Here is a 144,179-nt window from a genome sequence, read left to right as displayed (position 1 = left end):
AAAGATGCGTACCCGTTACCAAGGATAGAAGAGTCCTTAGCGGCATTAAAATCTGCTAACTTCTTCTCTACTTTGGATCTCACTAGCGGGTACTGGCAGGTTCCTGTAGCAGAGGCGGACCGGGAGAAGACCGCATTCACCACCCCGATGGGTCTCAGCGAATTTAACTGTATGCCGTTCGGGCTCTGCAACGCACCAGGAACCTTCCAACGGTTGATGGAATGCTGTCTGGGACACCGGAACTTCGAGACGGTCCTGTTATACCTGGACGATGTCATCGTCTATTCCAAGACCTACGAGGACCACCTGAAACACCTGGCAGAAGTGTTCGAAGCTCTGGCAAACTACGGCCTAAAGGTGAAACCCTCCAAGTGTCACCTCCTGAAACCAAAGGTGCAATACCTGGGACACGTGGTGAGTGCTGACGGAGTGGCTCCTGACCCTGATAAGATCACCGTGATTAAGGACTGGCCAAGACCCTCCAGCATAAAGGAAGTGCGGCAGTTCCTCGGGTTGATAGGCTACTACCGAAGATTCATTCCCGGTTTCACCAAAATGGCAGCCCCTATGCAGGACCTCCTGATAGGTCAATCTCGGAAAGCCAAAAACCAGAAGCCGCCCTTTAGGTGGGAAAAGCTGGAAGAGGAGTCCTTCTGCCAGCTGAAGATGGCCCTCACGGGGGATGAAATCCTGGCATATCCAGACTACAGCCAGCCCTTTATCCTCCACACGGACGCAAGCAACATCGGGCTAGGAGCCGTACTGTCCCAGATCCAGCAAGGGAAAGAACGGGTAATCGCTTACGCCAGCCGAAAGCTACGGCCCACGGAGAGGAACCCTGAGAATTATAGCTCATTCAAGCTGGAGTTCCTGGCAGTAGTGTGGGCAGTGACCGAACGTTTCAAGCATTACCTTGCCTCCTCCAAATGCACCGTGTACACGGATAACAACCCGTTGACACACCTAGACACTGCAAGGCTCGGTGCCCTGGAACAGAGATGGATGGCCCGCCTGTCCAACTTTGAATTCACCATCAAATACCGGGCAGGACGCTCAAATGCCAACGCGGATGCCCTGTCTAGAATGCCGAACTTACCGGACGTAGGGGAAGATCCAGAAGATCTGGAAGAAGATGAGCTCCCTGCGTTCCACCGTCATGGGATTACCCTGTATTCCCACCGTGTGAAGGACAGGCGCTCCGTGACGTTCAATCCCTTGCCCCACTACAACTGGGCGGAGACGCAAGACAGTGATCCCGCAGTCCATTTGGTGAAGGAAATGCTGACCCAGGCCGATGCCCATCTTGACCCAGATGCTCCGGAGGAGACCAAGCAACTGTGGAAGGAGAAAAGTAAGCTGTTCCTCTACAGGGAGAAGCTGTGCCGGAGAATGGTTAACTCTCGAACACATGAGTTGACCTGGCAGGTAGTGGTCCCAAGACGAGACGCGGCTATGGTTCTGGAGGCATACCACAACGGAGCAGGGCATTTCGGATGGAAGAAGCTGGAGTTCTTGTTGCGTGAACGGTTCTACTGGGTAGGCATGAGAGGAGCCATCGAGAGGTGGTGCAGAGACTGTGGCCCGTGCCACCTGAGAAGAAAAGACCAAGCCAGCCAGAAGACTCCCCTGCAGCCCACCATCACCAGACAGCCACTGGAACTGGTAGCCCTGGACCATGTGAAACTGGCTCCAAGCAGATCTGGGTATGTCTACGCCCTCACAATCGTAGATCATTACTCCCGGTTCCTGGTGGTGGTCCCGGTCAAGGACTTAACGGCTCAAACAGCAACTAGAGCCTTCCAGCAGCACTTCTGCCGTCCACACGGGTACCCGGACCAAGTGTTGACAGACCAAGGACCAGCCTTCGAGGCGGAGGTCTTCCAGGAGTTCTGCAGCCTGTATGGCTGCAAGAAGATAAGAACAACGCCCTATCACCCTCAAACCAATGGACTCTGCGAGAAGATGAACCAGGTGGTGATAGATCTGCTAAAAACATTGCCCCTGGAAGAACGCAGTCTGTGGCCTGAGAAACTGCCCGATCTGGTGGACCTGTATAACCACATCCCTGTAGGTTCCACCAACTGTACCCCGGCTTACCTAATGAGAGCAAGACCTGGTAAGCTGCCTATTGACCTGGATATGGGAGTCCTGACGCCTGAGGACACCTCGCCAGAGGCAGACTGGGATACAGAACGGCAGCAGCAGTATCGGAAAGTACAGGAGAGCGTCGAGCGAAGTCTGTCTCAAGCTAGAGAAAGGCAAGAGAAGGCTTATAACCAGTATGCTCCCGCTGTTCCCCTGGTACCTGGAGAGCAGGTCTTGAAGAGGAAGAGGCGGCTCCACAAGTTGGACGACCAGTGGGAGAAGGACCCATACACCGTACTGCCATCAAGCCATGGGAACCCAAAAATCTGCGTAATCAGTAAGGATGGAGGAGAAACCACAGCCATTGTCTCCAGAGACCACCTGAAGAAGTGTCCCGAGCAGCTGCAAAGCCCTGAAGAAGATCAAGGAAACCCTCAACCCGCAGAGGAAAGGGAAGAAATGATCAGTACCGTACTCGGAGACTTCCCCCGGTCTTGGACACAAGTAAACGGTGCTGTCGTGGTACCCATCCTCACCTTTCTCCAGCCAGCCCCGCAAGTGCCTACAGAGGAACCGGTAGAGCTGGAAGAGCAGCCGGCCCAAGAGGCAGAAGAGTCCACACCAGCAGTACAGGAGGATCAACCCTCTGCTAGTAGTGAGCCTGCCGTGCCCCTAGTGAGCCAAAGAGTGCGCAGACAGCTGCCCAGCTTACCCATAACACCTCCTACACCCTGTAGTGCAGAACCAGTTAGTGAGCTCCGTAGGTCCACTAGAGTCACTAGAGGTCAGATGCCCGTTCGCTGGAGAATCTAAACTAATGCACTGTGAATTTAACTGTTAACTGTTTATGGTTTATGTTTGTTGCCTGTTATTAATTATGTTTCTCAGTTACCCTGCAGATTTCTTTGGACTAACAGGTTATGGACACTGGATAACCGGAACAGTTTTGTAGATAGTTGCACCTTGGTGCCTCTTGCGAAGACGGCCGCGGAAGAGAAAACCTGTCTGGCGTGGCCTACTTGCGGCCCAAAGTAGTTAGTCTACCCTTGCAGCCACGCCCAAGGCCAACGCAAGGGGTTTGCTTTGGACAGGTCCCCTACTTCGCTTAAAGTTTCACCTTAGGTGACATGGACACCCTCTTGTTTCAAAAACTTCACCTTGGGTGATATGGACACCCGGTTGCGGACACGCCGTGACCTTTAAAGAACTAAAGCTTCTTGTAAATATGTTATCGTATTATTGTTTATACCCTGTTATTATGTTTTAGAAATGTGTTTAGTTCCGGAGTACTAAAATTTACTAGGGGGGAATGTGACACCCCAGGGGTCTGGTTGCCACAGTAATAGAGATATTATGTCTGAGAGCAAGTGGGAGGTTTCTCTGGTCAGGAGCCCTAAGCATGCAACACGGCCCACCCAGACCTGGGAGGGGAGGAATCTGCCCTTATAAACTGGGTCTGGGGCGGGATTAGAGCAGACAGAGACAGAGCCTGCAGAACAAGCAGAGCAGTCAGAGCCTGGAGAGGGAAAGTGAGATCAGGAGCTCTGTAGGAGCAGAGGCAGAAGGCCAGGGGCTGTGAGCAGAGATATAGCTCGCCCTGGCTGAAGTTACTAAAACCGGACACAGGAGTCCGAGGCTGTGGGGACTGATATATACCCAGCAGCAGAAACCAGCCGGCAGGGGATTCCAGGTCCTCTGGCCATAGAAGCCCGGAGGCTCAGTCACAAAGAAGGGACCAGCGCCGCCATCCAGGAGCGGAGGCTAACAGAAGGCCCCAAGTCACCAGCCATATGGGTGAGCACCACACGGTATACTCAGGGACGTGGGCTACTTGTAACCGCTGACAGCAAGGTAGCCAGGAAGAGTGCAGATAAACGGGGAGGCCTACAACTCCACCTGGCCAGGGGAACTCCTGCTTGCTCGCAGACTGACCAGGCCCCTTATACTAGCCAGTACTCCCGGGAGGGTCTGCCTTGTACCATCAGTAAAGACCCTGAACTGCACCTCACGTCTCTGTGATTCCTTGCCGCACCAGCACCATTAGCACTGGGACCCTCACACCATCACTCCCATCATCTCTCACATTAGCTGCCCTGAGGCAATACTTCTCCCGTGGGGAGTTATCCCATACTCGGCTGCGCAAACAACATCAGCCTCAGCGGTCGGCAGCGCAGCGGCGGTCCCCACTGACCGCAATCCACGGGTGGCGTAGTCGGACATTTGCTATACATTAAGACTGCCACTGGTTTGACCACCCTGGGCACGGACCGGGTCACCGCCACACGGAGACTACAACCCCCAGCATTCTACAACAGGCCCGGTTCCGGGTTCCCCTGCACAACACAGGCCCAGGGGGCGCGTCACCTGCATCTTCTGATAATCAGTGTGGATGGCTTCCAAAACGAAGCCGCTCGAAAAAGGAGTATGCTACACCTTTTAGCTGCTTCTGAATCCTGAATTAAAAGAAGTAACAAAATACTGAACATGTGCACAGCAATATGGTTTTGATATTCCTGTGTGTTATGACCATTTTTGTGGCACTTTTTCGGCGCTTTTTCAGGCAGATTTCGGTCAGAATTTTCCTGAAAAAGAGGCCATGTGCATATAACCACTTTCTGCTCCAAATACTCCTAAACTGTGTGTGCACATAGCCTTAGAAGGGTTATAAAAGTTAGTTGAGTTGGAGTTTGACCTATGGGACCCATGCATTACCGAGAACACAGGGCCTTAAATTTCCTTTCTGGCTCGGTAACAGGCATGTTCGGTGATTAATGGAACGGCCAAATTCTACTGTTTCTAACATTCCTCTGTGAAGAGGAACAGCACATGATGGGGTCCAACGTTTAGACCCCAACTTAAAGTTCTGTTCTTCTACAGACTGAGAAGCAAATGATATTATATAGTAAGTACGGACAGTTTTGCTAAGGAAAAAAAAATGCTGGTTTACTACGGAGGACGCAGGATAATATACAGCTAGTGTAGATAATAACACTCCGTATGGTTGTCACAGGTATGTCTTGCATGTGTGGGTGGTATATGTCTCCAGTGGGTGGCTTCACTCTTTGGTATAGAGAATAGCGCTGTTCAGTTGTATTGTATTTGGCTAATGGGTAATAAAACTTCCTATTGTCTGCTGGCTATAAATACATAATGATAGTATAAAGCAACAGTAAGGTACATAACATTAATACCCGGAGACGTGTGTGTGATCACTTCATTTCCGAGCTCATGGATAGACTCAGATATGGCATATATAGAATATTGCTGGTTGTTAAATGCGCCTCTATCAGATGTGCAGTAATTTTGTGCCTTTAAATCTAGCTGACATAATTACGTACCCGGCCTTTATAGGTAATTGAGGAACATTAGAGCAGCGGTGTTGTGTTTCAGTATTGTATTTGTACAGCGGGTGGTATGTTCATGTTTTCCTTCAGATACCGAAACAAATCATTACTGGGGGCTATAACTTGTCTTTGCTGATAAAGCCAGATTTCCTTAAGGTGAATTTACACTTCGAGATTATCGTGAATGAGTGATACAAGGAATGCTCCTTACACGATAAACTTGGAGTATAAACAGGTTGCTGATCACCCGATGGATGAGCAAAACGTTCTGTCATCTGGTGAAATGAATTTTAAGCAAGCGTTCTCGGCAGCACATCGTCCTGTGTAAACAAGACTCGTGCTGCCGAGAGGAATGGCAGCTTATCTATTATTGATCGTCCAACGCGCGTCGGTCTGCCTGTGTAAACAGGCTTTTAAATGAGCGCCAAACGGACCCTTAGAGTACATTCACAAGCACAAATTTTTGTAGTATCAAATTCATGATGCAAATTGTCTCTTCAGAGAGAAAGAGGACTTGAACTCTAGTGCCACCTATTGCAACAGAATTCAAGTCCTCTCACTCTCTCAAGAGACAATTTGCATATTTAATTTTCCAGAGGAGCATGCAAGGCGTTTAAGTCTCCTCACACTGGCGTGCCAGACCTGGCATATCACTTTCAAGAAGGAGAAATCTTACCCCTTAGATCGCAGTATCAAATTGGAATCACTAAAATATTTGTATGTGTTGAAAGGGTTGTTGACTACTAGGACACCCCCACCTTAAATACTATATTGACCAATATGAAATAAAAATACCCTATACTCATTTCCCATACCGGCGCCATTCCAGCGACGTCAGCGCCGGGTCTCCTGAGGCTCTCGTGACATTGTTATTGCATCAGGAGCCTTGCAGCTAATCAGAACCCGCTAATGGGCTGCATTGCCTACACCTTCCCTGGAAATTCAAGATTCTCCTGAGCACAGCAGCTCAATACCAACAGAGCTTACATGGCATAACAATGTGACGTGAGCCTTGTAAGACATATGCCGACATCATTGGAACGTTGCTGGCACGGGAGGTGAGCACAGGGTATTTATATTTTTTAAGAAGGAATATAGAATTTAGAAAGAGATTGTCTTTGTAGTGGACAAACCCTTTAAGAATTGTCATTAAAAATTCCAACTACAGGTCAAATTCAACTGCAAAAAAATCTAGCATTTGGTAAAATCTCCTCCGCTATTATACACTGCCGATTTTCCTCCCGCAAATCCAGACTGAGATGTGCAGCGTATCTGACGCGCCCCCTGGGCCTGTGCTGTGCAGGGGATACCCGGAGCCGGGCCTTCTGTAAGATGCTGGGGGTTGTAGTCTCCGTGGCGCTGACCCGGTCCGTGCCCAGTGCGGTCAAACCAGTGGCAGTCTATTTGTGTTGTAATAAGTGTCCGACTACGCCACCCGTGGATTGCGGTCAGTGGGGACCGCCGCTGCGCTGCAGACCGCTGAGGCTGATGTTGTTTGCGCAGCCGAGTATGGAATAACTCCCCACGGGAGAAGTCTTGCCTCAGGGCAGCTAGAGTAGATGATGGTAGTGATGGTGTGAGCGTCCCAGTACTAATGGTGCTGGTGCGGCGATGTAACACAGAGACGTGTGGTTGCAGTTTCCAATGCTTTACTCACAGTTCTTTACTGGTCCTAGTCACCTCGGTACCGGCGGTGACTGCCCAAGCTGTGCTGCGTCCACCAGGCAAGGGGCTCGACCAACTCCCAGGCAATTCCAGAGCGTGGCACAGGACTCCCTTCCTTTTCTTTCTCTGGCCGTCCCCACCAGTGACCCACCTTTGTCCAGCTTCCTCGGGCCTTCTGTTGGCGAAACCTCTCTCCGGTTTCCCTGACCCTATGTGGTATGCTTTCCTGGTGGATGTAGTGAGGGGTCGCACCAAGATGTGGTCACAACCTCCGGTTTTGGCTGAGGATTAGTCGCCTCCACCAATTTGGGTTCCGGTACCCTGCTCTGCCAACCCTTCACCCTGTATCTCCAGGGCATATGGGGTTCCTTCTGTCCTCGTGTCTCTGGGCCTTTCTCTGTGTTCCTGTTCCTTGCTTCCTTTCTTACTGTCCTTTCTGTTCATTCTCCTTTCTCTCTCTCTCAGGCTCCAGCCTCCTGACAAGGCCTGCCTGCGGAGCAGAGCCCATGCAGGGGCTCTGCTTCCTGTCTTCTCCTCTCACTCTTGACTTCTTCTCTGCACTGCACTGAACACTGTTCTAAGATGGTGCCCACCTTTTATACCTCCTTCTGACACCCGAGCCCAGGTGACCAGCACCCAATGGGCTCCTACCTATGCCCAGAGTCCCACCCCTATCTGCTCCTACACCACTGGGTTTTCCTCCCCCTCCCCACTCCAGCCAGGAACAGATGCTGTCGTGCCTGCACTTCTGTCTAGTGGGAGCACCGTTGAGCTGTCCCTCGGAAATGGGGTGTGTGTGGTGCATGCAGCTTACTGAGTCCTGGTCCACACTCCATCCTTACCCGGGAGTGGAATACCACACCTCTGGTTCGAGGTGCAATACCCCTGTAGCAGCCGAGCCCTCGGGGTGCTACATTTTCCCTGGTAAATCACAGCACGTCCTCGGGCTGGAAAAGAGCAAAGACAATTTAAAACATAAAAATTTTTAAAGTGCACTCATATATAAGACATTAACTTTTCACTCATCCCTTTATGGGAGGTACTCTTCTCTTTTTAACGTTACTGGTATAAAACATTTTTATAAAACATTCTACTAATGCCACTGGAACTCTTTTTGCAAAACACCATATAAAACTTTTGGCATTACTATTTTAGCAGCATATTAAACTTTCCATTATAAGACATTTTCAAATAAACATTTTCAAACAGATTCTTGAACTCTGGCCGCTGTGCAACTTGCGACCAGGTAAAGGTGCAACAGTCCATTTTAATCCACCTTGAGGTAGACGTTGCGGTTCTTGTATAAAACCAGTAGGGGGCGCTTTAAGAAGCGCAACTATTTACAAGGGATTGGCCGCTCTCAGTCCTCGGCCAGTGGGGATAAGGGAGTGGCTGCTCACAGTCCTCAGCCTGGTAAAGGATATTGGGGTAACACGCACACAGGAAACTTTTTATCAAGAAACAGTTCCACACTAGTCCCAACGGGGACCACACTTCAATTAGCAACAGTTCTTGTACCCTGACGGGTAACTATATACAGTTCCACTTTACCGTTCACTGGTAACGGTGTCCTCCTGATGCTCCCTCCTTGTACTCTTCAGACCCGTCCGGGCCCTCAGGGTAGTCCATGTCTGGGCGGTACCGCAGCTCCTCCTCTGTTAGACGGTGGACATGGAGGGCATACAGTTCCTTTGCGCCCTTGTGCAGCAGGCCTTGCGACCGGGCCTGGAGAGGGCCGCCGTTGATGACGCCCGGGATCAGAGGGTGCGACTTTGGGCCTGGGCGCGGGCTGGTGGCGGCAGTGACCAGGGCTGGAGGGTTCGGCAGCAGGGCTTGTTGCGGGGTCTGGAGCAGGTCGGTGTTTGCAGCGCCCGGGATCGGCGGCTCCACCAGGGGTCCCGGGAGCAGGCTGACGCTGGCAGCGTCCGGGACAGGGAGACTCCTCTTACCTGCTCCCGCGACCGCTCCTGCATCACGCGTCTTCTCCTGGCGCTGGTCAGGGCCCGCGACGGCTGGGGCACTGCCGATGCTGGGCAGCTTGGTTTGCTGCAGGTCCGCCATCTTGCTCTCCGTTCCTGGTGTCCTCCTCCCCCCTGGTGGACCGTGGCCTACCTTGCGTTGATCTTCCTCCGTAGGCCGCGGCTCCGCAGTCGATCGTCGGGGTTGAGGACCTTGCGTCGCGCTCCTGTGGCGTCAGCGTCGCTCCCTCTCCCTTCCAGGACCTTACGCAGCGTCGGTGCGTGGGGCGGAGCTTCAGATCTCGCGCGCTTTCGGCGTCCACGCCCCTCTTCTTCCCGCGCGGCGTCCCGAAGATGGCGCCCGCTGGCGGGAAAACGACTGCGGATGGCGGGAAGACGGCGGGAAACGACCCAAGATGGCGTCCGATGGCGGGAAACGGTCCAAGATGGCGTCTGATGGCGGGAATCGGCTCCGGATGGCGGGAAACGACTCCAGACGGCGGGAAACTTCGGGAAATGGCGGGAGACTTCTTTTCCAGGTACATGTACAATTTTCTTCAGGCACGCAATACCCGTTTGTGGTGGGTTGGTCTCGATCCTGCCGACTACGCCAAAGTTGACGCGCCCCCTGGCCTGTGCTGTGCAGGGGGATACCTGGAGCCGGATCGCTGGTGGGATGCTGAGGGTTGTAGTCTCCGTGGCGCTGACCCGGTCCGTGCCCAGTGCGGTCAAACCAGTGGCAGTCTATTTGTGTTGTAATAAGTGTCCGACTACGCCACCCGTGGATTGCGGTCAGTGGGGACCGCCGCTGCGCTGCAGACCGCTGAGGCTGATGTTGTTTGCGCAGCCGAGTATGGAATAACTCCCCACGGGAGAAGTCTTGCCTCAGGGCAGCTAGAGTAGATGATGGTAGTGATGGTGTGAGCGTCCCAGTACTAATGGTGCTGGTGCGGCGATGTAACACAGAGACGTGTGGTTGCAGTTTCCAATGCTTTACTCACAGTTCTTTACTGGTCCTAGTCACCTCGGTACCGGCGGTGACTGCCCAAGCCGTGCTGCGTCCACCAGGCAAGGGGCTCGACCAACTCCCAGGCAATTCCAGAGCGTGGCACAGGACTCCCTTCCTTTTCTTTCTCTGGCCGTCCCCACCAGTGACCCACCTTTGTCCAGCTTCCTCGGGCCTTCTGTTGGCGAAACCTCTCTCCGGTTTCCCTGACCCTATGTGGTATGCTTTCCTGGTGGATGTAGTGAGGGGTCGCACCAAGATGTGGTCACAACCTCCGGTTTTGGCTGAGGATTAGTCGCCTCCACCAATTTGGGTTCCGGTACCCTGCTCTGCCAACCCTTCACCCTGTATCTCCAGGGCATATGGGGTTCCTTCTGTCCTCGTGTCTCTGGGCCTTTCTCTGTGTTCCTGTTCCTTGCTTCCTTTCTTACTGTCCTTTCTGTTCATTCTCCTTTCTCTCTCTCTCAGGCTCCAGCCTCCTGACAAGGCCTGCCTGCGGAGCAGAGCCCATGCAGGGGCTCTGCTTCCTGTCTTCTCCTCTCACTCTTGACTTCTTCTCTGCACTGCACTGAACACTGTTCTAAGATGGTGCCCACCTTTTATACCTCCTTCTGACACCCGAGCCCAGGTGACCAGCACCCAATGGGCTCCTACCTGTGCCCAGAGTCCCACCCCTATCTGCTCCTACACCACTGGGTTTTCCTCCCCCTCCCCACTCCAGCCAGGAACAGATGCTGTCGTGCCTGCACTTCTGTCTAGTGGGAGCACCGTTGAGCTGTCCCTCGGAAATGGGGTGTGTGTGGTGCATGCAGCTTACTGAGTCCTAGTCCACACTCCATCCTTACCCAGGAGTGGAATACCACACCTCTGGTTCGAGGTGCAATACCCCTGTAGCAGCCGAGCCCTCGGGGTGCTACATATCCACCAGGTGTGAATAACTGAGTGCTGTTAATTCTTCTCAGCCTTTTTCCATTATCTCTTCTGAAAATAAAGTGTCTTTGTGCATAAAAATAACTATTCCAAGGTGATATGCAATTTTGAACTTCTTATGAAGACCCCAGCGACCCCAAATTAACCACTTCAACCGATGCCTATGGGGATGGCCCTATTAACAGGATCTATCACCTTTTTCAAAGGAGAGATGATAAATGTATTATCACTAGGAGTCTGGCTGCAGAGAATCCCCTCTCGATTATTAGAATGTGGCCTGAAGTTTCCAGTGTGAATGGGTCATTAATGAGCATATGCGACCACCACTTCTATAGATAAGAATGGAGCAGTGGTCGCACACACTCGCTACTACTCCATTGACACAGGTGACTTTGGGAATCCTGTGCACACGAAGGATGGTGGTCCTAGTGGTTGTGTAAGGTGCCCGAGAGAGATAGTCGTGAGCGAGCTGCTGCTTCTGCTCACTCTGGCAACCTACAGACAAAACGTGTCCCCGTCCCCGTGTGCTGCTGTGTGTGGGGTGCATCACACTTACTTTTGGCCCGCAGGCCACCATTGGCTCCAGGCTCTCCTCTTCCAGAACTTTTGCAGCAAACAATCCAGGGCACATGGAAGCCATAAAAACAATCAAACTTTTACTGGGCAGCTTGCTGTCTTTACAATCAGGCATACGGGATAGGGCCCAATGGGTTACAGTCTTTCCCACAGGTACCAGACTTAACTTCAGCCCTGGTTCTCGGTATGGGTAGAGCATCCCTCTTGCTAACTTCCCTAGAACTAGGAATTCTTCCCCACTGTTTCGAATCAGGTGGTGTAACCACTGTGCCGTGATCCGAGGAGAGCCCAGAGAGGCGTAACTAGGTACCTAACCAGGACTGACCTTGGTTGAACGACGGCTGACGACACCCCGATCCGAGGAGGGACGAGGGACGCGGAACCAGGTGCTATGCCGGGACTGAACTCGGGTGGATGGCAACTGACCCCCAAGGGACAGGAGGCAGGAGCGGCCGAGAATGGTAGACTGGCACGACACAGGCAGGCTGATACTGGTGGGCATGACAGATAGAAAGGCAGACCCAGCTGACAGACAGGCAGGCACGGCTGAAGAACAGGCAGACACGGCTGACGGACAAGCAGGCACGGCTAATTTACAGGCTGGTATACAGGATACAAGCACTGGGACCTGAGAACTAGCAAGTGTGTTTTTTACAAAACATACTAACAACATTGCTCAGGCACCTCCATATTGGAGGAGGTGCCTTAAATAGAAGGTGTCACCCAGCTATTGCCTGGGGACACCTTAGGACGGCGCGCGCGTCCCCTCTAAGTAGGAGGGAGCGCGTACGCACCCTAAATGTAGTGACTGGGGATCTGCGTGGGGTGCATGCACCCTGGGCAGCAGCAGACACCCGAGGAAGGAGGAAGTGTGGACGGGACCGTGGCGGTGAGCAGACTGGCGTCACTGCCGGGGAAGAGGGAGAGCGTGCAGGCCACCTGGATTCCATCACCCTCTGTCTCTGAGAGTTTGAGTCCATCTTTCCCTGCAGCTTCGCAGGCGGAGTTCGTCCAGAGGCCCCGACGTCCATCTCGAGGTTCCTAGGCTGACAGACGGATTCACACGGAAGGATACTATGGCAATTCACTGTCCCGAACACAGACTCACGTTGTCCCTAGCAGTCTATTGCCTTAAGACCGCTGCTGTCACTTCTCCTTACTTCTCCTAACTGAACTGACACTTCCTGAACTTGGCACTAACTCTCAGTTCCCCCTCCCCAATCTGGGCCGGCTGTTATAGTTAACCTTGTCTAGGCTAAACTGCAGCCCCAGAGAGTTTTTCTTTCAAAAACACACATCAATATAAAATGCATTTAACCCCTTGGAATGTCATAGGATAGAACATCACCTCCACCACTCCTACAGTTGGACCCCTAGTGATAATAACTTTCATATAGATAGTGATATTTTGTTTACAGGAAACCCTTCATTTGTGCTTTTCCAATACAATGGTCTTTGCAGATGTATCACCTCTCAGTATTCTTCTCAGTATTTGTTGATATTATGGTAGTAATATCACACCCATATATACACATTCACACACACAAATACAAACACAGAAATATACAAAGACATATTGTACATCTGTACTGATCAGCCACAAGCTTCAAATGACTGATAAGCGAATTAGCTCATTACAATGGCACCTGAACCTGACAAGGGAGGGATATATTATTATATAAAGAATTATATATAGTATATTATTGTATTATATAGTATTGTGTATGCCACTCTTATTAATCAGGACCACTCGGGTGAGATGTGCCTAATTTATTATGAGGCGCATTCTGCTGAATGAATTAGACTCATCTTAAAACTGTCATGCACCTCCACCAGAAATGTTACTCCAGTAAGGGACTAGAGTACATTTCTGCTGATATGTACACCACCTTGAATTAGATGGGCGGGCTTAACTCCATATTGTCCCGCCCTTGCATCACCCATTTTGGCAATGCTGGCTGTGGCTGGCATAAAAATGGCAAAAGTTGTTAAATTGTTGCACAACTTTATGTTTCGCAAACATTTTGCAACATTTGAAGGTGTTTTACACCAGAAAACTGGTGAAAACACCCTCATGAATAGGGGGCCTCAGTTTTTAAAGTTGAAGTGTCAAAAGTGGGGAGAAAAGTGTAAGCATAAGGATCTGAGCAACTGTAAAAAGGGTCAAGTCTTGATGGCTAGAAAAAGGGATCTCCAAAATGGCAAATGTAATGGATTGTTCCTGGCATACAGTGGTTAGTACCTACGAAAAGAGCTCCAGGAGTGGATAACTAGTGATGTGGAAACAAAGTTCATGGGCACCCAAGGCTCACTGATGAGCTTGCGGAGTTAACACTAAGTCATGGATATAGCTAAACATGGGGGCTTTTGCCCAAGTGCAGCCAGAAGGGAATGTCATTGGGCCGCCTGACACGTAGGCCCGAGGTGTTTCCCAGATGGCTGTATTTTGCGACACCCCAGTGTGAGATTCGGCTGTTGTCAAATTGACAGCCAACTCAGGGAAGGTGTAATACACGGTTTCCTGAATTCAATTGTACTCGCGTTTTTTAGGCACGAGTACAATTGAAGCCCTGACAGCTGGCTCTTCAGAGTGAGGGCATCAGCAGCGTGATCATGTTATCTCCCTGTGTCACAGAGATGGTGAATGTCAGTACAGTAAGTGCTCCCATGGAGCTAAAGAAACCAGTGTTTTATTGTTATGGGGAATCTTGTAAGGGGACAGTATTGGGAGAGGAGTTTGAGGAGACAGGTTGGGGAGGGGGAAATTTGTCGGGAGACAGTATGAGGAGGGTGGATGTGTAAGGAGACAGTATAGAGTGGGTGGAGATATTGTGTGAGTGGGCAGTAGGTGGAGGGAAGGAGGAAATGTGTGAAGAGACAGTATGGAGAGGGGGAGAATGTGTGAGGAGACAGTATAGGGAGAGTGGGGGTTAATGTGTGAGGGGACAGTAGAGGGAGGGAAGGGGAAAATGTGTAAGAAGACAGTATGGGGAGTGAGTGGAGAAATGTGTGAGAAGACAGTATGAGGAGGGTGAGGTGAATTTATGAAGGGACAGTATGGGGGAGAAATGTGTGATGGGATAGTATGGGGGGGAGTGGGGGGGGGGCACAATATAGAAACTGGGTAGTATGGGGGCAGTATAGAGACGGTGAAGCATAGGGGAACAGTGTGATGGAACAGTATGGAGGATACAGTTTGAACAGGGGGAGTGTGAGGAGGGGGCACAGTATGAAGACTGGGCAGTATAGAGGGGGGGACAGTGTGAAGAGTCCACCCAGTATGGAAAGAAGAGTGCAGTGTGGAGGGAATTTAACATAAGAGGGACAGTCTGGGAGTCATATTTTATGCAGGGAGCACAGTGAGGTGCAATCATTTATTCAAGGGGACAGCATAGAGCAGATATTTTTATTCAGGAGCATTATAATCACGCTGTTATTTTTAAGGGCACAATGATGGGCTGTGCTGTAGAAGAACAGAGAAGAAAGAAGTCTGCAGAGATGAGTTGTGGATGTGAAAAGTCATCATGGTGTATGGACAAGATGGAGAATAAAATATAGAGAACAACTCCAATCAGACAATATGTCACCTATAAGGTACCTGGATGTAAATGTTTATTAGTGATACTGCCTGCATCTAATCAGTACTGTGGTTCCTGTGTGGTCCACAGTTTGATGATGGCTGGTAGCAACAACTCCCAAAATCTCCTTTCTATTGTTAAGGACATACCGAGAATTGTAGGTTCACACGAAACAATTGTATATTGGTCTGACCAGACATTAAAATGAATCTCTGTACTAAACTTGGTTCTGTATTAATGTATTAATGGTGGTTCGGGTGCGGTTTTCCTATACTGAAGGTGGTTCTGGTGATGCATTCCTATACTAATGGTAGTTCTGGTGATGTATTCATGTACTAAGTTTGGTTCTGGTGCTGTATTCATGTATTAATGGTGGTTCTGGTGATGTATTCCTGTACTGATGGTAGTTATGGTGATGCTGTATTGCTGTACTGATGGTGGTTTTGGTGATGTATTCCTGTACTGGTAGTGGTTCTGGTGATGAATTCCTATACTGAAGGTGGTTCTGGTGATGTATTCCTATACTGATGGTAGTTTTGGTGATGTATTCATGTACTAAGTTTGGTTCTGGTGATGTATTTCTTTACTGATGGTGGTTTTGGTGATGTATTCCTGTACTGGTGGGGGTTCTGAACCTGTACACATGTAACAATCCCTAACTTTTCATATTACATAATACATGGCCATGTCATTAAAGTATTGTGACATCTGACAAGTTAAGGGTAACTAAATTTATATTTATGTTAGGGGCATTAAAGGTGTTTTCCAGATTTGTGATGAAAGTCTGCAGTCACTCTGTGTGACTGCAGACTTCTGAATCCTCACAGCACGGGCACAGGAATATCCATTGCCAGTGGCGAGAGGGGAAAGTGACCTGACCACAAATATGCGATTTGCATACATGCGGGCATGTGCCGACTAAATGTGCGCTGCCTTGCTCAATTCACTTTTATAGTGCGAAGCTATGCATGTCTTGTCGGCAGGGCCGGCTCCAAAGTCTCAGTGAGCCCCTTTAACACATACCACGATTCATGATGCACAGATACCGCAGAGAAATATATATATAGTACAATGCTGAAGATTTCACTTCTTACATTACATGAGCGATATCTATTGTAAATTCCACAATAGCTCAGAAACCGGCGAATCGCTCCACACAGTATACTGGCCCCCATAAAATGCTCCATACAGAGTACTGGCCCCCATAAAATGCTCCATACGGATTACTGGCCCCCATATAACGCTCCATACAGAATACTGGCCCCCATAAAACGCTCCGTACAGGATACTGGCCCCCATATAACGCTCCGTACAGGATATTGGTCCCCTTATAATGCTCCATACAGGATACTGGCCCCCATATAATGCTCCATGAAGGCTGTTCCCCCCACATAATGCCCTATGCAGGCTGTTCCACCCTTATAATGCCCCATGCGGGCTGTTCCTCCCCTTATAATGCCCCATGCAGGATGTCACCCACCATATAATGCCCAATGCAGGATGTCACCCCCCATGTAATGCCCCATGCAGGATGTCAACCCCCATATAATGCCCCATGCAGGATATCACTCCCCCCCCATATAATGCCCCATGCAGGATGTCCCTTCCCCGCCATATAATGCCCCATGCAGGATGTCACTCCTCATATAATGCCCCATGCAGGATGTAACTTCTCCCCCCCATATAATGCCCCATGCAGGATGTCCCTCCCCCCCATATAATGCCCCAAGCAGGATGTCCCTTCCCCCCATATAATGCCCCATGCAGGATGTTCCTTCCCCCCCATATAATGCCCCATGCAGGATGCCCCTTTCCCCCAATATAATGCCCCATGCAGGATGTCCCTTTCCTCCCATATAATGCCCCATGGAGGATGTCACCTCTCGCCCCCCATATAATGCCCCATGCAGGATATCACCCCCCTCTCTTTAAAATGCCCCATGCAGGATGTCACCCCCCCTCTTTATAATGCCCCATGCAGGATGTCACGCCTCCATATAATGCCCCATGCAGGATGTCACCCCCATATAATGCCCCATGCAGAATGTCACCCCCCCCCATATAATTCCCCATGCCTCCATACATTAAAAAAAAAAAATACTCACCTCACTCCTCCTCGCCTGCTGCCGCTGCTCAGGTCCAGACTCCAGTGTCGCCGGCGTCTTCCCGCTCTGCGCTGCCTGTGATGGCTCAGGGAAGGGCGCGGTGGAAAGACGTCACCGCACCCTCTGACCTGAGACATCACAGGGAGCGCACAGCAGGAAGACAGCGGATCTGCGGAAGCACGGGGAGAGGTAAGTATCTGGCTGCCGGGGCCCTGTGCAAGCGGGGGTTAGGGCAGGCGCTGGCTCCGCTCTCCTCCGCCCATAACCCGGCTGGGTGCCCGACCGCGAGTTGGTCACCCCGCCTGCTCAGGGCCCCGACACTTGCCCGGGTGTGCCGGGTGCTGACGCCGGCCCTGCTAGTCGGAATGTTTCTGGAAGTATGCAAATTACATACATGTTGTCACATAACCGCCCGCTCTTGCCGCTAACGTGGGAGAATCCTGACAGCGTGCAGTGTGCGCAATGACAGGATTCAGATGCCGGCAGTCACATAGAGCAATTGCAGACTTCCATCACAAATCTGGACAACCCATTTAATTATAAAGCTCAGCACTGTAACATGCCCAATCCTAACAGCGTGTAATATACTCACTGTCAGGATTTGGTTCTGCTTGCTAGATCCAGTGGTGTTCTCATGACGACTCATACGATTTTCATATTTAGGGTCATGTGCTGATTAGCTTCTCTTACTGATTCTCTTAATGAGGCAGGGGCTATAGTAATTCACTGAACATTGAGAAAATTAAAAAGAGTAACACATCAGTACACGACTGTAATCTATGCAATCGCAAATGAGTGGTCACATGACGACTACTCAAACTGCTTAAGCTGTGTATAGGAGTTGGGCGCCAAACTGAACTTTTGCCCCAGGTGCCATTATACCCACATCCACCTCTGGCTAAAGGGGCATGTGACCTGGGTCCTAAGTTCCAGAGAGGCTCTAATGAACCAGAGTATCCATGCTAACCTCTTTCCACAGCTGAACGTGCCTACAGTGGGCATGTGAGCATCCATAGACACCCCACCTCACAGCTTACAGTCTGACTTAAAGGGTATCTGTCACCAGGTTTTTGCTACCTAATCTGAAATCAGCATAATGTAGGGGCAGAGACATTGATTACAGAGATGTGTCATTGACTGGGCTGCTTGCTGTAGTTTTGATAAAATCACTACTTTATCAGCAGGAGATTATCACTAGTAAACCTGCTGCCATGTAGTCCTTCATATTCATGAGCTCTGTATAACCCCGCCCCCAACACTGATTGGCAGATTTCTGTTTATGCACAGTGTACACAAAAAGCAGCCAATCAGTGGTGGGGGCGGAGTTATACAGAGCTCAGCATTCAGAGAACTGTAAGGCTATGTTCACATACGTTGTGTTTTGCTGCGTATTTTGCAGCAGATTTTTATGCAAATTTGCAGCTGTGTCTAGCAGTACCAGCAAAGTCTATGAGAAACCAGAATTCTCTGTTCACACAAGTTGCTTTTTGTTTGCTGCATATTTTCTGCCTTGCTTGTGTTTTTGGATAATAGAGCATGTCACTTCTTTCAGCGTTTTTTTGCTGAAAAATCGCATCAAAAAACGCAGCTAAATTTTTTCAACGTTTTTTCAGTGTTTTTTTCCGCGTTTTTGATAGCAAAATATGGGTTCTATTTTGTGATTAACCATCTTGTCTTGGTCGCTGAGATGGTTGTTTGTATTGGGAAAATTTAATTAAATTAGTGATGTGTCCAGTGTAAACATTAGCTGACCTACCTGTGAGATTGAACAATACCTGTGGCCCAGCGAGGTGTGAAATTGAACAATGTCTGAGCAACTAAATGGCAGACCCCATAGTGTAAAAGCAAATAGTGTCATACAAACTCAATGCATTGCCAGTGTCTAAACTATTCCTGAACAATTCACCTCCCCCACTATGCCAAAAACAGAATGAGATTTTTTTTTCCACAGAACTTTATGTACATGCATGAATAGAGACACAAGGCCAGTGAAAAAAATGCAGGAAAACCTGCATTTTTGACGCAGCTGTTTGCTTGCAAGAGAAAAGTTGTCAGCAGATTTGCAGCAAATTTAGCTGCAGAAAAAAAGACGTGTGTGAACATAGCCTTAGATCTACAGCAGATAAAACAGGAATTTTTTCAAAACTGCAGCAAGCAACCCAGTACATGGCTGGAATCAATGTCTCTGCCCCCTACATTATGCTGCTCTCATATAGGGTATCAAAAACCTTGTGACAGATTCCCTTTAACGAAAAATTATGGAAGCAATAAATGGGAAAAAAAATAGTAAAATGATGTATACTCAATGACTCTTAGCTCTGTGGTTCCATTACATGCGTCCCCAGGTGTCTGGAGAGACAGGAGATAATGAAGCCCAACCATTTTGTTAGCAATTACACCACCAATAACGTCTGAAATTATGTGATCAGCATTTGGCTTATTGTTCATTTATTCAGATTATTCACTTACCATCTTTTGAAGGATGTCATGTAATGAACACCTTTTTCACCAATGATGTGAAATTCATCTGAGATTGGAAGAAATTACATTGAGAGTGTTTTTTGTATGGTTCTAGATGTGTAGCAATGCTGAGTGTACACAGGATGGCGCTATATCAGCAGTAGCATATGGGTCCAGTAATGGGATGAGCTAAAGGGAGAATAAATATCAAATTTCTGAAATCACCGCTAAGTATACACGGTATTGGGGGATGTAGTCAGCTTATGGACTAGATACATGGATGTACATATAGGAAAGCACCATTTTTGACATTGGTTAAAGGGGTCATCAGTAGTGTTGAGCATTCCGATACTGAAATATCGGGTATCGGCCGATATTCGCGGTATCGGAATTCCGATACTTAATTCCGATACTATTGCAATATCGTATACCGGAATCGGAAGTTCCCATAATGCAATGAGACATTTTCATTTTATTCAGCCAATGAGGATCCTAAGAAGTGTGGGCACATCCTGTTAGGCATGTAGGCATCTTAACTAATGGCATGGCTGTGATTGGCTGCTGAAATGATGTCATGATGCACTATAAAAGCCACCGCCGCCATTTTGAGCTCACTCTGCTGTGAATTCAGTTAGGGATAGGACGCTGTTGTTCTGAGGGACAGTTTTAGCTACCTATTTGCTCTATACTGCTTTACCCAAGCTACTTTCTAAATCACTGTGCCTTGCAGTGCTAGTGCACAGTTCCCTGTGCTGTTCACCGCTATCTGCAAGGTCTGTGTGTGTGAGTGCAGCTCACCCTGTAGTGTGTGCTTCAGCCAAGTCTGGTTGTAGTGCACTCAGTGTGTGTCACTGCCTCATACATTGTCCTTTTTTGCCAATTCATAATTTTTCCTGATATCTCCTATTAGTGTGGTGGTTCCATCTGTATTCAGCTAAATTGGTTCCAAACACACTATATAGGAGTAGATAGAGAAATTTTTTTCCGTCTTGCAGCACTAGTGCACAGTGCTCTGCATCTGTACTGTTCACCGCTGTCTGCAAGGTCTGGTGTGTGAGTGCAGCTCACCCTGTAGTGTGTGCTTCAACCCCGTCTGGTTGTAGTGCACTCAGTGTGTGTCACTGCCTCATACATTGTCCTTTATTGCCAATTCATAATTTTTCCTGATATCTCCTATTAGTGTGGTGGTTCCATCCATATTCAGCTAAATTGATTCCAAACACACTATATAGGAGTAGATAGAGGAGCCTTTCTGCAGCATTGGGCCCTGCAGCCCCAGCCAGATTAGTATTAGCCTATTTTTTGCAGCCTCATCTATTGCATTGTAGGTTACCTTCCTACATTGTAATAGCTACAAAAAGTTTGTGATACTATCGTTATTACATCTTTAGGCACATCCAGTGTCTTTTTGTGACAAAAAAAACCTAAATAAAGTTCACCAAACACTCCACTTTACAGTTGTGTAGGCCACATTAGCTCATATTAAAGTCTAGTCCACACTTTATAAAATTAGTGTTTCTTATACCTGTTAGCAGCTGTTCAGGAATAAGCACACTAAGCCCTTAGTACTTTTCTGCCTATCTTTATCAGTCTACCAAGATGAAGAAGGCAGGGAGTAAGGCATGTGGTCGTGGTCGTGGGCGTGGAGTTTCTGCAGGGAGAGGACGTGAGGATTCTGTGCCTGCAGGGAGAGGACGTGGGGATTCTGTGCCTGCTGCGGGCACCAGTGACTCAGCATCCCCCAGTTTTACCAGGGAACAGTCCTTTATGCGCAGCTTTGTAGGAGCTAGCCGTACCCCACTGCTGCGCGAGGACCAAATTGAAGCCGTTGTCGGATGGATGGCAGCTAACGCATCGACTTCAATTAGTTCCAGATCCTCTCAGGTCCTGAGCACTGAAGAGCACCCATCTGTCTCTTCACCACCTGCCAAATTGCCCAGGCAGTCAGAGAGCCCTGGACAGGAGCCATCTCTACTTCTGTTCTCTGAATCTCTTGGCTTGGAAAGAGGGGGCCAGCCAAGCAGAATTCGAGAATTTGAAGAAGAGGTAGTATGCAGTGATGCGCAACCGTTTTGTCTCTCTGAATCTGAAGAGGCGGGTGGGCCAGTGCCTATGGTCAGCAGCACACCTCAGTACGCATCTGATGATGAGACTCAGGTGCCACTTTCTGGTGCGTACTGTGCTGTCGAGACTACCCAGGAGAAGCAGTTGTTTGAAGAGGGTGGTGTAGATGATGAGGTCCTTGACCCATCATGGCGTGAGGGACAGGAAGGTGGTGGGAGCAGCTCTGAGGAAGAGATTCCCCGAACGGCCCAAAAAGGAGGGAGAGGGAGGGGGCAGACTTGGTTGCCTGTAGCCTCCACTTCGGCACCCATTAGGAGCATGGCTCTTCCAAAATCCAAAGCGGGCGCTCCCAAGACTTGCAGTGCCTGGTCCTTTTTTGACACAGTTGCAGATGACATTTGCTTTGTCAAATGCAAGCTGTGTAATCAGAAGGTGAAAAGAGGGAAAAGTGTCAGCAACCTCAATACCACAAATATGTGGAAACATGTGCGGACCAAGCACGTGGTGGAGTTACACAAACACACTGAAGACCTAGGCCAACCTACAGCGCCACCTACCACCTCTTCAGCTCGTGTTGTAGCCTCTTCCTCCAGCTCACACACAGCTGGTTCGGCTTCCTCACAGGATCGCCATGGAAGAATCTCTGGCACTGTTGTACAGAGACACAGTGTAATTCCACCCACAGCACCACTTTCCCAGTCATCCTCACACTCCCAGGCCAGTCTACAGCCATCGTTAGCACAGGCATGGGAGAAAAGGCGCCCATACTCGGCAAACCACCCCCGAGCACAGGCTCTGAATGCTGGCATTGCTAAACTACTGGCCCTTGAAATGCTATCATTCAGGCTGGTGGAGACTGACACATTCCGTAACTTTATGGCATTGGCAGTCCCACAATACAACGTGCCCAGCCGCTTTTATTTCAGCAGGCAAGCCGTCCCTGCCCTGCAACATCATGTGGAGGGAAAAATTAAACATGCGCTACAAAACGCCGTCAGTAGCAAGGTCCACCTGACCACTGATGCGTGGACCAGTAAGCATGGACAGGGACGATACCTTTCCCTCACTGCCCATTGGGTAAATGTTGTGGAGCCGGGTACAGATCTTGAGAGTGGCGCTGTACGTGTTCTGCCAACTCCAAGGATTGCAGGAATCCAGTCTGTACACATTGACTCCTCCTCATACTCCAGTTCCTCTGAATCAGCGCTGCAGGAGCCGTCACGGTCTACCTCCACATCGACCCGTGAACGGTTACCTGTTATGATGACCGATATGAGCACAGCCGTGGCCAAACGTCAACAGGCCGTATTAAAATTAATTTCTTTGGGGAATCGAAGCCACACAGCGCAGGAGCTCTGGAATGCCATCAAGCAGCAGAGTGACGTGTGGTTTGTGCCAGCGAATCTCCAGCCAGGCATGGTAGTGTGTGACAATGGCCGAAATCTGGTGGCAGCTCTGGGCCTAGGCAACCTCACTCACATCCCATGTCTGGCACATGTGCTCAACTTGGTCGTGCAGAGTTTTTTGAGGGACTATCCGGATCTTGATGCACTGCTTCACAAGGTCCGCATAGAGTGCGCTCACTTGCGGCGTTCCAGCAATGCAAGATCACGCATTGCAGCTCTGCAGCGCCGATTATGTCTTCCGGAACATCGCATCATATGTGACCTACCCACCAGGTGGAATTCAACGTTACATATGTTGGAGAGGTTGTGTGAGCAGCAGGCAGCAGTAATGGAGTACCAGCTGCAGCAGGCGCAAACAAGTCGCAGTGCGCGCCGTTCACACTTCACCACCACTGAGTGGGCCTCTATGAAGGACATTTGCCACGTTTTGCGTGCCTTCGATTATTCCACGCGGATGGCGAGTGCAGATGATGCACTAGTCAGCATGACTATCCCCCTTATCTGCCTGCTTGAAAAAACACTGCAAGCACTAAGGGACGAGGTTTTGGAAGAGGTGGAGGATGAGGAGTCACAAATGCCATCTGCTTCTCTACAGTCTGCGCAACGTGGTTCCTCACAAAGGCCTAGGCAGGGGACACTTTGTGAGGAGGATGAGGAGGAGTCAATGGATGAGGAAGACATCTGTCCAGAGGAGGGAGGTACACAATGCTCTAGTAGTCAGTATCTAGAGCGAGGGTGGGGTGATGCAGAGCAGGCAGAGATCACGCCTCAAGCAGGGGACAGCGTTTCTTGGCCAGTTGGCAGTCTGCAGCACATGGTTGATTTCATGCTGCAGTGCTTCAGAAACGACCGCCGCATCGCCCACATTCTCAACACGGCTGATTATTGGGTGTCCACCCTCCTAGATCCTCGCTACCGGGACAACTTACAAAGCCTCATAACACCATTGAACCGGGAGCGTAAAATGCGGGAGTACCAAGACGCACTGGTGCATTCCATCATGTTCTCCATTCCAACCGAGAGCAGTGCTGCTAGTGCTTTACAAAGCAGCTCAGTGCGTCGAGGCAGTGGAGGAAGCTCTGCACAAAGAGGGAGCAGAAGCAGCGCCTCAGCACAAGGCAAGACCAGTATGGCCGAAATGTGGCAAAGTTTTGTGTCCCCGCCGCCACAAATGTCTACACCATCACAGACAGCTCCAGTCAGCAGGAGGCAACGTTTCCGTCAGATGGTGACAGACTACATGTCTTGCCCTCTTAGTGTACTCCCAGACGGCTCTTCTCCCTTCAAGTTTTGGGTCTGTAAGCTGGATACATGGCCAGAGCTTAGTCAGTATGCACTGGAGGTGCTAGCTTGCCCTGCTGCTAGTGTATTATCGGAACGCGTCTTTAGTGCCGCAGGTGGTGTACTAACAGACCGTCGCATGCGACTATCCTCCGATAACGTTGACCGGCTTACTTTTCTCAAAATGAACAAGGCCTGGATCTCTCATGAATTTGCCAGTCCTCTTCCAGAATAAATAATTGGTTGGCAACAGTATCCAGGTCTCCTGTTCTGTTCATGTTTCTACCACCTGAACTGTAATCCCTGAGCTCCAACACCGCCAGTTGGCGCTCGGAAGTGCCGTCTGCACAGTCAACACTTGCTGCCGTGTTATTGGGGTTCAGTAACGTCAGCTGTTCTCCTGCTGTGCGGACGGCAATTTCTCCTGATTTGTCCACATCCACTGTACTACACATTTTAAAGTTGCTCCAATTACTCCTCTGGCTCCTCTGTTTTCATTCTTATCCCTGGGCTCCAGCACCGCCAGTTGGCGCTCGGAAGTGCTGTCTGCACAGTCAACACTTGCTACCATGTTATTGGGGTTCAGTAACGTCAGCTGTTCCCCTGCTGTGCGGACGGCAATTTCTCCTGCTCTGTCCACATTCTCACTACTACAGATTTTAAAGTTGCTCCAATTACACCTCTGGCTCCTCTGTTTTCAGTATTATCCCTGAGCTCCAACACCGCCAGTTGGCGCACGGAAGTGCCGTCTGCACAGTCAACACTTGCTGCCGTGTTATTGGGGTTCAGTAACGTCAGCTGTTCTCCTGCTGTGCGGACGGCAATTTCTCCTGCTTTGTCCAAATCCACTGTACTACACATTTTAAAGTTGCTCGAATTACACCTCTGGCTCCTCTGTTTTCATTCTTATCCCTGGGCTCCAGCACCGCCAGTTGGCGCTCGGAAGTGCCGTCTGCACAGTCAACACTTGCTGCCGTGTTATTGGGGTTCAGTAACGTCAGCTGTTCCCCTGCTGTGCGGACGGCAATTTCTCCTGCTCTGTCCACATTCTCACTACTACAGATTTGAAAGTTTCTCCAATTACACCTCTGGCTCCTCTGTTTTCAGTATTATCCCTGAGCTACAACACCGCCAGTTGGCGCTCGGAAGTGCCGTCTGCACAGTCAACACTTGCTGCCGTGTTATTGGGGTTCAGTAACGTCAGCTGTTCCCCTGCTGTGCGGACGGCAATTTCTCCTGCTTTGTCCACATCCACTGTACTACACATTTTAAAGTTGCTCGAATTACACCTCTGGCTCCTCTGTTTTCATTCTTATCCCTGGGCTCCAGCACCGCCAGTTGGCGCTCGGAAGTGCCGTCTGCACAGTCAACACTTGCTACCATGTTATTGGGGTTCAGTAACGTCAGCTGTTCCCCTGCTGTGTTCACGGCAATTTCTCCTGCTCTGTCCATATTCACTGTGCTACTTATTTAAAACTTGCTCCAATTACACCTCTGGCTCCTCCGTTTTTAGTATTTACCCTGGGCTCCAACACCGCCAGTTGGCGCTCGGAAGTGCTGTCTGCACAGTCAACACTTGCTGCCGTGTTATTGGGGTTCAGTAACGTCAGCTGTTCCCCTGCTGTGCGGACGGCAATTTCTCCTGCTCTGTCCACATTCTCACTACTACAGATTTTAAAGTTGCTCCAATTACACCTCTGGCTCCTCTGTTTTCATTCTTATCCCTGGGCTCCAGCACCGCCAGTTGGCGCTCGGAAGTGCTGTCTGCACAGTCAACACTTGCTACCATGTTATTGGGGTTCAGTAACGTCAGCTGTTCCCCTGCTGTGCGGACGGCAATTTCTCCTGCTCTGTCCACATTCTCACTACTACAGATTTTAAAGTTGCTCCAATTACACCTCTGGCTCCTCTGTTTTCATTCTTATCCCTGGGCTCCAGCACTGCCAGTTGGCGCTCGGAAGTGCCGTCTGCACAGTCAACACTTGCTGCCGTGTTATTGGGGTTCAGTAACGTCAGCTGTTCTCCTGCTGTGCGGACGGCAATTTCTCCTGATTTGTCCACATCCACTGTACTACACATTTTAAAGTTGCTCCAATTACTCCTCTGGCTCCTCTGTTTTCATTCTTATCCCTGGGCTCCAACACCGCCAGTTGGCGCTCGGAAGTGCTGTCTGCACAGTCAACACTTGCTGCCGTGTTATTGGGGTTCAGTAACGTCAGCTGTTCCCCTGCTGTGCGGACGGCAATTTCTCCTGCTCTGTCCACATTCTCACTACTACAGATTTTAAAGTTGCTCGAATTACACCTCTGGCTCCTCTGTTTTCATTCTTATCCCTGGGCTCCAGCACCGCCAGTTGGCGCTCGGAAGTGCTGTCTGCACAGTCAACACTTGCTACCATGTTATTGGGGTTCAGTAACGTCAGCTGTTCCCCTGCTGTGCGGACGGCAATTTCTCCTGCTCTGTCCACATTCTCACTACTACAGATTTTAAAGTTGCTCCAATTACACCTCTGGCTCCTCTGTTTTCATTCTTATCCCTGGGCTCCAGCACCGCCAGTTGGCGCTCGGAAGTGCCGTCTGCACAGTCAACACTTGCTACCATGTTATTGGGGTTCAGTAACGTCAGCTGTTCCCCTGCTGTGCGGACGGCAATTTCTCCTGCTCTGTCCACATTCTCACTACTACAGATTTTAAAGTTGCTCGAATTACACCTCTGGCTCCTCTGTTTTCATTCTTATCCCTGGGCTCCAGCACCGCCAGTTGGCGCTCGGAAGTGCTGTCTGCACAGTCAACACTTGCTACCATGTTATTGGGGTTCAGTAACGTCAGCTGTTCCCCTGCTGTGCGGACGGCAATTTCTCCTGCTCTGTCCACATTCTCACTACTACAGATTTTAAAGTTGCTCCAATTACACCTCTGGCTCCTCTGTTTTCATTCTTATCCCTGGGCTCCAGCACCGCCAGTTGGCGCTCGGAAGTGCCGTCTGCACAGTCAACACTTGCTGCGGTGTTATTGGGGTTCGGTAACGTCAGCTGTTCCCCTGCTGTGTTCACGGCAATTTCTCCTGCTCTGTCCATATTCACTGTGCTACTTATTTAAAACTTGCTCCAATTACACCTCTGGCTCCTCCGTTTTTAGTATTTACCCTGGGCTCCAATACCGCTAGTTGCTGCTCAGAAGTGCCGTCTGCACAGTCAACGCTTGCTCCAGTGTTATTGGGATTCAGTAACGTCAGCTGATCCCCAGCTGTGTGTCCGGCAAATTCTCCTGCTTTGTCCACATCCACTGTAGTACGGATTTAAAACCTCCTCCAAATACACCTCTGGCTCTTCTGTTTTTAGTATTTACCCTGGGCTCCAGCACCGCCAGCTGGTTCTCGGCAGTTCCATTGGCTCTTGTACCTTCTGCTACCCATCCGGGTTCCAGTACCGTCAGCTGGTTCTCGGCAGTGTCTTTGGCACGGGTACTCCCTCCTGCCCAGCCTGGTTCCAGCACGCCAGCTGTTTCCGGGTAGTGTCAACGTCACTTTGCCTCCAATGCGTTGTCCTGTCGTGTTGCGGTCGGGTTAGCCGACTCTATGGTGCCTGCAGTTTAGGTGACTCCTATGTGGGCTGCGGGATCTGGCAATGAAGGCTGGTTCCATAGTGCCAATAGGACAAGCACCCTCTGTAGGACTGTGGGTTTTGGTAACTGCGGCCGGCTCGCGGCCTTGAACTTTTTTTTTACATGGGTACCTTCTGCTACCCATCCGGGTTCCAGTACCGTCAGCTGGTTCTCGGCAGTGCCTTTGGATTAGGTGCCTCCTTCTCGGTATCCAAGTTCCACCAACGTCTGCTGGTCCTTGGTAGTGCTTTCTGGCACAGGTACCTCCTGCTTAGTAACCGAGTTCCAGTAACATCAGCTGGTCCTCGGTAGTTCCATTGGCTCTTGTACCTTCTGCTACCCATCCGGGTTCCAGTACCGTCAGCTGGTCCTCGGTAGTTCCATTTGCTCTTGTATCTTCTGCTACCCATCCGGGTTCCAGTACCGTCAGCTGGTCCTCGGTAGTTCCATTTGCTCTTGTATCTTCTGCTACCCATCCGGGTTCCAGTACCGTCAGCTGGTTCTCGGCAGTGCCTTTGGATTAGGTGCCTCCTTCTCGGTATCCAAGTTCCACCAACGTCTGCTGGTCCTTGGTAGTGCTTTCTGGCACAGGTACCTCCTGCTTAGTAACCGAGTTCCAGTAACATCAGCTGGTCCTCGGTAGTTCCATTGGCTCTTGTACCTTCTGCTACCCATCCGGGTTCCAGTACCGTCAGCTGGTCCTCGGTAGTTCCATTTGCTCTTGTATCTTCTGCTACCCATCCGGGTTCCAGTACCGTCAGCTGGTTCTCGGCAGTGTCTTTGGCACGGGTACTCCCTCCTGCCCAGCCTGGTTCCAGCACGCCAGCTGTTTCCGGGTAGTGTCAACGTCACTTTGCCTCCAATGCGTTGTCCTGTCGTGTTGCGGTCGGGTTAGCCGACTCTATGGTGCCTGCAGTTTAGGTGACTCCTATGTGGGCTGCGGGATCTGGCAATGAAGGCTGGTTCCATAGTGCCAATAGGACAAGCACCCTCTGTAGGACTGTGGGTTTTGGTAACTGCGGCCGGCTCGCGGCCTTGAACTTTTTTTTTACATGGGTACCTTCTGCTACCCATCCGGGTTCCAGTACCGTCAGCTGGTTCTCGGCAGTGCCTTTGGATTAGGTGCCTCCTTCTCGGTATCCAAGTTCCACCAACGTCTGCTGGTCCTTGGTAGTGCTTTCTGGCACAGGTACCTCCTGCTTAGTAACCGAGTTCCAGTAACATCAGCTGGTCCTCGGTAGTTCCATTGGCTCTTGTACCTTCTGCTACCCATCCGGGTTCCAGTACCGTCAGCTGGTCCTCGGTAGTTCCATTTGCTCTTGTATCTTCTGCTACCCATCCGGGTTCCAGTACCGTCAGCTGGTTCTCGGCAGTGTCTTTGGCACGGGTACTCCCTCCTGCCCAGCCTGGTTCCAGCACGCCAGCTGTTTCCGGGTAGTGTCAACGTCACTTTGCCTCCAATGCGTTGTCCTGTCGTGTTGCGGTCGGGTTAGCCGACTCTATGGTGCCTGCAGTTTAGGTGACTCCTATGTGGGCTGCGGGATCTGGCAATGAAGGCTGGTTCCATAGTGCCAATAGGACAAGCACCCTCTGTAGGACTGTGGGTTTTGGTAACTGCGGCCGGCTCGCGGCCTTGAACTTTTTTTTTACATGGGTACCTTCTGCTACCCATCCGGGTTCCAGTACCGTCAGCTGGTTCTCGGCAGTGCCTTTGGATTAGGTGCCTCCTTCTCGGTATCCAAGTTCCACCAACGTCTGCTGGTCCTTGGTAGTGCTTTCTGGCACAGGTACCTCCTGCTTAGTAACCGAGTTCCAGTAACATCAGCTGGTCCTCGGTAGTTCCATTGGCTCTTGTACCTTCTGCTACCCATCCGGGTTCCAGTACCGTCAGCTGGTCCTCGGTAGTTCCATTTGCTCTTGTATCTTCTGCTACCCATCCGGGTTCCAGTACCGTCAGCTGGTTCTCGGCAGTGTCTTTGGCACGGGTACTCCCTCCTGCCCAGCCTGGTTCCAGCACGCCAGCTGTTTCCGGGTAGTGTCAACGTCACTTTGCCTCCAATGCGTTGTCCTGTCGTGTTGCGGTCGGGTTAGCCGACTCTATGGTGCCTGCAGTTTAGGTGACTCCTATGTGGGCTGCGGGATCTGGCAATGAAGGCTGGTTCCATAGTGCCAATAGGACAAGCACCCTCTGTAGGACTGTGGGTTTTGGTAACTGCGGCCGGCTCGCGGCCTTGAACTTTTTTTTTACATGGGTACCTTCTGCTACCCATCCGGGTTCCAGTACCGTCAGCTGGTTCTCGGCAGTGCCTTTGGATTAGGTGCCTCCTTCTCGGTATCCAAGTTCCACCAACGTCTGCTGGTCCTTGGTAGTGCTTTCTGGCACAGGTACCTCCTGCTTAGTAACCGAGTTCCAGTAACATCAGCTGGTCCTCGGTAGTTCCATTGGCTCTTGTACCTTCTGCTATCCATCCGGGTTCCAGTACCGTCAGCTGGTCCTCGGTAGTTCCTCAGCTTTCTTGTACCTTCTGCTACATTTCCAAGTTCAAGCTTTTTGAAATGGTTCTTGGTAATCACTCTGGATCTCCCTGACGAGGACCCTGAAGACGAGGACCCTGAAGACCAACCCTAAGAAGACGAGGACCCCGAAGACAATGACCCTGAAGACGAGGACCCTGAAGACCACCCCGAAGAAGACGAGGACCCTGAAGACCACCCCGAAGAAGACGAGGACCCTGAAGACCACCCCGAAGAAGACGAGGACCCCGAAGACGAGGACCCAGAAGACCAACCCGAAGAAGACGAGGACCCCGAAGACGAGGACCCCCGAAGACGACGACCCTGAAGACCACCCCGAAGAAGACCAAGAAGATGACCCTGAAGAAGTTGACCAAGAAGACAAAGAAGAGAAGACAAGCACCAAGATACAGAAAAACAAGAGACAGAAAACCAAGAAGCAGAAATACAAGAAGCTGCAGAACAAAAAGCGGAAGAACATTAAGCATAAGACTAAAAATCAGAGCAAAAGATAATATCTAAATTATAAGCAGAAGATAACTAAGCAGTGTATGGGGGTGAGTCCGTTCCTCCTCGTGGTGCCCCTGGAAAAGACCTGCTGCTGCAGGCCAAACTGAACGCGGACAAATCCTGTTGTAAATCTTTTGTGACGGGCAGAACGAAAGGTGTAATGTCCAACCTTTTATAGATAACAACTACAGGAATGCCTGTCACAAATAAGAATATGATGAAGAAGAAGAATATGAAGAAGATGAAGAAGTAGAATATGAAGAATGTAAAAAAAAGAATAATACGAAGAAGGTGAAGAAGAAGAAGGTGAAGAAGAAGTGGATGAAAAAGATGCTGAGGATGATGAAGGAGAAAGTGTGGGAGAAGTAAAAAAGAAGGTGAAGAGCATGGAAGTAGTGAAACATAAATATCTGACAAAATATAAAAATACTTAACATAGTTAATATTTCCGTAACTCAGAACATAATAAAGAAATATTAATTCCTGCTATTCCATTTGACTGGGCTAAACCTCTATGCCTTTATTGTCTCCCCCACCTCCCCCAATACATTCTACATTATTCTTAGTTGTTTTCCTTCATGTAGAAATAACCTACAAGGAAAGAAAGGGTTTATTTTAATTCCGATATTTATGTCCCATTGACTTGCATTGGTTTCCGGTATCGGAATCGGCGATATCCGATACTTTTTCGGTATCGGTCCGATCCAATCCGATCCGATATTTCCCGATATCGGAAGGTATCGCTCAACACTAGTCATCAGTCCTGTACTTTACCATTGATGGCTTATCTTTAGGATAGGTCATCAATACTAGATCAGCTGTTCAATGCCGATATGCTTAGCTGTGGAGTGGAAAAGTGAAAAGCACAGCTCCATGAACTGCATAGTGGCCACAGTGGGGCACTGCAGATCCACTCCTATTCATTTGAATAGGGACGATGTGCAGTACTGGGCCGCAGCCACTTTGTAGTTGATGGAGCTGTGCTCTGCAGCTCCACAATGGATCACATCTGGCCAGCACCGGGAACAGCTGATCGACAGGGGTGCTGGGTGTTTTACCCCACCGATCTGGTATACCATTTGTATTAAAGTACCAGAAAAGCCCTTTAATGACTCAATGGACAAAGAGATTTCAGCACTTGGTGAGCTTATCCGCTATGGTAAGAAAAGTAGGGCTGTTCCTTCTCCTTCCTAATTAGTAATTCTGTGGTACCTCCATGGGTTCACATTGCCACAGAGAAGGGGAAAGGTCCAACTTCTTAGGTCTCATTGCTGCCGGCGAGGATCCCTTTCTGTTACATATCCCCATTATGCAGATCTGTATCTCATCTCCACCTTTGTGAAATCAGATTTAGACTGATGAAGGTCAACATAAAACGGACTAATTAAGGACACGATGACAGTAGAATAAAAATGACGCGGTTTGTATAATAATGAGAAAATGGTAGAAGGACCATGAGAGAAGGATTTATTGTAATAGTCCACGTTACTTTCTCTAAGTGCCTTTTTTTTCCCTTTATTTCTTGATTTTGCCCTGAGCGGCCACTGCTTCCATCGCCTTCTTCACAGTCTCCTCATCTCCCAGGAAAGACATAGGCTTCAATGGCTTTAAGTTGTCGTCCAGCTCGTACACTATAGGGATGCCAGTGGGAAGGTTGAGCTCCATGATGGCTGCATCTGACATTCCTGCAACCAGGAGATGAAATGCAAATATATTAAGAGGTTACAGTAAATACTGATGTGTGGAGTGTGATTACCCTGCAAAGAAAAAGACTCTAAAAGCCCAAGAGACATCAGTTGAGTACAGTTTGATATTACATTGTGCATGTATATGTTGGCAGCTTCCCCTAATGTTACAGCGTACCCGTCGTACTTTTCAGAATAAGCTGTCATGGGTGTACATGAGGAATATCACTATTATGACTCATATTCTGCATATTTCACCATTTTTCCCATCTACAGACTCTGTGCTAATTTACAGTTGTCTCTGAGCTGGTGGGTGGAGACTACCCACTATGATGTCTCCCATACACAGCACACGCAGTCATGATGGATCCCTGCTCTCTTATCTCTATGTAGCACATATTCAGAAGAATCAGCAGCATGGATGGCATTATACAGCAGTATATAGCAGTGTAGCTGTGAATCCAGCAGTGGGGTGAGATAAACACTTATTAATAAGCAGCTGCCCGGTCTGGATGTATCTCCCTGTGATGCCCCTAACCATATGGAATGAAAAATGCTTGAGAGTTTAACTATATGTGTTACAGAAGAGTAGTGGCAGCAGCTGAGGAGCAGGGACGGGTAAGTACTAATGGGGTCCTGTGCAGACATCTCTGGATGCCTCATAGAATGGGGCACTCCAGAAAGCAGTCTGTGATTTAGATAGGAGGCCTTCCATGCCTGTGACTCTCTCCACTGTAGCTTTGTGTAACATTAGGCATTAAGCAAAAAACACCATGGCCTATTGTAGAGAGCCATTCATCACCTCTTCCTCTTTAGGGCCTATTCACAATGTTTTTGACAAAGATTTGAAAGTGGATTTTATGGAAAATCCACATTAAAAAATGCTTTAAATTCTCTTTGAATAAGCTTTCTGCTGGTTTTAAAAGCCGCTGGAGACCAAGCCATGCCGGGGACTAGCCGGACAGGCGGGACCCCGTCACCTGCACCCTGCCCGCTGCTAATGACTGACAGGTCTTCCCTCAGTGCATGTAGAGGGAGATACTTGTCAGTCACTGATAGCGGGTGGGAGACGCTTTTAAAGTATGTTTTTCTCTGAAACGCTGCAGCAAATTGTTCCTGCCTGAAATCATACAGTGTTGAAGCTTGTATAAGAAGTCAGGTGCTGCTTTAGCAAAGAGAGTTGTCCTATATCAAGACTAGAACATGCAATTGCTGTACCCAAATTTGACCATATATATGAGAATACTGTCTCCTGTTACCTCTCTTGACTCCCCTGTACACATTAGCACTCAGCCTGGACTAAAGAAAGACTCATCTCCCCGAAAACAGGAGGTGCTGTTCTTTCTCTCCCCTCTAAATCATCTGTTAGGTGAGTGTGGAGAGACCCCATATGCATCAGAGGGTTGTCCGGTTCACCTGAAATTGGCAAGTTCAACAGACAGATCTATCGTGGATGGAGATCACAAGATAGTGGAATGGTTTCTAGACCTGCCTAATATTGCTCTATATTGTGTAATATGGACATACATACTTAGATAACTGCCAGACGAATGCTTGTTTAGCTGATTGCTAACTCTCCCTCCTCCCCATACACATGCATTCACATTTTCACTGAGTATACATGTGTTTTCAATGAGAATAACACGCCCCCCCCCCTGACGAAGTGAGGGCGAAACGCGTGTAGGGGTGCGAGGACACGTGCACTGCACCCACCTTTCATTGTAAGTACGGACAGCCACCCACTAGGAGATTATATTTATATGGGTTACAAGTAGGCAGATGTTTAGTGTGGGCTCATTATTTATACTTCCTCCAGAGTCACTTTACCTGGAATTTAGGCACATACTGTGTTACATAGGACCACAAACATCTCCACACATAGCCCTGTCAGTTATAATACCATTTGGATTTAATAATGAATTGACTAACTTTTTGCACAATGCACTTGTCACTATATTCAAATAATAGGGGTCAGATGTAATCTTGGTCTACAATGTATCTCAATTGTGTCTGACTGTGATTAAGGGAGGATAGGAGCAGACGGTGTCCTCAATGTGTTTTAACTGTGTTATATACTGTATGTTTAATAAAATTACATTGGTGTTTAAAAAACCTCTGGTCATCCGGACCTTCCTTTCCTTAGGGCCTTTCCTCTTTTTTGTTTTTCAATAAGAAGAGAGAAGTAAGTTGCCGCCAGACTCCTCTGCTGGAGAGCAAAATGATCAGGTATTGATATTCAACATGTCCAATCCTTCTTCCCCCCAACTTCATCTGTCTCCTTACACATCAGATACCCCTTCCTTGTATGAATAGGAATGTGAGAAAAACACTACATAATCACCTAACCTAACGTCAACCGAATCTTAAAGGGTCGGCTAAAAAAAGAATTTAAAAACTCTCCCTCTCTAATGGGTAGAATACTATATCATCCTAAACCAGCACCATGCAAGCGGAAAGCAAATTAAGAAGTGTATCTAATCGTAGCATTGTAGCAACCCTTTAGTGTTATTGTAATATTCTGAGCAGATAATAACACAGCGTTATATTGGATTTGATATTTTTGCAGGTGTGTTACCACCGCGCACCACAAGGTGGCATTATGAGGAACCAGAATGAGCTGGAGCAGCTGCAGATATTTATATATGGCTTCTAGAACTGGTGCCAGTTAAGAATAGTAACTTGGAGACCGTAGGAATGAGGGGGAGAAGAAGACTTGTTATATGGAGGTCAGGCTAAGAAATAGCTATAAGGCTATATTGTGCTATATGGCTGCTTGTTATATTGATAATGAATTTACACATGAAAAGCGATGCCATCGGGTAGAAAGTTAAATGTCCTGCTAACCTCTGTGTAAAGAAGGGTGTAAGGTCATTTTAGGAAATGTCACTATAAGGTTAGTTGGAAAAGGTCAGGGTAACTGAACCAGTCAGACGATGAGATGAGACAGGTGCAAGGAAGCAGCCAGGCCAAATACTATAAGTGGCATTTAAAGGGTCACTTTTAAGCTCTCCTGTGTGAGTACAGGAGGAGTAACACTATTTATGGCCATTATATGATTTGAATCCTGCATTTTCACCGGTTTTCCCCTCTGCACAGTTTATTTCTTAATTTGTAATTGACTCTGAGCTGGAGATGAGCTACTATGATGTTTGCTATACAGCACAGCACACAGATAGGGATTCCTGCTCTTCATTCCCTTTTTATCTCACAGAGAGAAGCAGCAACATGGAGGAAATTATTTAGAGGTATCAGGCTATGTGGATGTGAATCCATCTCTGGGGTGAGATAAAAGACTTGTTAGAAAGCTCAACACAATCTTTCTGTGTCTCTCTGCTTGTTTCCTCATCATGCTCCTCTCTATTCCTCCCTCATATATATAGACATAGGCAGATTGTAATGAGGGCAATCTGGGCTACCGACCGGAGCCCGAGGCTCCAGGGGGCCCATGGCCAGATTGCCCTCATTATACTGTATGCGGCGCCAATGCAGCGCACATATCCCAGCAGGCAGGGGCGGGCTTTGCCGGAGGGCCTCCAGGCCGCTCTCCCAGTAGCTGCACAGGGCCCCTGCTTCTTCTTCGGCAGGGCCAGCACTGCACCTGTAAACTTGCTTGCGTGCTGGCCCGGCCGCATCACAGCTAGGAGACACGGCCCTGTGCACGGCCGTGTCTGCTAACGTGACGTCACGCAGTGCGCGCTGTACTGCTACTTACCACCGGAGAGGAGCTGGATGATGGGAGCCGAGCCAAGGAATTGTGAGTGCCATGTGTGTGTGTGACACAGTGTGTGTGTGTGTGCAGATATCATTGTGTTTTCTATGTATGTGTGATATGTCTGTTTATATGTATTTTTATGTTTGAAATAAGTTTATGCCTGTATGTGCCTTTGTATATGTCTGTATATGTTTGTATGTGTGCACATTTCTGCGACCTGTATACGTGCAAGTCTGCATGTGTATACATGACTGCATGTGCGTATGTGCGTGACTGTATGTGCATGACCGTGGGTGTGCGTGCCTGCTGGTGCCTGACTGTGTGTGTGCATGCCTGCATGCAGCCTCATACTGTATATATGGAGCTACGTGCGGCCTCATACTGTATATAGGGAGCTACGTGCGGCCTCATGCTGCATCTGGGGAGCTACATGCGGCCTCATGCTGTATCTGGGGAGTTACATGCGGCCTCATGCTGTATCTGGGGAGCTACGTGCGACCTCATACTGTATATACGGAGCTACGTGCTGCCTCATGCTGTATCTGGGGAGCTACGTGCGGCCTCATGCTGTATCTGGGGAGCGCCGTGAGGCCTCATGCTGTATATAGATAGATGGCTACGTGCGGCCTCATACTGTATATAGGTGGCTATGTGAAGCTTATAGTGTATTCAGATGGCTATGTGGGGCTCATACTGTATATAGGAGGCTATGTGGGGCTCATACTATATCTAGGAGGCTATATGGGGGCTGATACTGTATATAGGGAGTTATGTGGGGGCTCATACTGTATATAGGGAACTATGTGCGGGTTCATACTGCATATAGGGAGCTACGTGCGGCTCATACTGTATATAGGGAGCTACGAGCAGGCCTCATGCTGTATACGGGGAGCGCCGTGCGACCTCTTACTGTATATAGGGAACTACGTGCGGCCTCATACTGTATATAGGGAGGTACGTGGGGCCTCGTGCTGTATACGGGGAGCGCCGTGCGGCCTCATACTGTATATAGGGAGCTACGTGCGGCCTCATTCTGTATATAGGGAGATACATGCGACCTCATGCTGTATCTGGGGAGCTACGTGTGGCCTCATGCTGTATCTGGGGAGCTACGTGCGGCCTCATGCTATATCTGGGGAGCGACGTGCGGCCTCATGCTGTATCTGGGAAGCGCCGTGCGGCCTCATGCTGTATCTGGGGAGCGCCATGCGGCCTCATGCTGTATCTGGGGAGCTACGTGCGGCCTCATACTGTATATAGGGAGCTACGTACGGCCTCATGCTGTATCTGGGGAGCTACGTGCGGCCTCATGCTGTACGTTGGGAGCTACATGTGGCCTCATACTGTATATAGGGAGCTACGTGCTGCCTCATGCTGTATCTGGGGAGCTACGTGCGGCCTCATGCTGTATCTGGGGAGCTAAGTGCGGCTCATACTGTATAAAGGGAGCTACGTGCGGCCTCATGCTGTATACGGGGAGCGCTGTGCGGCCTCATACTGTATGTAGGGAGGTACGTGCGGCCTCATACTGTATATAGGGAGGTACGTGGGGCCTCATGCCGAATATGGGGAGCGCCGTGCGGCCTCATACTGTATATAGGGAGCTACGTGCGGCCTCATTCTGTATATAGGGAGATACATGCGACCTCATGCTGCATCTGTGGAGCTACGTGCGGCCTCATGCTGTATCTGGGGAGCTACTTGCGGCCTCATGCTGTATCTGGGGAGCTACGTGCGGCCTCATGCTGTACCTTGGGAGCTACGTGCGGCCTCATACTGTATATAGGGAGCTACGTGCGGCTTCATGCTGTATCTGGGGAGCGCCGTGCGGCCTCATGCTGTATCTGGGGAGCGCCGTGCGGCCTCATGCTGTATCTGGGGAGCTACGTGCGGTCTCTTTCTGTATATAGATGGCTACGTGCAGCCTCATACAGTATATAGGTGGCTATGTGGGGCTTATAGTGTATATAGATGGCTATGTGGGGTTCATACTGTATATAGGAGGCTATATGGGGGCTGATACTGTATATAGGGAGTTATGTGGGGGCTCATACTGTATATAGGGAGCTACGTGGAGCTCATGCTGTATATAGATGGCTACGTAGGGCTCATGCTGTTTATAGATGGCTACGTGGGGCTCATATTGTATATGCGGGGATACGTGGTGCTCATACTGTATCTAGGAGGCTATATGGGGGCTGATACTGTATATAGGGAGCTACGTGGGGCTCATGCTGTATATAGGGGGATTATGTGGAAGCTCATACTGTTTGTAGAGGGCTATGCAGGGGCTCATACTGTATGCGGGGGCTCATAATGTATGTAGGGTCTCATACTGTATACAGGGGGATGTCAGCATACTTAATTGTTCTCAATTTTAAGTCATACAATTAATGTAAAAAAAATATTATAATTAATATATTAATATTGCCTTTGCACTTACAGGAGGAATAACAGAGGAACAGCAAAAGTGGACAGATAGGGCCCAATTCATCAAAGGTTTCACGCTTTGAAAGGTCATAAATTTTAGACACAAGTCGACTTGCGCCAAAATTTTGCAACGTTTGGCATTTTCATGGCAGTTTCTACCAGTTCTAACAAAATGGGTGGAGCAGGGGTGGGACGAGGGCATGGCGGGCAACAAATCCATTGTGTATGACCTTTTGAGTAAGAAAATAGTTTGATAGATATGTTGATGACATGACGGACTGAGGGCAATCGTGGTGAAATGGATCTCTTTAGAATTACTAATTAGACAGTTACTAATCTTGTGTAATAGGTAGACAATATCAATTTAGACAGACCCCACCTGATAATTGACTTTGCACTAGAAATTTGTGGCAACATTTTAGTGCATGGTGGTATATGTTAAAGGGAACCTGTCACCAAAAATAACACTGTTAACCTGCAGACATGTTGTTAATCTGCACGTTAACAGCGTTATTATGCTGCCCGGCGCCTGCACGCAACCAAGAAAATGCAGCGGGGAGAAAATGATCTTTATTCTCCCCACCAGCATTTGGTTTCGGTCATGAAGGGCACCGATTCAATCACCGCTATGAGAATACAGCTATAACCGCGCCCGCAGCCCTGACTGACACTAGCTGTGCATTGCGGCCAGCATGACTGAAACGAATGCTGGCTGGAGAATGAAGTTCATTTTCTCCCCACTGCATTCGGCTGCATGCAGGCTCCGGGCAGCATAATAACGCTGTTAACCTGCAGATTAACCACATATCTGCAGGTTAATAGCGTTATTTCTGGTGACAGGTTCCCTTTAAGCCACGATTTTATGCCAAACCACACGCATTTCCCCATCTGCACCACACCCACACAATAAATATGATGCAAGGCATGTATGACAGCTTTTTGCCACAAATTGCACCGTAATGCCGGAATAATGAACTTAGTACATCTATAGTACGCAAAAATTGCCTTTAATTGAGGTATCCTCAAGTTTAGAAGTTATCCCCTATCCATGGTGGTGGAACTGCTTGGACTCTCATCGATCCAGAGGATTGGAGCTCTAAAGAGCGGCCATCGATCATGCACAAATCCACTCCATTCATTCTTAATGGGACCCAAGTCCTGCACTCGCCTGGCCTTTGGCACTCCCGTAAGAATGAATGGAGCGACAATGTGTATGACTGACATGGTTTTCTTCAGAGTCCCAGATCTCTGGATCGGTACCCGTTCCAGTGATCTGACCCACAGCAATTGGGAACTTATCCCCTATCCCAAACTAACTTCCACACTTTAGAATACCCCTTTAAATGGAATTGGGCACCTGGTTTTTGCCACCTAATCTGAGAGCGGCTTGATGTATGGGGCAGAGACCCTGATTCCAGTAGTGTGTTACTTACTGGGCTGCTTGCTTCAGTTTGATAAAATTACTGTTTTATCAACAGGAGATTATCACGTGAGAACTAGTAAACCTGCTTCCATGTAATCCTCCATATTCATGAGCACTGTATAACCCCGCCCCCTGCACTTCTTGCCTATGCACAGTCTACACAGAAAGCGTCCAGTCAGTGGTGTGGGTGGGGTTATACAGAGCTCAGCATTCAGAGGACTGATAGATCTACAGCAGATGAAACAGGGATTTTATCAAAACTGCAGCAACCAGTAAAGTAAGTGGTACATTGCTGGAATCAGGGTCTCTGCCCCTACATCATGCTGGTCTCAGATGGAGTAACAAAAAACATAGTGACAGATTCCTTTTGAGCATACAGCACTTGTTCCTTACCTTCCAGATGTTTGACGATACCCCTTAAGCTGTTCCCATGGGCAGCAATTAACACCCTCTTGCCCGCCAGGATCTGTGGGGCAATGACATCATTCCAGTGTGGGAGTGCCCGGGCAATGGTGTCCTTCAGACTCTCACATGACGGCAGCTCAGATGCAGCCAGAGATGCATAGCGCCGATCCTGCACCGCAAGAAGTGGGTAAAGAATGACATGTAAGTGATTTCAAGTACATACAATGTGTGCAAGAGGAAGAGTCACAGGAAAACACCAGGGTATATGGTTGAGAACTGCATCCATAGTCCCCACCGTAAAGGGTCTCATCTACAGGGATGAGGTCTATTCTTCACTTTTTGGGATAGGTTTCTCCCAGTCTAACCATTTTTACAAACAAATAATGCTGGTAAATTGGTTTCCTCAATACGCGAGAGAGGAAAATGAGATGTGACCCGCCTTGGGGACCGGTGTGACTACAACCTGTACAGCTCTGCAGGACATCTAATGATTCGGTCATGACTGCAGTATTGTAGAGGCTTCCCTCCGACTGTCCCCTTACTACCACCCAACCATTTCACATCTCCACCCCACTCCCACAGATCCCAACCCAATAAACACCCATACCACCTTTCTTTGGATTAATTGGCCAAATCGGCCTTTTATTATATACAGTAATCATTACAACAATAAATAAGTTGTCCGGAGGTTCTTGGAGCTCCAAAACCTGGCGGAAACCAATAAATAATAATGAACCATCCAGCGTTACCCCCAGCCTCAACCACAGGCTTGGGGGCACCTATGTTGCTGGAAAACCTTTTTCCATAACACCGACTCCCAGGGACCCCACCCTGAAGAGTCCCAAAATCCACCAGGCAATTAACCAAAATCCAAACTTAAAGAGGAGGCTACCATCCACCCGATGTACAACTTCCCCACCACAATTGTGCCAAAAAAAACCTCACCGAAATGACGCAACGACATCCCCATCCACCATTTTCGATAATTCGACCCCCAAATTAAAGGGCGGGAGGGCGTTACCTTTACTCTTGGTGCCCCGTGCTGATTGATAGCCCCTACCCCCTCTCAGATAATATATAGGCCTGCTCTATTAACAACATCCCCCCTCCTTTTACCAACCCCTTAATCTTTTGACCCCATAGAGCCCATGCTTCTTCTACCTTTGTTCATTTGACCCATGCTTACCCTACCAAGCTGAGTCATGGTCACTACGCTTATGGCTCTGTTCTGGGCTTCGTTTATCCTTTCCGAAGCCTACAAAATACAGTTATATTTTCTAGTCTTGAGAAAGGCCAGATATGGCCAAAAAATCAAGTTTTATTTTACAAGGATTATCCTTTAGTGCCTCGGATTTTTTGGAATTCTAATGTCTTGGACCTAGTTGAAGGCCTTACCGATGGCACAAAACCCATCGATGGTGCATGAGATCTGTTCACTGGACTGTTGCTGTACTGGTGTGATGTGTGCAGCGTATGTACTACTGGTGCCATAATAACCATCTTTGTTTGTAGTAGTACGTAGTCTGTAATCTTCATGTTCTGGGCCTAAATAGACATGACAGACATGCAGAGAGCCAAGGAGGAAAATGTCTCAGGTTCCTGGAGGCATGTCGTCTACAGCAGAGAAGTCAGCCAGTGAAGTCTCCAGATCCCCTGTTCCTACCTAGCACTAATGATGGCAAATCTCCATGGGCCTATTCATCTTTCCATTTGTGCCTTTTTAAGTCTATTTTTATGTGAGTTCCTCTTGGATTTTTTTTTATGTTCACCATTGCTGGTGGGGTTTGGGATTTCCAGATGTTTTTGGTTGATTCATCAGTTGTGACTTTTTAAAAAGTGGCGCATTTTTTTTTTCGTCCAAATGCACTGCAGTCCCTTCTTATGGAGTGATATTTTATAAGCAAATGAAAAATTGTTGCATAATTTTAGTGAAACATGCAACTTTTTGCACTAAAAAGGTGCAAAAAAGGTTAAAGGCAAAACAAAGTGCATTTTTTTTATTTAGCGCAAAATTCATGAACAACGTGCTTCATATCAAAGAATTTGGCTCAAAAAATGTCAAAAGAATAACACAAAACAAAAAAGAAAGAAGTGCAGTAAAAAAAAAAACATCAAAAAATGAATCAGAACTTCAGAAGTGAAAAATAAACTGCTCCTCTGGTGCACGCTGAGGCCAAGGAATGGAAGTGTAATTAGCATGGTGTCCCAATTTATCAGGAATGGTATTTTGTACCCCAGTGTTGATGTGCAATGCTCTAAAGTAATATACCGTACTCCAAATTAGTTAAGAAGTGTGTGCCTCTCAATGAATTTGGTGCATCTTTCAGCTGCTGTGCGCCACCGCACTGCATGGACAGCACACAAACCGCACACTGACCAATGTTAGCCACTGGGCTAGTGTGGCGCCCCTGAGGGTTCGACCGCCACAGGGATGCTGCACTTCTTTAATAGAGTGTAGTGTTCCTCCTCTGAGGTAAGAACAGTGTGATGGTCAGGACCCAACCTCCACATCCAACACCACACTTCTCCCACCAGAGGGGGCTATTACGCACCTGCTTCTGCCCCTACTGGAGTTGGGAGAGAGGGGAACCAAGAGATAGGGGAACCAATTAGTGGGTGAGGGTAGAGGATTCACATTTTAGTGACACTTTAAATTTCATATTTAATACACAGCCATCTTGGGCTCAAGGTTCTTTGACTGTTCTTTATCGTGACCTTCCTCCCTGAGCGTGGATCCTGTGTGGACCTGCAGTGGATGGAGACACGGCCCTCGTACCCTGGCCTTGGGTCGAGAGGCAGGTTGCAGATAATGAAAGTCTCAACCCGGTCAAGGACCATGATCAAGAAGGCCCGGAGCTTAGGAGTGTAGCTCCACTGCAAATGGATCCCAGGGAGGATGCAGACGGAGCGGTATACGCCACCTTTCCTCGCCAACCTGATCTATTCAGAGGGATTCCGGCTGCAAGAGGGGTACCGGCCCCCGACAGCTGACCTTGCTACTCCACGTCCTCATCAGGGAAGTCCGGTAGGCCCTGAGGATCCCACCGGGTATCGGAAGGAGCGGAGCTGCCACCCGTACCCTTTTTCTGAGTGAAGTTCAGAGGGAGACCCGGCCTATCTACACACACACAGACAGTAAAGAACCCGGTCTGAGGTTTAGGAACACTCTGGTGCGGGGTCCTGATTGAACACTGGACTTACTCGGAGGTTGTCGGACCCCCCCGTCTCTGGTGACCGCAGAACTCCGTGAGGAGCAGGGAGACGCCTTCCTACTGCCATCTCCATCGTGAGTAAAAACCCTGGAAGTTAACCCCTATGGCCTCCGGACTCTTTATTCTGCATTACACTGCGTTATGTAGCACCAGACCTCCTAGACTACTACCCCCTCCATCCTGTCCCTCTGTCCTGAGGCCCTGCTCCGCCTGTGGGGAGTAGTAACAACGACGGCTGCCAAAACACCATTCCTCGGCGGACTGCAGCAGCGCTGGTGGCCTTCACCAGGTGCCACAGGTGGCGTAGTCGAGATCAGCCACTCAACCCGGATAAGCCCATACCATTCTTTTTAGTGCGACGGCCCTGGGCACGGAGCGGGTCCGGGCCACGGCTGCACCCCATCTACCACACAGGACCCCGCTCCGAGTCCCCCATCTCCCAGGGTAGGGCTTTCGAGCGTCACACACTAGCGCACTATTCTCATCCAATTTTACGGACAAGTATAGTGCAGGCAGTTACTGCCCTTATGCTGAATTCAGACATCTATGTATTACGGTCCGAGTATAAACCGCTATGCACAGGGAGGCCGCAGGTCTCATGACTCCAACTCAGAAGGCTCACATATGCCAGAGGCGGTCAAGTTTGGGTCAGGAGACCCCAGCCAGCCTTTACATGGTTCATGGACATCTGAATTTGGCCTTAAGGTAAGAATGAAGATCAGCTCCATTCATCTCAATTGGATTGTTTTGGCAGAAAGCATATGGATTTCTCCAAGCCTTATTCAGATGTATAGACAATTTCTGCAACAAAATTTCCCTGGTGGGAATTTATTGATGAAGGAAGTCTGTGTAGCACCCCGAGGACTCGGCTGCTACAGGGGTATTGCACCTCAAACCAGAGGTGTGGTATTCCACTCCCGGGTAAGGATGGAGTGTGGGACTGAGCTCAGTAGGCTGCATGCACTACATACATCCCATTTCCGGGGGACAGAACTACGGTACTCCCACCAAGTAGATGTGCAGGTACGACAGCGTCTGTCCCTGGCTGGAGTGGGAGGGGGGGTGGAACATCCCAGTAGTGTAGGGGCAGATAGGGGAGGGGCTCTGGGCATAGAGATAGGAGCCCATTGGGTGCTGGTCACCTGGGCTCACACATAGAGGGAGTATATATGGTGGGCACCATCTAGAGATAGGGTCAGTCTGTCAGGAGAGTTCTGAGGAGGAGTTCAGCCAGGAGGGCTGACAGGGAGCTGTGGCTCCGGCTGAGCCCAGCTCCAGGGCCAGGCCTGAAGCAGAGAGGAAGAAGAAAGGCCCAGAGACATGAAGGAAGAGAGAACCCTAAGATCCCAGAAGCAAACCAAAAAGGGTGAAGGGTTGGCAGAAGAGGGCACCGGATCCCAAGCTGGCGGAGGCAAAAGTAACCCTTAACCAGGAACCGGAGGTCGTGGGCAAGCTTTGCCACGACCCTCACCACATCCACCAGGAAGGTACACCAAGAGTAGGGTCAGGAAAGCCAGAGAAGGTTTTACCATAGAAGGCCCAAGGGAACCGGACAAAGGTGGATCCCTGGTGGGGACGGCCAGGAGAAAGAGAGAGAGAGAGGGAAGCTCAGGACCACGCTCCGGAACTGCCTGGGGGTTGGCCGAGTCCAGCACCTGGTGGATGCAGCACGGCTCGGGTGGTCACTCAAGGCCAGAGTGACTGAAGGAACACCTGTGAGTAAAAACCCTGAAACTGCATCTCACGTCTCTGACTCTCCTTTCTGCACTATCACTACCCCCATCATCCGCACCAGCTGCCCTGAGGCCATACCCCTCCCGTTGGGGGTTATACCACCATCGCTGCACCCATACTACCGGCCTCAGCGGACTGTTCTGCAGCGGCGGCCTTGTGACCGCAAATCAACGGGTGGCGTAGTCGACACAGAAACAACATCTACCAAGACTGCCACACACTTAGTTTGACACCCTGGGCACGGACCGGGTTACCGCCACGAGACTACTACCCCCATCTGATCCGGCTCCGGGTAAGCCCCGTGCGCGCGATGCCGCACGACACAGCAGGCCCAGGGGCGCGTCATCTGTCACCCCCAAAATTCAAATTAAATCACTTATACGTTCATATAGGGGACTTAGCCTCTATAAAAATCATTGCCAGAACTGAAATAACAAGCACTTTCCACCTATTGTGTCCCCCATTTCCTTGTAGAATGTAAGCTTGCGAGCAGGGACCTCACTCCTGATGTAACTGTTAAACTGTCTCACCTTGTGTTGAATTTATTGTTTGTACATGTCCCCGCTTAATTGTAAAGTGCTGCGGAATATGTTGGCGCTATATAAATTAAAATTCTTCTTCTTATTATTATTGTCTATACTGTTCTTTTTACATAAAAAATGTTTTATTACATATGTAAATTAGGGGTCCTCGGTGCACCCTTGGTGTGGCCAAGGTCTCAGTACACAGTTCTGCCCCCCAATTACAATCCTCCACACCTTCCCTTATGTTGACTGACAGAGCTTGCTTCGGAGCGCTGCCTGAATTGAATACCCAGCCCTGCGCACACTGACACTGCAAGAGCCAAGAGCACACATACACAGTATCCGTGTGTGCAGGTGCGTTCTCACCCCCCTGTCCTGACTGCAGCAGCCGCTCGCTGCACACAGGATCACACAGTAGCTGGTGGCCGATGCCAAAAGGAGTGGGAGGTGACCGCGTGGCCACACAGTGTAAGAACACATTCTCTTCCCTCTCACCTGTCAGCATTGGCCACCGAATACCGTGTGACCCTGTGTGCAACGAGCGGCTGCTGCAGTGTCAGTGTGTACAGGGCTGGGTACTCAAGTCAAGCAGCGCTTCAAAGTGACCTCTGTCAATCAACATAAGGGAAGGTGCGGAGGATTATAATTGAGGTGCACCGAGGACCCCTCATTTACATATGTAATAAAGTATTTTTTATGTAAAACAAAGTTAGTTAAATCTGTACAATCTGCATGATTTTTATAGGGGCAAGTTTCACACTGTATTTTGCTTTTTGTTTTGTTTTTTTTTTAATACCATTTTTTCCCCCAAAAAAATACTGTGTAAAGATGGTAAATAAAAATTAATAGCGAAACAAAAAAAACCTTCCATTAATTTGTGGCTTATTTGGTGTGGGGTGATTTTTTCGGTTTTGTTTTTTCAATATACAGCATGCTCTGAATATGGCATTTTTTTGGAAGTTTTATTGGCTACTTTTTAAGACATAAAAAACACTAGAAAAAAAAAAGGAAACAAAAAACTAATGTTACTTTTTTGACATAACTTTATATAATCTTGACTCCAGTCAATCTTACTGCCATGCAGACATAATAAGTCATCTGTTTCATGGATTGAAGTTACTGGAGATGCTATGGTTTCTTACCTTGCTGATCAGCTTGTAGTATGGATGGTCTTCTCCCATGGGTGGTGGAGGGATGTCATAAGACCTCCTCCAGATCTTCACTTGCTCCTCTCCATGCTTCTCAGCTGTTTCTGCCTTGTTCAGTCCAGTCAAGCCCCCATAATGACGCTCGTTCAGCCTCCACGACCTGTGCACTGGCAGCCACATCTGGTCCGTGCCTTCCAGTATATACCACAGTGTCTGCACCGCCCTCTTCAGAACAGATGTGTAGCAGATGTCAAACTCCATCTTTGCGTCTTTAATGGCTTGAGCCCCTCTTTTGGCCTCCTCTCTACCCTTCTCGCTGAGGTCAGCATCGAACCAGCCACAGAACCGATTTTCCTGATTCCATGAGCTTTCGCCATGACGGACAATTACCAAACGGTGCGGCATGGTGACTACCAAAACGGATGTAGTAACTAGAGCTGTGACTTGGATTGAGACGACCTCTGAATGTTCACTGTGGCTTGTAAGTGGGGACACAAAGCTGCGAAGAAGTCAGATGAATATCCTGGTCCCTGAAATGTCCCCCCAGCCAAACTCAGGTCATTAAGACTTATATACCCAGTGTTAGTTCTCATGGTGTCCAATCACTCAATAAGGACAGATGTCCAATGGGAGAAGTGGAAAGGGGGGACGAGGCTTAAAATAGTCTCGCCCAACAGTGACAGCTGGTACTGACCTTTAACAGGGCAACTGAGGAGGTATCGACTAAAGGTCACTTGTACCTTTACTCTGCAAGAATGTCTGGTATCGAAAAGGGTTATACTGTACAGTGTCACACTGTGATGTTCCTTGCTCGGTTTGGTGACTATTTGATCAGATGGTTGTTTTATTTCAGTATTTTTGAGCGGTATTACGTGTCATTATCCTGCATTGCTTTATGTTGTGTTCACTGCTGAAAGCATTGTGCAAGAATCGAATACACGATAGTCAGATATTGGCACAATAGCATGTGAAATACACTCCTCAACAATGAAATTACAACACCGAGAAGGAAAAGTCATGGAATGATGGCAATCACAAGATCATAGACATGTTAATGATATGCAAATGATGGAAAAATGGAAACAAAATATTCAAAACGTCTTGATTTATTCAGTATTGAGTATGAGCTCCACATGCAGAAATCCCCGCACTTCCAGCCTTGGCTGCTATCAATGAGGTTATTAATGGTTGTCTGAGGAATATTCTGTCGCATTGAATGCATTTGGGAAAATCATCAAAATCTACTGCTGGCAGTTCCCTTTGCAATTACCAACTAATTGCATCCATAGTCTCCAGACCAATATCCGGATATCATTGTATCCAAGACAAAAGTGTGAATCATCTCTGAAGAGGACATGCTTTTGAGAGTGGTGGCATGAGGTCAATGGACACCTGTAGCTGGACGTCTGGCTCGTAGCCTAATGTTGTGCAAACACCTTCTGATGGTTTGTGTAGACAGTGACTGATGCCTTAGGCCTGGTATGTGATGTCCAATTTCACTTGCAATACAGATACAAAAACAGAAATGTCCCCTTGACTTTTTTGCAGACGCAGTCCACAATAATTTTGGGACATGTGAATAGCCTCATAGACTTTAATGGGTACATGTTCTATCCACGAAAACCATAGATAGAACACGTACGTTATTCACTAATGTATGAATGATGTCGTAATGGTGTGTCTTAATACTGTTGTCCACTTAGTGTATCTATTTCTGAGAAGTAGATACATTTGTATCCCATCTAGACAATGCTCTGTCAGTTATCGTCAGAAAATTACCTATTTTTCTTAAATCAGGTATTTCTTTCTTGTTGCTCCCCAGAGTATTCCGTACTTTGTTTTTTATAATCCAATCATGAGTTTCCAGAGATACGGGTCTCTTTATTTAGTTTTATTTAATTTTTCTGGTCTCTACCAAAGGGGCATGGCAGAAAGGGTAATAATGCAGAGCAGCTCAAAGACACACCCCAGATAATCCTGTGAGACACGCCCCCATAAAATCCTGTGAGACACACCCCCAGAGAATCATGTTAACCCCACCCCCAGAGAATCATGTTAGCCCTGCCCCCAGAGAATCATGTGAGCCCCGCCGTCCAGAAAATCATGTTAGCCCTGCCCCCAGAGAATCCTGTGAGCCATGCCCCCAGAGAATCATTTGAGCCTCCCCCCAGAGAATCATGTTAACCCCACCACCAGAGAATCATGTTAGCCCTGCCCCCCAGAGAATCATGTGAGCCCCGCCCCCCAGAAAATCATGTGAGCCCCACTCCCAGAGAATCATTTGAGCCTCCCCCAGAGAATCATGTGAGCCCCGCCCCCCAGAAAATCATGTGAGCCACGCCCCCATAGAATCATTTGAGTCTCCCCCTGAGAATCATGTGAGCCCCGCCCCAGAGAATCTTGTGAGCTACACCCCCAGAGGATCATTTGAGCCTCCCCCAGAGAATCCTGTGAGCCCGCGACCAATCACCGATTTGGGTGCCAAATTTAAATATCGGCCGCGACCAATCACCCATCTTGGCTCCACATTTAAACACCGCTGTGCTGATTGGTCGCGGCCGATATTTAAATGTGGCGCCCAAATCGGTGATTGGTCGCAGGCAGCGTCGGCGACCAATCAGCACAGCGGTGTTTAACTTTTGCGCTAAGATCAGTGATTGGTCGGGTCCGAAGACCGCGACCAATCATCAAATCGTCTTGGTAAGGACCGGGGAACGGCGCTGCCTGTGCGGGTACTTACGCTGTGAGAACCCGGGACATAGCAGGCGCTCGCAGCAGAAGTATCCCGACCCGCAGCGCCGCTCCCCGGTCCTCCCTTCCGCATGGAGGTCAGCGACGCCGGCGGTCCTTCCGCTGCTACCGGCCGGGAGATGAGCGCCTCGCGCCGCTCATCTCCCGGCTGCATCGCCGCTGAGCTCCGTCCCGCAGATGAGCCGCTAACGGCCGCCATCTTTTTTCAGAAATCCCGCGGCACTGATTGGCCGCTGCCGGACCAATGAGCGACGCGGGAGTTCCTGGACAGACAGACACACAGACAGACAGATAGACAGACAGACAGACAGACGGGATAAGACGATTATATATATAGATTTCTGGCAATTTTTTTTTTTTTTAATATCACAGTCTGTATTACCCACTAACCCCCAGGGAATCCTGTGAACTACGCCCCCAGAGAATCTTATGAGTCACGCCCCAGAGAATCCTATGAACTACGCCCCCAGAGAATCCTGTGAACTACGCCCCAGAGAATCCTGTGAACTGTGTCCCCAGAGAATCTTATGAATCACGTCCTAGAGAATCCTGTAAACTCTACCCCCAAAGAATCCTGTCCCAGGTCCTCTTTAAATGTATTTTTATAAAATATTTTTGACAATAAAATATATATTTTTTAATATCACACTCTGTATTAACCCCTTACATCCAATGTTGGCTCCCTGTCTTTAATGCGGGCTCAGGAGCTGAGTTTAATCACTGTTGTTGATCATATTGTTGTCAGTGTTTGGTCCGTGTGTCAGTTTTTCCCATCAGAGTTTGGTCAGAGTTTCATTAGTTTTTCTCAGATTGAAAAAAAAACTGATGGAGGTCAGTGAAAAACAGACAGCTCACAAAAGTCTCTATGATTTCCCGTAGACCACTGATGTTTGAATAAGCTCTTACTGGAAGTACTGGACGTTTGAGTCTAAAATAGCCCCAGTGGCCAATGTGAAAATTGCAAGATTTTTAAATTTGTGGGGGTTTTTTTGTTTGTGTGTTGCTGTTTTTAATAAAGATCATGATATGAAAAAAACTATTGACAATTTTTGTTTTAAATACATATAACATAAATCCCAATATTCACAATATGTAATTTTCTGATGATAGTTTCCTTTTAAATGCATCAGCAGTTACTGCACAAATGTCTTGGCTAGTTTGTGACAATGTTTCAGTCTTTAGTCTAAGCTGTTTAGCTCAAAGAAAGTGGTCAACTCTTACTAAACTTTCTCCTCTCCAATCCATCCTGAATGCAGCAGCCAATGTCATATTTCTACCCAGCCACTACACAGATGCCTCCACCTTGTGCCAGTCCTTGCACTGGTTACCCATCCACTATAGAGTACAACATAAACTTACCTCTCTCACCCACAAAGCTATATCTTATCCCTCATATCTGTCTATCACCCCTCCCATGCTCTCCGTTGTGCAACTGATCTAAGACTAACATCTGCCATAATCCAAACCTCACACTTCTGTCTTCAAGGCTTCTCTCGTGCTGCGCCAGTTTTCTGGAATGCACTACCCCAGACAATCCGATTAATACCAAGCCCCCATGAGTTTTGTAAAAACACATCTCTTTAGACAGACCTCACACCTCACTTCACTAATCTTACGCTTCACTGTTCCCTCTTTCTAAATTGTTCTCAGAATCTGTTCCTTCCTATTCATCTGTCTCCACATCCTCTATGCACTCAGAACCACTTGGTAACTGTACTGAGACAGATACTGGCTGATGACCAAATCATGCGGCTCACTCTTGATGCAACTGGTGAACTATTGTCAGGATTCCTCCGCTCAGTGAGTGACTGTTTTGCTGCCCTATGGAATCTGGGTCATGCTGTTGTCAGTGTTTTGATTGACAGCTCGGCCGTCCAATCTTGTGATAGACATGCTAAGCTGTCAGTACTTTGATTGACAGCTCAGCCATCCAATCTGTGACTGGGAGGTGCTGGGCTTTTCTCCAGGTGTTCTCTGTTCTGAAAATTGCCCAGCTACTTAACTGAGCAGTCTGCCTCTGATCCCTGCCAGGCGTAGTTTGTGCTTCCTGGTAAGTGTTTGCCTGATTCTGTTGGACTGAGCTCTGATCTTCTGCTGCCTGACCCTTTGGACCGTGTTCTGACTATCCCTTCGTCTTGTCGTTTTGCTTTGATCCGCTATCTCCTGGTATTTTGACCCCGGACCTTGACCTTACTTACGCCTTTGTCTTTCCCCTTGGTTTTCTTGTTACTGACCCCAGAACGTCTGGCTTCTCTGGCTCACAGCCTGTCCGCAAGTAGTGACGAGCGTCAGTTAGCCTTTTTACAGCGGCACAGTTGTCAGGTTGTCACTGTGGAATGGAGCAGGTCCATTGTCATCAGCGCTGGTCCAACCAGTAGCAGTGGAGGGATGGATAAGATTTCCACTGTGCTCCCCATGTGACTGCTGTCACCATTTTGGACACTGAAAATGAGGTCTCAAAACTAACATTAAGAATGGTGTAATGGGAATGGAGAGGACAGCACCAGGTAAAGTTGTTTCTTGATATTACCTTGATACATAGTTCAACTTTCTATTATACTTTGTGCATTAATTCATCCCCAGTTCCAGCTTGCTGTCAGTGAATGGAAATAATATTCTTTGCACCTAAAGGCAACATGAATCATATCAGATCTGTGTATAACTTTTTATTATCTATCGATTAGACTTTTTACTAACCTTCCGAATATAACGTATGCAGAGGTCCTAGCGCCATTCATGGTAGGTTCTTATGCAAAGGATCTGATCGTATCATGTATTCATATTTGATGAAAATCTCCTCACATTTAGCATACAAGAGCATATGTTGCCCATTGACTCCTATGTTACAAAATTGGGGTAATACTCTGTAGAATTAGAGTATTAAAGGGGTTGTCCAGGACTAAATTATTTTTTTACTATGAGCCAAAAAACTAACAGGCCTGTTCTACCAGGTGCTGGCTCAGATTGGTCACTGACAGCTCCTGCCAGTGATTGAGCTGCTCCACGTCAACAGAGCAGCTCTTTTTCTTCCGCTCTGCTCTATCAATGGGGCGTGACTGCTGACGTTATAATGATTAACAGCATGCTTCCCACAGTTATGCAGCAGGGAGCTGGCTGTCAATCAGCATGACGTCAGCAGTCACGCCCCATCAACAGAGTAGAGCAGAAGAGAAGCCTCGGTCAACATGACCTCAACGGAAGCCACAGAATCGCCAGCAGGAGCTGGTAGTGCCAGGAGAGATTGGCGCCAGATAGAACAGGCAGGTAGCTCTTAGGCCCATAGTGAAAAATGAATATAGTCCTGGATAACCTCTTTAAAAAGTGGAACGATGCAGGGGGTGGTGCCAACACTGGCACCGCCACCTGCATCGTACTTTCAACTGTTTCCAATACAGTTGAAAACAATGATGGGAGAGGGCTCCATTAGCCGATGCTCCCTCTCCCATCATTCCCTCTCTGCGTCTGAGCTCTGTGACGTCTCAGAGCAGAGGGTGCGATGACATCACTACAGCGTGCCCTCTGTGCAGGGCTCAGAAGATGTGCTGCAGAGACCGTAGCAGCGGGGGAACAGGGAGAGGTGAGTATTTGTTTATTTATTTTTTATTTATGGAGACTATGTGGTGCCCATAACAATGTATGGAGGACTATATGGTGCCCATAATACTGTATGGAGGGCTATGTGGTGCCCATAATACTGTATGGAGGGCTATGTGGGGGCCATTATACTGTATGGAGGGCTATGTGGGGGCCATTATACTGTATGTAAGCAATTATACAGTGTGAAGGTTTTTGTAGGGTCCATAATACTGTGTAGAGGGCTGTGTGGGGTGGGTATGCTGTTTGGAGGGCTGGGTGGGGACCATTATACTATTTGGATGATTAGTTGGGGCCATTATGCAGTGTGGATGGTTGCATTGAGGCCATCATACTGGGTGTGAGGCCATTATACTGTATGGAGGGCTGTGTGGTGATCACAGTTGTGGCATTATACTGTGTTGGGGTCAGGGTTGATGGGGAATTGGTACAGTAGGGACATCATGCCGTATGTGTGGAGTGTAATGTGGAAGAACTCACTGTGGGGGTATCATACTGTGTTTTGGGGAGACACTATTGTTGGCATCATACTTTAGGGGGCAATGAAATGGCAATCTAGGGTCTTCTACAGGAGGAAAATTACTTTGTAAGAGCAGCAAAGTTGTTACATATGCTCTTCTGTGACCTCGTCGAATACTAAGGTTTGTTATTTGGGGGGGGTGGTCTCCAATAGAACTCTTGCTTTGCTATGGGGCCCCATGATTTCTATGTACGCCCCTGACTACAGGACTAGGTGTCTCGTGCCTTGTGGTCCAACCAAGCCCCCAGCTCTGATTGGCTGTTTTCTGTCAATGTACAAGTGTATACAGAAAGCAGCCAATCGGTGGTGTGTGCGGGGTTATACAGGACTCATTTTGAGCTCTGTTAAATCTGCAGCAGAGGAAGCTGACTCTACCACAACTGCTGAATCCAGTAAACGAAGTGATATATTGCTGGAATCAGGGTCTCTGTCCCTATATCATTCTGCTGTCAAATTAGCTAAAACATGCTGACAGATTTAATTGGAACCAAAGGGTATTTTAATGGAATACTATTCCTCTTTTGCATATGCCATGAGTAAGGGCACTCGATGCCAGAAACATGGTGGTATAGATTTTTTATGGCTTTGCTATATATGATCTAAACATTTTGATATATAGCATTGAAGAAATTTTACCATATATCCGTTAAACCGAACCAGTTTTTCTTTGGATTTCCAAGTATTGTATACAGTCCAACACATGACACTTGCCGCTGAGGAACTTTGTCAGTACATAGTCAAGGCATAGTATGCAGCGGGGTCTACCTGACAACTTTTGGAATAAAGCTTCATCACTTTTTCATGGTAGGAATTCGTCATGAAATTCACCCCAGTTTTCTGGCACATAAAAGTCACACATTTTTGAACAATTTTTTTTACACCATCTCAAAATCTATAAAAAGTGAGTAGGGCTTAACGGGAGTTAACGCTATACTTTACTCAAAAGATGCCGAAACCTACTCCAGCTATGAGCTATTCCGATTATTTAAGATTTTGGCATGCGGCAGCCCTGAAAATGTGCCAAATACATGAATGCGTCTCTTAATAAACTTGGTGGACCATACCCCAGTGGATTTTTCTACAAAAACTGGCATAAGAAATGACGATCTTGATAACTCAGCCTCTTGTTGAAATTCATCATAATTACCAAGACGTAAGAATCCTTCATCTCACAGTGGGCTCCCACAGTCAGACTGTGGGCTTGCGACTCTGTTTAGTACAGTATGGTGGACTCCCTTAAAGGGATCAGGTCTTCAATGCAACAGCCCCCAGGCATAATTTGCAGGGACTAGATGTTGACTAGAGGAACGACTTGAGGGAAAATCAAGCTAGACATGGTCAGAACAAGAGGATCAATAGCACAGACAGAATGCGAAACAAGTCCAGGATAACCGGGTAAGAGTCCAGGAGGTCAGACGACACAAAGAGGTATCCAAAGTCAGACCAGAATGGGCAACAAAGTAAAAAATCCAGAAGAATGATCTGGAAGAAATTTTGTGTCCCTAAGAAGTGGCATCGCAAGGAGATGGACATGCTGCCCACGTTTCCCTCTTGAAGAAACAAGTACAATGTTATGGGATATAATGTGAACTGTGATGTATAATGTTAATTGTAATGTGCGTTAAAGATGTTAGTAGTATTGATGATGTGTGTAGTTTTACAATAGGGAATAGGGATCGTGAGTGTTAATGTTTGGAAGTAGCCCAGAGTGGAAGGGGGTAGGTTGAAGGAAAAGAGACATTTTTCTGTTAGAAGGGCAGATATGGCCTGGAGTGGATAGAAAGAGGACCTAAGGTCCATTGTGAGCAGTGCCACATTCTGGGGTGTCTCTACCTTGAGAGGAGACCAAAGAAAATGGATAGAGAGATCCAGAGCAGACGGGACTAAGACAGACTGATCGATCGGAGACAGGTCCTGGGAGAAGACGCCTAGCAGATTGCCCAGAATTCATAACTGTTAAAGGTAACGGGCCTAGACAGCACTGAGTATGTGAGACAAGTAAAAAGTCTCAGGCGGGAGTTCCAGAGCATCAGCAGTAAAGATACGAGTAGTACAGGCCATACTGGCACCCTAAGGGGAGAGAATACGTGGAACCATGGGGCAGGTAAAGGACTCTTGCGAAGCAGGACTGTAGAGTCGAGCTGGGTTGTGGTGAAGTAGTGAGGAACAGTGGAAACAGAGGACAAGAAGAGAGAGAGTAAAGACAAATGGAGAACAATATAGAAAAGAAGGAAGGAAACTGTGTAGAAAATGCTTCAAATTGTAAAGGAAATGTTTATATATAACTGTGTGCCCGCTATCTCTTGTATATATTCCCTACCAAGTTTCCGTTCAGTAAAAAGTTTATTTTAAACTAGTGCTTTCCCTCATTGTACTGGTCCTGGAAAACCAGGAACATTGGCCTGCATGGGCGTAGTGTCCTCACAACACCAGTCCACACACCCAGCCAGGACCCCCACTTTCATGTAACGTGCTGAGAGATAAGAGATGAGTACCTCACCCATGGCTACTGCCCCATGTCACACTACTGCATCACTAGTGCTGAAGATCCTGGGTTGCCCACATGCCCTGGACTCTTGGGGCAAGCACCACTTTGAAACTATGGTTGGCTCCCTGCACCACCACTCTTCGTCCTGTAGGCTGTAAGCTGCTGTAGGCATAAGGTCTGTAAGATGTAGCATTGTGCCGCCTCTACTGCTCCTCTCTGTGTGCAAGGAGAAAAGGAGTTGGTCGCTCGGATTAGGGGAGTATAAACTTTATTTTTTTGCAGGGATGCACAGGGGGGTATCATTATTTTTTAACAGCATGCTCTTTTTAAGGAATTAGACCATGTACCTGTTTAAAAAAGTAGAAGACTGTATGACTGGTTGAATGATTAGTTAATGTGCTGAGGTCTCCCTCTAGTGTTTGTTGTATTCATCTGCATGAACTTTTGAGATGAAACTAATGTTTCAATAAAGTACTGTAAGGCTATGTTCATACGTTGCATTTTTGCTGCGTTTTTTATGCAAATTAAAAGCTAAATTTTATAGTACCGGCAAAAGCTATGAGATTTTAGAAATCTCATGCACAGTTTTTTTTTTCCTGACTGAATTTGAAAACTGCAGCATGTCACTTCTTTCAGAGTTTTTGCAGCAATGAGTAAGTGCAAAAATGTATCAAAAAACGCAGGTATCAGGTTTTGCTGTGTTTTTGGTGGAAAAAGCAGGTACAGCAGTTAAACACATTTATTTTTGCAATTTTCCAAAGTTTAAACCATAATGTCTTGGTGTCATCACCTGAGAATGGCAGTTAGGATTAGTACAGTTTAATTAAATTAATGATGTGTGCAAAGTAATCACTGGCCAACCAAGGTGTGAGATTGAACAAAACCTGATCAAATCAAGGGCTGACCAAAGTGTAAGTAAATAGTGTCCTACAAACTAAATACTCTGCCAATGTCTTAGGTAAACTATTCCCAATGGATTCAACTCCCTCTGCTGTTACATTTTTAATTGTGTATTGTCTTTCATGAACTCGTGTGAACTTTTTTGTACAGAATAGTCACTATTTTTTCAGACATAAAAATCTTTTTTCCACTAAATAATTTGCTCAAATTGCCCTATTTCAAAAAATGGTTTTATAGTTTCACATATGTCTTGCATTGGTGACCTGTGTTCCTGCTTCTGTGGTGGAAACAAAGCTGAACTTTGGGAACCTTAAAAACACAGCAAAACCCGCAGCAAAACCTGCTTTTTTAAGCAGCTTCTTTATTGCCAAGAGAGTAGTTTTAACCTGCTAAAAAAAAAAAACGCAGCAAAAACGCAAAGTGTGAACATAGCCTAAGGGCTTGTTCTCATGTCCAATGAGTGGTCTATGGAAAATATCGAAGATATGTATGATTTTGATTCGAGCATCGGATTAAAATCAGCAATGCTAGTTTATAGGTTCGTGAAATTTTTCATAGACTGTCAGAATGGAGAAGGTGGAAAAAAAAATTTCTCCTTCCCTCATGACGGCACTACGGAGAGAGGGGATCCACCCTTCAAGGACAGGAAACCTACAGATAAAAAGGGCGGCACCTCTCTCCCGCATCAGTTGGTTTCCTGTCCTTGACAGGGACCTACAGAAAGAAGATGGAAGAAGAAAGAAGGATAGAAGAATATGGACGTACCAGGCCCGGCCAGACCGGTTCAGGCAGCGGGGGTTCCCTGCCTCGGCTGGTGCGGTGTCCTGTAGCGCCACCGCTGGGGTCAGTGGGCCTCTAGGGTGGCAGGGAGACGCAGCGCAGGGAAGACGGGAACCGCCGCGTTCTCCAGTGCTGGTCGGGGCCCGGGTTGGTGAGTATATCTGGGCTTCCGGGGCCCGGGTTGGTAAGTATGCCTGGGCTTCCGGGGCCCAGGATGGTAAGTATGCCTGGGCTTCTGGGGCCGAGGTCGACTTGCTTGGGCTTCCGGGGGCCATTGCGGAGCGCGCGCGCCGAACGCCTCCCTGGATCTGGATCGCTGGACGCCTCCCCCTCTAACGCGGCCGCAATACACCACTGGGTGTCGGCGGTCTGGGCGTGCGCACACCGGAAGTGTCGCGTGCCGCAGTGCCCTCTGGGAGCGGCGCGTTTGAACGCGCGCCCGGGAACCGAGGGTACGTTATGCCGGTAAGAAAAAAGCATTGGGGGCTCCCCTGGGGGGGCGTCCCCCATGCTGGCGGTACCACAGCGGTGGACAAGCCAGGTGGGGGGGGGGTGGACCCATGTAGGGGTTAAATTGCCGGGAATGCACCAGAGAGGTGCTTCCTGGCACACTCTGGCACCCTTTGGCTATAAGCGAGCAGGAGCTACAGGAGGTGCAGTCCCTACACCCCCACTCACCATCGCCTCAGAAACATGGGAAGGGTACGAAAGGTCCCCCCCCAGTGACTCTTCACGCCAACACAGCCAAGGTGATGGTGGAAGCGGGCGGTCTGGCAGGTCTTCACAACGCGGCAAGGACTCCAGCGTGGCGTCAACCACGAGAAAAGACCCAGCTACTGGAACGGGTTCCTCTTCAAATCCGGTATTCCCTCTTACAGCAGGATGGTAAGTGATCTTCGTGAAAGCTCGCTTGTAACTCTGGACCCCCTCTCCTTTCTTCTCTCTTCAGGGAAGGAAGAGTACGGGAAAGTCCAAACACAGGACCTACGCGCTTGATCTGCCCACCACATGGCAAAAGAGACTATGCGACTCATGCATTAAGCAAACAATTTGTGAGGAGACCCCTAAGTTCGCCTCAGAGCTCAGATCCCTGATTAAATCCCAGGTTGAAGATACCTTTAAGTCCCTACAGAAGGGGGGGGAGAAACGAGAAAAAACTAGGAACCTATCCCCTGTATCTGTATCTGGTGGGGGCGGAAAAGTCACTAAAAGGGCGATTAGAAGGTCGGCTAATTTTGTCGTCAAAAATCTTGCTTTCCCTAACATGGTGGACGGAGGTGGATAATTTAACCAGAGGCGTACCTTGGGCAATCTTAGTATCGCAGGTCCTAACTACAGATGCAAGTCCCAGGGGGTGGGGGGCTCACCTAAACGACCAAATAGCTCAGGGGGTCTGGTCAGAGGATTTGGAAGGGGTATCTTCCAACATGAAGGAACTTCTGGCAGTAAAATTCGCTGTCTCAAAATTCCTAAACACCCTACGGGGACACAGTGTAAGAGTTTTTTCAGACAACAGGGTAGTAGTGGCATATTTAAATTGCCAGGGGGGGACCCGGTTCCTTTCCCTACTACAGGTGGCAAAATCCATCCTCCAGGTAGCAGAGAACAATTTGGAGTCCCTGTCTGCACTCCACATAAAGGAAACAGAAAATATCACAGCAGATTTTCTGAGCAGGACCCAGATGAGACGGGGCGAATGGGAGCTGAATCAGTCAGTGTTCAACCAGCTCATGGAAATTTGGGGGAACCCTTCCATAGACCTATTCGCCAACTGGCAGAACAAAAAAGTGGACGTATTCTGCTCAATCAACCCCAATGGGACCCCAGCAGCATTAGACGCTTTCTCAGTTCCATGGAACTACCAGCTAGCCTATGCCTTTCCTCCGATCGCTCTGATTCCGGCGGTTCTGAGGAAAGTCAGGGAAGACAAAACAAACATAATCTTGATAGCCCACTTCTGACCGAAGAGGCCCTGGTTTTCCTGGCTGAGGATAATGTCCACCTCCGACCCCTGGGTTCTTCCGGAGATTCCGGATCCCCTTTTCCAGGGACCGGTCCTCCACCCACAGGTAGCAAATCTACACTTGACAGCCTGGATTTTGAGAGGGCGCTCTTAAGGGATAGAGGGTTTTCCCTTAATTTAATATTCACTCTACTACAGAGTAGGAAACCCGTAACCACTAGACTTTAAGGTAAAACCTGGAAAAAATTTCTCTCATTTGTGGGTTAGAAGGTACTAGGGGAGGCCCCCATTACTTCCATCTTAGAGCTCCTGCAAAAGGGGTTGGAGCGGGGTCTGGCTACAAGCACTCTAAAGGTTCAGGTCGCTGCACTAGGAGCCCTATACAACTGCGACCTGGCCAGAAATAGGTGGATTTCTAGGTTCATCAAGGCATCACACAGGTCTAGGCCCGTCCCCTCCCGTAATACTCCTCCTTGGGACTTAAATTTAGTTCTTTCAGCCCTAACCAAACATCCCTTTGAGCCTTTAGCGAATGCATTTCTAAAAGTCCTATCTCTTAAGACGTCTCTCTTAGTAGCCCTCACATCGGCACGTAGAGTTAGCAACATACAAGCCCTATCAGCAAGGCCCCCCTTTACGCAAATTCTAGAGGACAGGGTGACACTTAGGACTGACCCAGCATACCTTCCTAAGGTGGGTCGCAGGAGATCACCCTCCCTCCGTTTTGCTCAAATCCCAAAAACAGGGGGGAAGAAAACCTACACACCTTAGACGTCAGAAGGTGCATTATCCAGTACTTAGAGGCCACACAGGAGTGTAGGAAGGACAGGTCTCTCTTTGTGTGCTTCCAGGATCCTCAGAAGGGACAGAAAGCTTCCAAGGGCACATTGGCAAGGTGGATAAGGGACGCCATCTCCCTGGCATACTCATCAAGCGGGGAGACCGCCCCGGAAGACTTAAAGGCTCACTCAACTAGGGCAATGGCAGCCTCCTGAGCGGAGAAAGCCGGTGCTTCAATTGAACGGATATGTAGAGCTGCAACCTGGTCTTCCCCTTCTACCTTCTTTAAGCACTACCGGCTGGATCTAACATCTTCTTCGGACCTTACCTTTGGTAGAAGGGTTCTGGAAGCGGTGGTCCTTCCCTAAACGACACTTCTCTGCAATTCTCTCCGTGGTGCCGTCATGGGGCAAGGAGAAAGACGTAGTTGCTTACCGGTAACGGGATTTCTCAGAGCCCATGACGGCACCCGTACATTCCCTCCATTCACGCATGGGTGTGCACATTTATTTATTACCTATGTTTAGTCACGAGGTGTGTCCGGTAAACTCCTTAAAAATGTTAAGGACCTGGGGGTCCTCTCTGTGCTCTGTAAACAACTGATGCGGGAGAGTGGTGCTGCCCTTTTTATCTGTAGGTTTCTTGTCCTTGAAGAGCGGATCCCCTCTCTCCGTGGTGCCGTCATGGGCGCTGAGAAATCCTGTTACCGGTAAGTAACTGCGTCTTTTATCTCTATGTACGAGAAACACTGATGACTCTCGGACCAAACTCTGCTAAAACTCTGATCAAAGTCTGATCAGAATAATCTGACCATTTTTCTCATATGGTATATGGAAAATACTAATGTATGAGCCCTAAGGTTTTTGTAAGGCCTTATTCACACGTTTGTTTTTTACACGTACAAGAAAAACAGACCGCTTATTCTGATTTTGATCAGAGTTTGGTTTAAGTGTCATCAGTTTTTCTCGTACATGGAGAGAAAAAAAAAAATGTTTCTCCACCTTCTCTATTCTGATAGTCTGTGAAAATCAGACTGCACTCAGATGTCATCGGAGTGTGGTCCTATTTTTCATGGACCCATAGACTTGCATTGCCGATTTTGATCCGACGTTTGGATCAAAATCGGACATGTCTCCAATATTTTTCTCAGACCATTCAGTCCGAGGAAAAATTCGGACATGTGAACAGTCCCATAGAATATCATTTGTACGAGTGCTATCCGTGAAAAACATTGCTCCCACTCCTGAGAAAAAATACTGACCGAATACTGATAGTGGGACCGTGGCCTTATAGTAGACTAGATGGTGGCCCGATTCTAACGCATCGGGTATTCAAGCATATGTCTCCCGACCCTCCTTTATAATGCCCCATGCAGGAAGTCACATCCCCCGTATATAATACCCAATGCAGGATGACACATCCCCCGCATATAATACCCAATGCAGGATGTCACATCCCCCGCATATAATGCCCCATGCAGGAAGTCACATCCCCCATATATAATGCCCCATGTAGGATGTGACCTCTCCCCCCATATAATGCCCCATGCAGGATATCACCTCTCCCCCATATAATGTCCCATGCAGGATGTCACCTCTCCCCCATATAATGCCCCATGCAGGATGTGACCTCTCCCCCCATATAATGCCCCATGCAGGATGTCACCTCTCCCCCATATAATGCCCCATGCAGGATGTCACCTCTCCCCCCCATATATAATGCCCCATGTGGGATGTGACCTCTCCCCCCATATAATGTCCCATGCAGGATGTGACCTCTCCCCCCATATAATGTCCCATGCAGGATGTCACCTCTCCCCCATATAATGCCCCATGCAGGATGTGACCTCTCCCCCCATATAATGCCCCATGCAGGATGTCACCTCTCCCCCATATAATGCCCCATGCAGGATGTCACCTCTCCCCCATATAATGCCCCATGTAGGATGTCACCTCTCCCCCATATAATGCTCCATGCAAGATGTGATCTCTCCCCCCTATATAATGCCCCATGCAGGATGTGACCTCTCCCCCCATATAATGCCCCATGCAGGATGTCACCTCTCCCCCCATATAATGCCCCATGCAGGATGTCACCTCTCCCCCATATAATGCCCTATGTAGGATGTCACCTCTCCCCCCATATAATGCTCCATGCAGGATGTGACCTCTCCCCCCATATAATGTCCCATGCTGGATGTCACCTCTCCCCCATATAATGCCCCATGTAGGATGTGACCTCTCCTCCCATATAATGCCCCATGTAGGATGTCACCTCTCCCCCATATAATGCCCCATGTAGGATGTCACCTCTCCCCCCCCCATATAATGGCCCATGTAGGATGTCACCTCTCCCCCCCCCATATAATGGCCCATGTAGGATGTCACCTCTCCCCCCCATATAATGCCCCATGTAGGATGTCACCTCTCCCTCCATATAATGCCCCATGCAGGAAGTCACCTCTCCCCCCCCCATATAATGGCCCATGTAGGATGTCACCTCTCCCCCCCCCATATAATGGCCCATGTAGGATGTCACCTCTCCCCCCCATATAATGCCCCATGTAGGATGTCACCTCTCCCTCCATATAATGCCCCATGCAGGAAGTCACCTCTCCCCTCCATATAATGCCCCATGCAGGAAGTCACCTCTCCCCCCCATATAATGCCCCATGTAGGATGTGACCTCTCCCCCCATATAATGCCCCATGCAGGAAGTCACCTCTCCCCCCCCCCCCATATAATGCCCCATGCAGGATGTCACCTCTCCCCCCATATAATGCCCCATGTAGGATGTCACCTCTCCCCCCCATATAATGCCCCATGTAGGATGTCACCTCTCCCTCCATATAATGCCCCATGCAGGAAGTCACCTCTCCCCCCCCCATATAATGGCCCATGTAGGATGTCACCTCTCCCCCCCCCATATAATGGCCCATGTAGGATGTCACCTCTCCCCCCCATATAATGCCCCATGTAGGATGTCACCTCTCCCTCCATATAATGCCCCATGCAGGAAGTCACCTCTCCCCTCCATATAATGCCCCATGCAGGAAGTCACCTCTCCCCCCCATATAATGCCCCATGTAGGATGTGACCTCTCCCCCCATATAATGCCCCATGCAGGAAGTCACCTCTCCCCCCCCCCCCCATATAATGCCCCATGCAGGATGTCACCTCTCCCCCCATATAATGCCCCATGTAGGATGTCACCTCTCCCCCATATAATGCCCCATGCAGGAAGTCACCTCTCCCCCCCCATATAATGCCCCATGCAGGAAGTCACCTCCCTCCCCCCCATATAATGCCCCATGCAGGAAGTCACCTCTCCCCTCCATATAATGCCCCATGCAGGATGTCACCTCTCCCCCCCCATATAATGCCCCATGTAGGATGTGACCTCTCCCCCCATATAATGCCCCATGCACGAAGTCACCTCCCCCCCCCCATATAATGCCCCATGAAGGAAGTCACCTCCCTCCCCCCCATATAATGCCCCATGCAGGAAGTCACCTCTCCCCTCCATATAATGCCCCATGCAGGAAGTCACCTCTCCCCCCCATATAATGCCCCATGTAGGATGTGACCTCTCCCCCCATATAATGCCCCATGCACGAAGTCACCTCTCCCCCCCATATAATGCCCCATGCAGGATGTCACCTCTCCCCCCATATAATGCCCCATGTAGGATGTCACCTCTCCCCCATATAATGCCCCATGTAGGATGTGACCTCTCCCCCCATATAATGCCCCATGCAGGAAGTCACCTCTCCCCCCCCATATAATGCCCCATGCAGGATGTCACCTCTCCCCCCATATAATGCCCCATGTAGGATGTCACCTCTCCCCCATATAATGCCCCATGTAGGATGTGACCTCTCCCCCCATATAATGCCCCATGCAGGATGTCACCTCTCCCCCATATAATGCCCCATGTAGGATGTGACCTATCCCCCATATAATGCCCCATGCAGGATGTGACCTCTCCCCCCATATAATGCCCCATGCAGGATGTTACCTCTCCCCCATATAATGCCCCATGTAGGATGTGACCTCTCCCCCATATAATGCTCCATGCAGGATGTGACCTCTCCCCCCATGTAATGTCCCATGCAGGATGTCACCTCTCCCCCATATAATGCCCCATGCAGGATGTGACCTCTCCCCCCATATAATGCCCCATGTAGGATGTGACCTCTCCCCCCATATAATGCCCCATGTAGGATGTGACCTCTCCCCCCATATAATGGCCCATGTAGGATGTGACCTCTACCCCCATATAATGGCCCATGTAGGATGTGACCTCTCCCCCCATATAATGGCCCATGTAGGATGTGACCTCTCCCCCCCCATATAATGCCCCATGCAGGATGTCACCTCTCCCCCATATAATGCCCCATGCACGAAGTCACCTCTCCCCCCCATATAATGCCCCATGCAGGATGTCACCTCTCCCCCCATATAATGCCCCATGTAGGATGTGACCTCTCCCCCCATATAATGCCCCATGTAGGATGTGACCTCTCCCCCCATATAATGCCCCATGTAGGATGTGACCTCTCCCCCCATATAATGCCCCATGCAGGATGTCACCTCTCCCCCATATAATGCCCCATGTAGGATGTCACCTCTCCCCCATATAATGCTCCATGCAGGATGTGACCTCTCCCCCCATGTAATGTCCCATGTAGGATGTGACCTCTCCCCCCATGTAATGTCCCATGTAGGATGTCACCTCTCCCCCACATAATGCCCCATGCAGGATGTGACCTCTCCCCCATATAATGCCCCATGCAGGATGTGACCTCTCCCCCCATATAATGCCCCATGTAGGATGTGACCTCTCCCCCCATATAATGGCCCATGTAGGATGTCACCTCTCCCCCCCATATAATGCCCCATGCAGGAAGTCACCTCTCCCCCCCATATAATGCCCCATGTAGGATGTCACCTCTCCCCCCCCCATATAATGCCCCATGTAGGATGTCACCTCCCCCCCCCCATATAATGCCCCATGTAGGATGTCACCTCCCCTCCCATATAATGCCCCATGTAGGATGTCACCTCTCCCCCCATATAATGCCCCATGCAGGAAGTCACCTCTCCCCCCATATAATGCCCCATGTAGGATGTCACCTCTCCCCCCATATAATGCCCCATGCAGGAAGTCACCTCTCCCCCCATATAATGCCCCATGTAGGATGTCACCTCTCCCCCCATATAATGCCCCATGTAGGAAGTCACCTCTCCCCCCATATAATGCCCCATGTAGGATGTGACCTCTCCCCCCATATAATGCCCCATGTAGGATGTGACCTCTCCCCCCATATAATGCCCCATGCAGGATGTCACCTCTCCCCCATATAATGCCCCATGTAGGATGTCACCTCTCCCCCATATAATGCTCCATGCAGGATGTGACCTCTCCCCCCATGTAATGTCCCATGTAGGATGTGACCTCTCCCCCCATGTAATGTCCCATGTAGGATGTCACCTCTCCCCCATATAATGCCCCATGCAGGATGTGACCTCTCCCCCATATAATGCCCCATGCAGGATGTGACCTCTCCCCCCATATAATGCCCCATGTAGGATGTGACCTCTCCCCCCATATAATGGCCCATGTAGGATGTGACCTCTCCCCCCCATATAATGCCCCATGCAGGAAGTCACCTCTCCCCCCCATATAATGCCCCATGTAGGATGTCACCTCTCCCCCCCCATATAATGCCCCATGTAGGATGTCACCTCCCCCCCCCCATATAATGCCCCATGTAGGATGTCACCTCCCCCCCCCATATAATGCCCCATGTAGGATGTCACCTCTCCCCCCATATAATGCCCCATGCAGGAAGTCACCTCTCCCCCCATATAATGCCCCATGTAGGAAGTCACCTCTCCCCCCATATAATGCCCCATGTAGGATGTCACCTCTCCCCCCATATAATGCCCCATGTAGGAAGTCACCTCTCCCCCCATATAATGCCCCATGTAGGATGTCACCTCTCCCCCCATATAATGCCCCATGCAGGAAGTCATATCCCCTGTATATCCATCCCCCCATAGTGCCCCATGCAGGTCCCCTATGGCCTCATGCAAAAAAAAAAAAAATCCAATACTCACCTCCCTTCTCAGCTGCTTCTCTGGACTCCAGCGTAGCCGGCATGTTGACGCTGTGCGCTGTGACCGGTCAGGAGAAAGCGCGGTGTAAAGACGTCACCGCGCCCTCTGACCTGAGACGTCACACAGCAGCAGCGGAAGACACAGGAGCTGCTGCGGAGGCACGGGGAGGGGTAAGTATGACGCCGGGGTCCTGATCGAGCGGGGGGAGGGACGGGAGGAGAGGGGAGGGACGGAGGAGAGAAGAGGGGAGAGGTAAGTATGACGCCGGGTGCCGGGGTCCTGATCGAGCGGGGGGAGGGACGGGAGGAGAGAGGAGGGGAAAGGAGGGGAGGGGCGTCACACTTGTCCTCGGGAGATAAGCGGCCGTAGCCGCTGATCTCCCGACGATAGCCGCATGTAGGTCAGCGGCGCCTGAGGTCGGGGGACTTATGCTGCGAGTAGCCGGCTGCATCGCCGCTGACCTCCGTGCCGCACATGAGCCGCTAACGGCTGCCATGTTTTTCAGAAATGCCGCATCGCTGATTGGCCGCGGCCGGTCCAATCAGCGACCCGGGATTTCCAGGACAGACAGACACACGGGATAAGACAATTATATAGTAGATATTACAATGGGCTTGTCATTATGGTGCTGGTTTTACCACGCTGGTCAAGTCATCCCCTCCTTTGCTTGTCCATGACCCTTGGGCCAATTTTCCACCTCTACACTTGTTCACAATGCTGTTATTCTGGAAAAGGGAGTCCTGCAGATGTTCTTACCACCCTGTCGTAAAGGAAACAAGACTAACCAGTACTGGCCCCTCTCTCTGTATTAACTGACTGTAGTTATAGCTTGTCATTTTGTCACCCACGGTATTCATTCAGTGAAGCTCTTCCCTCCACATTTACTCATACACACTTTTAAGTTAACTAAATCCCTCCCCCACCCATAAAATATAACGTAACTTACATACCATACTGCACACATACACTGTACCACTATAGCACACACATTTGTAATGTAAAGTACCGTTGTAATGCACATAAATATTACTGCACTATGATATACAAATTAATTTACTACTTACATACAAGCATAAATTACACACATATACATACACACATTGTAAACTCATACATAAATATTACATTCATATATTCATACACATTACACATATATACATTCAGATTATACACTTATAAATAAGTTCATGCATACTTACCTGTCCACCCTTCTCTTCTGGCTGTTATGACAGAGATGTTGCCTGGATTAAGTTACAACAGCCAGTAAAAAATGTCTATCTCCTGTAACTTAAAAGAACACAAGCAAAAGAGGGAAGGTGGTGGCAGGATTTTCTGTGCCATCCTCTACACACCTACCTGAGTCTACCCAGTCGAAGTGCTTGCACAGCTCCCCATTATGCCCTTCGCCTCCACCATTCTTCACTCCTCATCTCCTTTTAATTGAATATTTTGACAATGCTTTGCAATTTTCTTAACATTCATCACATATCTGTGGATAGGTGATAAATGGAAATCTTGGTAAAGCTCCTTTAAAAGGAATCTGTCACCAGGTTTTTGCTATGTAAACTGAGAGCACCATGATGTAGGGGCTGAGGACCTGATTCCAGCTATGTGTCACTTGTTGGTCTGCATGCTTATTTTTTTGATACAATCACTTTTCTCTGCTGCAGATCTAGCAGAACTCTGAATGCTGAGCCTTGTATAACCCCGCCCACACCACTGATTGGCTGCTTTCTGTGTACACTGTACAGAAAGCTGCTAATCAGTGGTGGTGGAGGGGTTACACACAGCAGTTGACCGGGAGACACAAGACAACTAGTCCCATAGTGATAATCTCCTCCTGATTTTATAGAAACAACAACACAGCCCAGTAAGTGACACATCCCTGCAATCAGGCTCTCAGCCCCTTCATCATACTGCTCTCAGATTACATAGCAAAAAAACAGCCGACAGATTCCTTTTAAAGAACAACTTAGTGTTCATCCCTGGTAAGTAGGCCATGAATGTGACCAATAATAAGGTGACAAAATTAAACTAGAGGTGGAAGCCTGGGAAATGATAAAATTCTATAATTTTGCTTGTATCCTTGACCAGATTACAGACTGTACTACTATATAATCTGAATTCCATCAACAGATTGTTGTAACTGAAGGCCTGGGGCTTGGGTCTGATTTACAAGGCGACCAGCAGGAAATTTGAGGTTCCTTTTAGAGCTCACTTGCATATAAATCAGACAAGTGCAATCCGAGAAAAAATCAAATTGGACTTGGACCAATGTTATTGAATGAATCAGTGCTGATCTGTGTATTTTTTCTCACCTGTATTCGGCATGAGAAAAAAATCACAGTATGCAGCGAGTGGCCGAATATATCGGACGAGACTCACCAATGCAAGTCTATGGATACAGGGAAAAAAGCGGGCAGCAAACGGACCATCCGTATGACTTCCGATTTTTACGCACACATCTGAAAGGAACCAGGAAATTGCATCAGCCAAGAACACGAAGTTCACAGCCAGAACCCTGAGAATAGATAGATAGTATAGATATCCTGCAGATATATAATTTCACAACTCCCCTACATATTTTAAAATTGCACCCTTTATTGCCTGTCATGTGGAGTTTATTCTCCAGTTTTTTATGCTTGTTTAAACAAATTAATACATTAAAACAAAAAAAAGTGGGGTTCCCCCTATTTTATGAAACCAGCAAAGGTAAAGCAGACAGCTGTGAGCTGATATTATCAAGCTGGAAAGGTCCAAGTTTTTTTGGCTCTTCTCAGCCTAAAAATACCAGCCCTCTGCCGCCCCTGAAGTGGAGCACCACATGAGATGCTCCAATTCTGGCACTTTGCCTTTGCTCTTTCTGATTGCCCTGGTGTATTGGCAATTGGGGTTATGGGGCTTGGGCTTGATCAAGCCCTGGTGTTAGTAATGGAGAGGTGTCTATCTGACAGCCCCAGTACTAAAAAGAAAAAAAACACACACACACACATACAAATTTATTTAAAACAACACTCCATAACGCTTTCCCTGTTTTGCCAATTTGTTAAAAAAAAAAACAACATGCAGCTCTGAAGTAGTCTAAGGAATTTGACTTATATGGAAACCTGAAAAACATCAAAAGAGAGACGTAAAAACAGGACACTGTCCCTCGTTCACCAATTTATTATAAAAAAAGATCCAACATAGTCCAGCGCTTCCCCCGACGTTCCCCGATTCCGTCGTTCAAAGCCTATGGAGCCTCGCTCAGAGGCTCCATAGGCTTTAGCAGCAGCCACTCCCAGCTCACACTGCGATTTGTGAGACCCGGCGACTGTGAAGAGCAGTAACATTACTGACGTAACCGCTCTTCACAGTCGGCGGATCTCTCTGAGCTCGGCGTGAGCCAAGAGTGCCTGCAGCTAAAAGCCTATGGAGCCTCAGAACGAATCGGGGAACGGGGAATGAATCAGGGAACTTTGTGGGAAGCACTGGACTACATTGGACCATAGTGGGACCTTTTTTATAATAAATTGGTGAACGATGGACAGTATCTTGTTTTTATTTCTCTCTTTTGATGTCTTTCACATCTCCATTGTTGGATTATGTCAGATTCCCTGGACTGCATCGGTCCTGCATGTTTTTTTTTTGACAAATTGGTGAACCAGGGAAAGAGTCGGGTAGGGTTTTTTTTTTTAAAGTATTTTTCTTTTTATTACTAGGTTAGTAATGGGGAGTGTCTGATAGACACCTCTCCATTACTAACACTAGGGCTTGATGTCAGCTGTGTTTTTGGACAATTCACAGCTGACATCAACCCCAATCACCATTACCCTGATTGCCAACGCACAAGGGCAATAGGGAAGAACGAAGGGGAAGTGCCAGAACTGGAGCACCTCATGTGATGCTCCACTTCTGGGGTGGCTACGGACTGGTATTTTTAGGCTGGGAAAGGCCCAATAGCCATGGACCTTCCCAGCCTGAAAATATCAGCTCACAGCTGTCTGCTTTACCTTTGCTGGTTTCATAAAATAGGGGGACCCCATGTCATTTTTTTATTTAATTATTTACTTATGATGTTAAACCAGCATAAAAAGCTGGAGAATAAACTCCACATAAAAGGCACTAAAGGGTGCAAGTTTATAATACGTAGGGGGGGTTGAGAAATTATATATCTGCAGGATAGCTATCAATTTTTTATTTATTATCCATTTATTGTATATCTAATATTTTTCTATCATCTATCTATATCTCTATATAAAATTTCTTTATTATCATGACAACTAGCTTTAAGTTACATAGAGTATTATAGCATGTAAAAGATGAAGTTAAAACACATTACATACGGATGTGAGTCGAGAAAATAATCACACATTACACTCACATGACAAAAGGTAAACCATACGGGTTCCACTCGTCCAACTTTTCTGGGAGAGTGGGACTGATTTTTTTATATGCAAGTGTGAGCGCCCCCTTAGGGTGGACTTCATAAGCCGGAAGTCCTGTGTTCTCATAGTGTATACATAAATTATGACAACGCTTTACCTACTGTAACGTGAACCATCTGACTCCAGCGGCAGAAGCCATGTTGCCTTTCTGGCCATTTCCACCCTAGCTATAATTGTATATTACACATCTCCATCATATACATGTAACATCAAGGATATATCTTGGATATATGGTTATATCATTATTTCAGCATTTTATTTATAAGTTTACACATCAAATAAACATTAAATAAGAGAGAACCCTGAGATGGGTCTTCCAGACGTAAACAGTTGACTTGCATGGCATTTCCCCTTATGCAGCGACATGGTGGAGTCAGAAGGCTATGATTCGTCTTTGGCGTCATGCTTATATGTAGGTCCTGATTGCAGAGGTGGCCAAGACTCTAAGGCTCAATTCACATCTGAGTCATGGTATCTGACAACAAATCTACCAGTCAATTGACACTGATTGTGACCTATGGACCCGATTGACCTAAAACGAGGTCCGTTGGGTTCTGCAGCTTTGTCCATCTTTTTTTGATTAAAAAAGTAGTGATACGCGCCCAGCTATTCTTCTTATCTAAGAGGATGATGGGGGCAATTAATTTAAGGTGTTTATGCTAGAAATCTGGCATAAACACCACATCACAATATATTTTTGCGCATCTTTTGGCATTTACACACCAGTCCCGATCAGCTACGTCAACATGGGCGTAGCATAGGTGGGAATGGGCATGGTCACGCCCGTCAAATTTTTCATAAGTTACACCACTAAAGTGACATAATTTACTCGAGAAATGTATGGCAGTCCCCGACTAGCAGCAGCACACGCTGGGTAACAGACACCCCTAATTAAGGAGCACACGCCGCTTAGAGAGTCAGGTGACTGTATTCCACCAGATGCTTCATTAAGACTGGCGTGTGCTACCTGCTAGCTGGAAGGAGGGTGCGTTTTTGGAAATTTAAAAGTCCAGACCAGCCACATGGTCGCACTGCCGGCTGCACTCTCTCATGGTGCAAGCGGAGGCAGCTTTGTCTCAGCAGCATCGGAGGAGCGCAGGGACATAGAAGATAGCAGCAGGATTTAGCGACCCGTCAGCTTCAGAGCTGCGTGTGCAAGATGTATAGCAAACTGCTTGCAAGCATGCACTCCTTGCCTAGGAAACCGGCCACCTCTGGTAGAATTATGGCCAGTAAACTAGGCAACGAGCAGTAAACTTTATAATGGAGAATCCCTTTGTTCTTGAGAACAGAGATGATTTTTTTTTAAAAGAGGTAGAGTCCGAAGCTGCTCGTTTTTACAGGCACTTTGCAATTTTACCTATTTTAAGAAGTTGAGAAAACTCCTTAAATTAGCAAAATAAGGGAACTACTGAATTTCAACTAGATGATTAGCTGCACGTTCACATGATCAGTATTTGGTCAGTATTTTACATCTTGGATATATGGTTATATCATTATTTAAGCATTTTATTTATAAGTTTACACATCAAAACCAGGAGTGGGTGATAAATACAGAAGTGGTGAGGTGTTTCTATTATACTTTTCTTCTGATTGTTCTACTCCTGGTTTTGACTTACAAATACTGATGTAAAATACTGACCAAATACTGAATGTGTGAACTTAGCCTCAGTTAAAATGGTTGTCCCTTAAAGGGATGTTCCCTTTCAGTAAATTAACATCCCGGCTGCAGGTTGTTGTAAAGAAACAAACCACACTGTACTCCCCTTTCCTGGGTCTCCACCGCTGCTCCTGATGTCTGGCATTGACTGCAGCGCTGACACCATGTCGACAGTGCGGCAGCCAAATTGGTGAGCTCAGCGGCCCCGCCAATGTAGACGTGACGTCATGCAGTGTCGGACTGGGGTGCCAAGGGCCCACCAATAACCAACTCCAGGGCCCACAAGTAACCAACTCCAGGGCCCCTTTTTTCACCTTCATTCAAGCGTGACATTATCCTCAATCACAAATTTATATAACAATGAGCAGGATAGATTATTAAATAAATTAGATTCTGTCTTTGTCTGTATAGAGAGAATCAAGTGTATTGTGCCAAGTACTGGTCATATAAGAGAGTGGTGGCCCACCGGAGGATTCTCCTGTTTTCCTGTGGGCCAGTCCAAGACTCACTCACCGGTGGACCTGGTAAGATGTGAAGTTTGTTTCTTTATAGCAGTGTTCCCCAACTCCAGTCCAACAGATCCTCTTTTCAGGATTTACTTAGTAATTGAACAGGAGATGGAATCACCTGCGCAAGGACATCCTGAAAACACGATCTCCTTGGTGGATTTTGAGGACTGGAGTTGGAGAACACTATTTTATAGTAACCTGCAGCCAAGGACATTCATTTACTCAAAGGGAACATCTCTTTTAAAAACCAATTATTATCCCAGAATAGGTGATAAATATATGACTGCTGCGAGTCTGATCACCGGCACCCTTACCAATCCTGAAAACAGAAGTCCACGAGTCCAATGTGTGATATATGTATGACCACCGCTCTATTAACTGGAAAAGATAGCCGACCTGTCAGTCCCATATTTTAGTGATGGTCTCGCTTGCGTACTACTTCTTTATTCAGACTTAATGATTGGTGGGGTTTCCAGTTGGTGGACCCCCAGTAATCATACTTTTATCACCGATCCTGTGAATAAATGATGTTCCTGCTAAAACTACTTTATGGCTACTATGGCTTCAAATGGATTTCATAGTTGTCAAGGGTGAAAAAAAAGTTATCGAGTTAAACCAAAATCCTAATGAGCCATCCTGTCCAACTTAGCTAGTTATCACCACCTTTCCATGGGATAGGCTGATAATACATTGAGATAACATATGGATTGCACGTCATTGCATGATACAAACAGTCAACCTACATAAAACATTTAACACCGATCCGCAGGGTAGGTGATAAATGTCTGATCGGTGAGGATGCCAGTACTAGGACCACCACCAATCCAGAGAACAAGGCAGTGATGCTTCCTGTTTGCATGGACCATGCTGACCATCTCCAGTGGATAAATGCATGGACAGACATAGCTTTGGTGCAACCTGTGCATAGGGACCCAAGAGGTAAGGGCGGCCACATTCACCTCCAAAGCAGTAAACAGGCTTTGTCACAGACATATCATTTGAACTTTAGAGGCACATATACTGTTTTTGCACAGTGGCCCACTTCTGTATATGTCCGCCCCTGGACAGATGATAACTTGCTAAGTTGGGACAACCCCTGTAAGCGGTAGGAGGAGGCAACGTCGTTGACAATGGTAAGGCTACAGTGGTCAGTAGAATCAGATGACTCCTAGCCACAGTAGGACGTGGCTAAGAGATGGGCATGTGATGTCGAAGCATTATGCTCAGCTCTTTAACATGATGAATGCAGTATTGTCACGTATGCCAGTCGTATAGTGTGTTATGCAATGTATGGTTTAATGGATGGCTGCTAAGCTGTGGGTGCCTCTTCTAGCACCCCACAATCATCAATAACAATCTTCTTGCTTGTCTTTCCACTGTTGGAGCCATAGCTTTCCATCTTCTTTATTACCTCCATCCCTTCTACTACGGTGCCAAACACCACGTGTTTACCATTAAGCCTGCGGGGAAGGAGAGAGCCATGGATTAGGGTGGGCCATAATGTAGATGAGGAGCAAGGGATACTGTATATGGGGTGCTTTTTATAAAAAAAATATTCAATGTTGCCCAAGTTATTTTTTCTTCTTACCAATCAGCCTTAATGGTTGAGATGAAGAACTGGGAGCCATTGCTGTTGGGTCCTGCATTGGCCATAGAGATAGTACCTGGAGCGCTGTGCTTTAAGATAAAGTTCTCATCTTGAAACTTGCCACCGTATATAGACTTACCACCTGTGCCGTTATGGTTTGTGAAGTCGCCACCCTGGAGTGAGGAGAACAGAACATAAAGATGAGGGTGTGAGAATATGTAATGCTGGTGGGTATGGAGAAGAGAGGAGGCAAAGGAGGACGAAAAGTTGGCCCCATTAATCATCTGCAGTTTCTTTGTTTTTTTTTTAAGTAATTTTTGTCTCTTGTCTGTCTTTTAGTATTGGCGGACTTTGTTTCAAATTTATCAAAAGAGGTGAACAATGCTTAATAAATTGGCGCAAATTCAAAGATGCTTTTTCATCTCTTTTTTGCTCACTTTTAAAATAGAAAATTACACAAAAATTACTCAATCCTTTGAAAAATCTTTAGAAAGCTTTACATTTTTCTACAAATCTTGAAAAGTAGCACATGATAAATTTGACTAAAACATCTAGATAACCAAAGCAACGCCCAAAATGCCGAATTAAACCCCACACAGGTGAAACCAAGTAAAAAAAAAGGCACAAATTAAATTATGAAAAAGGCACAAATATAGAAGTCACTATTAGAGCAAAAACAATGATGATTTGGTCCCATAGTTGTTTTTTTGTTTTTAAGGGTTTTTTTTTTTTTTTTTTACGGATAGTCACAGTCTAAGGTCTCATACCCATATGTGTGAAAAAAAAAGTTTCGATATCTGGACCGAAAAAAACGGATGAGTGTCATGCGATTGCTATGCAATTTTCTCACCTAGCATCCGTATGACATCCGTGTGACATCCGTGTGACATCCGTATCCAATGCGATTTTAATATGGGCTTTTACATGGGGGACTTGTCTAGGGCATTTACACAGTTTTCTATGGCAATATTCTTCACTACACATATAAATATGTGTGTGTGTGTGTGTGTGTGTGTATACAATACAGACCAAAAGTTTGGACACACCTTCTCATTTAAAGATTTTTCTGTATTTTCATGACTATGTAAATTGTACATTCACACTGAAGGCATCAAAACTATGAATTAACACATGTGGAATTATATACTTAACAAAAAAGTGTGAAACAACTGAAAATATGTCTTATATTCTAGGTTCTTCAAAGTAGCCACCTTTTACTTTGATGACTGCTTTGCACACTCTTGGCATTCTCTTGATGAGCTTCAAGAGGTAGTCACCGGAAATGGTTTTCACTTCACAGATGTGCCCTGTCAGGTTTAATAAGTGGGATTTCTTGCCTTATAAATGGGGTTGGGACCATCAGTTGTGTTGTGCAGAAGTCTGGTGGATACACAGCTGATAGTCCTACTGAATAGACTGTTAGAATTTGTATTATGGCAACTGTATGTATGTGATATATATACATACATACATATACAGTTTGTGGGGAATATTTTTTTCATAAGAATTTGGGAAAGTTATGAAATGTCCTATAAATGTCTGTCCTATTCCTGATCTAAGGCTCTAGACTTTTAGCTGAGATGAATCTGTGCTACAGTAAATTTATCACTTAAACATGAGCCATGTATGAGGGAGTCGGAGTCGGTGTTGTGGAAATTGAGGAGTCGGAGGTTTGGCTTACCAACTCCACAGCCCTGCCCTCTACAGTGTCCATATAATAATATAACAATAACCATATCCATTTTTCTCATACACAAATCAGATCTGATGATGGTCAACCATGCTTTTATTAGAAACCGATTCATGAAAAACAGACAGAACATAGATGCTATCCATGCGCTGTCTAATTTTTAAGCTGAAACTATTCACTTGAATAGGTGAGTTCTGTCCACAAAACATTAGATAGTAGAGCAAGCCGACATTATTTTTATGTAGAACATGGGTCAGCAAAAGCAAGTGGGAACGTGAATAGCCCCATAATATATAGTGTGTCCATCTGCTATCCGTGTTAAAAATGGACAGCACGTGTATGATAAACACTGTGTGAATAAGACCTTATTGGTGTCTTGCTATGTGGAAGAGTTTGGGACTCCTGAAACACCAGAGTCCTTGTGCAACTTGTACCATTTTACAGATTTTATAAAATCATTTTTATCAGCAGGAGATTATCATTAGAGGACTAGTGAACCTGCTGCAATGGAGTCCAACCCGTCCACCACCACTGATTGGCTGCTTTCTGCCTATGCACAGTGCACACAGTAAGCTGCCAATCAGTGGTGTGAGCGGAGTTATACCAAGCTCAATATTCAGAGAACTGGTAGATTTGCAGAAGATAAAACAGTTTTTATTCAAAACTGCAGACCCAGTAAAATAAGTGACAAATCACTGGAGTCGGGTTCTACATCATGCAGCTCTGAGATGGGGTAGCAAAAACCTAGGCATAGATTCCTTTTGAACAGGAAATTTACAATGAAGGAAAATAGTCCCCTCTCCGAACAGTGTATGGGGGGCACAGCCAGGACAAGTGGTAGGTAGGGTAGGCACCCGCCTGGGGCACTACCTGCTGGCTCCTTGAGGGGAGCGCACTTTGGGAAGAAAAATTGACATGGTTGAATGCCTGCAGCCGTCGCTGCCTCCCTGCACTCAATTGTATTCGCATCTGTAAGACACGAATACAATTGATGCGAGTGCTGCCGCTTGGGACAAGAGCAGAGGAGCTGTAATCAGCTCCCCGCTCCACCGGGGATGCAGTGACGTCATTGTGGCACCCTTCTACCACAGGTACCACAGGACCCAAAAGGGTGCATGGACGGACTTCTCCACAAGAGGCCCTCATTACATAACAGACACCTCCACCCTTCCACCTCATACCACCAGAGGGAGCCCTGTTAGGGATATATATACTGGAGGATGGAGTTAGGCAGTCAGTGTGTGTGCTGACACAGAGATCAGTGAAGAAGCAGCATGTGAGCTGCTATGCTGAGGGCCAGCCAGGGCCTAAAGCACGTGCTGAAGCCCTGGGGGCCTAGAGCGGGGCCGGAGGCAAGGAGAAGAGTGAGAGGAGTTATGGGGGCAGAGGAGCATCTTAGGCTCACCCCAGAACACAAGCCGGACACCGGGTCCGAGCCAACAGGGTCCTCTACGCTCAGTAGGAACTACCGGTATACCAGGAGGATTCTAAACCCCTGGTCAACCTGAAGCTACAATTATCTAAAGAACTAGGAACCACGAAGGCCCCAGCATCCAGGGATAGTGGTAGCCAGAAGAAAAGTTCTATTACCAAGCAGTCAGGTGAGAGAGTGAAACAACATAGAAGCTAGGCCTAGCTCCAGGCTGGCCAGAAGCTTTAGAGAGAGGAAGAAACGGACCAGGAGGCCTACTACACGCTCACTGGGGAGAGTCCTGAAGTGCACCCTCCTAATAGGTACCCTGGACCATACCTGCCGTTACACTAGTAAAGGTACTGAAGCGAATCCCCTGTGTGCGTGTCCGTCATTCACCCTGACCCGACCGGGCCACCTCTCACCTGCATCCCTTCCATCAACCCTGCCCCGGGGGCCCGCTCCGCCTGTGGGGAGCAGAAACATCCCAGCTGCCATCGCATCACCCCCGGAGGTCTGCAGAAGCGCTGGTACCCATTACCAGGAGCCACAGGTGGCGTCACGAGACAAACTGTTATCAAACCCCCTTTTAAAGAGTAACCCCAGAGTACGGGCCCGGGAGCCGACTGCCGTGATATCCCCAGAAGGTAAAGGCCCGGGTACCGAGTCTCCCCCATATCCCCCTGGGTGACTCATCATCACGCCATCCAGCGCCCACTGCTGTACAGGAAATAACAGGTGGCGGTGGACAGGGAGCCGGGATTAGGTGAGTATAAGGTTTTTTTTTTTCTTATTTTGCTTTGCCAATAAGTGGTGGCTATCACAATAGGTGCCGGCTGTGGGGACATTATGAGGGGCTGGCTGTGGGGACATTATGAGGGGCTAGATGTGAGGACATTATGAGGGGCTGGCTTTGGGGACATTATTAGGGGCTGGATGTGAGGACTTTACTAGGGGCTGGCTGTGGGGACATTATAAGGGGCTGGCTGTGGGAACATTATGAGGGGCTGGCTGTGGGAACATTATGAGGGGCTGTGGGGGACATCATATCATATGGGAGACTGTGGGTAACATTATACTGTATATAGAAGGCTATGGTGGACATCATAGTATATGAGAGGATGTGGTGGTGACCATACTATAAAATAGGGGGCTGTGGTGGACATCATACTACATAGAGGACTGTGTATTTTTGGGGGCTGTTGTGGATATACTTTATGGGTGGCTGTGGTTACCATCAGACTTTGTAGGGGGACAGTGTGAGGAGGGGGTTACAGTTTGGAGAGGACAAAGTGGTGAGCAGTTTGAGGGCATAGTGTGAAGAGGATACAGAATGGATATGGAAAGGGGGCAGCGTGAAATGGGGGCATGGTATGGAAAGAGGTTAGCATGGCACGGGACAGTGCGGTGATATAGAGAGTTTAAGCGAAAACAGTGGAGAGAGGACAGCCATGGTATAGGCCGTGGTTCATAATGTCGGACGGTATGGCAGTTATAGCTGATAATGGCTGACAGTGTGGTGGTTATAGCTCATAAGTGCAGACAGTGTGGAGGTCATATACCATAGGAGGCTTATTTAGGGCATAGTATGGACAGATATTTTTATGCAGAGGATATTTTAATAGCACTTTTATTTTTAACAGCACCGTGTTGGGATTTGCAGCAGAAGGGGGAGGTCTGCAGAGACGAGCTGTGGATGTGAAAAGTCATCATGGCATCTGGACAAGATGGAGACAAAAAGAAATAAACAACTCAATCAGGGAAAATGTCACCTATAAGGTGCCTGGATATAAATGTTTACTTGTTGATACCTACTACGTCTCATCAGTACTGTGGTTCATGTATGGTCTGCAGTCTGATAATGACTGATAACTCCCAGCATCTCCTTACCATTGCTTAAGAAATACTGGGAGTTGTAGCTTCATGAGATACAAATGTATATGGGCCTAAATTAACATTACAACTGATTGCTGTACTAAACTTGATGTCATAGTTATGTACTGATGGTGGTTCTGGTGACATAGACATGTGCTGACGATGGTACTGGTGTTGTATTTATTTATTGACTGTGGTTCTCGTGATGTATTCATGTACTGATGGACGTTCTGGTGACCCATTAATGTATGGATAGTAGTTCTGGTGATGTATTCATGTTCTGATGATGGTTCTGGTGATGCATTTATCTACTGCTGGTGGTTCTGGTGTCATATTCATGTATTGATGGTGGTTCTGGTGTCATATTCATGTATTGATGGTGGTTCTGGTGCCATATTCATGTACTGATGGTGGTTCTAGTGCCTCTTTAAGAGCAGGGGAGCATGAGCGCGCGCACTAGTTGCCGCAACGGACTGCGGCGCACAGCAGCAGAGGACAGGAAGCACGGGGACTACACTGTGGGACGGGGCGGTGAGTAACACACATAGAGTAACTGCAGACTTGTAGCCTAAGGCTGGACAACCCCTTTAAATATTCAGCTTCACTAACTTTTCCGTACACTGTAGTTGTTCAATTAGAAAATTAATCATCAAAAATACAAATTGCCTAAATTGTACACACTGTGTAGATCACATTTTTATTTAGCTATGCCCACTGCTGCCCTCTTATCTGTATGTCACTGCATAAAAATAGAAGCAATATAAAAATGAATTTGAATAATGGGAAAACATATACAATATATATGAAAAATAAAACTAGATATCCCAAGAACCATTTTCATATCAAAGGACCTAAAAGGTTGGCAATAACTGTTTCATTGTAGTTAGTGATGAGCGAGTATGTTCAGTTAACCCTTTCGGCGAGTATACTCGGGTGAGTACCGAGTATCTTCAGCGTGCTGGGTGATATGTTTGAATCACTCCTGTGTGCATGATTTTTGACAGCTTTAATACATGTGAGGAATGCTTGTTTCTTAAGCATTCCTCACATGTATTAAAGCTGTCAAACAGGCGAAAATCATTCACATGGGAGTGATTCAAACATATCACCGAGTACACTGAAGATACTCGGGACTCGTCGAAAGGGTTAACCAAACATACTAGCTCATCACTAATTGTAGTGTTTCTAGCATAAAAATAGCTTGTTAATCATTTTTTGCTGCCATGTTTCTATTTTATCGTTTGTGGGGGCAGATTCTCAGGGAGATCTATGTCCGGCCCATAGATCTTAACAGCTCATTTACATATTAAGAAACATATGGATTTCTCTGAATAAGACATCAGATCACAGATATCAAGGTATCATTTTATTCAGCTTCCAATGACCTGCGTGTCCATATAGATGGATGAGAAGGATTGATCCTACTAGCAGATTTTCTTTAACAGTCTATAAAAGGAAAATATTGTTCATATTTCTGTATGATCTGTGCAATGAATGTGTTATGTAATGGTGTGACAACCATTTTTAAGCCACAGTTAATTACCTGGCACATGAAGTTAGGGATGATGCGGTGGAAAGTGCAGCCCTTGTATCCAAAGCCGACTTCGCCTGTGCAGAGTTTAAGGAAATTTTCTGCAAACAGGAAACAAAATGAATGGCAATGAATGGCCTATTTAAAGGCTTAGAATAAATTAGGTTTTCAGGGAAAAACACGCCAACATATTAATATCTGTCTATATATTTGGAGCAGCACAGTGGCTCATTGGATGGCACAGTTTCCTTGCAGAGCCGCGGTCCAGTTTTATATCTGACGAAGAACATGACATTTGTATGTTCTCCCCATTTTCTGAGCATCTCAATTTATCGCATGCCCTCTAAACATATAGATAGATTAATTAGCTTTCTAAGAAAATGGCCCCAGTGTGAGCTAATGGGACTATGATCTTCATTGAGGGCAGTGAACGATGAGAAGCTCTGTACAACGCGGCAGAGTATGTTGTAGTCCATGGCCGCCGGACCAGAGCCCTGAAAACCTTCTCCTACCTGCCAGAAGCCTTAGTGCCATTTCTGATTAGTAGGACCAGAGTGATGTCAAACGTATGATGTCATGCGTGTGTAGTGCCATAATGATGACATCGAGCCGGGTCAATGAATCAGAAGAATGGAAACGATAAAGGCTAGCACTCAACAAAGTGGAAAGGCACGGTGCTAGTGAAGGGAGCCAGTGGTTCCATCAGTAATAAACCATAAAAATTACTGCACACGTAGAGAGGTATGGTATGCTTTAGGTGAAACTTTATTTGAAGGGTGATGCTTGAGGCGACTAGTGTGACGTTTCGGCCAACACTGTGGCCTTGATCACAATGTCGCAAGTGGATAGACGCATCCGGGAAACAAAGGAGAAGAATTACCAGTCAAGTAGAAGTGAGGGTTTCCTTATCTAAGAATTGCCCCTCACTTCTACTTGACAGCTAATTCTTCTCCTTTTTTTCCGGGATGCGTCTATCCACTTGCGACAATGTGATCAAGGCCACAGTGTTGGCCGAAACGTCCCACTAGTCGCCTCAAGCATCACCCTTCAAATAAAGTTTCACCTAAAGCATACCATACCTCTCTACGTGTGCAATGAATCAGAAGAGGCGTCAGGCTCTGTTCCAGTGGCCATAGACTATTGACCAGGGTCGTGCAAATCTTTTTGATCATCTCTATTTTCCTCTAAGACCAATGACTTCTGGTCCTCCAAAATATTAGTAAAATATTAAAATGAATGGCTCAGGTCTTTACCTGGTCTTTGGACTGGGCTTAAAGTTGTATGGCCATTTATGACTATGATAGAGGAAGGATAATCCAACCCAACGGACATGCGATCTTCTTTATTCAAGTAGGTATCATACATCATGATTAAGGGTGCTGCGGCACCTGAAACGCGTAGATGCCATCTTGTATCTTAACATGAATGTTTTATCAGTTGTCCTCTGTATGATTCCTACTTGCATAAAGAAGATTGCATATCCATTGGGCTGGATTATCCTTCCTCTATCACAGTTTCCTCATGCCAAGGCAGAGCCGCTATCCGTGCTAAAGACTGCATGGGAATAATCTCACGGTAAGCTGGAACATTCTTTTTCTATCTTCTATGACTATATCACAGGATAGGGGATCAATGTATAATTGAGGGATCCCAATAATCTCAAAAGTCCGGTGTGAAAGAAATGGTAGTGTGCATGCGTGACCACCACTCCATTCACATCTATTGGTCTATTGGAGCAGAAGTGCAAATATTTGACCACTGTTCCCATAGACAGTGAATGGAGTATTGGTGTCACGGGTGTGTCAGATTTGACAGACAGTCATCCTGCAGTTGGTTGCAGGAGATCTCTTCGTTTGGCATTACAGACACCTTCTTAGCTGTTTCACTCTAGGACCCAGTGGCTACCTCTATTCTGCTCTAATTAACAACCTTGCCTGGGTGTTTAAATAGGTTCACTTCGCTACAGGCGGTGCCAGTGATATTCATTTGTTCTCTGGTGAAAGCTTGGAGCGAATGCAGTCTGTTTACTTCCTCTCTGGTGCTAAGAGGACATGTGTGTTGTGTCTCTGAAGTCGGCTCAAGCTAAGTTATCTTTCCCCCGTGTCTGTCTACCTTGTTGTCTTTAGTTAGTGGGGATCGACTAGTGCTCATCCTCCTCCTTCCTTATCCAGGGCCAAGCTTTAGGGAAATACAGGGATAGGTTCCTCTGTGGCGATTGGTGAAGAACCAATATAGGGACGGTAGGGGAGACAGGGTGATATCAGATCAGCCTCGGAGGTCTCCACTCCCCTCTTTCCCTAGAGTCTGGGCTCCCTTCCCCTCTTCACTTTGTGTTGCACTTGGTCTTTCCCACATCTTGCGTGACAGGTTGTCAACTGGTCATGCGTATAGACTACCACTTCTTCCACATGGAAGTATCTGAACCCCCAATCATTTTTGTGACTACTGGGATTATACATTTGATCACCTTTCTATAGAACATAAAGGGATTTGGTGGGATAAAAGTTTAATTCATGTGTTTATACCATGCACTGGAATCAGATCATGTAATGATGTGCAAATACACACTAATACATGCTTTCATATCTCATTGATCTAAAAACTAAATGTGCCATTTACCTGCAGTCTTGGGCACTACATCAAACCGGAGCTAGGGAGAAATAGGAACACAGATTAGTTCAACACATTATATACAGTGTATACAGGCTTATGACTGAGCTACAGAAGCCATTTCTTCCCACTCTAGATTTTTGGAAAAGTGGATGCAGATTGCTCAACAATCATCGCTCAGACTCCAGTTGTACACTATTCTTACCACTATTAGATATTTTATAGTGGCCTATCCAAAAAAAGGCCCACTGTGTCGTTGCAGTGATATGTTAGTGTCCACCTTTTAGTCTGATGACAGCTTTACACTCCCTTGGCATCCTCTCTAACAGCTTCAACAGGTAGTCATCTGGAAAGACTTCCAATGAACAGGTATGCCACGTCAAGAGTTAATTTGTGGGATCACCGGCCTACAGGATGTGTTTGCGACCACAGGTGTGTTTTGCGAGGCAGTCTAGATATACAGCCCCATACAGTGCTGAGCCCTAAATTTACAACTGTCTTAAACCAGAATAAAGTAAACACCACTCAACTAAGGAAAGAGCAATGACAGTCCATCATTACTTTAAGCCATACAGATAATTGCTAGAATCTTGAAGGTATTCTCATGAAACCTGTCAAACGGTATGATAAGGAGTGCTCCAGTAAAGGAAGAATTACCTGTGCTGCAGAGGATAAGTTCATTAGAGTTACAGTACCAGTCTCAGAAAACTAAAATTGACTGCACTTCAGATAACAGCCTTTATACATGATGCACAGACATCAACACAGATCTCAATATCAGCTTTCCAGAGGAGACTATGATGTGCAGGTCTTTATGGTCAAATTGCTGCAAAAAAGTCACTACTGAGGACCACAAACAAGAAGAGATTTGTTTAGGCCAACCAACACAAGGACTGGACATTTTTACATATGCTGAGAGCGGTTATCACATGTGTGTGTAATAACCATGTTTACAGTATATTATTATTCTCTTTACAGACACAATTGCACTTTTTATTTTGAGACTTATGAGTGTTTTTTTAACTACTTATCTTTCTCCTCTGGATTTCAGGTTCAATAATATACTTCTTTTTCTTTGTTTTTGTTATTTGGGTATGACGTGGCCCCTGGGCCATGTGTGTGTGGGGATACCCAGAACCGGACCTTTTGTGGATGCTGGGGGTTGTAGTCCTTGCGTGGCGGCGACCCGGTCCGTGCCCAGGGCAGTCAAACCAAATGGCAGTCTATATGCTGAATGTCCGACTACGCCACCAGTGGAATGCGGTCAGAGTGAACCGCCGCTGCAGGGCAGACCGCTGACGCTGGTGTTGTGGGTGCAGCAGAGGGTAGTATAACTCCCCACGGGAGGAGTATAGCCTCAGGGCAGCGAGTGCGGATGTTGGTGGTGATGGTGCGCGGGAGCAGCAGTAGCGACAGAGTCCTGTAATGCAGTCCAGGGTATTTACTCCCTTGACCTTGACCTGCCATGTCCAGGTATGGGGATTCTCTTTCATGCGCTGCATTCTGTATTCAGCGTCTATAGCGTCATTATACATACCTCAAACCCTGTCCCAAGTTCTTAACGATACGTCACTTCCGGGATTCCTTGTGTGCGGTCCACACTGACACACACGCCGACGTCACTTCCTCCCGGGCGGCTGCACTCCATGGAGACGCGTCTTCCTGGCAGGATGTGACGCCGGGATTACCATGCATGGCGCTTCTGCTTCCGCATCACCTGTCCACACTAATCGATCACCGGCCTCATATATATACACACCGACTCATATGTCTGACTTATATTCTTGATAAAGCATTGGCAAAACGCGCGTCGGATGTCAGGTGTGGCGCCCAGGGGGTTAGTATCGATTCTATTGACTTTATTGTATTGTGAGCTCATGTTTGTTCCACCATTTTTTGCATATTATATATCTACTTGGAGCATACTCTGCTACATACAAATCCCCTGAGTATTTAGCTAGGGGTATTATTATTCCTTAGGCACTGTGCACTTTATTTATTTTTTTGCTCCTATTTATAACTGTGGTATCTGTTATTAACACATATATTTTAGTGATGTTTTCTCCTACTGTGGTTATACATGTTATGTGGACATGAGAGCTATTTTATCATCTATTATTGATATTTACTTATATGCCCCCTGTGTATGCCCCCTCTTTTTCCCCACTTTTGGATCCCCCCCCCTTTTCCCTTATCCCCTCATCATGTTTTTAACTTTATGATCCAATAAATTTTGAGATTTTATGACCCTTTCATGGATTTAATGTGTCCTTTTCTAGGTTACATAGTCTGGTTTGTTAAACATGTGTCCCTCCATGGTTTTGTTGCCTTCAATATGAATCTACAATGCATACTTTACAACAAAAACAAGGAAAAACATTTCACAAACAGGTGTATCCAAACTTTTGACAAATTGGACCATCTTCAACCCGAAAAGGTCCAACTTGCTCATCTTTAATAATACCAGGCAATAGCCGAACCCGCCTCCCCCTCTCTCGTGTGAGGGGGTGGGCGAGCAGTCATGCTCCCCCCACAAAGACATCATTGAGTTAATGTTTGAAGATGTCATATTATGTGCTAAGTCATTATAAAATGTATTTATCCCTATGGCGGTGGTCTGTGTCAGGTTCATGCAGGGTTAACTGCAAGACCAGCCCCCGGTGGGAGATGGATTCCTAGGGGGACCAGTGGGGAGTTTTTTAGGGATATAGGAAGTAGTGAGAGTCAGTGTTGGAAAGGGGATGAAAGGGAGAGTACAGGTGGACCAGGGGTTGACTATACTAGGCTCAGCATGAAGAAGGACTAGTTACAGAGGCAGCAGAACATCACAGACAAGTGGGAACACCATGCAAGGAAAAGGCTTACAAGTCCAGAAATCATACTGTCCAGCGGAATGGGGACCTTAAAGGGCAGCGACTCTATGAGCGGCCCCTAGAAGTAGACTAAGCAAAGAAACAGGGTAAGAGGGTCATAGCGACACACCTGGACCCATATGACCCTATACCCAGGAAAAAGCAGGCATTCCAAGCGTCCCCCTATTTCTTTGCTGTACCTGTTGCTGGGAACAAAATGCTATCTGTAAATGGGGAAGGAGCCGGTGTATTGTATGGAAGGCGATGGAGAATGCATAACCTGTTACTCCCTGTTCACCAGTTTGGCTGTGCATGAAAAGGACATTGTTTGTAAAAGCTGGTTTGGCTTCCTGATTGAAAGGGTTAATTGGGAACTGCACCAAGTGTATCAGAATGGACAGTGGAAGTACACACTCACAATACTCAACTTTCTGTAATTGGCCCCAGTGTGGAAAAGGCGTCCCACCCACACGACTACCACCTTGGGCCCGGTTACACTGGCATCTGAGTGGAAGTATAGGTCTGTGCCCGTTACTGATCCAGCCTCTGGCCCATCCATCTGGTGCATCAAGAGTCACTCTCATTTCATCAGTCCATAAAACCTTTGAAAAATCTGTGATGACGTTTATACGGCGCAGAGTTGAAAAATCTGCATTAAAATGATGATTTGTTCAAAATACTCACTTGCCTAATAATTCTGCCCACAGCGTATAGGCCGCTAAAAAGAGAGAACACTTGGTACCTGCATAGTACAAATCACCCAGCAGTAATGTCACTGCCCTCATACATAAAGCAGACACAATAGACCTCATTTATGAAACTGTCAGACAGAAAAAGTAACCAATCACAGCCCAGTATTCATTTTACCAGAGCAGACTACAGAATGAAAGCTGTTCTATGACTGGTTGCTATTAGTGATGAGCGAGCATGCTCGGGTGTTTTCCGAGTATCTTCAGCGTGCTCAAATGTTATGTTTTAGTCACCCCGTGCTCATGATTTGCGACTGACAGTTTTAATACATGTGCGGAATGCCTATTTCTTAGGCATTCCTCACATGTATTAAAGCTGTCAAACAGTCACAAATCATGAGCACGGAGTGACTAAAACATAACACCCAAGCACGCTGAAGATACTCGGCAAGCACCGAGCATGCTCGCCGAAAGGGTTAACAGAACATACTCGCTCATCACTAGTTGCTATGGATTCCTGTTAATTTCTTCATCCATATCATAGCTGCATGGGAGAACATACAGGGAGATAGGGATAGTCAAGCAGTGTGGGGAGGGGGGGTCAGGCAGCTTTATCAGAGGGCTTGCCACGAAACAAGGGTCTCTAAGAGAGTTGCAGTGAAAGATGGTATTAACATGCAGCCTGACATAACAAGTTATGAGTAAGAACTGTATAGGTTCGAAATGCGTCAATCTTATCTGACCCCTTCTTTGGACTTGTTGTAAGATGTGTAACATGGCGCTTGGCGGTAGTCGTGGGTGAGGCACTCGTCTGTGGCTCCTTGGCACGCTACATGAAAGTGGAAGTCATGGCTGTATGTGGACTTGTGCTGTGAGGGCACTATGCCCGTGCAGGCCACATGTAACTGATGTTGCTGGTTTGCCAGGACCAGATGTTTTATAGTTCAATGAGGGAGACCACCAGTCAATAATAAACTCTTTACCGAAAGGAAACTTGGTAGGGAATATATACAAGAGATAGCGGTTACATAGTCTTATGAAGTTTCCTTTACAACTCACAGCATTTTCCACATAGTTTCCTTCCTTCGTTTCTCTATTGTTCTCTATGTCCACTGTTTCTCACTACTTCACCACAACCCAGCTTTAACATTTCAGTTCGGCTTAGCAAGAGTCGTTTACTTGTTCCGTAGCTTTGCGTCCTCTTTTCCCTTTAGGGTGCTACTATGGCCTGTAATGCTGATGCTCTTGAACTCCCGCCCGGGACACTTTACTCGTCTCATGTACTCAGTCCTGTTTAGGCAAGCGTTATAAAATTGGGGCCTTATGGCTAGGTGCCCTCTCCCAGGAGCTGTCTCCGGAAGGTCACTCTGTCTCTCAGTCACTTCTGCTCCGGGTCTTGCTATCCCTTTTCTTTGGTCTCCTCTCACTTAGGGCCACCCCAGAATGCTGCACTGCTCACCTTGGACCGTTAGGACCACTTGCTATGCACTCCAAGCCCTATCTGACTGTCTGATAGGAAATTGTTGCTTTCCCTGCAACTCAGTCCCTCCCACTTGGGCTAGTCACAAACATTAACCATTAACTCTAACTGTTCCTATGGTCAAACTACACACACAATCAGTATTGCTAACACATTTTCAAGTCACACTATACATCACAGTTCACATTGCATCCCATTACATTTTATAAACTTGTTTATTCAAGAGGGAAACATGGGCAGCATGTGCATCTCCTTACATTTGCACTGAATGTCTTTATTTGCACATATTTTTATATGGATTACAATAAAGACAGGTTTTAACAATCTTCTCACTGCTGACCATATTCTGCACATGAAGGGGGCTTGCTGCCTCCCTGGCGATGACATATTCTGGGTGTCTTGCCTTCTCAGATGGGTTCTCAGATGTTCGCACATCTTGCAGTGCGGCGTTCTGCACCCACACACGGTGATGTCATGACTCCACCCGCTGACAGCTTTGTGCTATAGCAGCATCCCTGGGGCGACAGACTGCAGCGTGCTCGTCCTACATCCTGCAGTAAGCCTGCTCGCTGCAGAGATATTTCACGCTGTACTGATTTATTTCATTATTTTCCATTATTCCCTTATATTCCGCAGCCGTATACACGATGCATTCACCCACATCAGTCCCTGTCCCCAGTGGGGTTCACAAACCAGTCTCATAGGAAGTCAAATGACCCATCAGCATGGCTTTGAACTATGGGTAGAAACCATAAAATTCAGACATCATAAGAACGTATGCCACCGAGACCTAGATGCATACGGCTGGATGGGGCAGCAATTATTTAACCCCTGATCTGCTAGCATAATAATCCTCGCACTGTAACGAGACATGCTCTGGGCAGTAGGAGTTTAAAGCGGCTCCAATGCGGCTGTCTGAGGATTAGTCAGATTTGGGACGTAATTCCCTTTGTCCCTCATTTTAATCAGTTGACGTCTGCTCCTATATCATTGCGATTCTCATTTGATACCTACATTGAGCAAACACTAACAATAGAATGCCTCCTAGAATCTCCTGCACCTCTATATCCTTTGTTGGTGCTGCATTACTATTTTCATCACCATAGACCATCCTACTATTACAGCATATAATACTATGGGGCTGATCTAGAAAATCTGTCATTGGGGGTGGGGGTTGGTTAATTCTTAACTTGAAACTGAGATATAACCTAATTTTTTTTTACTATTAAGCGAGGGTAACACGGTCGTATTTTCTCTCATCTGAGAAAATCGGTCCGATAGTGCTAATCACACTCTGATCAAAGTTTGAATACAGCGTGATCTGATTTTCTCAAATGTGGAGAAGATGGGAAAAAAAATTTCTCCATCTTCTCCATTCTGTCAGTCCATGGAAATCGGACTGCACTCAGATATCATCCGAGTGCAGTCCGATGTTTTCCACACACTCACTGACTTGCATGGCCAAGTGCGATCCGAATATTGGATCAAACTCTGGCATGCTGCGATTTTTTTTCCTCCTGAGGAAAATATCAGACATGCGCACAGCCCCACACACTTACATTGGTCCGATGTTTTGTCGGATCGCACTCTGACTGAAAATATGCTCATCTGCACTCACCCTTAGAGATAAGAGAATCGATTTGAGGCCAATCAAATTTACTTAAAATTTCACAAATAATTCATATTTCCCAGAACCTAATTTTGTGAGATTTGGGCTATGTTCACACGTTGCGTTTTTGCTGAGCTTTTTTTTTGCGCTTGTTTGGCAGTAAAGAAACAGCTTAAAAAAGCAGGTTTTGCTGCGTATTTTTGCTGTTTTTTTTTTGTCTCTTGTGCATGCTGATAAAGTTTAGTGCCAGCCCCCCTTTAAAAAAAGTTGATGCAACTTCCTAAAGTTTTTGGCACCAAAAACGCAGCAAAACCTGATACCTGCGTATTTTTTGCACTTACCCATTGCTTTCTATGGGTGCAAAAACGCTGAAAGAAGTGACATGCTGCAGTTTGCAAAAGTCAGGAAAAAAAAATAATGTGTGTGCATGAGATTTCTGAAATCTCCTAGTTTTTGCTGCTAATGTAAAGCACAGCTTAAAATTTGCATTAAAAAATGCAGCAAAAACGTAATGTGTGAACATAGCTTTGCTCAAAATTTTTTAGGTCTGGGACGTGGTTAAAAAAAATACATATATACTTACCTCACCCCTGATCTGTCCTTGCGCCCCACCTCCGTTACATTGCTTCCTCCCTCCGCCTCCAGTCTTCTCTTCCATCTTCACTTTTTGGCCCCAACATGATCTCATGCAAGCACCGAAAAGTGAAGAAGACTGAAGATGGAGTAAGGAAGCAATCATGTGATCCCTACAAGTGAGGGACGAGATGAGTATAATGGTTTTATTTTTTACCTCCTCCAATAATTATGTTCTGGGGTTTGAAGAGCTAAATCCGATTGGAATAACTTAGATTTGTGAGTTTTACTGAATCTGACAAATCGAATTTCGGTATATTAGTTCATCGCTATTTATTACACTTTCATGTAGTCGTAAGTCATAAGTAATACCGTATGCGACTTATTCCTGTTACTTTATGAAACTTTTTACGAGACAAGTCCCCCCCCTCCTTCTCATATGTATGTACACGACAAAAACTATTTCACATCTATATACCTTATATTATAGACTATAAAAGCAGAGACATATCGAGATAAAAGAGAAGCGGCTCGGATTCCTGTCCCCAGGAGCTTACAATTTATTAGCGATGTGTAACAGATAGCACAGGAGCAGGTATCACACAGCTCACACTGACTTGCCTTTGATCCTTGAAAAGAATGTATTCCCATTATTTCAGGGCTTAACCAGCCACGGGGACATCCCTGATAAAGGATGGAATTTATTTGTCTTCTGTAGCGTTATAGGATTTAGGGCATTGGCATCGTCTCATTGACACATATGACTTTGTGTTAAGTCCATGCGACTATGGAGCCGACGCTGCTACTATTATTAGATAATGCAAAGGTATTTACAAAGACCCTTTTATTTGGGCAGTGTGTGGTCTGGAATCCCAATGTCCTCATGTTGCATATATGTTAAATATGTGAATATTTATATCTCGTGATTTATGATATCATATAAACATATGTGCTCTATCCGGTATCTGCGGAGCTGTAATCACTTTAATTGCTGCCTTACTTCTTATGCAGGTACATCAGCGTTGTCAACTTGAGTTTTTTTTTTTTTCTGGACAGCTGATCAAAAAATCACAGACAACCATTATCATTTTACAGACACTTCGGAACACCTTAATAAAACATACTGAAATTCATACATCCACGTACTCCAAAAATCCAAGGCACCGGGTATATTCCTTCCACAAAAATTATTTTTATTATCACCAGTGTACACACAGGAAAATTAGCAACGTTTCAGCCACGCAGGGCCTTTGTCAAGCCAAGGAAAAAAGTTCAGACATCAATATAACTCTGACTGCCGGTCTCTTTCGAGGCCGTCAAGTTCAGATCTGGAGACCCGTGGTCACTCAGTCCATGCATCAATCATGGCGCATTGGCGGATCAATTTACAGGACCCTAAACCATGGACCAAGTCAGTGGTCTCTGGCCACTAGACGGGAAGCTTGCAAATCTCTTACCTTTCAGGATCCCCGGGGCCGATTTAGATTAGCCAGGATGACCCAAAGTCCTCTGTGCATCACATGAAATGGGCATCGTACCAGCCCGGCTAATCAAATGTTGCATCGGAGATCGGAGAAGTTTAGAGATTAGCAAGCCTTCCATCCAGCGGCCAGAAACCACTGACCCAGTCAATGGACTAGAGTCATGAGAATCAATCCGTCCAACCCTATTCAGGGTCTGTGTTACATGGACGTCTGAATTCAACCTAAGATGCTAAATGATAGATGTCTGTAGCCAGTAATTCTGATACAAAGCTGCATTCACTGTCAACTATAAAATGATGATTAGAGTCATAATAATCTGTACAGGTTCTTCCAGCATCTAAAAAAATCACATCAATTTTTATTTTATGGACAGGGGAAAAAAGTGCCTTGTAAGAGAATGGTCAGCCATAATATGTTGGACATCCATGTTGTGGCTAGCAGCCATCCTGGACAATCTCTAGTCAACTAACTTTGCAGCTAAAGAGCTGAGGCTCTCCCCAGAATGGAGGTATAAAATAACCTCAGTGCCATTAGTAAGTATGGACGGAGTCCAGCAAAACTAATTGGAACAGCCGCACTGTGATAGTTAATAAATGGTATTATATGGTAGTGAACAGTATATATGTTGAATTGGTATATACCAGGACCATGGAACTGTCAATTTTGAAGAGTTATGTGAGTAGTCTAAAAGCAGTGATGTGAGTAATGACATTAGGTGAAAGGTATATGGAGATTTAAAGGCAATAGCCATTAATGTTGTCTTGTGTCATTGGATGCTTTGTTCTAAAATGTCTTTTGCTGCATATGTCGTTTCCTTTGTCTAATCATGTATAAAAAGCCCCTTATACTGTCGTCTGGGACCGGACCATGAATTCTAGATGATGGGGGATACTCGGGAGAAGTCTAGGAGGCAATTGGGTGAGGAACGTATGAGTGTGGAGGAAAGAAGGAGGTCTTGGGAGGACCTGAGATTACGTGAGGGAAGATATCGGGAGATTAGTTTGGAGATGTACGGAGGAGAGAGGTTATGGATGGCTTTGTAAGTCAGTGTTAGTAGTTTAAACTGGATACGCTGGTGAATTGGAAGCCAATGAAGGGATTTGCAGAGGGGGAAAAGCGAAGGAGTAGGGAGGAGAGAGATGAATTAGTTGAGCAGCAGAGTTGAGGATGGACTGGAGGGGTAGAAGATTGTTAGCAGGTAGGCCACTGAGGAGGATGTTGCAGTAGTCGAGGCGGGAGATGATGAGGGCATGCACAAGCATTTTAGTAGATTGAGGGTTGAGGAAAGGACGGATTCTGGAAATATTTTTGAGCTGGAGGTGGAAAGAGCTTGGATGTGCGTTTTGAAGGACAGGGCAGAGTCAAGGGTTACTCCGAGGCAGCAGATTGCCGGTACAGGGGAAAGCGTGATGTCATTTATTGTGATAGATAGATCAGGTAGGGTAGATACGTGAGGTGGAGGAGAGATGATGAGTTCAGATTTGTCGCCAGACCATCAACCGCCCTCTCCTCTTGACACCTGCGCATGTCTGCATGTATCTGTCTGTGTATATGTCTGTCTCCTGGATCTGCTCTGTTGCGCTTCTCTAATAAACCTCAAAGAAGATTTGTCTACAGTGTCTTCCCCGACTTTTGTAAAGCTCTCAGGACTTCCTAACATGCCCTATTTTCTTATTGCTAATGGCTACGTGCTTTTGCTAATTTATTCAGAAACCACATGGCCATGAAAAATAAGCAACCAATTATTAATGATCTGTTAAAAAAAACTGCAGATGTTTTTATGGCTGTATTGTGGTTGTGTCTCAGCCACCCAGCAGTCACCCCATGTGTTTATACCCCTATGATCTGTTGGTTTTCTAGAGCAGATAACTATATTTTTTTTAATCTCACATCTATTATAGTGGCAGCCGCCAGAAGAATAGACCGGTCACTTTTTTAGCAGCTACAAGGTTTTTGAAGCCTGAAGCTGTTAAAACAAATTACAAAAGATGGAACATGTGCACAGCAGGTTGTTTTGATATTTCTTTGCATATGTTCATTCTTTTTGGCAATCAATGGAGTTTTTATTTTTAGATGGGTTCTGCCTGAAAGATGTGTGCACATACCTATAGAGAGTTCACAATTCTGCTGATCAGTGCAGGTGCCCATGGCTAGCCCACCATCAATCTTTAAGTTTCTTTACTAAAGAACACCTTTACGGGCTCATACCCATATGTGTGGAAAAAACGTTCTGATATCTGGACCGAAAAATCGGACGAGTGTCTTGCGATTTTTCACACCTAGCATCCGATTTACATCCAATTTGTCATGCGATTGCGATCCGATTACAATGTGATTTTAACATGGACTTTTACATAGAGGGATTCTCTACAACCCCTGGCAAAAATTTTGGAATCACCGGGCTCGGAGGATGTTCATTCAGTTGTTTAATGTTGTTGAAAAAAAGCAGATCACAGACATGGCACAAAACTAAAGTAATTTGAAATAGCAACTTCAGGGCTTTAAGAAACACTAAAAGAAATCAAGATAAAAAATGTGGTACTCAGTAAGGGTCCTTTTTTTCAGACCAAGCAGAGGGAAAAAATTATGAATTGTCAGGTTTTCAAGGAGATGGATGTGTAAAATTTGGAAGGCACTCAAACGGTCCGAGTGCCCTGCGATTTTTTTATTTTTTTTTCCTCACACCCATTGACTTGCATTGGCGAGTCTCGTCCAATATATACACAGCAAATCGCAGCATGCCGCGATTTTTTTCTCAGTCCGTTCTCGATCCAAGCTGAGAAAAAAATTGCAAATGAGCAGGGACTCATATAATAACATTAGTCAGAGTGCAATCCAATATTTTATCGGATTGCACTCGTCCGTTTTTCTCGCGGATGAGTATGAGCCGTAAAGTGCAAGTTCACTATTACATAAGTTGATGCCAATAGATAAAAATAAAAAAAAATCCACTGCTTTGTAATATATCTTGATTACCTTTTCTGCTTCATTAGCCCTGTTTCATATCTGGTGTACAAAATTCTGAATTTAGGGCCAGTTCAGATAGGCATAATTTCAATTTGGACTGTACACGGACCAATGTAAGGGAATTGATCAATTGACATGAGTGATTTATCAAGACTGACATGTAAAACACCAGTCTCATTGAATCGGGGGTCATGGTTTTTATAAGCCCCAAATAATATGAATGGCACAGTCACAGAAATTTCGTAAAAAAAAAAAAATTGCCACCCTAAAGGTGTTGCCATATATTGCATTTTTCTTGATTTTTTTTTTCTGTTTTTTTTTTCCAAAATAACATTTTTACGTAACATGAAAAATATGTTCTAAATGAAAAGAACCTGGAAAAAAAAAAGTTTGTAAAAAAAAACCGCATGAAATTCATGGCCTTTTTTTTTTTTACAAGTCAAAGAAAGTATCAAACAAGTGACATAAGAAGAATACTACAGTGTTTTCTGGAGTGGTTGTGCAGCCGATTCCTCCCTTGGATGTCACCGCAAACCTCATCTGAACAGCAGGGAGAAAGGGAGGACTGATGAGACAGCCTGAAGCGATGGGAGAGGTCGAAGAAGTGAGCTGCCTCAGTGGATCAGAGAGCAATCTCGTACAGCACATGTAGCATGGAGCACATGTAGCATGGGTCACAGTGCAGCTATCCTTGGTGAGATAGTCATAGCATAGCAGGGGCAAGGGCACGTGAACACAATATCCACTGGGCTCTTATATTGCCATTTTCTGATGAGCCATTCTGAAGACGGAGAAGTCGTAACAATACGTAAAAAATAAAGACTGCCAAAAAAAAAAAAGTCAAATTATATTGATCCAGTAACTTTGTAAGCTCTCCAAAAACTAAGTGCAAAACTAAGTGCAAAACTAAGTGCAAAACTAAGTGCAAAACTATTTTGCTTTATTTTTAGTGATTTAGGATTCAATTTAAAAGACAAACATTCTTACCAATAGATTACGTCTTAAAGGTACAGTCAGAAATCATCTAACAAGATGATTCTTTTTTGGGGGGTTATCCATCACCGCTCATTTTCTCATCGGCACTGCTGATATTGCGTTGACAGCTGGTTGACGGGTATAAGCAAAGCTTGTGCCTGCTCTCCAGGTATTGTGCACCAGCCCTGTTAATAACAATACCTGTTGACTGTGTTATATCTGGTAAGGGGCTGTGGGTGCAATGTTGACAACGTCTCTGGTAGTGAGATGCGCTGGATTACCCCTTAAAATACACATTACCTTGTTTCTGTCGTTTTGTTCCCACACTCCAAAAAAATCCTGGTAGGGAATTTAGATTGTGAGCCCCAATGGGGAGAGCAATGATAATAATGTCTGTAAAGCGCTGTGAAATATGATGGCACTAGATACATTGGATATAAAGTCTAAACACCCTGCTAAAATGGCAGGTTTTTGGCATGCAACAAAACAATACAAAGAAGAATAATTTAAGAACTTTTTCCACCTGTAGGGTGCAGTCAGACAGCTGTATAATGGGATGAAGAACACTTCGCACTGCACGGACTAGCACAACTGACCAGAGCATGACAGCATGTATTTCTATGCAGCTGTCACGCTCAGGTCAGGAGAGCCTCCAGCCAGTCCGAGCATTGCGATGGGTTCATCGTCGGTATTATACAGCTGTCTGACTGCGCCTTTAATGTCACCCACAATCTGTACAAATCCATTGAAAAATAAACTAAAATCGTTTTGAGGGGAAAAATAAAAATATCAAAACTAAAATAATATGGTTACATAAGTGTTACATACGTGTGAACACCCTCTTATAATTGGGGATGTGGTTGTGATAAGAATTAGCCAAACACATTGAAACTCGTGTTAAATAATAGTCAGTGAACAGCTGCCATCATTTACAGTGAGTAGGATTTTTTTTACATTTTCTTAGTTGCATTTTACAGCAAAAGCCTTCGTTCGTAAACAGCTGACAACACAGCAAAGGGATCTCATTGTTAAAAGTTATCAATCAGGATGAAGGTACAAAAGAATTTCCAATTCATTAGATATACCATGGAGCACTGTGAAGACGTCATCAAGAAGTGGCTTTAATTTAGCACAACAATGACATTACCTAGAACTGGACCTCTCTCAAAATTTAATGGAAATACAAGAAGAAATTTGGTCCTGGAAGCTACAAAGAGGTTTACAGCAATGGTAAGAGTGCAGAAATTTCTGGAAAATACTGGTTTTGCACTGCATGTGATTACAGTCTTCCATATTACTTGTTGTTTGCTATGTATATCCCTTTTTCCACATGTAAAGCGCCATGGAATAAATGGCGCTATAATAAAAAATAGTAATAATAATATTCTTCATATGTCTGGTCTGTGGCGTAGGATGGCAAGAACTTTCCTTACGAAGAAAAATATCCAAGCCTGGCTATGTTTTGCCAAAACCTACATCAAGTCTGCCAAAACCATGTGGGGAAAATGTGTTATGGTCTGATGAGACCAAGGTTGAACTTTTTGGCCATAATTCCAAAAGGTATGGTTGGCGCAAAGCCAACACTTCACATCACCAAAAGAACACCATACCCACAGTGAAGCAGGAGGGAGGCAGCATTATGCTTTGGGGTTATTTTTCACCCACTAAAACTGGGGTTTTTGTTAGGGTGGAGGGCATTATGAACGTGTTCCAAATATAAGTCAATTTTTCAACAAAACCTTCAGGCCTCTGCTAAAAATCTAAAGATGAAGAGGAATTTCACATTTCAGCATGACAACAACTGTAAACACACTTTCAAATCAAGAAAATAATTGTTTCACCAGAAACTTTTGCATGAAAGTTTTGGAATGGCCCAGAGAGAGGCCGGACCTGAATCCAATGGAAAATCTGTGGGTGACCTGAAGAGGGTGCTGTACACAGGAGATGCCTCACAGTCTGACAGATGTGGAGCACAACTTCAAGGAAGATTGCCAATTCTAGATGTGCCAAACTGATAGACTCCTACCAAAAAGACTGAATGTCGTCACAAATTCAAAGGACACTTCAGCAAAGCATTAGTTTAAGGGTGTGTCAGTTTATGCAATAACATTATTTTATTTCTATTTTTTTTTTTTTTTTTCCATCTGTAAAGATTTCAGTTTATTTTTCAATTGAATTGTACAGATTATGGGCGACATTAAAGGTGGAAAAAGTTCTGAAATGATTCTTCTTGGTATGATTTTTTTTTATTATTTACGTGACAAAAACCTGGAACTTCAACAGGGGTGTGTAGACTTTTTATATTTACTGTAGGTAAGCAATATAAATAAAAATAATAATAATAATTATCATAACGGAGCTAAGTTATCTGTTGAAAAAAAAAAAAGGTAAAGGAGAGGAAATATTTATTGCCGCATTGTATTCTGGTCCGGTAATGTTACAATTTTGGCAAATATTGAACAGAGATTAGGATGAATAGCTACAGTGTAATGTGAGCCTAATAGTGGGATTTCCTTCTTAGTATGTCATCTGTTACATTAGACACAGATTATACTGGACTGAATGGTGCCGGGAAACAAGCAGTGACTTGTGTTGAACTCGGTCACCTCATTAGACCCATTAAGAGACCTTACTGGCTCTGCTGGCCGACTCAGTCCAGTTACAGCAATGTATTCAGGGCCAGAAGGCCATCTATCTGTATGCTCATAGTGGTGTAGTAGGAGGGATGCATGCTCATGGATGCAAAAATAGCGTAGTGCAATGCTCCACTCCATAAACCAGATTATAGAGAAAGACGCCACAGAGAGAATTGCACCCGGCATAAAGAGCACATTGTGTAGATAATCAGTATTAATCGAGCTGCTTCCATGAGCTTTTCCTCCCTTTCACGTTCCCTATTCTGCTTATGCATTCCTCCATGGGATGTTTTAAGAATGAGTCATGTGACACAGACGGATGGATCATCCGGATCTAGACAGCTGCTTCATAAATTAACAGCGCCCATGTAACTATCCCAGTTATCCCCTGTTACTTATGAAGGAATCCCCATAAGACCTTCCTATGTCAACAGTAAAGCTCAATTGGAAAGCTGGAGGCCGACTATGAGATCCACCAAGGATGAGCTGTGATAATGATTGATGTGTCTCGTTTGTGATAGCGGGTAACAGGTGGAGGCAAGGGTAGATGTACCAAAAGGTGCGATGGTGGAGCTATTGAGACCAAAGGACAATAAGTCATGCAGATAGACAATCGGACATGCTATGGGGCTTGAAGGCAAGAAACACCTGAGTAAGTGCCACGTGAGGTCCATCATGCCATTTTGTGCGCCTGCCAACAAATAGTTTTGGACATGCTTGTCTGTGTGTGGTGGCTGCTCACATGACGTTCCCACACCAGAGGAGTGGCGCTTTGCAATGGAACAGGGCCAGATAATTACTCATGGTACACTGCGTGGTCATTTATGTATTCAGGCTTGGACTGGCCCACCGGAGAACAGGAGAATCCTCCGGTGGGCCACCACCCTCTTATATGAGCAGTACTTGGCACTATATACTTGAATCTCTTTGTACAGACAAAGGCGGAATCTTATTCATGTAACAATCTACCCAGCTCATTGTTATATAAAATTGTGACCGAGGATAAAGTCACATTTGCATGTAGCTGGAAAGTGGGGCCCTGGTGTTGGTTACTGGTTGACCCTTGGCACCCCAGTCTGACACTATTCTATTGGTAAAAATGAGGACTCATGATGTCTCTGTCAGTCCAGAAAGTTGTAGTCAAGGTAGAGATAGGACCATGTATGGCCATGGATCCGGTAACGGAATAGTGAAAATCTAAAGGTTTCATAGTTTTGAGGAGGAAAGAAAACACAAGTCCATTGAGTTCACGTAAAACCTGACATTCAGAGGATGGAATAACCACATGATTCAGATGCTAATTGCCCCATATTAGGTAAAACATTTCTCCCAACACCACATTTTATTAGCAATCAAACTAATTCCCTGGATCAGTGCGATGTCATCATTGTGGCGTGACCCACTTATGACATTGCCCCATATCTGCTAATCAGAAGAAGTATTGGAAATGCCAGCAGGTAGAAGGTGGTTCGCAAGACTCTGGTCTGGTGGCCATGAGCTAACAATGTGACCACTGGACCAGGGTCCTACAAAATTTTTTGCTCAACTCTAGCACTTAGTATGTGGCTTTACAGGGCCTAAAGGAAAAGAGCACTAACTCAATCAAGCACAAGTTCTTTCCGAAGAGACAAATTGGAAAGTGGCCCCTCCAGTCCTGGGATTCTTAGGGTGTGAAGCTGTACCATCACGTGGCACCTTTAACCTAAACGTTGGTATCTATAATGTTATAGAACATTTCATTTCAATGTAGGACACCCTTTTCATTTTACAAGAACATACGGTAACTGTAGGACTTGCCATAAAATGGGGATATTGGGAGGTAGATATGTTGTTTTTCCACAGTACATCATATATATATATATATATATATATATATATATATATATATACATATGTAGCCTTTATATGTAATTTGCTTCCACGATACACATACTGTATACACACTGTATATGTATGTACACAGTTTGCATGCATCTGATTTGGGTACTTGGTTTCGCAATTAGTGCCCGATGTAGATTTATCCCGGTAATGATTAAAAACATTGCAATATAATTAATGACTCTTCAAAAGCACTCAAGTAGTGTAATCCATAAAGAAGGGCCTGGGCTATGCAAAGCACGCAGATAAGCTGATGAGGAATGCTAGTTGTGTGTTGTCAGCAAGGCTACGTGCACATCCAGCGCAGATTACATCGGTTTGGATGGGTAGAATAGCCCTGCGTGTGGTGCTGTTTCCCGTTGAGATGGAAGAAGCCATGACAAAACCTAACAGACCCTGTTATAAGTAAGTGTGGCCCATCGGTTGCCATTGATGTCCATCGTGTGATGGATCTGGCACTGCTTCGAGGACACCATGATTGTGTATAAATATAGTACTTATCCAGGGAAAAGAACAAGAAACCTGGCGCACAGAACTGTAACTTTGAAAACACAGCCATATATACCGAACAGCATTCATATCTTTAAGTCAAAAGAACATATATATTAAATAGCCAAGTATCTATACCTACAGTGGTCAATTGACCCAAGGACTAAAAAAATAAACCCAACTTATCCTAATATTTGACCCCAACTTCCCTAAGCCCAGTAGACCCACACTATATACACATCGTACCTCAAACACCACTCGGCCCAAGGGGATCTCATCTGCCGATATGGTAAAGAATACCCGTTTATTCTCCATAATGAGGTCCGGCACCCTGTGAAGCCTCAGAGATGCTGAATTAGGGTCTCTGTGTCCACTGCCTTATATACCTAGACGTACTACTGCCTGCTATGTCCATCACACACAATAATACCGCCCTCCCCTTCCCCCTGAAGCAATGAACCCAGGAATATTTGATACCAGCTCAGTATATTCCCCTTCTAATCCTGTTGGATATATCGTGGGTAGCACCAAATGCTGTGTGATTAGGGTGGGGGTAGCGAACGCAATGAACACAAAGCTATTTCAGTAACCTCAAGAACATCTGACAACTGAACTTGTATTGTTCAGGCTCCAAATATCCCGAGTGTCCGTGTTTTCAGGGGGCAATCCCTGATGTCATTCCCTATCCTGTTTTTATTACACATTGTGTTCATAATAGAGAGAATAAAATCTTTGAATGGCTTTTCATTTGACTATGCAGCCCCAGGTTTTCAGATATTTTTACATGTGGATTTAGGTATGATACCCTACATTCAGATGTCAGCCAAGTTATTTCCACAACTCTCTATATATAAACCTAATCCCTCCGGGATGGGAGAGATGGCGATTTTTCTTTCCTAATATTTTTGCTACTCCTAATCCAAGATTACATGATTCCTTAAACAAATCCCATATTATGTCCCCCATCCAATACTAATAAATCTGTCATCTAAACGAGAAAAGAGCAGTCACCATAAACAGGCATAACAAACAAAAGCAAGGGGTAGCGCTATTATTAACTTACTGTAAGTCCACCATTAGGACACCAAGAGCTAGATAGAGAACAGTAGCTAGGTGCCCTCATCTCTCCTAACATTGAAAGACTGGAAAAAGAGACTCATATACTGAGGCATACATGGCACGGCGCGGTGCGGCAATCTCTGTTTCACGCTAAGCCACTGCCCTAATTTTGGACAATCCTTTATATGTGTCCATAGAGAAATAATGATTTAGTAAAGCCTTCAAGTATTCCCACACCAGCCCCCCACACAGTGTGTGGTGCCCCAAAAAATACATTTACACACACAGTATGATTCCAACAAACAGTATAATGCCAACACAGTACATTCCCTCACACACAGTATGATGCCCCTCATAGTAACTCTACACAGACAGAATAATGCAGCCCCCCCACCCTACACACACAATATAATGCTCTCAGTCCCCACAACATAGTATGATGCCCCAACATCCACAACAGAGTGATGCCCCCACAGTCCCCCACAAACTATGATACCCCACAGCCTTCCACACACTGTCTAATGCTCAGCAGAACCTACCACATAGTGTGGTGCCCTCACAGTGGGACAACACAGTATGATATCCCCGCAATGCAGTATGACACCCCCAACATAGTTTGATGCCCTCAAAGACCCATGAACTCACAGAATGATGCCCCCAAAGCCTGCTACACACAATATGATGCCCCTTCACACACCCTCACACAGTATGTTGCCACCATAGTCCCCGAACTCTGTATGATTCCCCCACAGCCACAGAAACATAAACCTAGTATGATGCCCCCCAAAACACAGTATGATAACCCCACAGTCCTACAACATAGTATGATGTCCTCACAAAACAGTATAATGCCACCAACACAGTTTGATACCCTTAAAGACCCATGCACACAGAGTATGATGCCCCACTGCCTCCCACACACAATATGATGCCCCCCACACTCACACTCACACACTATGATTCCACCACACTACCTCAACACTGTAGGATTCCCCACAGCCATAGAAACATAAACATAATATGATGCCCCCGAAGTCCCACAACACAGTATGATAACCCCACAATCCTACAACATAGTATGATACACCAACAGTTCCACACACACACTCTATGATGCTCCATCCAGCAAAGAACTAACTAAGAACTAACTTATGGACCCCAGTGCAAAATTTGAGCCTACATCAATATACCAGTAATATCACATAAAAAGGATAAATACCACCATATTATGACAAGACCACATATTACTACCAAATAATGACCAATTAATACTACCATACTGATCGTTAAAAAAAAATACAGCAACAGAGGCTCATTCAGACATCAGTGATTTTTTTATCAGTATTTGTATGCCAAAACCAGGAGTGTCTCCAAAAAAACAGAACAGGTGTCAATTTTTCAATTATAGGTTTTCTCTGTAGGTTACACTCCTGGATTTGGCTTTGAAACACTGATGCAAGATCAATGACGTCTGAATCAGCCCTAACACTAATATTATCACCGGTGACAGTTATACACAGGAGCTCTATAGATAGTGTACAGGTAATACAGTGACCACCAGTTACATTATACACAGGCGCTCTGTATATAGTGTAAGTATGCAGGTAATACAGTGACCACCAGTTACATTATACACAGGAGCTCTGTATATAGTATATAGTGTAAGTGTACAGGTAATACAGTGACCACCAGTTACATTATACACAGGAGCTCTGTATATAGTGTAATTATGCAGGTAATACAGTGACCACCAGTTACATTATACACAGTAGCTCTGTTTATAGTGTAAGTATGCAGGTAATACAGTGACCACCAGTTACATTATACACAGGAGCTCTGTATATAGTGTAAGTATGCAGGTAATACAGTGACCACCAGTGACATTATACACAGGAGCTCTGTATATAGTGTAAGTATGCAGGTAATACAGTGACCACCAGTGACATTATACACAGGAGCTCTGTATATAGTGTAAGTATGCAGGTAATACAGTGACCACCAGTTACATTATACACAGGAGCTCTGTATATAGTGTAAGTATGCAGGTAATACAGTGACCACCAGTGACATTATACACAGGAGCTCTGTATATAGTGTAAGTATGCAGGTAATACAGGGATCACCAGTTACATTATACACAGGAGCTCCGTATATAGTATATAGTGTAAGTGCACAGGTAATACAGTGACCACCAGTTACATTATACACAGTAGCTCTGTATATAGTGTCAGTGTACAGGTAATACAGGGATCACCCATGACATTATACACAGGAGCTCTGTATATAGTGTGTGTGTACAGGTAATACAGTGACCACCAGTTACATTATACACAGGAGCTCTGTATATACAATAGTGTAAGAATGCAGGTAATACAGTGACCAACAGTTATATTATACACAAGAGCTCTATAGATAGTGTACAGGTAATACAGTGACCAACAGTTATATTATACACAAGAGCTCTATAGATAGTATATAGTGTAAGTTTACAGGTAATACAGTGATCACTGGTGACATCTCCAATTGAAGTCATTCATTTTCGCTTTTCTTCTTTATCCCATGCAGCTCGTTATGCCTTCTCCCAGCCAGGTCTCGTCTCTGTAGAAAGTAACACACAGACATCTGTGGCTGATCACTTATAGAGCACCCTTCACACTTTTCCCCAACTTATAGACTGTGCCAGAAGAACAGAAAAAGTGCCATAGTTCTACCCTGGTGTCCAGTAAAGTAACAGTGTCCCCAAAAATAATATATTTTATACTAGTGATGTCCTTTGTGACCCACTAACAATGGAAATGCCCCTCTCTCCTCTGTGACCCCCATACAGTATTACTGCATATGTCCTCTTTTGTGGCCCCTAATATAATAGAAAATTCCCCTTTGTGCCCCGTACCGTACCAGTGTCCATCTTTGCACTCAAATATAGCACATGACTGATACATCAATCTTCCATGCCCTATGACAAGTGACTTTGAAGTTGGAATTATACTTTACCACTTAAAGGACACTGCCTATTTTAGGCCTCAAGACCCAACCTTATTTTTCAAATATAACATATGTCACTTTATGTGCTAATAAGTTTAGCATGGGTCTACATATCCCAGTGATTTTTAGATTTTGTCTTTTCATGACACATTGCTTGTTATTTTTGGAGTCTATTTTGATTGATATGTTTTTTTATAACGTTATGTAAAAAAAGAAATGTTTACAGAAAATTTGGTAACATTTGACATTTTCAAAATTTGAATTTACCTGTTTACAGATAGTCACACTGCAAAACAAATATTTAACATTACCTTGACAATTCCATGTAGGCATAGTTTTTAAAAAATTCTTCACATTTTTTTAAGGCTGCTTGAAGGCATGAAAATTTTTCAGCAATTTTTGTAGGGGCTTTCAGGGGCCATATTTAAGAAACCCCTTTAAATCAGTCCATTTTATAAACTGCACCCCTCAAAGTATTTAGAACGGCATCTAATTTGTTAATCCTGTAGGTATTTCACAGAAATTAAGCAAATCGAAGGCCACTTGTAGAAGTTATCCACGTAGAGGTGGTAAGTAACCCTACTCTAGGAGTGGGTGCACCATTTTCCCTCAATTTCCCAGTAAGGGACCATTCTGCTGATTCAATCATGGCGTCCCTTCCTTTGTAAACCCTATATCAGTGGGTGTACCATGTAATATTCTTACACAATATCTTGCCCTTTTACTGGGCATGCATTGGTGGAAAATAAGCCTCTTTAAAATGTATCAAGGACTTGCCTATGGAATCGTTCTCAGAGGTGCATTGTTGGGCAAACCTAGAGCTAAAATTAAGGAATGGAATTAGTTTAAATAAATGTCCATATGTGAGGTTATAACTGCATCATATCCAGGATATGGCCCTACAGTAAGGTTTTATACAACATATCCGCTCACCAGTTTTGCCTAATATATGGCTTCTTCACTAGCTCCACATACTACAAAAGGCTCCCAAAAAAGTCATCAGCTGCACTACATCTACAAGCCTACCTGTGGCATCTAGTAAACGTAGAAATGCAGTTTGGGGTGGCAAAATTTATAAATTAGTCTGGGACATTTTGCATCACTGCATTCTGAGAGCCACATCTATTTTGGAGGGTGCATTCGTAATATTAGCAAACTTTTAGTCATTCTTGTTAGGTGGTAATGATGAAAAAAATGCGATTCAGCCATTGTTTGTTTTTTTTTTAGTTTAGTACGGCAAAAGTGACATTTTAACTTTATTTTGCAGGTCTGCCGAATAAATAACAAGATAATTATATAATCCAGGTCATTGTGGACTGATAACTGATTGGGGAGATAGAAAAAAGGAGATTTGTTTAATTGGAAATTTATGAACTTTTCATTATTTTTATGTTTTCCTAACAAGGTGTCTTGAATCTAATGGAAAGCCTTGAAAATTGTCCAAATTGCTCTAGCTTGACCCTATTTGAAAACAAAACCATTTCCCACATTTAATAGGACAATTAATGTTGTATATATAAATAGAGGGATATGTAACTAGCGAGACCAGCACAAGTGTGATCTCCAAGATGCAATGTAAGCATGAAAAAGTAACAATATGTCATATGGAAAGTGGTAACAAAAGTGCATCATAATGCAGAGATATAACACACACATATGACACCATGTAGTGATGGTCGAGCACTAAATACTTCAGTGCTCGGTACTCGAATCGAGCAGCTCGGACGAGTTAGAGTATCGAGTATAATGGAAGTCAATGGGAAACTCAAGCATTTTTCCGGTAGATCGTATCAGGAGGGCTGGGGGGGACAGAAAAATCAATGAAATGGATGGAAACAGAGCTCAAATGGAATGGGAACAACATGGGGAAGACGCCTGGACACATCTCTGACTCCCAGGTCGCTGCTGAGAACAATGTTGTCAGAGCATTACTCCACTTTTAAGGACTGACAATAAAACATACAAAACCGAAGATAAAATGGATTTTATAAGAAAAAATGTTAGGAAACATTCTTTCCTGTATAATGACTTGTATATAAGTTAAAACTAAAAAGAGAAAAAAAATGATAATAATAGCCGGGCCATCTCTAACCGTATTTCCCCCATCACCTATGAATACAGTAGAAGGGGAAATAAAATTAAACCCACCGGTAAATGTAATTTTAACATTTTACTATCTTATCTGGGCATGTGGTGTGTGTGACATGGTAAACACATCCTGTTTAATTTATGAATGAAGGACTCTGAAACTCACAAAGCCATTGCAAGAACTGCCAAAAATTACAAGGAAGACATACGATACGTCCTGCATTAGACATAAAGGAGGGCCTCACACTGTGTCTCATCATTATCCACTTCTTGAGACAGTAATTTCCGTTCCCCACCATCATCGTCTTCTGACCGCAGCTGCTCAAATATTTGGGCATCACTACACACAATCTCCTCATGTCCCTCCTAAAACATGCAGGGCGAGAGGCCAGAATCAATAAATGGAAATGTGAAGAGCTCCTTGGAGTGTCCGAGTGTGGGATCACTTGTCTCTTGGGACTCACCATGGTGGGAGGAAGGAGAATCAGGGTGAGGATTATGTGGTCCAAACTCTTGGCTAGTGAGACTGGACTGTGTGGAAGACTGGGTGGTGCTGGGAAGCACGTTTACTTCCCCATCACTTACCGCATGCCTTGCAATATATGCCTGCAAACTTTCTGGTATTAATAGGAAAAAGAAAATATGTATCCCTGAAAAGGACTTTTGTTTTAAGGTTACAGCAGCAGCATACCTATAGAAAGACTATAAGGCAATAAACCCTGCCTATATGCCTCTAATCCAAAACTATTCCTCCTTCACCAGCTACCTCTACACTGAATGCAGGTAACAACGGTTTTACTAGAGAAAGGGCAGCATGGAGAGTGTGCCGAGCATCGCGCCTCCGGGTCTTATATAAAGACCCAATGATGAGATGCGGCCGGGCAATCGGAGTAATGCCAGTAGCCAACATGGCTATAGCATTACCATGTATGGTAAGTAACCCTAGCATGTTTATTGGCTGTCTAACAGCAGTGAAACATGCTGGGCAGGGACTAGAGCACCCCAATGCTTGATCGAGTATAAAGCCGTGGCGAGCACGCTCACTCAACACTAATGCTATGATTTATATGGCTATGTTCATGCCAAGTGCATCAGGGACGCCTTAAAATGGTGTTCCCGTCTGGAACATTTATGGCATTTTGTTAGGATATGCCTTAAGTGTCCCAGATGTGACAACCCTATTAAAGGGAATCTGTCAGCAGGATTTCTTCCCCCAAACTATTTATATGTGTCTGTAACTCTTTCAAAAACGAGTGCAGCGATACCTTTTGTAGGATTTGGTACTCGGCTGCCACTGAGGTAGACACATGAAGCCAGGGCCGCCATCAGGGCATTACTGTTCTTACTGCTGTACGGGGACCGGTTAGCAGCAGCACTGAGGAGGGGGCTCCGGCCCAGTCAGGGTCCCCCTCTTGTCCTTCTGCTCACCAGGCTCCATGCTGTTACAAAGCGCCGAGCACCGGGGCGCCGCCTCAGGTGGCGCACACCTCGGCGCTAAGTGCCTTACCGGAGCTCTGCAGCCGCACAGCTCCAGCAGGTCCCTCATACTTCTCTTGACTTCTGGTACATGCCAGAAGTCAGAAGTATGAGGGAGCAGGAGGTGCGCGGCTGCAGAGCTCCAGGAAAGCACCTAGAGCCGTTGCCAGGACACCACAAAGCCGAGCTGCGCCTGCAGGTGATGGGAAGTATGATCAAATGTTTTTTCTTTCTAAAATGAGTGAGGCTGTGAGTGAGGGGGGCTGTAAGTGATGGAGTGCGGAGGGCTGTAAATTATGGAGTGAGGGGGGGCTGTAAATTATGGAGTGAGGGGGGCTGTAAATTATGGAGTGAGGGGGGCTGTAAATTATTGAGTGAGGGGGCTGTAAGTGATGGAGTGGGGGGCTGTGAGTGAGGGGGGCTGTAAATTATGGAGTGAGGGGGCTCTGAGTGAGGGGGGCTGTAAGTATGGAGTGAGGGGGCTGTGAGTGAGGGGGGGCTGTAAAGTATGGAGTGAGGGGGGGCTGTAAATTATGGAGTGAGGGGGGGCTGTAAATTATGGAGCAAGGGGGGTTGCAAATGATGGAGAAAGGGAGATGCAAATGATGGAGTGAGGGGGTGACGAGGGACTGCAATTGATGGAGTGAGGGGACAAGGAACTGCAAATGATGGAGCGGGGAAGACGAGGGACTGCAAATGATGGAGTGGGGGGTGCAAATGATGACGTGGGGGGGTGCAAATGATGGAGCGAAGGGGGCTGCAAATGATTGAGCGAGGGGGGGCTGCAAATGATGGGGGAAGGAGGGGCTGCAAATGATGGGGGAAGGAGGGGCTGCAAATGATGGGGGAAGGGGGATTCAAATGATGGAGTGAGGAGAGACAAGCTACTGCAATTGATTAATTGATCGAGTGAGGGGGGGACCATGAACTGCAAATGATGGAGCGAGTGGGGGAATGAGGCACGGCAAATAATGGAATGAGGGGGGAGCTGCAAATGATGATGGAGTGGGGGGCTGAAAATGATGGAATGAGGGGGACACGAAGGATGGCAAATGATGGAGTGAGGGGGGATCGAGGGACTGCAAATGATGGAGTGAGGGGGACTTCAAATGATGGAGGGAGGGGGACTGCAAATGATGAAGTGAGAGGGGGAGGGGGACTGCAAATGATGGAATGAGGGGGGATTGCAAATGATGAAGTGAGGGGGCGAGGGGGACTGCAAATGATGAAGTGAGCGGGGGACTGCAAATGATGAAGTACAGAGTGAGGATGTTGAGGTTGCAGGAGTGCGAGACTGAATTGGCTGAAAGAGTATGGGTGCTAATTTATATATTAGGTGGGGAAAAGTGGCTATTTATAGTTAGTGGGGGCACAGTGGTGCATTACAATTTATATTTGGAATGGTGGGTTGCATAATTAATGATATATTAATGGTGGGTTGACGTCTGTATTCAGCTGAGTAGAAGGGGAAAAAGTAGGGAATCTGCTCTACATAACTGTGTTATTTTATGCAGAGACGAGTCCTGGCTGGAAGAAGCGATGGTGGTCTGCACTGGATGAAAAAGAAAAGCGAAGCTGAAGGACTTCTACTAGAGACGTCACTGGTGAGTCAGTGTGTTACCTGTACACTTACACTATACACTATATACAGAGCTCCTGTGTATAATGTCACTGGTGATCCCTGTATTACCTGTACACTGACACTATATACAGAGTTCCCATGTATAATGGCACTTATGGTAATATTAGTATTGTTCTTTTTGTTATTAATGATCAGTATTGTAATATTCAGCCACTATGTGGTGGTAACATGTGGTCTGATGATGGTATTTGTCCCTGTATGTGGTATTATTTGGTTACGATGTGGTGCTAATATGTGGTCTGGTCATGGTGTGGTGGCATTTGTTCCTTGTATGTGGTGGTAATATGTGGTCTGGTCATGGTGTGGCGGTATTTGTTCTTTGTATGTGGTGGTAATATGTGGTCTGGTCATGGTGTGGCGGTATTTGTTCCTTATATGTGGTATTATTCAGTTACTATGTGGTGGTAATATGTGGTCTGGTCATGGTGTGGCGGTATTTCTTCCTTGTATATGGTATTATTTGGTTACTATGTGGTGGTAATATGTGGTCTGGTCATTGTGTGGCGGTATTTGTTCTTTGTATGTGGTGGTAATATGTGGGCTGGTCATGGTGTGGCGGTATTTGTTCCTTATATGTGGTATTATTCTTTCAATATGTGGTGGTAATATTTGGTCCAGCCATGGTGTGACGGTATTTCTCTCTTGTATTTGATATTATTAGTCATTTTAAAAAATGTACTTGACTCATTCCATTAAAGAAAAATAAACCTAAAAAGAGTATTGGATATTTTAACGAATGTTTAATAGGTTAGAGGCCGGGCCAGAAGAGTCTCCTTGTTGTGGTGGCAGCTTAAAAAAATATTTTGGCCAAAACAAAAGCTGCTGGCTATGTATGTGATATGATGTTCAATGGGAACTGTTACTGTGTGATTGGTGAGGACGTGGTGCAGAAATGGCGTTTTTCCAAAAGTTAGGGGTGGGAATGTGGAAGTTTAGAGGTGTGGAGGCGGAGCTGGGTTGGAGGCAGAGTTGCGGTGGAGCCTGGGCGAAGTCTCAAGGGAGCCCAAAAATTTTGCCAGTATGGGGCCCTGAAATTCCTGGTGGCAGTCCTGCAAGAAGTGTTTTCAGTGAAATCCAGGCGGGTTTATTTAGACAGCATAAACCGCTCAGGAAGCAAAAAAATAACAGCCTTTTCTGGCACAAAGTGGAAACACAAAGTATAATGTCCATACAAAGTTGCGTGTTCGCCAGCTCAGGTTAGTGTTCAGTCCTTAACACAGATCAACACCTTGGAGATCCACACACCTCCAGACACAGCACATGAATGAGACACTTGATCTCCATTTTATTTACCAAACCATGCCCCCGGGGTGGGGGACATGTGAGCAGCCGTAAAACCGGCTCTGATACACCCTATTAACCCTCTCAGCACTATACGTGCTGGAGCATGCTTTCCCGAGTTTACATCACCGAAGCTACCAACCTCAATAATACATATCTCCCCTCAAGGACCTGTCCGGTGGCCATCTTACATGACTAGTCCGTTCCTCCATTACAGAGAAATTAGTGGTTGAATTGATATGCGAATGAGGCTGAAGAGCTATCATAGATCTGGAGCCGCTGTCACTCTAGCTCTATTCCCTGCCCAGCGCCACCTCCTCCTACTTGACGGGCAGCTCCTTTGCCTGGAGTCCCACAGAATAGTCTGTCAGTCAAGCAGGAGGTGGCAGCTTTGGGTGGGGAATAGAGCTGGAGTGACAGAGGATTCAGATCTACCATAGCTCTTCAGCCTTATTTTTATTTCAATTCAAAAGCTGATTTCTCAGTAAACAGAGGAAAGGACTGACCGTCTAAAGGTATTGCTGAACTTGTCTCTGAAAGAGCTACTAGCACATAAATAGCTTGGGGTGTGAAATCTTGTCGATAGATTCCCTTTAAGGTCGTTTAACGTTAAGTTATGGTAATCAAGAACTGATAAATGTCACGCATACAGGCTCTTTCTGGCTCATAACAGCACCATTCACATGTTTAATAGTAAAAATAGTGTAGTCTGCAGTATAAGGGCTGAAAAAGCGCAGAAAAAGCCCTACAAGGAATTAACAAATGCACTGCACCGCAAAATACCTCCACATAGACGTCAGAAAAGACGATCTAGGGAAAACATCGCCATTTTCCATGAAGCATCTTCTGCTTCACAAACGATGCAGGAACATGGGTGTCTAAAAAACGTGTGCACATACCCCAAAATCCCATTAATAGGATCACATGTGACAATGGTGGAGAGTTTCAATGTTCCAAACTGATCGCTTGCAGTAGAAATCGTATTTGCGCCATTCTTTTTTATTTTATATATAAATAGCCAGCCTTCCAGAATAACAATGAAGTTTGTACGATTGTCCTTCAATACTTCGAAAACTGCAGGGTTTTTCATTGTTTGAGGTTTATCAGTTCATCAGAGAAGTATAAGGAATTTTCTGCCAAATGTGTTTAAAGTTCAGAGTGCGCGTAGAGAGGGGCTCGTAAAACAACTCATTTTGGCAGGCTAGTGTATATTCAAGTCAGGTCAATAAAAGCAAAAACAAAAAAGCAACAAGTCTACAGTCATGGCCAAAAGTTTTGAGAATGACACCAAAATTATATTTTCACATCATTTGCTGGCCTCTGGTTTTTATTAGTGTTTGTCTGATGTTTATATCACATACAGAAATATAATTGCAATCATATTATGAGTACCAATAGGTTATATTGACAGTTAGAATGAGTTAATGCAGCAAGTCAATATTTGCAGTGTTGCCCCTTCTTCTTCAAGACCTCTGTAATTCTCCCTGGCATGCTCTCAATCAACTTTTGGACCAAATCCTGACTGATAGCAGTCCATTCTGGCATAATCAATGCTTGCATTTTGCCAGAATTTGCTGGTTTTTGTTTGTCTACCCGTCTCTTGATGATTGACCACAAGTTCTCAATGGGATTAAGATCTGGGGAGTTTCCAGGCCATGGACCCAAAATCTCTATGTTTTGTTCCATGAGCCATTTAGTTATCACCTTTGCTTTATGGCAAGGTGCTCCATCATGCTGGAAAAGGCATTGTTGGGCGCCAAACTGCTCTTGGACGGTTGGGAGAAGTTGCTCTTGGAGGACATTCTGGTACCATTCTTTATTCATGGCTGTGTTTTTAGGCAAGACTGTGAGTGAGCCGATTCCCTTGGCTGAGAAGCAACCCCACACATGAATGGTTTCAGGATGCTTTACAGTTGGCATGAGACAAGACTGGTGGTAGAGCTCACCTCTTCTTCTCCGAATAAGCTGTTTTCCAGATGTCCCAAACAATCGAAAAGGGGATTCATCAGAGAAAATGACTTTGCCCCAGTCCTCAGCAGTCCAGTCCCTGTACCTTTTGCAGAATATCAGCCGGTCCCTGATGTTTTTTCTGGAGAGAAGTGGCTTCTTTGCTGCCCTCCTTGAAACCAGCCCTTGCTCAAAGAGTCTCCGCCTCACAGTGCGTGCAGAAGCACTCACACCAGCCTGCTGCCATTCCTGAGCAAGCTCGGCACTGCTGGTAGTCCGATCCCGCAGCTGAAACAGTTTTAAGATACGGTCCTGGCGCTTGCTGGTCTTTCTTGGGCGCCCTGGAGCCTTTTTGACAACAATGGAAGCTCTCTCCTTGAAGTTCTTGATGATGCGATAGATTGTTGACTGAGGTGCAATCTTTGTAGCTGCGATACTCTTCCCTGTTAGGCCATTTTTCTGCAGTGCAATGATGGCTGCACGTGTTTCTTTAGAGATAACCATGGTTAACTGAAGAGAAACAATGATACCAAGAACCAGCCTCCTTTTAAAGTGTCCAGTGATGTCATTCTTACTTAATCATGACTGATTGATCGCCAGCCCTGTCCTCATCAACACCCACACCTGTGTTAATGGATCAATCACTAAAACGATGTTAGCTGCTCCTTTTAAGGCAGGACTGCAATGATGTTGAAATGTGTTTTGGGGTTAAAGTTCATTTTCTGGGTAAATATGGACTTTGCAAGTACAGTAATTGCTGTTAAGCTGATCACTCTTTGACATTCAGGAGTATATGCAAATTGCCATTACAAAAAATGAAGCAGTAAACTTTGGAAAAATTACTATTTGTCTCATTCTCAATACTTTTGGCCATGACTGTATATTTCACATAAATGATTGGAAAACCCCTTTAAGGTTTTTGATGTTTTTACTTTAGGAAAAGAGAACCTGCTGTTATGAATATCAACGCGTTTGAGATCTACTTTTCTTGAAGTGGGAAATCCTTTTATTGTGGAAACCCAGCATTATTATACTAGCAGGAATTAAAAAGAAAGGGAATCTGTCAGCAGGTTTTTGCTATGTAATCTGAAACACCACGAGGTAGGGGCTGAGACACCAGTTTCAAGGATTTGTCACTTACTAGACTTTTAGAGATAATCACTGCTGGACTAGCTGCCCACATGCCTGCTAGTCTAACCACGCCCCCAGCATTGATTGTTGGTTCATAAGGGCCAACACATTCGGAGAGGTCGTGTGCACGGTTTGGGCACATTGGCACAAAGTCACTGACCACGTTACCAGCTACACGGAAATGGACCCATGATGTGGCTTTTTCGTCAGCATGTCATTTTCTGTTGTGAATTTTAGTGGGACAATTTGTTTTCCCCCCACCTTTAGAGCTTTTACATTTCGTGAACCCACTAGGTTTTGATTGCTTATGTAATTGCTTTGGGATTCCAGTTGCTATCAATATCTAAACAGGAATTAAAGAACTTGTCACGTGAAACAAAAAAAAACAAAACCTATTAACCTGCAGGTTAAATGTTTTGAAATTGCCCGGCATAGGCCCCGAGAGCCCCACTGTTAGGAAGAATAAAGTTAATTTCCTCCCAATAGTGCAGGGGGTAAAACCCATGCACTGACAGCTCGCTCAGCATTTGAGCCGGCTGTCAATCAGTGCAGGGGGTGTGGTTACAGCGGCCACTCTAGAAGAGCAGTGACTGAAACAGTCACCGACCCTGTGACTGAAAGCTGACCACTGCTGGGGAGGAAGTTAGACCCCCTGCTGCTCAGAGGAAATTAAGTGTGGGCGCTGGGTAGGTTCAGAATGCTATTAACCCCCATATTTGCAGGTCTAAATCTTTTTCCCCAGCAATATGCGCTCCTGAAGGATGATGGAACTTGATTGAATCCAACTAAGAATTTTTATTTCAAACTAAAATACTAGTATTTAAATATTTTAGTTTGAAATAAAAATTCTTTGAATCCAAATATCAAGTTCCATCATCCTTCAGGAGCGCATATTGCTGGGATAAACATTTACAAAGTGGCATCACCCATGAAATCACTGTCTAGTGCTCTCATTAGCCCACAGATTTTTGCAGCAAACTAAATGGAAAGGAATGGAGTGATCCACTGATTGGATTTACATGCAGAACCTCAAGACACCAAATAGGTGAGTGGATTTATACTGAGCATATACCCTTGGAATCTAACTACTACATCATTTTCTCTCCCTATAATCCCCTTTTGTCTCATATTTGCAGGTGAATAGTTTTTTCACATTTAAGCACCCAGTATCAGCTTTCTCAGATCAAGGCTTATGTTAAAAGGGAAACACTTAATTTTGTTATTAAAGCAGTTGCCAAGCCAAAGAGACCAAATGACTGCAGTCACACTATGAACGCCAAATCAGGAGGCAGTCAGGCTTCCCCGTGAAAGGAAATCAGTTATCTGGCCACATGCTGACTAACCTCATCCTGCTTCTCTCAATAGACCATTAGAAGTCAGACAAGACTAGTCTGCATGTGACCACAAGTATACAATTGACCACAAGTATCTGAATGCCCTCCCACATACATAAACACCATGTGACAGTCTGCAGACTATCAAGACTGGACAACCCCTTTAAAGTAAATCTGTCACCAGCCCAATTCCAGCAAAGTGTCACTTACTGGGCTGCTCGCTGTAGGTTGATAAAATCTGTTTCTGCTGTAGATGTAGCACTGATCAGAATGTGCAGCCATGCCCACAACCGATTGACAGTTGTGCGTACACTGCATAGGCAGAAAGCCAGCAGTGAGATTGTGTTGGACACATGGCAGCATATTTACTTGTCCTACAACTATTTTTTCAGCAGATTGTCAAAACTGCAGCAAGCACCTCACTAACACATCACTGGATTCAGGGTCTTTGCCTCTACATTATGCTGCTCTGTTTAAGTGGCAAAAATGCAGTGACCGCTTACTGTTCTCATAAGGCAATGACACCAACCTGATTAACTGATGTTAATAGAGCTGCTGCTCCCTACAGCAATTTAGTGACCACAAGAACCAGATTTTACCTAAACAAATGAATAAAGATAGTCTAACTGAAACAGTTGCCTGCAATAGACAAATGTAAATGTAATTTCTTATGCTGGACAATATAGTCTATATTAGATTTGCTGCAAGAGCATTACCCTTCATTGTTCTGCAGATATAAGGAGACATTGAAAAAAAGAGCAAAAGCCAAGATTAATTTTTTATTTTTTTTTTTTAAATGGAAAATTTGAAAAGCCATTAAGCATAGTATGATCATTTGACAATACACTACCTTTAAGAGGGAGCATCTGGTTGTCATGGTTAAAAATGTTAAGCTAAAAAGGATGTGGTTAGTCTTGAAGACGCATTAATCAGCTTGTGTGGAAAGGGCTTTAGTCTGTTTTCTCACTGTTAACTTTAGGGTATAATGCTAAAAGCCCATTTGGATCAGTAGATGCTCAGTGCCGCAAGAGGACCCGATCCACCAAGAGGACCCGATCCACCAAGAGGACCCGATCCACCAAGAGGACCCAATCCACCAAGAGGACCCAATCCACCAAGAGGACCCAATCCACCAAGAGGACCCAATCCACCAAGAGGACCCAATCCACCAAGAGGACCCAATCCACCAAGAGGACCCAATCCACCAAGAGGACCCAATCCACCAAGAGGACCCAATCCACCAAGAGGACCCAATCCACCAAGAGGACCCAATCCACCAAGAGGACCCAATCCACCAAGAGGACCCAATCCACCAAGACACAAGCAACATTGGGAGAGGTGACGATCATGCACATTGCCTACGTGTCAGTGGGAAGACCAATTTAAGGGAGTTCCCCATAATCAAATTGGGGATCTGATTGCAAGACCCTGCTAATCACACATCCCAAATTTGATCACTCATTACTATAAAGTCTAGGGGGATGGCCTGAAATGCCAATGCCCTGTAGGCTTCATTACCTGGATGGTGCAGTGAGTGAACTGCACCCCCCCTCCCCCTGTCAAAAAATAATCAGTAGGTGTTTTAGTGATCAGTGCACGCCCTTTAAGGGGTGCACAGATCACCGATTACTAGACACCATATCATGTGAGAAATAACCCCTTAAAATAGCAATTTGATGTCATTTTGGGACACTACAGGTCTTTTTTTGGTTAACATCCCACCTCCCGCTTGTAATAAGCAGGACATGTGTAACACAGTTGTCTTCTGTACTTGCAGTATATAGTCTTTATTATACATTGTTCACATACTTACAAACCCATATAACTAAAGCCTGTCTGACTGCATAAACCTGAACAGCTGCCACCAGACAGCAAGATTTTACAGGGACAAGTGCAAAATATCTGTGTAAGCTGCAGACAGCTGGGATGTGTACTGAGAAAAGCAGTCACAGGACTAGACCTCACCCCCCAATAAAGTCATACAACCAAGTCATTATTTTTTTTTATTTAATCTGATTGTGTTCTGCACATCACAGAACGAATGGAAAATGAACAAAAAAATAAACAAAATAAGATACAGTGTGAAATTTTGTGCTCCAGCAGTCCACAAAGCCTCATTATAACCGAATGAATCCGAAGCAGTCAAAGAAGTAAGGAATGCTTGTGATGTAAGACCAGGGATGAGGAGTTCCTTAAAGTCGGCCACAGTTGGAAATGACGACCTTCTTTGTTGTCTTCCCGCTGCTGTTGCCATACGACTCCATTTTCTTAACAATTTCCAAGCCTTCAACCACTTTGCCGAACACCACGTGCTTTCCGTCCAGCCTGAAGGAGGAACAGGGGTTAGGTAGGTACTTACATAGAGTTTGACCAGTCTTATACTGAAAGCCATCACAGCTTTATTTAGGGCAGGAAATGACAGCCATTATGTTGGATCCCATCTGAGATAAGTCTACAGAACCATGGGATTGTCACTTTCTAAAGAAACTCACCACTCAGTTTTAGCAGTGCAGATAAAGAACTGGGAGCCATTTGTGTTCGGGCCAGCATTTGCCATAGACAAGATACCAGCTCCAGTGTGCTTCAGGGTGAAGTTCTCATCGGGAAACTTGGCGCCATAGATTGACTTTCCACCGGTGCCATTGTGATGAGTGAAGTCTCCTCCCTACAGAGGTAGAAATGGATATGAGAACCAGTGACTGAAACAAGGTCATCTAAGGAAACAGGTGTGGTCTGAGCGATGCAACCCTCACGATGATCCACCATATACATACACTGGGAATAAAAGTGTTCATGAGGTGGCCTCAAATAGCCAGAGATTAGGAGATAAGCAAATGGTAGTCTGTGCCCTGGAGCATCCAAGATCATTGCCCCATGTACAGCAGTGTTCCTCAAGTGCCACCAACAGGTCATGGTTTCCTTACTATTGATAATTACATCGCCTGGATGGCAATACTAAGGAACTCTGGAAACAATGTGTTGGTGGCTCTTGAGGACCAAAGTTGGGAAGGGGGTCAAGAGAGAACACTGATGTATAGGCACCATGGTGGCACATTAAACTTTGTTCTCTAGATCCATCGGAGTAAAAAGCACAAGTGAGCAAATTACCTCAATGGACATGATAGATCAACATTGCACTTTTATGGATCACCTCTAGTTTTCCAGCCATAGAATGAGGCTGATCAAGTTGAAGCTGGGATACATACCTGGCACATAAAGGATGGGATGATCCTATGGAAGCAGGATCCCTTGTAGCCAAATCCTTTTTCTCCAGTGCACAACTGCATGAAGTTATCTAAAGAAAAGCAGAAGACATGACAAGTTTATGATCTGTCAACTGAGGAAGTGACAGGGGCATTTGCACCTTTTTCTGGAGTAAAAGTTAGTTCCAAGTGAGCCTTAAAGAAGCTGTCCACTACTTGGAAAACTCCTACCCCAATAAAATAGCACCATTCCAGTGGTGTCGGCACTCATGGTCCCAGGGCTCGTGTGGTTGTTGTGACGTGAGCCAGGTGCCCAATCAGTGCTGGCATCACCGTCCTTGCCTTCATACCAATTGAACATGGAGAGATCAGCTGCAGCCTGGACATCCTCTTAGTGATGCCAGCGCTGATTTGGTGCCTGGTTCAAGTGTCACAACCACATGGGGAGACCCGGTACCGCAAGTGCCAACACCAACATGGGAGGGGAGTATAGACTTTATTTAAAAAAACACATTTAGATCAAGAAAGGAGGGTGGGGGGGGGGGGGGCTTTGTCCTAGTAGTAGACAACTCCTTTAACTTAGTGTTGGTTTTCCAGCCGTTTTTCAAAAGCAAAGTCAAACAGCCTGACCAACTCCAGGTAAGATTACCAATGCCCTGGTATCATGCAGTAGACCCCTCTCACCCACCACAATAAAGGGAGGGGCAGCACAGGTGCAGAATACTGATGAAGCAACCACTCAGCCTACCAATCCATGGAGACAGTGGTTGCCTACTATTAAATGTGCACACAGATGAGGCTTGCATAGGGCACCAGTGACAAGCCTTGTCTGTGTGCACATTTGAACAGTCATTGTGCTGACAAAGTCCTGCTGCATCATGGCCAATCATTTAAACACCTTCCCTCCTGCTTGTTCTCCATCTATCTTTGACAGCCAGGGAAGGGTGGAGAGGTTTTATTTAAAGGATTGGCCCTGCTATCCAACCCTAGATGACCACTACATGTAACCATGATTCCTGGACAGTGCATACAGGTGGACGCTTTGGAAGATCAAAGCTTCTCTATAGACAGACCCTACAAGTCAGTGTGACCCTTTGGCATGATAGAGGGCTTTGCTAAAATTACTCATGTGCATGGTTAGAGGATGCAGTTAAGGCAGATAGGGCCTGTGCACATGTTTCCACAGATTTGTCAAAACCTGATTCCTGCATAATAAAATGACAAACCTGAAGTGTTATATACACTGAGTATTTTTGACTAGCAGATTTGGTGCAGAAAATAATCTGCAGAATGTAAATTCTCTGCATTTGTCAGAATTTAAAAAAAAAAAAAAACTGTTTTCCTGCCAGGAGTTGTAGAAGTTTCTGCAAATGCTCAACATGTGCACTTAACCCTAGAGGGAGGGTCACGGTAACCCTACCCCATAAACTTATTCTTTCAGAGCAACATGACCATCATGTCAGCCACAGGTACCAGTTCGTGATGAGCAAGCGTGCTTGCCACTGCTCTGTACTTGCTGATTTTAAGCAATACAGTACACCATTTTACAGCTCCATTTGCTTGTTAGTAGAATACAGCCAGATTTTTTTTTTTTTATTTCATCTACAGTGCTGTATTGTGGAAGCAGAGAAACTTTTCCATCACATGTGATCCCACATTACTGTGGTACAGATATTGTGGAGAGTGACAAATATTGCTCCCAATTTAAAGTCTGCCAGCTGTGTTGAACCCTATTCATACTTGGTTGCTGACTAATACCACATCTGTGACGCCACTTCCTAAAACTGGTCATCAGATGTGATCCCATATTACTACAGTAATTGTGACTTCTGGAGCGAGCCAAATATTGTCCTCTAATTAAAATGGGTAAGGTGTGTGGCAAGGGATGGGAAGAGGATGTAATTTGTGATTTGCCCACAGCCTCTGTGTGCACAGATGAAGCTGCCTGCTGAGGGAGCACAAACCCACATCATGTCAAACAACCTTCCTGTCCCAGTTACTAGGAGGCCTCAGACCACTATTGAAGCCAGAGCAGTGTGAAAAGGTTGGATAGCAGATAATGCTTTGTCAGTTGCCACCACCATGTGATCCACATAGTCCAGTCTCAGTAGCTGTGAGTCTGGACCACATATTCCTCACCCAGATCCTCCTTCATCCCACCATGCAGATTACCCGGAGACAACTGATCCCACACTTGGGACACTCAGAAGAGCTGTTCACGTTTCCAATTTATAGATTTGGGTCTCTCGCCCAGCCAGCTTCAAGTGGGGCAATATGAGAATGCATGTAGTGATGCCCAAATAATTGAGCAGCCAGTCACAAGGCAGGAAACTGTAGCAAGAGGATGAGACAGTTGTCACCAAGTCAGGAGGAGGCCCAGGGTGCGTATGTGGAAGAGGAGGCGGTGGACAATGAAGTCACTGACCAAACCTGGCAAGGTGACATGCATAGCGAGGACAGCACCACAACAGGCAGTAACAAGCAGTGTGGTACAACAGACACAAGGTGGCCCTGGAACACCAACATGAGGGAAGTTGGCAGTCCAACTGTTTGGCTCCTTTAAAGACACTCTGGAAGGCCTGTCCAGATAACCGCAAGGCAGCCATTTGTAGCCTGTCATGCCAGCATCAGCAGGTGCACCAAAACTACCAGCATGCTCAGAAATATTATAGCAAAGCATCCAACTAGGTGGGCCGAACGCCAGGTCCAGAAACAGTGTCTGCGGGTGACACCACTGCCTGTTCTGTGTGCATGTCAATACTCTGTCCTTTGTGCAGGCAAGATGCCCCTGCCCACTCAACCATCACCGTCCATGTCCTTACACCAGTCGTTTGAAAGCAAGCACAAATATGCAGCCAACGCCACACTACTAAACTCAATTCTTGAATGCTTGCACTTGAAATGTTGCCTTTTAGGCTTGTGGAGATGGAATCTTTCTGCAACCTGATGGTGGTGGTGGCGGCTGTCCCTTGGTACTCTGGGGACCGAGTACACTGGGTTAATATAGTGGAAGCCAGGACCCTTGGACAGAACATGTCCTCCTGATGCCAAGGATTGCCCCCATAATCTACAGCTCCTGCATCACCAAAAGTACCACCCCAGTCAGAAGCACTGCCTCGGCCAAGCAGCAAAAGGCTGTGCTGAAGGTAATATGCTTAAGGGACAAACTGCACACTGCTGAAGAGTTGACAGCTGTAACAGGCAGATCTGTGGCTGACACTGCTGACCCTACAGCCAGGCATGGTGGTGTGTGACAGTGGCCAGAACCTGGTGGCGGCTCTGAAGCAAGCTCACACGTACCATGCCTGGCCCATGTGCCCTTAGTGGTTCAGCAGTTTCTCAACCTACCTGGATCTGCTTGTGAAAGTATGCCATGTGTGCCCATTTCAGAAAGTCACCTACAGCTTAAGCTTCCCTGGCAGGGCTTCAGTAGCGTTTGCAGCTTCCAGCTCACTGACTGGTGTGTGATGTCACCATGCGTTGAACTCAACCTTGCAGATATTGGGAAGGAATTGTAAGCTGCAGAGGGCAGTTAAGTACCAACATAAACAGGCCTGTTGCTATTCAGGTCAGCCTACACACAATAAGTGGGCATGGATGTCACTGACATCTGTCTCATCCTCCAGAGTATAGAGGACTCCACCAAGATTGTGAGCAGCAATGACGCCATAATTAGCATCACCATTCCACTTCTGTCTACTGAAATGCTTGCTTCTCACAATTAAAGAAGGCATTGCAGGTGCAGCATAAGGAGGAAGTATGCAGGGTGATGCCACACAGCCCAGCCTCATCTTGTCCCAACATGGATTGGGTGATGAGGAAGAACAGGAGCAGTTTTCCTGCCCTACAGCTGGTACTACTCACACAAATGTCACTTTTCAGCATGGATGGCCTGAGGAAAGGGAGAATGAGTAGGAGAGCATGGTCAGTCATCCTCTTAGTCAGGACAGGGAAGACTTGGCTTTTACCAGTCTGGCACACATGGTTGACTATGTTCTGCTGCCTTTCCTGTGACCCCCCACGTTGTACACATTTTTGGGTGACAGTCATTACTGGTTGGTGACTTCTAGACCCATGCTACAAGGAGAACATTCTGATTCCCACAGCGGACAGATATAGTAAAATGTTGCAGTACCAGAAGGCCCTTTAATTCCTCAATATTCCCATCTGAAAGTGCTGGCGGCAGAGGTCAGTTTGTTGGACAACCAAGGAGTACAGGTGAGAGAGAACTCCAATCCAGCAGAGGCAGGGGGAACACTGTCAAAGTTCAGGGACAGTTCTTAGACCCTCCCAGCACACAGGTGCCACCAGTGGAATTATAACCAATAGGCGCATCCACCTGTCAACTAAAAAGGCTGACTTCTAAAAATGAAGGGCAGGATTGGGCCAGACTTAACACCACCGAATGATAGCAGCATAAAACTCAAATACAGCAGCTTTTTCCCATGCACCTCTGCCTTCACACCCGGACATGGGTATATGCTTTCTGATTTTGTCCATGTTCTGCCTTCTCCTCTGCAAACATATCACCAGCTTGATCATGATGCAACAAATTTTTAAGAGAAGAGTCCTACAGTAATATTTTTACACAGTATGTTCTGTTCATGTATACCCCCAGGGGTAAATGTTTCAGCCCGTGCACATAGTGCATGGGCATTACCAGTATAAGACCCATTCCTTAATAGGAACAAAGCATAGCCAACTGCTGGCCCTTTAATAGTAAAGGCTGCCTGAAGGCCCTATAAAAATAGTGTTTGTGGCTTTGAGTCCCTCCTTCATAAATGAAACAGGATGTGTCTGATCATGTCTCACACACCACATGGCCAGATAAGGTTGTAAAATGTTACATCCACAAGGAAATGTCATTTTATTTTTCACCATTGAATGCAAAGCAAAAACACAAAAACACTACGTGTGAACAAAGCCCAAGGTGTGGAGGAGCATTTGTTTTTGCCTTATATAAAAGTCATTACCCTGGAAAGGATGTTCCTTAACATTTCCCAGGAAAATCCATTTTGGCTTTGTTTTTGTATGTTTTATTGTGAGTTGGTAAAAGGGGTGTAATACAACATTGTTGACAGCAGTGACCTGGGAGTCACATGCTTCCAGGGGTCTTCCCTATGATATTCCCAGCGATTTGACCAATTTTTAGGCCCCCTCCAGACTTTAGGCCCTTCACCCATCTGACATCCATCAGTCTCAGCAATGGCAGCACATGTGATCACCCCCAAGTGTAATGAAGGACCCCCATTTTAGTCTACTTCCTTATAAGCCCACTTTATTGGGATGAGAAGAAATGCTGACCACCAAGTAAAAAAAAAAATATATATATATAAGAATTAGATTTACCGGTAATTCGGTTTCTAATAACCCACCACAACAGCACCAAAAGAGGTTGTCACCCCACCCTAATAGGGACAGGAAACAGGTTAAATAGCTCCTCCCTCCAGTGTTTTTATAAAGGACCACACAAGTATGGATGCATCAAATTAAATGATTGGCTAACCAAGCCTGGGAGGGAATTACCAGTGCTGTCGTGGGTTATTAGAAACCGAATTACCGGTAAGTCTAATTCTATTTTCTCCAATAACCCCCCCCCAGGACAGCACCAAAAGGAGGAGTACCAAAGACTCATGTTTAGGGAAGGACAATGGCCTGAAGCACTTTCCGCCCAAAGGCCAAGTCTTTAATGCTTGGTGAAGGTATGGACCGAGTACCATGTAGCTGCTCTACATATCTGCTTGAGGGAAGCACTAGCCTTCTCTGCCCAGGAGGCGGACATGGCTCTAGTAGAGTGCGCTTTCAGTTTCTCTGGTGGTGAGAGATTCTGGATCTGATACGATTCCACAATTGGTTTCTTGATCCAAGTAGCGATTGTAACCTTTGAGACCTTCTTCCCTCTGTTCTGACCAGATGGCTGAATAAAGAGGTTCTGATCCTTCCTCCAGGCCTCAGTCTTTTGGAGGTAGTGAAGAACAACCTGCCTTACATCCAAAGTATGGAATTCTTCTTTCCTTTTATTTTTTTGGGTTTTGACAGAAGGAAGGCAGAATTATCTCCTGAGATCGATGAAAGTCTGAGACTACCTTTGGCAAGAAAGATGGGTCCAGTTGTAGAATAATCCCATCATCATCAAGGATTCTCAGATATGGGTCATTCACCGAGAAGGCCTGGATTTCTCCCACTCTACTGGCAGTGGTAATCGCTACTAGAAATGTTGTTTTCTAGGCCAAAGGTTCAAACGGTGGTAGTGTCAGACCTTTAAGGATGATATTAAGATCCCAGGAGGGAACGTGGTTGATTATTCTGGGACACAGACGAGTAGCTGCTGTCATTAACCTTTTTACCCATTGGTGTTCGGCTAGGCTCTGGTCAAAATAGATACTTAGCGCCGCGATCTGAACCTTGAGGGTGCTGGGTCTAAGGCCTTTTTCCAGCCCCTCTTGTAGAAAACCCAAGATCTGGGTCATGTCAGGATGCTGAAGATCTGGTACATTTGGTTTATACCATGTTAGGAAGGTCTTCCATATCTTGCTGTATATGGAGTTTGTGATTTGCTTCCTACTTTTTTGTAGGGTATGAATTACTCAGTCTGAGTCCTTTTGCCTTCAGGATTGTGAACTCAGAAGCCAGGCCGCTAGAAGGAGGTTCTCTGGATCTGGGTGGAGTATTGGACCCTGATGGAGAAGGGTTTTGATTGCTGGCAAAATGAGAGGTCCTTCTATGCTTAAACTGTTCAGTGCACAGAACTAGCTCCTTTTGGGCCAAAGTGGGGTTATCAATATTATTTTGACCTCTTCGGTCCTTACTTTCTGTAAGGTCCTGGGTAGCAATGAAATTGGGGGGAAAAGCGCAAGCCAGGTGGAAACGCCATGGGTGAGTGAATGAGTCTATCCCCAGGCATACGTCGTCTGGGTCTAGGGAGAAGTATTTTTCTGCCTTGGTGTTCTGGCATCTTGCAGAGAGGTCCACCTCCGGACAACCCCATTGTCTGGTCAGCATGTGGAAAATGTCTGAGTCCAGCTCCCATTCTCCCAGATTGATATTCCTTCTGCTCAGAAAATCGGCCTGGATGTTGTCTGAGCCTTTTATGTGCAGACCTGATAAGGAACAAAGATGTCTTTCCACCCAGAAGAATATTCTTGCTGAGATACAAGAATCTAAAGCATCTTGTACTCCCTTGATGGGACAGGTGAGGTACGGTGGTCATGTTGTCTGAATAGACTTTTACGTGTTTGCCTGTAATGATTGGAGCTGACATTTTGAGTGCCTCCTCCACTGCCTTTAACTCGCGGAAGTTGGAGGATCTCCTTCTGGTCTCTTCTGTCCAGACTCCTTGGAAAGGGGTTTGAGCAACGCCAGCTCGCCATCCCATCTTGCTGGCATCTACCGTGACTGTTATCAGAGGGAACTGAGACCATGGAACCCCTGTTCCTAGGTCTCTTGGGCTGAGCCACCATGACAGGGATGTTTTCACGTAATGAGGGATCATGATCTTCCCGTTTAGGGAGTCTGGGAATCTGTCCCACTGTGCAAGAATATGGGTTTGCAATACCCTGGTGTGAGCCTGAGCCCAGGCCACGGATTGGATGCAGGCTGTCATGGAGCCGAGGGTTGACATGGCAAACCTTAGGGACACCCTGTTCAGGGTCTTCAGATTTGATATCTTGGATCTCAGAAGCATCTGTTTGTCCTTTGGTAGGAAGGAGGTTTGTCTGGCGGAGTCTAGTAGAACACCCAGGAACGTTTTTGTGGCAGGGACTAGGTCTGACTTTTGATGATTTATCAACCACCCTAGGGTGGTCAGGATTTGGATTGTTATCTGCAGATCTTCCTGGAGTGCTTCCACCGAGGGACCTACTAGTAAGAAGTCGAGGTAGGGAATGATGCAGATTTTTTCTTTTGATTGAAGCCACTACCTCTGACATAATTTTGGTAAATATTCTCAGTGCTGAGGATATCCCGAACGGCAATACGTTGAAATGAAAATGTAACGTCTGATCATCTTGAACCACCGCAAACCTTAGAAATTTCCAGTATGCTGGATGTATAGGGACGTGATACAATGCGTCCTGTAAGTCAATGGTTGCCATCACATATCTTTGTCCTATCAAGGGAACTGCTGATCTGATGGACTCCAATTTGAATCTTCTGTAGATGTATTGGGTTAGGGGTTTCAGATTATTCTGTAGGTGCCGTTTGGTTTCCTTATTATAAACAGGCGTGGCCTGTGTCTGTTTTTTGGGACTGGTGAAATAGCCCAAGAATAGTAGGATTTTTAGGCCGGTCATCAGTGCAGTCTTTAATCTTGGGGAGGTTAGATGAGTTATCCTTACTTTTCTTGGAGGATATGAGGAGAATTCGATCTTTACCCCTTCCTGAATTACTTTCAAGACCCATTGACTGGAGCAGATCTTTTGCCATTGGGGGGGGGGGGGGGGGGGGGGAAGGTATTTCATGATTCGTCCCCCCACTACTCTGGTGTCACCGCTTCTGTTGTCTGTCCTTTAGGGGAAAAAAAATATTCCTATCTTTCCCCCCTTTGGGGGTAGCTCCAACGACTGGACTTGCCTTTCCCCTTGTACTGGGGATTCTGTTCCCGAGGGGGGCAAAAGGGGGTCTTGTAGTGTCTGGGTTCAGGCAGGGATTTCTTTTTATCAGCAGCCTTCCCCGGGAAGTAGTCAAGGGCCTGGCCAAACAAATTCTCCCCTGAAGGGAATGGAACAAAGTTTTATTTTAGAGGCCACGTCACCGTTCCACGATTTCAGCCATAGTGCTCGCCTTGTGGAGTGCGATAGGACTGCTGCCCTGTCGGTTACGCTCAGATTCCACTGAAGCATCTGCCGGAAAATCAGTGGCCTTCTGCAGTAAAGGTAGGGAAGCTTGTATCTCCTCTCTGGATGTGCCCATAGCCAGATGCTCTTCAAGCTGGTTGAGCTATCTTGACATGGACCGCACAACACACGTGGAGACTACGTTTGTGTTCAGAAGGACTGCTGATGTTTCCCAGGATTTTTTGAGAAAGCTGTCCATCTTACAGTCCAGAGGATCCTTTAGTTGTGACAAGTCCTCGAATGGCAATATTGTCTTTTTAGCGACTCTTGCCACCTGAATATTGACCTTCGGTATCTCAGTCCAACATTTTGAAGTTTCTTCATCTATCGGAAACCTGTCTTTTAATTCTGCTGGTGTATTCAGTCACCTTTCAGGATTTTCCCATTCTCTTCTTCTACTTACATTGTTCTTCTTACTGCTGAGAGGAGGTCTTTCATAAATTCCATTGAAAAATAATATTTCTTATTTCCCAGACCTTCCTCTGCTGGGCTGAGCTCACCTTCCTCTATAAGGTCTTCTAGAAGGGATACTTCGTCCTGGGAGTCCAAGTCTCTTTTCTTCCAGGGAAATCTTACTCTTTTTAGCCTTTGGAGACTAATCAGAAGTGGATCGGGAAAAGGAGGCCAATGAAGACTGAACCTCCTGACGGACTATCCCTTTCATTTCGTCTATGAGGTACGGCTGCTCTTCCCTAATCTTCTCTGTGCATTTCTGGCATGAATATCTTTTGCTTGAAGATAATTTTTTTGAACATATAGCACATTTCCAGCTAGATTTCCTGGTGCAGGATCCTTGTCCCCCTAAAAAAGAGGGAGAAGGGTAATTAATGTATCAATTCTAACCTGCACCTAGGAAAGGACCCCCCAGTGCCAGACTTACTGGGACTGGAATTGCGCTGGGCTCCGCAGACATGAAGGTAAATTCCTGACCATCCAGTGTAACAATACAAAACGGATTAGGTCCTACCTTAGATGTCTTCAGTCCAGGGTTCTTATATAGGCGACTGGACTCTGTGCTCTCCCTCTTTCCCTGGGGAAAGGGGGGTGGCAAGGCTCCTCCCCCTTGGTCCAATTGGTGAAGCAGGAACACCTGCAATCACCTGTGGGGGTATTTATTTATTTATTTTTTTATTGCTGAGAGACCCGGTAGTGACCTAGGGGACCCTTTTCCGGCATCCCACGTCACTTTCTGGCCCCTTTCTAAGTACTTGCGTTCCAGGGTGGAACGCACACCGGAAGTGACGTCATCGGCAGTCCACGTCACTTCTGGGATCCAGCACGCGTCTCCACTATTGAGACCGCCTTGAGAGGGGGGAGGAGCGGGGCTGGAGAGCTTGAGGAGGCCTCCAGCCCGACACCCACCGGACCTTACCCGCAGGCACGGACTCAGTGGGGACAGGAGTCCAGAGTCCCAAAGGAGACAGAAGCAGCATAAGGGGAGGAAGAGAAGAAACTGACCGATCCCAGCTGCCCAGCTTAAAGGTATACTGTGTGTCTGCTGCTGGCACAGAGCACCCTGGATGACCTCTTTTGGTGCTGTTGTGAGGGGTTATTGGAGAAAAACCAATACTTGTTCTCCCTCCCAATAGCTCCTGTACACATTATGAAATCCAACAGTTACAACAGGGGGTGGCGGGGTCAGCATGTTTACCCAGTGTGGACACCTGCAGACTACAGGTGAAATCATCAAGGCCATTTACTTTCCCACAACTCTAGAGAGATGCCAGCCCCAAAAAACCACCATTGTAATACAGACCCCCAGAACTGACAGGGGTAGAAGCATGGATGCTTGTGTTATAGCACCCATAGTGGAGGGATGTGGTATTACATACAGCCATAAAGCTGTCCTGAATGTTCAGCCCCCCTGTACACTACTGAGGTTGTTCCCAACCAATGTCTATTGTATCCAGAAGTCAGGGAGACCCTGGAGTGTTGGATTTCAGGTCTGACCCTTTGTTCAGCCGAACAGATGTGTATGGGAGGCATGGCCAGTGGGTACAGAAGCTGTACAGCATCCCCTGCATCCTTGAGGACATGACCTTTAGGGAATCACAAGTTTGTGTATTAGCCAAAATGCATTTTTTTGCAATAGGGTTTTATTAACCCCTTTATGATCTGGGGCATACTAGTATGCCCCAGGTTATCACCCCCAGTTCAGCACAGGCTCCAGTGCTGAGCCTGCACTGAACCAGGCACATGTCAGCTGGCAGGTGGAATTGCGACCCCACCGCAGCTGTTAACCAGTTAAATGCTGCTGTCAATCTCTGACAGCGGCATGTAACATCGCTATGCTGGAAAAGCAACATTGGCCCCACCCATCGGTGACCCAGTCACATGATTGTAGGTCACCGATGGGTTGGCAGACCCATATGGTTGTCATGTCCTGATTGCTAACAAGTGAGCGTTTCTGCTACACAGGCGATCTGCTCACCGCTTGTACGCAGCAGAGGCGATCAGACAAGTGCTGCTTTTACTCTTATGGAGACTATTGAAGCAAGCAGAAAGTTAAAAAAAAAAGTTTTAAAATATAAGTTTGTCACCTGCCTTTCACTCAAATTAAAAATAAGATTTAGAAAAAAAAACAAAAAAAACACATTTGGAATTAGTGTTTAGAATCACCCAATCAATATAAAAAAAATAATCCGATCAGTAAACAGCATAAGAAAATTCTAAACAGCACAATTAGGTTTTTTGGTCACAATAAAATGCAATAATGGGCAATCAAAAGATAGGCTCAACCCCAATATAGTATAAAAAACAGTCCGCTTGATGCACAATAAGTCGCCACCCAGCTCCAGATTCCCAAAAAGGCACCTTTTTTTTTAGCAAACTTAAGATTTTTCTCACCACTTAATTAAAAAAAGAACCTATACATGTTGTATCTACAAACTCATAATGACCTGGAGAATCAACCTGGAGAATCATAATGGAAGGTCAGTTTTAGCATTCAGTGAACATTGTTTAAAAAAAAAAAAAAAAATGAACTGTGGAATTGCATTTTTGCAATTTCACTGCACTTAGAATTCTTTCCTGTTTTCCAGTACACGATATGGTAAAACCAGTGATGTCATTCAAAAGTACAACTTGTCCCAGAAAAAATAAGCCCTCACACGGCCATACCGACCTAAAAATAAAAAAATATGGCTCTGGGAAGAAGGGGAATAAAAAAATGAAAGTGGAAAATTGCAAGGTCATTAAGGGGTTAAAGGAAGATTAATGCAGAGGTAATTGTTGGGAGCGCAAGCCTGCAATTCAATTAGACTTGCTATTCTGATTATTGCTTGCAGGCTGAACATGGGCAGCGCTTACAAGCTGCACCAGGAGGGCACAGCCAAGACACTGCCCCCAAACTGTCAGGAAGCGGACGAGCACTGCACTCCTGGATGGAGGGGGTAGGGAGTTGGGACTAGAAACCCAAATGATTTATCATAAAAAAGTTTCCTCCTCCAACAGCCATCAATTATCACATAACAGAAGGAGTTAGTGAATCTGTCAGCGAGCTCCATCTGATGACAGGGTCTAGAGCCTCAACTCCTGAACCTGGTTCATGCCCTAATCAAAGGTTATTTTACAGAAGATATAAAGAATCTAGTAATGAAGCTCCCTGACAGATTCACTGGTGACTCCCGTTTACTGCAATGCATGTAGGCAAATTTTTTTTTTTATAAAAAACCCTGAAAGCACCCATGAAGAAAGAAATAACCCAGATTTCAGCATGACTCCTTACCTGCGGTCTTTGGGACGACATCTGGCCTCAGCTGCAAAAAAGAAAAGAAAAAAAAACCTTATTAAAAATCAGAAGAGCAGAGAAGCCACATGGAAGGAGCAGCGCTCAGGCCATCGGATACCACGGTGGGGGGGGGCCTACGAGCTTGGACATGTTACTGGATGCCAGACAGATCACAGTCTGTAAGGAAGGGGGTGGGGGGAGAAGCTACTGGGTCAGCCATGTCCAACTTATACCCTCCCACCAAGCAAGATCCTACACATTCAGTGCCCGGTCCAGGACCAGGGATGGACACTTTAGGACCTCAGGGAAGCCTCCAATCCAGTATTTAACTCCCATGAAGAGCAGAACTACAACTCCCAGCATGCACTGCCCTGTTAGGACAGTGACTTTTGGGGAGCAGGTAGTCTTTGCCATTAGGGCTGAGATGATCTATTAACTCAGAAAGCTGTAAGTGGTCTCCAACCTTAGCTGCAGCAGAACTACAACTCCCAGCATGCCCTGAGAGCTTTTAGCTGCCCCTTGCATGCTGGGAGTTGTAGTCCAGCAGCTTTATGGGGCGGAGTCATGGTCAGATGCATTAACCATCACACGTGCTGCAGAGCCGCCATTCAAGGTCACAGTGCAGGGGCTGCTGCACCACGACAGGCCGACAGCGTCCCCTCAGGATCATTCGGAGCATGGCACGTTTTCTGCCCCCAATGTTACAGCTCTTTTTTTTCCCCTGACAAGACCCGGCCATAGCTGCTCGGGAAATTGGCGCCAGCGCCTCAGCAGTACAGCGGGGGAAGCAGACATCTTATACAGCGCGCTGCCCCAAAATGGCGCCCAACCCTAGCCCCGCCCACTTCTCCAGGGGCGTGACCAGTGCTGCCAAGCCACACCCCCTTTCTCCAGGAGTCGCCGGCGCCGCTGCCCTAGACCGGGAAATACCGCGGGCAGGATGTAACAGACAACCCGCCATCATTAGAGACCGCATGCACCGTAACCGATACAATCAAGTCCTACCCGATCGGCCGACACCACCTAATACACCAAGAGGTTGTAAGGGCGCAGTCTGCAGAGCGGCTTGCTACAAATGTCGCACCACGTGACCCGCCCATTGTGTCAATGAATAGCCGGTGCATTAAAGTGAAAGATAAAAAAAACAGCGAATGCATTACCTCCATGATAACGCGGCCAATTTCATCACCGTTCACACAGATGTCAAAGAAAACCTTTGGAAGAGCCATGATGCACGGACGGCGGAGCGGCCGGGAACCTAGGAGCAGTCACAAGCACTTTCGGTGCGAGAGAACAACCGAAAAGAACCTACGGAGGGCGGCTCCGCGGCTGTTATATGTAGCGCTGACCCCACCCCCAACACGCCCACTGGCGATTGGTTAGAAGCGTGAAATCAAAGATCTAGCAGCCAATCAAATCAGAGTATTGCGGAATAGGGCGTGGTCATTAACCGATAAGTGGGCGGGGTCTGGATAGGCGCGGTAGTCGTGGTGGATGGGGGCTGTGACGCACGGCGGTGATGGACGGCGTGTCTGCCGCGGAGAAGGCGAGGACGGAGAGGAAAGAACGTGCTCCGTAAAATCAGCCAGCGCCGTCACTCCTGAACGGAGCCGAGCACTGTTTACGGTGTCATTCACCGGCAGGAGGATAAGCTACAGTTCACACCTCCCAAGTCTGTCAGCTCGTCCTCACATGTAGCAGGAAGCCGCAGCGCGAGCACTGCAGCCTCCTGGTAAGGCAGGATTCACACACGGCCTTAGTCCAGAGAGAGGATTATAGACGATCAAATCATCTGATTTTTTATTTCCTCCATTAAAAAAATATAGAAATAAGAAAAAATAGAAACAAAATATTCTAAATATGATTATGATTTATTCTGTACGGAGTATGAGCGCCACGTGCAGCAATCCTCACACAGAGGACTGCTCGGCCGCGAACTGGGCAAATCATCAAGATCCGCTGCTGGCAGCTCCCTATGTAACTGGCGACCAATGAAGCTGTGACGGGCCTGACATCCCCTGCTGCCCCGCAGTTCCTGTGCGTGGTGGCCATGGATGCTACCGGCTGCAATTAGACGCTTTATTTCTACCTTGAACTGTTTACAGTTGTCATCCATCTTGCTGGGCCTGGTATTTTTCTTATTGTTTTACCTGTCTATTCACATATTCAATTATTGATTTATTGCAACATTTAGCACATTGCTATTAGCCATTATTGTAGCCACTATAGCCATTCCTGCCGTGAGTGGTCTCCTCAGTGCTTTATGTATCTTGGCTGCTTTGCCATTTTGGCACAGTGTGGTTCTTTTAGCGCGGCATTACCTTTCTCTTTAGTCTCATTGTTGATCTTCATCGGCCTACACACGTGGCCCGGCAGGTTTGCCAGCAGCTTTGAATCCAACTATATTTCACAGGTGATGGTGTTTTTACTTCTTATGGCATGTACATGTATTGTTTCCTGAAACAACAGGAAGTTAGAATCTAAAAAAAGCCCCAGTGGTCCGTGTGAAAATTGCAAGATTTCAATTTTTGAGTACAGATTGTGATATAAAAGAAAAAAAACATTGTCAAAAATATTTAAAAAAAAAAAAATACATGTAGCATGAAAACCTGATTGAACCCCTCCACGACCGATGATGTATATTTACGTCATAGGCCGTGTCCCTGCCTTTGATGCGGGCTCACATGGGCTTTCCCCGCACTTGATGGTTGATTTAATCCGAGATCCCCCCGCGGTTGTTAACCAATTAAATTGACAGCGGCATTTAATTGACAGCGGCATTTAACACACGCAGACAGGAAGCACGTCAATGATCCCGACCATCGGCGCACCCGTAACATGATCTCGGGGCACTGATGGTTTGTCATGAAAGTCAGGGGTCTGCTAAAGACCCCCATGCCTGTCATAACGATCCTCGTGAATGCCAACCCGTGGCCGGCATTCATAGATCATGATTTCTGTTATACATAGCAGGGCTGGAGCACTAGATTGTGTGATCCAGCCATCTTTTGGGCTCCTCCAATGCGGCAGAAACAAAGCTGCCTTTGCTTGCAGCTTCGGAGAGCACACAGTATTGGCCAGCATCTCAACCATGACACTAGTCCGAACTGTCAGTCACCAAGAGCGCTCCGCCCCATGACAAGCAGGAGGCAGGGGAGCGATGCACTCCTGAAGATCAAGATCAACTCTTTAAATAGAGATCATTAAATTATGGCAGTTTTGGAATACATGGCTCAGGGACCCTTCTTTCATTGATGTCTATGTCTATAAAGCATGTAGCAAGGCGTTCTTCTTGTAAAGCATCCCCTTTATATAAATAATTATCTGGTAATGCTTTATGTTTCAGCATTAAATTTGTTCAATAGTAGGAGTACAAAGAAAGTATTCTCAGTTCCTCAACAGTCCAAAAAATGGTTGTCTAGATATTCAAGGTATAAATATGTGCCTGCTGGAACCACAAAAATACAATGGGTCCTCCTGGGTCTCCTTCCATAGCATTTTATTTAATTTGAATGTCGACAGATAGTTTGCGTTGAGACTGATGCCCCCTGAGCCTGCAGGACAGCTTGAATTTCTTGGGAATTTGATTGGGGCTGCTTATCCATCATCCGGACTATCCTGCATTACAACCTTTCATAAGTTTTTCTCTGCCGTCCAAGTCCAGGGAGATTAGCTACAGTGCCATGGGTTGTAAACCTCTTGATTATGCTGCCTACCGTGGACAAAGGAACAATAAGATCTCTGGAGATGGACTTGTAACCTTGAAATTGTTGATAATGTTCAACCATTTTGGTTCTCGGGTCCTCAGACAGTTGTTTTCTCCTCTTTCTGTTCTCTGTGCTTAGTGTGGCACACACAATGCAAAGATTGAGTAAACTTCTCCCCTTTTTATCTGGTTTCAGGTGTGATTTTCATATTGCCCACACCTGCTACTTGCCACAGGTGAGTGTGAACGAGCATCACATGTGCAACTCCTCCAAAATGGAGGTGCCTGTGCAAAGTTGTTTGTGTGCTTACATTCTCTCCAGCCCTCAGGTCCCAGCCGTGCCCGCCAGTCTGTCTACCAGCCGTGCCCACCAGTCTGTACCAGCCGTGCCTGGCAGTCTATCTACCAGCCGTGCCCGCCAGTCTGCCAGCCAAGCCTGCCTGCCTACCTGCGTTGCCTGCCTATCAGCCGTGCTCATCTGTCGTCCCTGTCGGCTTTGGCCTTCAGTCTCGTGGGAGTCGCCTGCTCTCACACGAGGTCGGTCCCAGAGTGGCACCTGGTCCACCTTCCCGGTCCCTCCTTGGTTCATGGAGTCGATTAAGCCGCTGTGTAGCCAGGGTCGGTCCGAGTAGGCACTTAGTTACGCCACTCTGGTCCCTCCTTGCATCACAGCACAGAGGTACCATCACCCGACCCGTAACAACATGCTTGAAACTAAGTTGTTTACCCACAATTTTGGAAAGGTGCCAACAATTTTGTCTGGTCCATTTTTTGCGTTTTGTGTGAAATTATCCAATTTGCCTTTTTTTTCTCTGTTTATTTGTGTTGTTCCAATACACACAAAAGAAATAAAACCTTTGTAATTGCAATAATTTTCTGGGAGAAATACTTCATTTTCTGGAACAATTTCAAGGATGCCAACACTTTCCGTCATAACTGTTGTGGCAAGACGACTCACTCGGCTGCAGTCGGAAGTAGACACAGGAACGGTTTCGGCTGCAGGTTTATTTTAACAGCATAAAGCATTGCAGACTTCAGCAAAAATAAACAGCATTGTTGACATGAAGGTAAAACAAAAGATAAAGGAAAACACAGCCCACGTGTGTGCGGGTTCGTCTGCACCTCCTGAGCTGAAATTCCACAGTCTGGAGACTTCACTCTCCAAACTCCCAGCAACACAAAAAAAATAGTGACTGAGAATTTAACCTTGCTTAGTCACACCCTGAGGTTTAGGTATGGTGAATGATTTCCCTCCCTTCTCTATGTCATTCATCCAAAACCACTCCCTTCACAATGGTGATTTAACCGCCCAATATATAACATGCTGGAGAGAAGTTGTAGGTTCAGTTCACTAAGGCTAGCAGCCGTAGTGAAACATACCTCCCCTCACATATAACACCAGTGACTCTATCACACTGTATATACTGAGTCTGCAGAATGCTACTCTCTTCGTCCACAGGAAAGCTGTAGAAGTGCCAGTGTAGTAAATGTACAATTACGTATTGACACATAATTTACTATTCATGTAGTAATTATTGGTAATTACTAACCACAGGTAACAGTAAACATATGTGTGTAATAATGGCACCTAGAAGTTATATGTAACCTGAAGTGAGTCATTTCCACATCCTCTACTCCCATGTGTGTTTCCATTGTGCCGTCTTGTTGAGGCATCATGGATTAGAACTATAGGTCAATTTTCACTGCACAATTATACATAACGAGTGGTCCTGGGAATACTCAATTCAAAATAATTTTTGCAGTCTAAGCAGGCTGCCGATCACTGGAAGAATGAGCACACGCTCATTCGTCAGGTGAAATGATCTTTTGGTTTGCACAAAAGATCATTGATCTCGACAGCACATCGTTCTGTGTAAACAAGGCTTACACTCCCAGTACAATGACAGCCTGTGTGCACTTAATGATGCAAATATGTTTGCAATGAGACAAAGCAGCTCTGCAGTACTGTGTTAGTTATAATCACACACAACTGTGCAGAGAGATCAGGAGAGCAGACTGTAAGTCATTACTGGTAATGCTCACTTTCTTTCAAAATAAACTCTGGAGGCAGGTACTCGGGGAGATCTATGTCCAGCCCATAGATCTTAACAGCTCATTTACTGAGATCCGAGCAGCAGCAGGGAGCCGGCACTGCACATGGGGAGGCTGAGTTCCCACTCTGTCTGTTATTCTAGGTATATTAGAGCATTTGAGGCAGGGGTGTACATAGAAATCATGGCCATAGTAGAAGTCCTAATTGCCCCCCCCCCCCCCCCACAAAAAAATGAAATAATAATAATAATATTCAGTGGGGTTACAGAAGAGCATAGCTCACAACTTTGCAGCCCTTACAAAGTAGTTTTTCTCCTACTGAAGCCACTAGATTCCTCCTTCATTGCCCACATAAAGTATGGTACCCCCACAGTGAATTACTCCACAGTACCCTCCACATGAACAATACAATGACCCTACTGAACTTCCCCCACCGGCAAATTATGGTGACCCCCAAAACAGTGTGATGCCCCAACTGTGACCCCAAAACAACTATCCACACAATATGATGGCCCCCATACAACCCTGTATACAGTATAATGGCCCCCACTCCCCTCCACACAGTATGATGGCCAAAACACAACCCTCCACATTGTATAGTGGCCCCTACTAGTTCTCCAAACAACACAATGACTCCCACACAACCCTTCACACTGTATAATTGCTTGCATACAGTATAATGACCTCCACATAGCCTTCCAAACAATATAATGGCCTGCCACATCGCCCTGCAAGCAGTATAATGGCCTCAAACATAGCACAGTATACAGTATAATGGCCCCACATAGCCCTGCAAATTGTATAATGGCCCACACATAGCTCTCCAAACAGTATAATGGTTGTAGCGCCGGCGTCCCTGCCCTCTGCTAGGCAGGGACGCTGTTCCCCTCACCTCTCTGCTCCGTGCCCGGCGTCCTCCTCCCGCTCTGCTGGCAGCGCGCGCTCCTTCCCGGCCACTGTGCTTAGGGCGCGCGCGCGCGCTCTCCCTCCCTCTTAAAGGGGCCGCGCACGCCGTCCTAAGCTGTCCCCGGCCAATGGCCGGAGGACTTCACCATATATAAGGCACCTCCTCCAAAATGGAGGTGCCCGAGCAATGTTGTTGCACTGTTCACTACTCTGCTTCAGCCCTCAGGTCCCGTTGCCAGTTACCTGCCAGATACCCGCCAGATTCCTGCCAGCTTGCTGTCTTATTCCTGCCTGATATTCTGCTACCTGCCTGCTAGCCTGAGGTCCGACGGTCTGCCTTACAACTCCTGTCAGTCTGTCTAAGGACCAGCTTGCCCGCTCACCTGGGAGCGCACATCAGCTACCTGCCTGCTTGCCTGAGGTCCGACGGTCTGCCTTCCAACTCCTGTCAGTCTGTCTATGGACCAGCTTGCCCGCAAACCTGGGAGCGCACATCTGCTACCTGCCTGCTAGCCTACCTGGAGGCTCCGCCGTCACGTGCTGTGACCACCTGCCTGTCCAGTGACTCCTGCCCGCTCACCTGGGAGCGCTCATCTGCTGCCTGTCTGCTAGCCTACCTGGAGGCTCTGCCGTCACGTGCTGTGACCACCCGCCTGTCCAGAGACTTCTGCCCGCTCACCTGGGAGCGCTCATCTGCCGCCTGTCTGTTGGTCTTCCTGGAGGCTCCGCCGTCACATGCTGTGACCACCCGTTTATCCAGAGACTCTCGCCTGCTCACCTGGGAGCTCACGTCTACCATCAGCCGCCACAGGTCGTACCAACCCTTTACCCAGAGACTGCCCCGGTCACTTGCCGTGACCATCTGCCCGTTCATCCAGAGACTGCCCCGGTCGCTTGCCGTGACCTCCTGCCCGTTCTTCCAGAGACTGTCCCGGTCACCTGCTGTGACTGCCTGCCTGGTCGCCACCCGCTCCCTTACAAGGACCGCCCCCTTGTATAGTAGCTCAGAGGTTCCGCCTCCCAGACCCGTTACAGTTTGCTCGGGCCATGGAACCCGGTGGCACCCAAGCTCCCTCACTCTCGGACCTGTGTCATGAACTGTCCCGTCAGAGGTCCCAACAGGAGTCCATCCTGGGTCACCTGCGGAATGTCAATACTCGCCTGGACACTCTGACTGCTCCACCAGCAACCACCGCCAGAGCCATGACTCGTAATCCGGCAGCTCCGCTGCCCACCAATACTATGGTATCCTACCCCGGACCCCGGCTTTCTGCACCTCCTCGCTTCGGAGGCGACTCCGCTCAGGCTCGGGGCTTTATAAATCAGTGCACCCTGCACTTTGAACTCCTGTCCCACCAGTTTAACTCCGACCGGGCCAAAATTGCCTTCATCATGTCCCATCTCACCGGGGAGGCCCTGGCCTGGCTAAATCCTCTATGGGAGAGAGGAGACCCCCTGGTGTCCGACTTGCCTGCCTTTCTCACGGCTTTCCGGAAAGTCTTCGACGAACCTGGACGGAAGACCTCATCCGCATCATCTCTGCTACGCCTCCGTCAGGGAAGTCTCACCGTGGGCCAATATGCCATACGGTTCCGTACCCTTGCCTCGGAGCTGGCCTGGGATAACGACGCTCTGGTATCTGTCTTCTGGGAGGGTCTGTCCGGCCGTATTAAAGATGAACTCGCCGGTCGAGACATTCCTACCACTCTCGATGACCTAATAACTCTTGCCACCCGGATTGACCTACGGTTCCAGGAGCGTGCCAAAGAAGTCACCCGTGAGAGGAGGTTTCCACGTCTAGCTCCTACTTTTCAGAAACCCGTCACTTCCTCTGTCTCTCCCCAGGTACACTCTCCTGAGCCTATGCAGGTCGACCAGACCAAAATGGTCAAAACCCGTCAGGACTTACGCCGTGCCGAGGGGAGCTGCTTCTACTGTGGCAGTAAGGAGCATCGGATCCGTGCCTGCCCGGAGAGGTCGGGAAACGCCTGTGTCTAGGTTCGCTCAGAGAGGTCGACCTAGACAAGAATAAATCCTCTCCATCTCTGCTGCTGTCAGTCTCAATCGTCTGCGGGGAGAACCGTTATTTCGAACTAGCCCAACTTGACTCTGGAGCAGCCGGGAATCTTATTTCACAGTCCCTGGTAGAGAAATACCGCATCCCCACCAAACCTCTGGCTGTACCCTTGTCTGTTGCTGCCGTGGATGGGGGTCTCTTACCACGCCCCATCCAACTCATCACCGAATCCATTACTCTGCAGGTGGGAATGCTGCATTCTGAGAGTATCTCCTTTCATGTTCTGCCTGGACTCTCTCACGCCCTCTTGCTAGGTCTACCTTGGCTCCAGAGACATGCACCCGTGCTTGACTGGCAGACCGGAGAGGTCCTTCGCTGGGGACAGGACTGCCATAAGACCTGTCTGGTTCCCGTCCATCCCGTCCGCCCTTCTCCTACCCCAGCTAATCTACCTGGACTTCCGATTCCTTATTGGTCTTATGCTGATGTCTTTAATAAAAAGGAGGCAGAGACACTACCCCCTCATAGACCATACGACTGCCCTATCGACCTGTTACCCGGTACTACTCCTCCCCGTGGGCGTATTTATCCATTATCCGCTGCTGAGACCCGGTCGATGTCCGAATATATTGAGGAGAATCTGGCCAGGGGATTCATCCGGAAATCTACCTCCCCGGCGGGAGCAGGCTTCTTTTTCGTCAAAAACAAGGACGGCTCTCTCCGTCCCTGTATAGACTATAGAGGCCTTAACCAGATCACGGTGAAGAATAAGTACCCCCTTCCGCTCATTCCGGAGTTATTTGATCGTCTGAGGGGGGCTAGAATCTTCACCAAACTGGACCTCCGTGGGGCGTACAACCTGGTTCGTATCCGTCAGGGGGATGAATGGAAGACGGCATTCAACACCCGGGACGGCCACTATGAATATCTGGTAATGCCCTTTGGTCTCTGTAACGCTCCTGCCGTCTTTCAAGAGTTGGTCAATGACATCTTCCGGGACCTTCTCTACTCCTGCGTAGTGGTGTACCTGGACGACATCTTGGTCTTCTCTCCGGATCTTCAGACTCACCGGAGGGACGTTCGTCAGGTCCTGCTCAGGCTCAGGCAGAATCACCTCTTCGCTAAATACGAGAAGTGCCTCTTTGAGCAGACCTCGCTTCCGTTTTTGGGCTACATTATTTCTCAGACCGGCCTACGAATGGATCCAGAGAAACTGTCTGCCATCGAGAAATGGCCTCGACCGGAGGGGTTGAAGGCCATTCAGCGGTTCCTGGGCTTCGCTAACTACTACCGCCTCTTCATACCACACTTCTCTTCCCGGACTGCCCCAATTTCCGCGCTCACCCGTAAGGGTACTAATCCCAAAGAGTGGCCGCCCGAAGCAGAGGAGGCCTTTCTTTCCTTAAAACAGGCCTTCTCTTCCGCCCCGGTGCTGCATCGCCCGGACGGCAACAAGCAGTTCTTCCTGGAAGTTGACGCCTCCTCCTCTGGAGCCGGAGCGGTACTTACTCAAAAATCATCTTCCAGGAGGATGGTAACTTGCGGCTTCTTCTCTAAACTCTTCTCCTCCTCAGAGCGCAATTATTCCATAGGAGACCGAGAGTTATTGGCCATCAAACTGGCATTGGAGGAGTGGCGTTACCTGCTCGAGGGGGCTCTTCACCCGGTAATAATTTACACTGACCACAAGAACTTGGCTTACCTCCAGCATGCCCAGAGACTTAACCCGCGCCAAGCCCGGTGGTCCTTGTTTTTTGCTCGCTTTGATTTTGTTCTTCATTTTCACCCGGCTGACAAAAACGTCAAGGCGGACGCCTTGTCTCGATCCTTTCTGGTGTCTGATCTCGAGGAAGATCCGAAACACATCATCGATCCCGCCAGAGTAATGCAGGTGGCTCCCGTGAGTCTAAATCGTCTCCCTCCCGGAAAGACGTTCGTATCAGTACCTGATCGGGAGAAGATCCTTCACTGGGGTCACTCGTCTAAACTGGCTGGCCACGCCGGTCAGAAAAAGACCCTCCAGCTTATTACCCGGCACTACTGGTGGCCTACCCTGCACAAGGACGTAATAAACTTTGTTTCTGCCTGTGTGTCCTGCGCCCGCAACAAGGTTCCGAGACATCTGCCAGCCGGTCGCCTCCTTCCGCTTTCTGTACCTGCTGCCCCCTGGCAGCATATAGCAATGGACTTTATAACTGACCTCCCAGTCTCTGCCGGTTGTACGGTCATTTGGGTGGTCGCTGACCGCTTCTCCAAGATGGCTCATTTCGTTCCCCTGCCAGGCCTCCCGTCTGCACCCGAGCTAGCTAAAGACTTTATTCGTCACATCTTTCGTCTTCATGGCCTGCCCCTCCACATCGTGTCGGATCGTGGGGTACAGTTCACCTCACGCTTCTGGAGAGCCACTTGTAAACTGCTAGACGTCACCCTGGACTTCTCTTCCGCTTACCACCCACAGTCCAATGGTCAAGTGGAGCGGATCAATCAGAACCTGACCAGTTACCTCCGGCACTTCGTTAATGCCCATCATTCAGACTGGGTGGATCTCCTACCATGGGCCGAGTTCTCTTATAACAATCACGAGAGCGAATCCTCCTCCA

At 46.5% G+C, this 144,179-nt stretch overlaps 3 protein-coding genes and 1 long non-coding RNA gene across 4 annotated transcripts; 1 reads left to right on the top strand and 3 right to left on the bottom strand.

Annotated features, from left to right (window-relative positions):
• Positions 1–32,528: 32,528 nt before the first annotated feature.
• On the bottom strand, positions 32,529–47,936 carry PGAM2 (phosphoglycerate mutase 2). The gene is made up of 3 exons (XM_073650880.1): positions 47,352–47,936; positions 40,728–40,908; positions 32,529–32,769 (listed from the first exon to the last, which is right to left on the bottom strand). Exons 1-3 carry the CDS (start codon positions 47,760–47,762, stop codon positions 32,600–32,602), a joined length of 762 nt encoding a protein of 253 aa, XP_073506981.1. The 5' UTR covers positions 47,763–47,936; the 3' UTR covers positions 32,529–32,599.
• A 24,043-nt stretch (positions 47,937–71,979) lies between these two features.
• Positions 71,980–102,548, bottom strand: LOC141166778 (peptidyl-prolyl cis-trans isomerase-like). Its single transcript, XM_073653777.1, has 5 exons — positions 102,435–102,548; positions 84,566–84,596; positions 81,959–82,047; positions 75,440–75,612; positions 71,980–75,311 (listed from the first exon to the last, which is right to left on the bottom strand). The coding sequence occupies exons 1-5, from the start codon at positions 102,501–102,503 to the stop codon at positions 75,161–75,163; spliced, it is 513 nt and encodes a 170-aa protein (XP_073509878.1). The 5' UTR covers positions 102,504–102,548; the 3' UTR covers positions 71,980–75,160.
• Positions 102,549–119,121: 16,573 nt separating this feature from the next.
• LOC141166776 (peptidyl-prolyl cis-trans isomerase-like) lies at positions 119,122–134,231 on the bottom strand. Its single transcript, XM_073653776.1, has 5 exons — positions 134,059–134,231; positions 132,896–132,926; positions 120,338–120,426; positions 119,624–119,796; positions 119,122–119,456 (listed from the first exon to the last, which is right to left on the bottom strand). The coding sequence occupies exons 1-5, from the start codon at positions 134,125–134,127 to the stop codon at positions 119,324–119,326; spliced, it is 495 nt and encodes a 164-aa protein (XP_073509877.1). The 5' UTR covers positions 134,128–134,231; the 3' UTR covers positions 119,122–119,323.
• A 123-nt stretch (positions 134,232–134,354) lies between these two features.
• LOC141166777 (uncharacterized) lies at positions 134,355–137,476 on the top strand. Its single transcript, XR_012251348.1, has 3 exons — positions 134,355–134,630; positions 136,801–136,840; positions 136,927–137,476. It is a non-coding gene; the product is annotated as an uncharacterized lncRNA (long non-coding RNA).
• Positions 137,477–144,179: the final 6,703 nt, after the last annotated feature.

Source organism: Phyllobates terribilis, unplaced genomic scaffold, assembly GCF_046119375.1.
Source record: "Phyllobates terribilis strain yellow unplaced genomic scaffold, ASM4611937v1 Scaffold_11__3_contigs__length_659146591, whole genome shotgun sequence".
In the NCBI taxonomy this organism is placed as follows: Eukaryota; Metazoa; Chordata; class Amphibia; order Anura; family Dendrobatidae; genus Phyllobates; species Phyllobates terribilis.
The sequence above is the reverse complement of the archived record's forward strand: the minus strand, read 5'-3'. Positions and strand labels throughout refer to the sequence as shown.

Coding starts and splice junctions, on each gene's coding strand:
- PGAM2 (XM_073650880.1), bottom strand. CDS start 47,762: ATGCCGCACCGTTTGGTAATTGTCCGTCATGGCGAAAGCTCATGGAAT. Junction 40,909..47,351: donor ACTACAAGCTGATCAGCAAG/GTAAGAAACCAT, acceptor CTTGCGGTGCAG/GATCGGCGCTATGCATCTCT. Junction 32,770..40,727: donor TATCGTCAAACATCTGGAAG/GTAAGGAACAAG, acceptor TCCTGGTTGCAG/GAATGTCAGATGCAGCCATC.
- LOC141166778 (XM_073653777.1), bottom strand. CDS start 102,503: ATGGAGAATAAACGGGTATTCTTTACCATATCGGCAGATGAGATCCCC. Junction 82,048..84,565: donor TGTAGTGCCCAAGACTGCAG/GTAAATGGCACA, acceptor TCCTGTTTGCAG/AAAATTTCCTTAAACTCTGC. Junction 75,613..81,958: donor TCCCTAACTTCATGTGCCAG/GTAATTAACTGT, acceptor TCCTCACTCCAG/GGTGGCGACTTCACAAACCA.
- LOC141166776 (XM_073653776.1), bottom strand. CDS start 134,127: ATGGCTCTTCCAAAGGTTTTCTTTGACATCTGTGTGAACGGTGATGAA. Junction 120,427..132,895: donor TGTCGTCCCAAAGACCGCAG/GTAAGGAGTCAT, acceptor GCTTTTCTTTAG/ATAACTTCATGCAGTTGTGC. Junction 119,797..120,337: donor TCCCATCCTTTATGTGCCAG/GTATGTATCCCA, acceptor CTACCTCTGTAG/GGAGGAGACTTCACTCATCA.